This window comes from Dendrobates tinctorius, unplaced genomic scaffold (genome assembly GCF_039654945.1).
Source record: "Dendrobates tinctorius isolate UK_male_01 unplaced genomic scaffold, ASM3965494v1 ptg000013l, whole genome shotgun sequence".
NCBI lineage: Eukaryota > Metazoa > Chordata > Amphibia > Anura > Dendrobatidae > Dendrobates > Dendrobates tinctorius.
Genome location: NW_027361681.1, coordinates 14,239,829 through 14,384,007, shown reverse-complemented (window position 1 = coordinate 14,384,007; position 144,179 = coordinate 14,239,829). Strand labels below are relative to the sequence as shown.

Here is a 144,179-nt window from a genome sequence, read left to right as displayed (position 1 = left end):
AGTGTATATTTATTTGCTAGATAGATGAAAAGCCAGCAATTCATCTGCTGCGTACAGTAAGATCACAGTGTGTCAGATTAGAATAGAACATATAGATACACATAGAATAAAGACGGAAGTGTCATATAATTAGTACAGTGAGTATAGTCAGGGCCGCCATCAGGGCACTACTGCCCTGACTAGCGTATGGGGCCCGGTGGGCAGAGGGGGCCCGCATCGGGCCCCGTCTCTTCTAGTCAACATGCCCCAGCGGCACGCTTCTATTCTAGCAAAAACAATATCCCTCACCTGTTGATCTTTGATCTGCGGTGATCTCACCGAGCTGAACTCAGTGATTTTTTCTCACGATGCCAAAGTCACCGCAGTTCAGCCCGGCTGGAAATGCAGTCTCAGTAATCCACTGTAACTTTGATGAGGTCACCGCTGCTCACTGATGCTACGCTCACAGCAGTGTGTCAAGAGTGGGAGAAGAGGGTTGCACTGACAATCCAACACAATGGGCAGCACTTTGAACACATTTTATAAGTGGTCATAAACTTGTAAATAACTCATGAAAGAATAAAGTTACATTAAAACCAAGCACATGTGAAATTCTCTATAAGTTTGATGTGTTACATGACCCTCTTCCCATTGGAAAAAATAAAGTTGGATCCAAAATGTCGACTTCAAAATGGCCACCATGGTCACCACCCATCTTGAAAAGTTTCCCCCTCCCATATACTAATGTGCCACAAACAGGAAGTTGATATCACCAACCATTCCCATTTTGTTTAGGTGTATCCATAGAAATGGCTCACGCTGTATAATGTATTCCCCATAGTCTTCGATACACTATAATGCAGCCCACATATAGTATAATGCTGCCAACTCACAGAGTAAAATGCAGCCACTCCACAGAATATAATGCAGCCCCCTGAGTATAATGCAGCCCCACCATACAATATAATGTAACTCCAATAGAACATAATGCAGCCCCCCTCATATAATATAACGCAGCCCCACCATAGAATATATGGTAGCCTCCTCATAGAGTATAATGCAGCCCCACAAAGAATATAATGCAGCCACCCATAGAATATAATGTAACCCCTCTCATATAGTATAATGCAGCCCCCCATAGAATATAATGTAGCCCCCTCATAGAGTATGATGCAATCACCCCTCATAGAATATAATAAATTTAATACAGCCCCCATAGAATATAATGTAGCCACCCATAGAATATAATACAGCCCACCTCCCCATAGAATATAATGTAGCCCCCATAGTAAATAATGCAGCCCACCTCCCCATAGAATATAATGTACCCCCATAGAATATAATACAGCCCACCTCCCCATAGAATATAATGTAGCCCCATAAGAGTATGATGCAATCCTCCCTCATTGAATATAATACAGCCCCCATAGAATATAATGTAGCCCCCTATAGAATATAATACAGCCCACCTCCCCATAGAATATAACGTACCCCCCATAGTAAATAATGCAGCCCACCTCCCCATAGAATATAATGTACCCCCATAGAATATAATACAGCCCACCTCCCCATAAAATATAATGTACCCCCCAAAGAATATAATACAACCCACCTCCCCATAGAATATAATGTACCCCCATAGAATATAATACAGTCCACCTCCCATAGAATATAATGTACCCCCCCATAGAATATAACACAGCCCACCTCCCCACTGAATATAATGTACCCCCCACAGAATATAACACAGCCCACCTTCTCATACAATGTAATGTAACCCCCCATAGAATATAACACAGTCCTCCTCCCAATAGAATATAATGTAGCCCCGCATAGAATATAACACAGCCCACGTCCCCATAGAATATAATGTACCCCTAATAGAATATAACACAGCCCACCTCCCCATAGAATATAATGTACCCCTAATAGAATATAACACAGCCCACCTCCCCATAGAATATACCCCTCATAGAATATAACACAGCCCACCTCCCCATAGAATATAATATAGCCCCCAATAGAATATAACTCAGTCCACCTCCCCATAGAATATAATGTACCCCCCGTAGAATATAATACAGCCCACCTCCCCATGAAATATAATGTAGCCCCCCCCCCCCGAGGATGACCCCACAGTCCAGTACTCAATGATATATTTTTTTTAAAAAACCACACTCCTCACCTCTCCTTGTGCCCTGCGCTGCTGCCGGCACACAGTGCGTACGTGATGAAATGACATCATTGCGCACTGAAAGTGGCAGAGGCAGAGGGGAATGATGGGAGAGGGAGTGTCAGCTGACCCTCTCTCCTCCATCATTGCTTTGAACTGTACCGGCGTTATAGTCGCCGGATAGTTGAATGCGTCGGCGCTGGCGGGTGGGGGAGTTGGCGCTGGCAAGGGGGGGTCGGTGCTGGCAGCAGGCAACTGGCTGGGGGCCACTGGGGCAGCGGGTGCCCTAGGTAATTGCCTGGTCTGCCTGCCGCTAACGCCGACCCTGCACACAGCTTGGGTTTTTTTCCTGACTTTTGTCAAATAGCTTGGTTTTTACAAAATGCAGCAAGTCACTTTCAGCGTTTTTCACCCATTGAAACCTGATTAAGCTTTTTTATGCAGCATGCACAAAAGACAAATGTACCCTGACAAAAAACGCAGTAAAAGAAAAAAGGTGCAGCAAAAAATAAGCAAAACCTGCTTTTTGTAAGCAGCTTAGGCCGATTTCACATTTGTGCTTTATTGCGCTGCGACGGCCTGCGCACGGCTGCCGCTAAGCCCTGCCCCCTGCCCGCCCCATCCGGTCATCGCCTCCTACTTGCGCACATGGACGCTTGCGATCTGTGCACCCCATCTTTAGCATAGGGTGCGCAGATCGTGCGCTGGCCGTGCGCTAGCAGGATTTTGGCGTGCACTGCGCACTTTTGAAGGTGCGGCCGTGTGCGCCGAACGCAGCATGTGTGAACATAAAATGTGTGAACATAGCCTAACACAGTCACAATTTTTTCAAAATGTTTTGGATTCTCTGTTGCAGATCACACACAGCTTACTCAACATAGACTTCAAAGCCAGTCCAGTCTTGTGCAACTGGCACCTTTTTTTTTTATTACAGCATAATTGCAGTTGTAAAATAGACATGCAGTAAACTGCACAAATGCTTTTGGTTTGACATCAAGACTCCTTTTAGCTCTAGCATTAAGGCCCTTTTACATTTAGCGATGCACCAGCGATCCGACCAGTGATATGACCCGGTCAGGATCGCTGGTGCATCGCTAAATGATCGCTTGTGAGCTTCCACACAGGAAGATCTCACCAGCGATGCAGCAGCGATGCAGCGCACGATACTCAGCTTTCACACACAGCGATCCTGACGTCCTCCCGCCCGCCTCCACGCGTCACTCGTCTCCACACAGCAGGAAGCCCAGCAGGAAGCTGACGACGAGAAATGGAGCCGCCCGATCTCGCGCGATCAGCGATAACCAGCGGGGGAGCCGGTCGGAGGTAAGTATCACACATAGCGATATCGCTAGCAATATCGCTATAACGTCACAAAACCAGTGACATTACAGCGATATTGATAGCGATATCGCTATGTGTAAAACCCCCTTTAGAGTTGAATTGGAAATGGTTTATCTGTTGTTAAAGGGAACCCATCAGCAGAATTGTGCACAGTAACCTACAGATAGTGTAACGGTGCCAACCTGACACTGATTAAAATGATATCTTCGTTGATGAAATCCATCTTGTGGTTGTTTAATCTTCATTTCTAGTTTTCAGTCAATGAGATTCTCGTGTTCTGGTTGCGGGCTGTGGGGGGGGCATTATGTGGTGTTCTCCTTCCATATTCATCTGTATGGCTTATGACAGGTCACTGATCCCTCACTGACCTGCCCCCTATTTTACATACTGAATATAATATGTTTTGAGAAAAAAATTCACATTCACCATGCAGGTGCCGGCGCCCACGTTGTAGCATGATCACATCTATAATATCCATGTAATTAGTTTATTTGGTGATATACATGTATTCAGGAAATTTAAAAAAAAATCTCAAAATGGTGCCGTCCACGCCTGCGCAGTAGCATCTATTGGCGATCCGATATATACTACTGCGCTGGCGTCATTTTACTAGAGGGGAAAAAATTGTCTCCACTGTTTGGCGCCAGCGGCATCTGCACAGTAGCATCTATCAGATTACAGATAGATGCTACTGCACAGGCAACAGTGGCGCCATCTTGGTGGAGACAATTGATTTTTTTCCCCTAGCAAAATGGCACGTGCTACTGTGCAGGTGCGGCCGCGTCATTTTGAGATTTTTTTTTTTACTGAATACATGTGCATCACCAAAAACTAATTACAAGGACATTATACATGCAATCATGGACACCTGCCTGCTGAATGTGAAATTTATTTATTTTTTACAAAACATATTATACTCAGTATGTAAAATAGGGGGTAGGTCACTGAAGGATCAGTGACCTGTCAGAAGCCATACTGGTGAATACCTAAGCAGAGCACCACAGGAAGATGCCTCCACAGGCTGCCCCGGAGCACAAACATATCAATAACTCAAAACTGAAAATAAAGATTAAACAACAACCACAAGAAGGATTTCATCAACTAAGGTATCATTTTGATCAGTAGAACGGCGCTAACCTCACACTGTCTGTAGGTTACTTTCATGATCCATGCTGGATCAGGACTGATATAAAACACAGGTAACCTTTTTTTTTCCTAAGCTGTGCTTAAGGTTTGGTTTTTGCCCCCGGTGGCCATTAGGATTATTGCACTGTGGTGTCGTTTGTTCTGAGTTTGCCCCGGTGGTGGTGAGCGTCATTGCACTTGTTTCTTTAGTTTCAGTGCACATGATTATAATGCAGGTGTGATTGCTGGCTCTGCTATAAAAGAGTCACAGGTGTTGCAATCAGTGTTGGTGATAGTGTTCATTTCAACCATCCTTGGTGGAGGAAGGAGCTGGAGAGCAGCTCTGACAGAGCCTGGTGTGAAAGGAGTCATAGGGGATTTCCTTAGCTCTGACAGAGCTTGGTGGCAGCGATTCAGGAGGAGAGCTGCATGCTGGTGGTGGACTCTGTTGCCAGGAGCAAGTGCAACAGAGTAAAGCTAAGTGGTGTTTCCCTGTTTGTGTTTTTCCTTAGTGTGTATTAGTACAGCGGTGGGGCCAGTGCCTGCGCCACCCAGCTCCCTAGCAAGGGATAGGTGTAGGGTGTGCTAGGGCGACAGGTTCGTGATCGGCGCCCGGTGCGGAACCGGCATAGGGAACGCTAAGAGCGTTAGGGACACTGACTCAGGGGAGTGCAGGAGGTCTCCATGTCCCCTTTCCCTATCACAGGGCCCACCATTGTAACTGTTTCCCTACCCCTTGTCTTGTTGTTTTAGTTACCGGCTTGCGAGCCTTGTCACACTGGACAGTATCACGTGCCTTGTCCTGTTGTTTTAGTTACCGGCCTGCTTTTCGCATCACACAGGACGGGTCCTCGTGACTGTTACTCAGCACAATCCTGCTGACAGTTTCCCTTTAAAAAGCGGCATTAACAGAGATTAACAGCAGTTAGTGAATAGCAGCTCCATTTGCTTTAGTTAGAGGAAAATGATGCCTGAATAACATCCAACATCTGTTGGGAACAGGGCGGGCCCAGCTCCAGAGCCTGCTCCATTCAACAGCTACCGATCTGCACCATACGTGTATGGTTGGCGCGGCATTGCTAAATGTAAGTGTACTGAGTAAGGCTGGAAATAGTCTAGTTGGAGTGTGGCCGAGAGCAAGCATATTGCTTATTTGCAGTGACATGACCGCCTGCTCCCATCACTGGAGAGTGATCACAGCTCACAGTGTACACAATGTGAGGATTCACAAGTCTGCAGTCACAGAGAGTGACTGCAGACTTGTATCTCAAGATCGGACAAACCCTTTAAGAAAAACCAAACAATCATCATCATTGTATGAGGCCACAGGACCACTGAAGATCTATAATGGGCCTCAGAACTATGAAATAATTGTTACTTTGCTATAATAAATACATATGTAGCTTCTCGTATAGAAATTAACGTAGACATAAACCCTTAACCTCGTCCATCTGATGCATGTGTAAGGGGTATACCGGGACCATGTATGCTTAACCTTTTCTTCTCCATATGTATATATTGTGTACAACTGTTTGCTGCTACATGTATGCTTTGTAGTACTGTGTATTGTAATTTATATAATTGTAACATAGGGAAAGCATAGTAACCCGAATCAGACACTAGATGGGGGCACATTAGTGTACATAGTTACTTAGGAGGAGCTAGGCGTGTTAAGAGGAAAGTGTCTTCTTGTAGTTAGTCTAGTGCCCTTACTGTGTGAATAGCTCCATAACATTAAGCAGATGCACAGTCATTCAGAGTCCTTAAGGACAGAAGTGCAGCTGAAGCAGCAGTGTGACCACAGTTGAGAGTAGGATCTTCAGAAGTGGTACTGGACCAGTACAGGGACACAGGTCGCTCGCCATGTGGAAAATCATTGCATGGGCTGACGCCCTCCGTTCTGGGGCAAAACGGAGGAGGTAACTCCCAGGAGTGGTGGGCTTGTACAGGGAGGATGCTGTGTTATCACAAGAGGTGGTATGACCCAGTAATGTACTGAAGGATGTAGGAGAAAGCGTAGGGAGAGCGGAGAACGTGGACTGTGTGGAACTGAATGCTGATGTTTTGACTGACAAGAATGTGTTGTGTCAAGAAAAGAGTAAAGTTCTTCGTTTTGAGTTTGAAATGGACTGTCTGTTATTGTTCAACCATGGAAGCAGCGGAATTTCAGCCAACCCGATAGGACCCTGATGGTACAGAAGGTGAAGCAGAAGGTATGCTGCAGAGGGGACATTGTCTTCATGTGATGGGAGGCCAGGGTGCGCAAGAGCCACTTGTCTCAGCCACAACTACAGCCCTGGCCCTTCTTCACACGTTACACAGCAATAATCTAATTGAAGGTTATCATTTTAAGGGTGTATTTTGCATAAAAACTAAGATAATACTTGCAAAGACAGATGTGACAGTCCCTCTTAGCATCCTATCTGCAATAACAAACTCAATAATAAAAAAAAGAACATTCACAGTTTTGTGCTACAAAGAGACAGAACATTGTGCTCATCCATCAAGGAACAGCTACATGTAATCCTATTTTTAATGCACAGCGTCGGCTGTTGTTTTTTCAGCACAAAATGGTCAAACGATTGGAAAAATAAAAATGGATGAACTTTAGAAGAAAAGGCCAGGGCTCCAGAGACACCAAACTCTACAGCAACACAAAGAGGCCTCAGAGGTAATGAGAAATGTTGACACTTCTGGAGTGAAATGGATGTCTCCCCAACTCATTCAAATGCCTTCCCTCTTATTCCTGGCTAAATGTCAGTGGGAATTTATCTTCTGAAAGCTTCGGCACAGAGACCTCATATTGCATTTCCCTTACTCTGCCTGTACCTCAACTGATACAACACAAAATGTGTGTAGACGAGCAGACATAGGGATTCTCTTTTGGAAAATGGTGGCAGAGACACACTATAGTTTTTGCATGTGAACTAAGCCTTAAGGGCTCATACTCACTGGCGATGAAATCGGATGAATGCAATCCAATAAAAAATCGGATTGCACTCTGACCAATGTTATTCAATAGGTGACATCTCATTTACGATTTTTTTCTCAGCTGAAATCGGACTAAGAAAAAAATCGCAGCATGCTGCGTACTGCTGCAATTTTCAGACGAGACTCGCCAATGCAAGTCAATGGGTGCGAGAAAAAAATCGGACAGCACTCGGACCTTGTGAGTGCTGTCCAATTTATATGCATCGGTGTCCTTTGAAAAGCTGGCAATTCATGTCCGGCTACTGTAAAATCACACTGACAGCTCAGAAAAGAATAGATAGACTATATGTATACACATAGAAAACATATATATATACGTGTCAGTGACACAAACACATATATATGTATCTATATTAGATAGATAGATAGATAGATAGATAGATAGATAGATAGATAGATAGATAGATAGAAGAAAAGCCGGTATTTCATATGCGGCTATACAGTAAAATTACCCTGACAAGTTAGAATACAAAAGATATAATACATATATACACATAGAATAGATGTGTATATATATATATATATATATATATATATTGTGGTGTAGTAACCACTGAGTCCGCTAGGGGGCGCTGTGTGGATGTCCCAGGAGAAAGGATGAATGGCAGAATACGGAATGGCCGTTATGTATTCCAAAGTGGGTGGCTTTGGGATGGAGACTTATGTGTTGTTCAGCAATGATATTGCTGAGGTGTTGTTTCAATATGTAAGGGAGAAGTCTCCAGATAACTAGAGAGATGGGCGGACCTGGTTACCTACAAACTCACCCAGGGGGTGTGTTTAAAGCACTGTTGGAAAGAGTGTGTAAATGCTTGAAGGACCTGTGATGAGGTCAGAGTCATGTGACCCGGTGGGCGTGGCTATGAACCATATAATGTGGCCAGGGTAGGTCACAGGTGGTGAATGCTTGGACCTGGTTGGTCCAGTGTGGAAGGTCCCGCTGAGATGGGGCTTCCTGCCTGACAACACGTGTGGATGCTGTGAGTAATGGCTGCAAGTGCCTGAGAGTTCCCTAGAGGGAATGAATGTCTGCAGTATGGAGAAGCAGCCATGAGAGAACCCTGACAGGGTAAGATATAACTGTGAGGCTGAAAAGCCTACGTATTGGACATTGTACAACCTGTGTGAACACAGGGTTTACAGAGTGAAGCATTAGTGGACGCTCTGCTGTTTATATGCTGTTGCATGTTGCTTTGGTTTATGATGACGAATAAACCTCATGGACTATACTGCTTTATGAAAACCCATGCTGGATCTGGTTTTGTGGCGGCTAAGCGAGAATCCCCTAACTGAATGACAGCACTACCTCACTATATATATATATATATATATTTATGTATATATATGTCAGTGACACATGTGTATATACCTTTATATTTCATAGAGAACTACATAGTAGAATAGGTGATAATTAATTTCTCAGCTTTTGTAAAATCACACTGACAGCTCACAAAACACTAGATATATACACATAGAAAACATACATATATACAGTCATGGCCAAAAGTATTGACACCCCTGCAATTCTGTCAGATAATACTCAGTTTCTTCCTGAAAATGATTGCAAACACAAATTCTTTGCTATTATTATCTTCATTTAATTTGTCTTAAATGAAAAAACACAAAAAGAATTGTCCTAAAGCCAAATTGGATATTATTCCACACCAAACATAAAAAAGAGGGTGGACAAAAGTATTGGCACTGTTCGAAAAATCATGTGATGCTTCTCTAATTTGTGTAATTAACAGCACCTATAACTTACCTGTGGCACCTAACAGGTGTTGGCAATAACTAAATCACACTTGCAGCCAGTTGACATGGATTAAAGTTGACTCAACCTCTGTCCTGTGTCCTTGTGTGTACCACATTGAGCATGGAGAAAAGAAAGAAGACCAAAGAACTGTCTGAGGACTTGAGAAACCAAATTGTGAGGAAGCATGAGCAATCTCAAGGCTACAAGTCCATCTCCAAAGACCTGAATGTTCCTGTGTCTACCGTGCACAGTGTCATCAAGAAGTTTAAAGCCCATGGCACTGTGGCTAACCTCCCTAGATGTGGCCGGAAAAGAAAAATTGACAAGAGATTTCAACGCAAGATTGTGCAGATGTTGGATAAAGAACCTCCACTAACATCCAAACAAGTTCAAGCTGCCCTGCAGTCCGAGGGTACAACAGTGTCAACCCGTACTATCCGTCGGCGTCTGAATTAAAAGGGACTGTATGGTAGGAGACCCAGGAAGACTCCACTTCTTACCCCGAGACATAAAAAAGCCAGGCTGGAGTTTGCCAAAACTTACCTGAAAAAGCCTAAAACATTTTGGAAGAATGTTCTCTGGTCAGATGAGACAAAAGTAGAGCTTTTAGGGCAAAAGCATCAACATAGAGTTTACAGGAGAAAAAAGAGGCATTCAAAGAAAAGTACACGGTCCCTACAGTGAAACATGGCGGAGGTTCCCTGATGTTTTGGGGTTGCTTTGCTGCCTCTGGCACTGGACTGCTTGACCGTGTGCATGGCTAAATGAAGAAAGGAGACTACCAACAAATTTTGCAGCATAATTTAGGGCTCAGTGTGAGAAAGCTGGGTCTACCTCAGAGGTCATGGGTGTTCCAGCAGGACAATAACCCAAAACACACTTCAAAAAGCACTAGAAAATGGTTTGAGAGAAAGCACTGGAGACTTCTAAGGTGGCCAGCAATGAGTCCAGACCTGAATCCCATAGAACACCTGTGGAGAGATCTAAAAATGGCAGTTTGGAGAAGGCACCCTTCAAATATCAGGGACCTGGAGTAGTTTGCCAAAGAAGAATGGTCTAAAATTCCAGCAGAGCATTGTAAGAAACTCATTGATGGTTACCGGAAGCGGTTGGTCGCAGTTATTTTGGCTAAAGGTTGTGCAACCAAGTATTAGGCTGAGGGTGCCAATACTTTTGTCCGGCCCATTTTTGGAGTTTTGTGTGAAATGATCAATGTTTTGCTTTTTGCTTCATTCTCTTTTGTGTTTTTTCATTTAAGACAAATTAAATTAAGATAATAATACCAAAGAATTTGTGTTTGCAATCATTTTCAGGAAGAAACTGAATATTATCTGACAGAATTGCAGGGGTGTCAATACTTTTGGCCATGACTGTGTATATATATATATATATATACACATGTCAGTGACACATACACATATATATATATATATATATTGTATATGTAATACTGTATATATCTAATATATATATGAGATATACTGTATATAGGTATATATAATATACTGTATATATAGCTACATATAATATATATATATATATGTGTAGTATATGTGTATGTGTATTATATATAGAATATATATATACATATAATAAATATAGGTAATATATATCTAATATATTTTTACATAATATATATATACACATAAAATAATATATCTAATCTATCTAATATATTATATTAAAGATATAGAGAATATATATATATACATGTAATATATATCTAATATATAATAGCCCTCAAGATGAAAGTAATATATTATATATACATATAATATATAATAAATATAATTTATATATATATATATATACATGTTAGTGACAAAAACAATTATTCTAGTGTTGGTTCTAAATTATGGGCATGTATTTAATTAATAAATGATTATTTCTATGAACAAAATGGTGTGGGGTCCTCCTATAATTTATAGACAGCAACACTGTACTACGATATTTGTCACTGACATACAGTGTATATATATTTACAATATATATTTTATATGTATAGATTATATATATATATATATATTTTGTGTATATATATTATATATCTTATATATATTATATGTATGTATATTATATATAATATAATATATATATATAGATTACATATTCTGTATATATATATTTATATTGCACGGTAAGATTGAAAAAAAGCCGCTAATTCATTTGTCAGCTTTGGTAAAATAATTGCAAAAGCCGACAAGATATGAGACATGGTTTACATACAGTAAACAACGTGTCAGTAAGGTTTATATATGTCCCTGACTAATAATTAGATTAGGCTATGTGTGTAAAATAAGATGCGCCTTTTCTGGCACTTAGCCTCTCTATTCCCATTGCCCTGCAGCGGTGGCTAATGAGTTAAAAATAATGGGTAATAATGCAGAAATTGGGATCCATACACAGACTGAAACTCAGACATGTGAAACTTGATTTGTGCATGCAGTTTTCTAAGCTAGAGACAGGAATGGGTCATGAAAGAATAATAAAAAGTTTATTCATGCTGCGTTTTCTGCTGCTATTTTTCAAATTTACTGATTTTTTTTTTATTTTTTAAATGGAGACAAAAAAGCAGCAGTTTTACCACAATTGAAAAAATAATCTGCAGCGAAACTAACAAAAAAAAATGTGATTGCATCATTTTCTCAAGTGGATTTTGGAAAAGATTCTGTTCCAAAATCCACATAAAAAACCTCTTTAAATACTGGCGCACGGTGTGACTGAAATCTACGCCACTTCATTAAGGACAATAGTGAGTGTGAGCATCACGGCCTAATCTACCAAGTGAAGGGGTTACTATACTGTTATTATGATGCTATTATTGTTCTAGTGTTTCCTATTTAGTCATTAAAGAGTTGAAATGGATTTTTCATGCTTGAAAGATTAAATAATTATAATTAAAATGAGACGACTAAAAACTATAACATGTAAAATGACAGAGGGCAAAATGTCCTCATCAATTTAATTGCTGTTCTGCAGTAATAATTCTAAAATTCTTATAATAAATGACTGCTCCCTGTTATAGATTGGTAACAGGGCTGCAGGATTTACATGAGTGACCAGCACCCCCTCATGGAAAAAGAGATAACTGCAATGCAATAAATAAGGTGCAAATCAGGCAAAGTAAAACACACACACAAACTGCCTGTTAGTTCTTAGGCCCATAGTGAAAACATTTAAAAAAAAATCCCAGATAAACCCTTTAACGATCATAGCACTGGTTTTGGAAGGATGGAGCCATGATTTCGTAAGTCTGTGTTCACAGACAGTGGAAATGCTTAGGCCTCTTTCACACATCAGGTTTTCGCCGTCAGGCGCGATCCGGCGCTTTTGACAAAAACCGGATCCGGCAAAATGCAATGCCGGATCCGGTTTCCCCCCCATTGACTTGCATTAGAGCCGGATCGAGCCAGATGGCCATGCGTTTCATCCGGTTTTCGCCGGATCCGGCAATGTGTCGCGATCCGGCGTCTGGAAAAAACGACTACTGTAACGTTTTTTGTCTCCGGCGAAAAAGCCGGACACGCCGGATCCGGCGTGTCCGGCTTTTTCACACAATGAAAGCCTATGAGCGCCGCAATGCGCCGGATCCGGCGACAGCCGGATCTGCCCACAAGACTTATATAAAAGCAAGACAGTGGGACCCTCAGCCACACCCAACATGCCACCCAAGCCAAGAACCAGGAGCAGGAGAAGGCAGGAGACATCTGCAGCAGCACCATCAGCACCACCACCACGCCAAATGGAGCAGCAAATGGAACATGCTGAGGAGGGGAGTCCAGCAGCAGATGAGAGACGGTAATTATCAAATCCCCCATTCCTCCAAACTAGGGCCATGGAATATCAAGATATTCATTGCCCCTTTGTTTCTCTTTATTCAACAGCCGCCCAAGAGATGCAGCAGCAGCAGAAATGGCATCACTGGCAGCAGCAACAGCAGCAGCAATACCCACAGCCATGGAGTCTGGCCATCAACAGGACAGCACATCTTCTTCTGGGAGCCCTCCCTCGCATCGTCAGCGTTTGACGGTAAGTTTTTATTTCCAAAATCCATCATCTCTGTAATATATGTCTATTCATTGCCTTTTATTTCAAAACAGGAATCATAAGATGAAGAGGAGCTCCCAGAAGAAGAAGGAAGGGGTGGACAGACACCTGGAGTGGGCTCACAATTGGTAAGATTTTGGCATCAAACGCAGAAACACAACATCACACTACACACAACACATAGAAAACAATGTTCTGCAGACCACACACAGCAAACAAATGCCTACATCCAAAGACATAACATTTTTTGTTTTCTTCTCTAGTCTTCCCAATCTGGTGCTCGGCCAAGAGGTCCTTGCAGTGCCTCCCAGGGTCGTCGGCGACAGCAACGCGGCGGTCACCAGCGTGTAAGTATAAATATTTTTGCTTTGTTTTTTTGCACTTTTTATTTCATTTCTTTTGTGGAGGCTAATTATGTTATTTTTGTCTTTTTCTTTAACAGCCTTCACAGCGTGCTCCCGACTCTGACGGTGAGGATGGAGGAATCGATGTGGACCACCTCATCGATCTCGTCAGAGAAAGGGAGCCGCTCTGGAATATGGCTGACCGCCGCCACGCTGACCTGATTGTTACCCGGCGACTCTGGGAGGAAATCTGTTCGCTCCTTGTGGACCGCTGGGAGGACCTCGATGCTCGGGCCCAGATTAAAGAGCGTAAGTATATACAGTAGCGGTTGCTTGATTTAAACCAGTGTTTCCCGAACTCCAGTCCTCGTGGTCCCCACGGATCATGTGTTCAGGATTTCTATTTACTTTGGAAATCCTGAAAACATGACCCCTGGGGACCATGAGGACTGGAGTTTGGGAAACACTGATGTTGTATACTAACCATTTTGTCCTTTCTCATTTCAGGGGAGAGAATTGTGAAGCGGTGGCGGTCTGTGAGGGATCGTTTCAAGAAGGAGTTCAATAAAGAGATGCGGGCCCCGAGTGGATCTGGAGGACGCAGGAGCAAGTACAAGTACGCACGAGCCCTGTCGTTCCTCCGGGATACAATGGTCACCAGAAGGTAAATATTACACACCACATGTGACAAAAAAATGTTTAGATGTAACTTTTTTTTTTCAGCCAGGGCCATACCATGTCACTATTTTAATTGGTTTTTTTTCTCTTTATTCCACAGCACGGTGAGCAGCACTCGGGAGCCTGCACGATTGGACCCTTCTGAGGCGATCCCTGAGGAGACCGGCACCGAGGGACACTTCGACCGCCCCGGTACATCTGCACCTTCCCAGCCTTCCCACACATTCGACCCATCTGTCCCATCCACCAGCACAGGAGCATCGTGGCCGCCTACATTACATGAAGCTGCTGGTGAGGAGATCGCTTTCCCTTTACCCCACCCTTCTGCCCCTGCCACCTCTAGTACACCTGCGGGTACTGGGCGGCAGCGGCAGAGGGGTCAGGAAAAGACTTATGCGCCAGAGTTCTTGCATCTGAATGCATCTTTCCAGAACTGTCTAAAAGTCTTGTCAGAGCAAATCTCCGCAGGCTTTCAGCAGATCAACTCCAGCATTCTGGAGGTGAAGACACTTCTGCAAACCATGCATTCAGAAGCAAGATCTTCGCCAAACCACACCTTTTCAGGTCTGTTGTGGAGCGCATGGAAACGCTATCTCCTACCCAGCAGATGCATGTAATGCATTCATGCCACGGTGCTCTACAGCAGGTTACCTCCCAACCTCCACCTCCCACCACTGTAGTTCCTCCACCTGCACCCCCTCCAGCCACTTTCCATCCTCCCCCTCCTATTACATCTGCACCCCCTCCAGCCACTTTCCATCCTCCCCCTCCTATTACATACCATCCACCTCCCCAGTACCAGCAACCTCCCCAGTACCAGCAACCTCCCCAGTACCAGACATCTCCCCACTTCCAGCAACCTGCCCCGTACCAAACTCCTTCCCCATACAACTTGCCATCAACATCATCTGCTCCTACAGTCCCTGCCCAACCCTCCACTCCACCGCCCACCACCTCTTCTGCCTCCCACATGTCCACCCATTCTGTAGCTTTTTCCACACCATCACCTCTAACTGTTCCTTCCCCACCACGATCCCAATCCTCTCTCCACACTCACAGTGTCGAAGTGTCCCGCAGCCCCTCCAGCAGTATTTCCACCCCACACTACACAGGTTTATGATGTGTTTTGTAATAAAAATGCCCAGTTGGTTTCAAACCTTTATTAAAAAAGTTTTTTTAACTTTAAAAACAGTTTACAAAAAAAAAATATTTTAAATAAAAGTTAAATTATTGTTTACATTGGTTGTCTGTCATTTCTTTCTGCGGCGAAATATGTTTAAAAAAATGGTTAAATACAGGGTATTTAAAAGGTAAAAAGGTATTCAAAACCAGGTATATAACTGTGGGTAAATTTTAGCTTTTTGCCACAGTTGTGTTCCTGGTTGTGTTTGAAGCAAAGTATTTCACCTAAAAAGTTGTGTTTATTGTTGGTGATTTCCTAACAATGTACACAACTTTTGTTAAAAGGTGAAATACTTTGCATAAAACACAACCAGGTACACACCTGGGACCTAAAGCTAAAAATAGAGACCATGACAAGATAGCCAACTTTGGTTGGCAAAGGTATATACTGTTGGTACAGAAGGTACACAAGTTTGGTTAAGGGCACAAATCTTTCACACTCTGTCATCCTGCCAGTGTACTCTGCCTTGAGGTGACATAAAGTATAGTGCAAAATTGTCCCTCATTACTGAAACCGTCACAGAACTTCTAGTGGTAATGTCATGGTAATCTTGCAAGGTGGTTTCTTCAGAGGTGTCCTCAATGGAAATGGGTTCCTTGCAGATAACAAAATTGTGGAGTACCATGCAAGCTTTGATCACCTCGTCAACAGTTTCTGTCTTGAGGTTGATCGCAGTCAATAGGACCCGCCATTTGGCTGTCAGAATACCAAAGGTACATTCAACCATTCTTCTTGCTCTTGTGAGGCGGTAATTAAAAATGCGTTTTGGTCTTGTCAATCCTCTGCTAGAGTACGGTTTCAAAAGGTGTTCTGACAGCTGGAAGGCTTCATCCCCTACACAGACAAATGGCATAGGTGGACCAGATGTTTGCGGCAGCGGTCTAGGTGGTGGGAACTGGAAGGTGTTTCCATACAGTTTACGCCCCATGGCAGACAGTTTGAAAACTTGAGAGTCATTGGAGCGGCCATAGGCCCCAATATCAACAGCAATAAATTTGTATTCCGCGTCAGCGATGGCCATGAGGACAATTGAAAAATATTTCTTGTAATTGAAATATTCCGATCCCGATCCAGCTGGCTTTACAATGCGGATATGTTTCCCGTCCACAGCGCCCAAGCAGTTGGGAAACTGACATATCTGTTGAAACTTTTCTGAAATTTCAATCCACCTCTCTGTTGTGGGCTCTGGTAAAAACTCTTCAGCTAAGGAGTCCCACAGTGCACGGCATGTGTACTTCACTATTCCAGATATGGTGGAAATCCCGAGTCTGTACTGGAAATGCAGCGACGAAAGGGATTCTCCAGTTGCAAGAAATCTGTGGGGAATTAAAAAACAATCAATTAGTTTTAAATCACAGCATTACATACCAAAACTCAGCTATAACACTTGGAGATACAAACTACCACCAACAAGATTGCAGTGAAAGTGTGCTCTGATGCGAGCACATCCAATAAATGTGGCTTACCTTAAAGTCACCATCAGACGCTCTGCGGGTGAAACAGAGAAGCGGCAATAGGTGTCCGCTTTTCTTATGAGGTGTGCAATGCGCTCCACCAAGTAATCAAAATTCTCCATTTTCATCCTAACATATCCAAAAAATTTATCCGGGTTTCGTCGAAGGTCCATGCAGAGTGTAGAATAGACCCCACGCGTCATTCTCTTGGCTGTGATGGGGTGGATCCACAAACGTCGTCTACGATGCCTGATGCGCTGCTGTCTCGCTCTCTCCTTCTCAGAACAATCACCCTCAAACGATTCGCCTCCGCTGTAAAATCCGCCAAATTCTTCAAAATATTTCCAATCACAACATCCATCTTCGCCAGTAACTTGCTCTTCTCTCCAACCTGCACTTTCTCCTCTACAACCTGTCAAAGAAGGGCTGTAGGAACACGCTATATATAGTTTTCCAGTAGCCAATCCCGTTCGGAAGGCCACAAGGGGTGTTTTTAAAAACCGGATCCGGCGTAATCCGTCGAAAAACGGATAGAAAAACGGATGAACCGGATGAGATGGATCCGTTTTTGTCTGTCAAGAAAAAGACGGATCAGGCAGAAAACCGGATCCGTCACATCCGGTTTTACAAAACATTTGCCGGATCCTGCGCTCCGGCACGACTCCGGATCACGCCTGACGCCGAAAACCTGATGTGTGAAAGTAGCCTTACAGGTCAAAACCACAGCTTGGATTACAGTATCTGCACAAAGGATGATGTTTAACCAGTTCCAGACCAGATCATATTTCCCCATTCCTGGCACATTTTTGGGGTTTTATTCAAAAACAGTTTTAAGAGCTCCAAAATGTTTTCCATGTTCAGACTTTTTTTTTTCTTTGATTTCTTTAAAATCAAAGGAACAAGTGTTTTTCATTTTTTTTTATATATATATATATATATATATATATATATATATATATAGCTATATATTTTTACGACTACCAAAATACATTTTAAATGCTGTTCGGCCCGACATCAGGGAACTGACGGGTTATCAAGTCAGCTGAGAGCCTGGAGATGACCCCTGGAGTGGCCATTTTGGTGCTCCAGTGAAGCTCGGGCAAGGGGTGGGCTACAATGGAAATCATGATAAGGGCTCATACTCATGAGAGACTCACACGATTCCCCCAGCACTGCCACTGGCACTGGGACCAGAGCGTGCGGCTGCATGGAAATACATATAGCCGCACGCTCAGATCCGAGCGCCGGCGGCTGTGCCTGGTTACCATACGAGACACTCATGCGAGAGAGTCTCGTGCGAGTCTCTCGCAAGTGAGTATGAGCCCTAATACTGTGGTTGTAAAGTAACGATAAAAAAAATGCTATCATATATAATGCTTAAATCACCTCTTTTTCCCCCCACTAAAACAATAAAAAAATCATATCAATTTTTTAAAACTTTTGTTTCCACAGTTGTACGGTCTGTCCAGAGCCCTCAGCAGCATTTTTACTAGTCACTAAATAGTACCAAAAATCCCAGGGAAGGTGCCCAGATAGGACATGCAGGGATTTGTGGTCCCACACCACTGCTGCGCGCTCCCTGACTACTGGGACTTGTCCTATAGCCTCAGCGGCATAACCAACAAAGGACTCACTCCAGTAAGGCCCCGGGGTGCTAGGCACTAACACCAACAACTCCTCACAGGAGTTTTCAAGCTCACAGCCGAGCAACAGATTCCTGCCCTTTCGCTTGGTGACGTCACTCACCAAGCAGAGCGGGACGGAGCTCCCTCTAGTGGTGAGACAAAGACAGACCAGGGTGGCGATGCGCAGTGTGTAATTTCGTACAGATCTCTGTGTAGGTTCATCATTTTCTCACCGATGTACATCACATAGGCAGGGTCTGTTTTAGACAAATTGGGGCCCTAGGCAAAATTCAAAGTGGGGCCTCCATGTCCATATAAAAAACGTACATGTTACACCGATATCGGTGTCACCAGTGTTTTCAATCAGTGTGCCGTCCATGTGCCATCCGTGTTTATCCGGTATGGATAATGGAAACCAAATGATAAAGCTTCTCATATACTTTCCATGTTAAACACGGACGGCACATGTACAGCACACGGACGGCATGATTACACGGACCCATAGACTGTTCTTTCCTTTTCTTTCCCTCTTTCTCTCTCTGTTCTTTCTTTCCCCTCTTTCTTTCTTTCTCTCTGTTCTTTCTTTCCCCTCTCTCTCTGCTCTTTTTTTCTGTCCCCTCTTTCTTTCTTTCTCTCTGTCTGTTCTTTCTTTCTCTGTTCTTTCTTTCTCTGTTCTTTCTTTCTTTCCCCTCTTTCTTTCTCTCTCTCTGTTCTTTCCTTCTTTCTTTTTCTCTGTTCTTTCTTTCCCCGCTTCTTTCTCTCTCTCTGTTCTTTCTTTCCCCTCTTCCTTTCTCTCTCTGTTCTTTCTTTCTCCCTGTTCTTTCTTTTTCTCTGATCTTTCTTTCACACTCCCTGCTCTTTCTTCCCCTCTTTCTTTCTTTCTCTCCCCTCTTTCTCTCTCTGTTCTCTTTCCCCTCTTTCTTTCTCTCTCTTCTTTCTTTTGCTCTCTCTGTTCATTCTTTCTTTCTCTCTCTCTGTTCTTTCTTTTTTTCTCTTTCTTTCTTTCTTTCAGTTCTTTCTTTCTTATCCCTCTTTCTCTCTTTGTCCTTTCTTTCCCCTCTTTCTTTCTCTCCCTCTCTCTGTTCTTCTTTCTGTTCCATCTTTCTTTCTCTCTCTGTTCTTTCTTTCCCCTCTTTCTTTCTCTCTGTTCTTCCTATCCCTCTCTGTTCTTCCTTTCTCTCTCTCTGTTCTTTCATTCTTTTTCTCTCTGTTCTTTCTTTCCCCTCTTTCTTTCTTTCTTTCTTTTTTTCTATTTATCCTTTCTTTCTCTCTCTGTTCTTCCTTTCTCTCTCTCTGTTCTCACTTTCTCTCTCTCTGTTATTTCTTTATTTTCCTCAGTACCAGTCAGTGTGATCAGGAGTGCTAAATGAGTGCAGTTGGGGCATGGATATGGGTGTGACTAGCTGGGAAATGGGTGTGGTCAGGGTGTGGTCTAAAATTTGCCATGGCGCACTGTGCATGCTTAACCCTTTGTCCCTCTTTCCTTTCTTCGAAAGTTAGGAGGTATGGTGTTAGGTTCCTGCTTCTGCACAGGAGGAATCCCAAGTCTTGCCTTCTACAGTCTCCCATTCAGTCCCGGCCGCAGAAGAGGCTGCTCAGCAAAGACATTGTTCCCAGCTTCTTGATCAGGCCAGTGCTGTCCCACAGACACAGATCAATCGCTGAAGGGCTTCTTGAGAAGGCTTGTGTGTGGCAGCCTTCTTCCATTAACTGGGTCCCCGTTTGGTGAACATTATTTGATCGAGTTCTCGTAGGATATTCATTCCCAGTACTACAGGCACATCTTCTTTGATGGGCTCAGGGACTAGCAGGATCCCTTTCTTTCCTATTTCTTGCCCAGATTCGAATATTCATCCACACGACCCCAGTGACCGGGATCGGCTGTTGATTGGCAGCAAACAACCGGATCAATGTCTCCTTCTCTGGCTTGGCAATGCTGTTTGAAATATGATTCTGGCATTGTTGTCACTTGTGAACCGGTATCTATCAAGCAATCCACTGGAACTCCCTCAAATTCAGCACACAGGATGGGACTCCCAGCAATCAGGTGTTCATTATGATAAGGAACGGCCTTTCTTCTTGCTTCCCCCACAGAGTGTCGCGTTACTGCGGGGTTTGGTAGTTTAACGGCGGCTGTTGGTGGCTTTGAGCATAATTCCGGCAGTCCCTGGCAAGGTGCCCTTGTCCTCCACATTCCCAGCATTGGAAGCCTCCTCTTTGCCGAGGGGCACCCGGAGCCTGTCTTTATGCCTTTGATGCCTGGCGGGGGGGAGCTTGCACCTACTGACCCCTTAAAGGTCGGGCCAAAGGATGGTTATATGAGTGCTTTGAGACAGACTGTTGTTCTCCCATTCTTTGCTCTATCCGGGTTAATTTGTCTTACATACTGACAAGAGACTGTGGTAGTCGTGCACTACCTGGACCAGCGCCTCCTGATTTGCATCTCCTCTGGTATTGGCACCCTGGACATGCGTCACACCAGACGAATAACTGTCTTCCTTGCTTCGGGCCACTGCTTTTGCCAGGATTTGACGGAATGAAAGAGTCGGATCTACACGGACCCGTTCTGACAGTGCTCTCCTCAAGGATGTGTTGTGCAGTCCCAGAATGAATTGTTCCCGGAGTATCCAGTCTTTGGGGCGCATGCCACCGAGCCCATCCGTCTCTTTCCTTTGCACTTCTGCCAACATTTCTTGCAGTGCTGTCGCATACTGAGAGATCCCTTCTTCATCCTGCTGCAGTCTAGAGAAAAATTTGGCACGGAGGAGTCCCGTGATAGCAGTGTCGCCGTAGATCTCTTTTAGGAATTTCACTAGCTCCTTCAGGGTACAGACGTTTTTACGGGCCTCTCCCTCGAAGGCAGTCAACGCAATGTCCACTTCAAGGTCTGTGATTATGTTATAAATCTTCAGGGTGCTTTGCAGCCGGGACACCTAATCAGACAGAGGCATATTATTGCCATCAAATTTTGGAAGCACACTAAGTATGGTGCCCATAAGGAGTGTCCTTGCAGGGTTTCCACCAATGCCCACAGCATCCCCACTAACACTAGCATTCTCGCCGTTGCCGCCTTCTACCTGCATCTTCGTGAGAGTCACCCAGCTCCCAGCGTCACTTGAAGCGAGGGCCGGGGGACCACCACAATGCAGGGAGACTACAGTACATAAGATGAGGTGCAAACAACAAAGGGTTAATTTATTTACAGGCAAGGAATGCAGTGTTAGGAAAGTGTAAACAGGGGTATGCAATGACATAAAAACAATTTACAAAAGTGATATTCTCTAGCTGGGCCATACAAATGGCATGGTGAACTAACTATTACAGATCAGTGTATTCTTTCAAAAGGCAAAACAATACAATAAAGTACAGTATGCTGCTACTCTAACTGTAGCCTAACTGACCGCTGCTACTTCGGCCGCACGGCTACCGTGCTCTGTCTATTGCAGCCTATCCTAAGCCCTAAACATGTGCGCACATAGGGTTAACACTCACAGTAAAGTTGGTGTCCCAGTTTCTTCCTGGTGGCCCCCTGCAGTTCTCTGCAAGATGATGTGATGTCCTCCCTGGAAGCTCTGTGCAATGTGGTCTTGTCCTTGTGTAATGATTCCGAACCTGATTCTAGAAATGGGGAAGTCCCTCTTCTGAATTCCTTCCTTGTAGATCTTCGTGGCTCCCCGCAGTAACACAGGAAAACCACCTTCGTTATCCCCAGAAGGGTATACACAATCCCACAGGTTCAGTCAGTTCTAAGCTGCACGTTTTTCTCCTCACGTCAGTCTCCTGCAGACTCTCAGCTCCAAACACTCACTGGGAAAACAGCCCCTTACATGACCACTGCCAACCCTGCACGGACTTTATCCCGCCTTCCACTGCCCGAAAAGTTCTCGGGCGATGGTATTTCTTGCAGGGGTTTCGTCAGGCAGTGTGCTATTCAGCTTGAGCTGCTGGCTGCTCATTTCCCCTTCGAGTGGGCTAAGGTGGGATTTATAATTTCCACCTTGCTGGCCAGGGCTTTGGAGTGGGCCACACCGCTGTGGGAGCGTGGTGATCATGTGGTGCAGTGTGCCTCGCAGTTCTTGGCCACTCTGAAGCAGGTCTTCCTAGGACCACCAGTCACCCATGATACAGCTGCTGGCACTGTCACAGGGCTCGTCCTTGGTCAGCCATTATGCCATCCGGTTTCGGACCTTGGTCTCTGAGCTGGAGTGGCGAGATAAGGTCCTCACTTGGTGTTCTGGAGGGGTTTGACTGACCAAGTGAAGGACGCCCTGGCCACCTGGGAGATTCCCGCAACACTGTAGGAGCTCATCACAGTCTCCACCCGTATAGACCATCTCTTCACTGAGCGAGGGTTGGAGCGGTCCCAGTGTAGGCAGAGGTTTAGGTCGGCACCTAGTTTTGCTAAACCTCTGGGATCTGCTGATCGGGCGCCCGAGCCTCAGGGGGCCATGGGAGATTCTCACGTGGGATCCAGGTCCCAGTCTGCTCGAGCACCTGTGGTTTGTCATCTTTGCCGGCAGTCTGATCACCTTGCCAACCAGTGCCCACAGCGGCCAGGGAGACGCTCGCCTCTAGTGATCATAGGAGGAGGCTCACTAGAGTCAGCGTCATTCTCCTCCAAGCTAACCGTTAAGGGGATGCTTGGGTTTGGTTCATCCACTCTGCCGGTGGAGGTCTGCATGGACTCCGGAGCGGAGGGCAATTTTATGTCTTCTGCCTTTACTCAATGGCATGCAATACCTTTGGTTATGATGGCCAAGCCAGTTACTGTCAGTGGTGAACGGTGTGACTCTACCCTCACAGATTACCCACCAGACTGCCCAGTTGATACTCTCGGTGTCTCCTTCACATCAGGAGACGATATCCCTCCTCATCATGCCCGAGGGTATCGACCAGGTCCTCTTAGAGGTTCCCTGGTCACGGTTCCACTCTCCCCATATAGAGTGGTCCTCGGGGAGGATTCTCTGTTGGGGTAAAGCCTGTGAGGGTAGATGTCAGAGGGAGTGCGTTCAGGTTGCTTCCAGCTGTTAAGGGTTAATACTAAAATCAGAGTTGAAGTTTCGTTTTATCCATTCAATGTAAGGTTTCGTTTCTCCGTTTTTGTTGTTGTAAGATAAATTTTTTTAATTGGCATGGACTGTCAAGAAACCAGATTGTTCTCATCAGGTGCAAAGATAAAGGAGGTGGGAATGTTAAACTCTGAAGAATATGCCATTATACTACTTTCTACACTATCTAGGTACGGACATATATGTAGTTTCCGGTTTTCTTGCAATATTATTGGCTTATAAAGTGAAATTATGCTATTGGTACTTGAGAACCTTGCATAATTAAGCAAAAGATTATAAAAGATGTGACTAAAATAAAGGGGCTTAGTGATCTGCCTCGATCCTCTCGTACAGAGACCCCCGTCTCCGTGTGGTCATTTGAGTTGCTAGCAACACTGGAATAATTTGGATATCACTGGCTCAACCGTGAAGGGTTAATTTAGCCCTCCCAAAATAGCTACCTCGACAGTGGCGCGCAACGTGGGGCCCCTGAATAGGGACGCCTCTGCCCCCGGAGGACAACAAGACAAAGGACCCTCGGAGCGGACACAGGTGTTGGAAAATTGGGACTGATCACCCCCCACGACCACGGTAAGTTGGCAGTTATACTGTTCAGACTGACCGTTTGGTGTGGTTTTCCTGTGCTTGTTGCTGCAAAGAGGATCTGAGGTTTGTCCCCCTGGTGGGGTGATTCATGGGTGGAATCATATAGAGGTGTAGTTCCGTTGGGGGCCCAGTGCTCGAACCGTACCTCATAAGGGACGGACACCCCGGATTGACCAGTGATTGTGACTCTCTTTATAGTCAAAATATCCTGAATTCCTGATCATTATTAGTATTGGGCGTGGTCATGTGATCGAAGATGGGTAGGATACGTAACTCAGGTATATATAGATATATATATAAATATATATATATATATATAACCAGAGGTGTCCGGAGGGATATTCTGAGTCGCCCTCCTCCTTTCACTGAGTACCGTGAATTTTGGGCTTCCCAGAGGGGGTTGACCCTGTGGAACAAACGGAGACGGCTGCTCCAGTATTGTGCACAACTGAAGTAAGGATATTTAGCTCTAAATGAGAGAATTATGTTTCTGTGGAAGAAAAAGAAAAGTTTGGAATTGTGTGAAGGATCAGATACTGTTAGTCTTATGATTCAAAGACGAGGAAAGAAGTGTCAGGAATGCAGGAAAAATATTTTCGATTCTGGGATTTCCTAAGGGCGGGAGGTTACAGCCTACGCTATGGGATGAAGGAGTTAAAAGGTTGACTGATGATGGATTACTTAAAGGCGCTGAGGAATTCCGTGGCTTGGCACATGAATTGTATAATGAAGGTTATATGGACATTGAACAGCAAGTGAATTCTGATTGTTTCTGTTACTGCTATGTTGAAGAAGGAAAAATTGTCTATTATTATGGCAAACACGGGATGTTTTATGGTTCAAGAAAGTGACTGTGGTGTGAGAATGTGATTGATTAAAGAAGGAACTAAGTTTGATATTAATGTGTCAGGGAAATAGTTAAAAGTGATGATTTGAAAGAAGAGGTCTCCCTGCTAGATGACAATTGTACAAGGAGACCGAGAGTTGCAGCCCCCACCTCTGCTGACGGCACCTATTATCATTGCTAGTGGTTGAATGTCCACCCCTTCCATTTACCAGCTACAGAGAGAAAAAAAAAAAAGGAGCAAACAGCAGCCTCTAGCCCCCACCGCAGCTGCGAGCACACAGTGTGCCCTTCAGCCCACACAGCAAACTCTCGCCCCCCCTTCCTCGACTTCAGCTAGTGGGAATCCAGCTCCTCAGCCCCTCCCTGCTAATTCCCGTTACTGCTCAGTTCGTGATCTCTCCCACATGTCCAGTAAATTTACTAGGGGAAGATTCATTATCACAGTTCCGCTCCGGAATACAATTCCAAGATCATGGTCAGATGGGTTTTTTTTGTTATATAATCCCTATGTAGATGAAGACAGTGAAGATAAATCTGTATTTTGCATGCCCTTCCTACAGTTATGATGGCCCTGATAGGCCCAGATCCACCCCCAATATTGCCTGAGGATCAATGACTCACCCCATACCTCTCAGAGATACTATTTAAAATCTGGTCAAAAGGGCCAAATGATATAGGGAAAATGCCAGTAGAACCAGTAAGTGTTTCTCAAACCTGGTGCCTAATCCACATACTCTTTTGTCCCAAATACCCCAGGATGCTGCTTGGTTTACAGTTATTGATCTTACCAATGCCTTCTTTAGCATTCCGTTACACAATGACTGCCAGTTTCTATTTGCATTCACTTAGCAGGGACGACAGTTAACATGGACAGTTATGTCACAAGGGGCCCAAAACAGTCCAAACCAGGTTGCAAAAAAAACTATGAGCAGGTGTCTTTTGCCATTGTTGCCATTGTTAGGCTCCTTAAAGCATCTGGCAGCACTGAACTGTCGGGTTTTGGCCTCTGGACTTCAGTTCTGCCTTGGTCAAGTGATATTCTTGGGTCACTGTCTCCTTCAGGGTGCCAGACACCTCGCAGAAGAAAGAAAAATAGCTGTCAGCTCCCTTCCTTTCCCAAAAGATGAAACTGAACTCCAGCATTTTCTTATGCACTTATTGTTGTCAGTGGATACCGGATGCATCCCGCATAATGCAACCTCTTTACAACGCCTTGAAAGACGGTATAATGAACTATAAGGAAAGATGGCAGTGATGAGGATTACCTCCAACATGATTGTTCCCAATTTCTGACTGAAGAAACAGCTACTCCACCAAATGTCAGTGAGAATCCACTCCCAAATCCTGATCTGGTGTTATACACGGATGGTTCAAGATATGCTGATGAGTTTGGTAGATTCACACGGGATATGCTGTTACCACAGAGGACACTGTAGTGCACGCAGCTGCGCTCCCGCCCTCACAGTCTGCACAAGAAGCAGAACTCCAGGCTCTGTCTACTGCATGTACTTTGGCCAAGAACAGACGGGCTAATATATACACGGACTCACGGTATGCATTTGGTATTGCTCATGATTTTGGGGCTCTATGGGCCAATCGAGGGTTTATTACTACTGCCGGAACCCCAGTGAAAAATGCTGCAGCTGTTAAAACCCTCATGGACTCAATCAAATTACCTACTCAGGTGGCTATTATCAAAGTTAAGGCGCACGGTCCTAGGAACAGTCCACAGACTGTTGGCAACACATTTGCGGATATGCAAGCAAAAGCCGCCGCTCTCTTACCCGTTGAACCAACTATACCAACTATGGTGACCACAAGCTCTCAGCGTAAACAGTTACAAGAAGCACTGACCCTACAAGAACCTGATGATCTACAACAGACTGAAGTTTTCTGTCGGACCCTGCGAGACCGCTTAATGACGATGCAGAGAATGTCTCCAAAGGAAGAGGTGAAGCAATGGAAGACTGATGGGGCACGAATGGATAATGGTCTCTGGAAAAAGGACCAACTCGTGTGTCTCCCTAAGCAGATGTACCCTGCTATTGCCACATGGGCACATGGACCTACTGTATATATCAAAGAAAGAATCAGGCCCTCGCACTGGTGCAAAAATTCTACTGGGCCCCGGTTCTCCAGTTGGCCGGAAGCATTCCCTGTTACCAACATGACTGCAAAAACCACAGCGAAGAAACTGGTGATGGAAGTTATATGCAGATATGGGGTTCCAGAAATTGTTGAAAGTGATCAAGGTCCGGCCTTTTCTTCTCATGTGTACCAGGAAGTTCTGACAATGCTTGGATCCACTGTAGCCCTCCATACTCCGTACCACCCACAAACCAGAGAAAACAGAAAGCAAAAAACACATATCCTGAACTAAAAGTAAAAAATATACTGCAAATAATGCATAAAGGGGTGTGACCGTCCTTTTTCTGAGCTGGGAAAGCCATCCAGTCTGGCCTAAGCTGTTACAAGTGGTTCAGCCGCTCGACCCTTATTCACATTCACGCCACTTGGCAAGTGATAAGGTTTTAAATACTAGAGTAGGGACTGTCCCACAAGGGTTGCCGTGAAGTGGCGGGATGGCTTGTACATTATTTTGATCAAAATTATGTTTACTAAATACCCTTATTATTATTATTACCTTTATGCATTATTTGCAGTATATTTTTTACTTTTAGTTCAGGATATGTGTTTTTTGCTTTCTGTTTTCTCTGGTTAATGGTCATGTGTTAAGATGCACTTACATTGTGCATACACATTAACTTACTTGTCTCAGTTCAGATTTGTTTTTTATTCATTTCATTGTGCATTCAGTGCATATAGGGGTGTGACCGCCCTTTTTCTGAGCTGGGAAAGCCATCCAGTCTGGCCTAAGCTGTTACAAGTGGTTCAGCCGCTCGACCCTTATTCACATTCACGCCACTTGGCAAGTGATAAGGTTTTAAATACTAGAGTAGGGACTGTCCCACAAGGGTTGCCGTGAAGTGGCGGGATGGCTTGTACATTATTTTGATCAAAATTATGTTTACTAAATACCCTTATTATTATTATTACCTTTATGCATTATTTGCAGTATATTTTTTACTTTTAGTTCAGGATATGTGTTTTTTGCTTTCTGTTTTCTCTGGTTAATGGTCATGTGTTAAGATGCACTTACATTGTGCATACACATTAACTTACTTGTCTCAGTTCAGATTTGTTTTTTATTTTTTTCACCCACAAACCAGTGGGAAAGTTGAGAGGCTGAATGGCACACTGAAGGGACAATTGACCAAAATGATGCAGGAGACTACGACTCCATGGTCAGAGCTCCTACCCATTGTACTATACCATATTCGTACTACCCCTATTGCAAAATATGGCCTGTCCCCATACGAGATATTGTTTGGTGCTAGCCCCCAGTTGCAAACTTCCAACCCCAGCAATTATAAGAAGAAACTGACCGTGCTGTTCAATGTGTTATTCAGCTTAGTAAAAATCTTACTAACACACCTATGTTCTAGTTTTCTCTTCTTTTCCAGATTCAGCAGAAACCGACACCTGTCATAACCTGAAGCCTGGTGATTTGGTAGTCGTGAAGAGGCATATCAGGAAGCACGGACTAGAACCCTTGTATGACGGTCCCTATGAAGTCCTCCCCATCACCCAACAAGCCAATAGCAAATGAAGGGACATAATGTTTTGGTTTTTCGCATTTTCCATATTATTATTGGTAGAAGTTAAAAGTTAAAGTTAGAAGATATTCAATGACTCAGAGATCAATACGATAAAGACAGTGAGCGTACTAAGGACAGTTGGTGGTCAGACACCTTCTCCTTTCTCAATCCAGCCAATTGATTTAAGGGAATTGGGGGCTGGATAGCTGGGATCTTACAAAGCTTGTTACACACTGCTGCCTGTATCCTTGTTGTATATGTAATACTAAACCTTGTTCTTTGGTGTATTTCTGTATGTATTAGGAAATTCTGCACTAAGCCAGCTAATGATGATACCAAAGGTGTCGTTGCCCCTGCTCTTCTCTGCATCGATCTCAAAAGGCTACTTGATGAAGATGTTGAAGCCAAGCACATGGCTACCTACAAAAGTTCCCCACCACCGTCATCAAAAATTGTTATTCGTGAACTGCAGTATACAGAGGGGACGGGTGCGCCGCGACAGCCATGACTGGTAACACGGCATCAGTCATGTGAAGACCAGTACCCCTCAAGATGTTAGCTTGGGATAGCACCTCTGATGCTGTATATGTGTTAAAAAAATTTATCTAGGGGGGAATGTTAAGGGTTAATACTAAAATCAGAGTTGAAGTTTCGTTTTATCCATTCAATGTAAGGTTTCGTTTCTCTGTTTTTGTTGCTGTAAGATAAATTTTTATAATTGGCATGGGCTGTCATGAAACCAGATTGTTCTCATCAGGTGCAATGATAAAGGAGGTGGGAATGTTAAACTCTGAAGAATATGCCATTATACTACTTTCTACGCTATCTAGGTACGGACATATATGTAGTTTCCGGTTTTCTTGCAATATTATTGGCTTATAAAGTGAAATTATGCTATTGGTACTTGAGAACCTTGCATAATTAAGCAAAAGATTATAAAAGATGTGACTAAAATAAAGGGGCTTAGTGATCTGCCTCGATCCTCCCGTACAGAGACCCCCGTCTCCGTGTGGTCATTTGAGTTGCTAGCAACACTGGAATAATTTGGATATCACTGGCTCAACCGTGAAGGGTTAATTTAGCCCTCCCAAAATAGCTACCCCGACACAGCGAAGTCCCCACAGATCTTTCCTCTCTCCCCAAACACTATTAACAGTATGCAAACGTGTTCTCCAAGAGGGCAGCAGAGACTCTTCCACCCCATTGCCCCTATGACTATCCTATTGACCTCTTGCCTGGTGCTGAGCCTCCTTGGGGTAGAGTCTATCCCCTTTCGCTCGAGACAGAGGCCATGTCTCAGTATACCAGGGAGAATCTGGCAAGGGGATTCATTAGGAAGTCGGTGTCACCAGCAGGGGCAGGATTCTTCTTCGTCCAGAAGAAGGACAACAGAGAACTGCGTCCCTGCATCAATTACAGGGGTCTTAACACCATCACCGTTAAGAATAACTACCCTCTGCCCCTGATATCAGAGCTGTTTGATAGGCTACGGGGAGTGAGAGTGTTTACCAAACTCGATCTGCGGGGGGCTTACAACCTGATTCGCATCCGCGAGGGGGGACGAATGGAAGACGTCATTTAACACCAGGGATGGGTACTATGAATATCTGGTGATGCCCTTCGGGCTCTGTAATGCCCCGGTCAACTTCCAAGACTTTGTGAACGATATCTTCTGGGATATGCTTACCACCTCAGTAGTAATCTACCTGGATGATATTCTCATCTACTCTCCAGATATCAACTCCCACCGGAGAGATGCTTGCAAAGTTTTCGACCTCCAGTGGGCAAACTCCCTCTATGATAAGCTGGAGAAGTGTGTGTTTGAGCAGGAATCCTTGCGTCTCCTGGGCTATATCAACTCCGCCCAGAGATTGGCCGTGGATCCTGCCAAGCTACAAGCAGTTATGAATTGGCAGGAGCCCCATTCTCTCAAAGCGGTGCAGCGCTTTATGGGCTTCATAAATTAATATCGCCAATTCATCCCCCACTTCTCGACTTTGGTGGCCCCCTTGGTGGCCCTCACCAAGAAGGGTGCAAATCCCAAGTCATTTTCGGAACCTGTCTCCAAGGCCTTCTCCTCCATTAAATCCCAATTTGCTAGCGCTCCGATTCTACATTGCACCGATGTAGATAGACCCTTCATTCTGGAGGTCGATGCCTCTTCCATCAGTGCTGGAGTGGTCCTGTTCCAGAAGGACATGCAAGGTCGGAAGCACCCATGCTTCTTTTTCTCTAAGACCTTCACACTGGCAGAGAGGAATTATTCCATCGGGGACAGGGAGTTGCTAGCGATGAAGTTGGCCTTCTCGGAGTGGAGACACCTCCTGGAGGGGGCTCGCCACCCTTTCCAGGTGTTCACCGACCACAAGAACTTGGTATATTTGCAGGCAGCCCAGCGGCTAAATTCTCGCCAGGCCAGATTGTCCTTGATCTTCTCCCGGTTCCACTTCACCCTCCATTTTCTCTGCAGTGAGAAGAAAGTCCGGGCCGATTGTCTCTCCCGCTCCGTGGTGTCATCGGAGGAGGAGCTTCGGCTGATCGTCCCGTTCGAGAGCCTGAGGACCGTGTCTCCGGTCACCCTTGAGTCAGTACTTCCGGGCAAGATATTTGTCCCTGCCCGTCTGCGACTGGAGGTCCTCTCTTGGGATCACTCGTCCAGGGTGGGTGGACATTTCGGGACAAAATGGACCTCTGAGCTTCTGGCGAGGACATACTGGTGGCCGCATATGGCCCGTGACATCAGGGACTATATTCGGGCGTGCATCTCTTGCATCCAGAATAGGTCCCCTCGGCAGCGACCTGCTGGGCTACTTTACCCCCTGCCGGTAGAGGACAGGTCCTGGGAGATGGTCGGTATGGACATCGTGGTGGGACTGCCCAAGTCCAGTGGCAGCCTGGTCATTTGGGTTGTCACCGACCATTTCTCCAAGATGGTGCACCTGGTACCTTTCTCCCGGCTACCGTCTTCACGGGGCCTGGCAGCGTTGTTCATTAAGCACGTTTTCCACCTGCACGGCATGCTGGACAAGATTGTTAGCGACCGGGGTCTCCAGTTTGTGTCTCGGTTCTGGAGAGAGCTCTGTAGTCTGCTCACCTTTGAACTAAATCTCTCCTCGGCCTAACATTCCGAGACGAACGGGTTGGTAGAGAGAGCCAACCAGACCCTGGTCACATATCTACGACATTTTCTCTCGGCCAGGCAGGATGACTGGGCATCCCTGCTGCCATGAGCGGAGTTCGCTTTGAACAATGCTGTGGCTGACTCCACCGGTTAGACCCCATTGCTCCTTAATTACGGCCAGCATCCGCGCGTTCCTGTGCCCATGCCCGTGTCGTCCACCGACTCTAGGGTGGCTTACTAGGCGGTGGCGGCTCGTGACATTTGGGACCGCACTCAGGATGCCATCCGGGCCTCCAAGGAGAGAATGAGGTCTTCCGCTGATGCACACTGGCGTCCGCTCCCACCTTTGCTCCCAGCGACTTGGTGTGGCTCTCCGCTCGTAACATCAGGCTTCGGGTTGAGTCCACTAAGTTTGCGCCTCGCTTTATAGGTCCCTTCAAGGTCCTTGAGCAGGTTAACCCTCTGGTCTACCGTCTGGCCCTTCCTCCACACCTGGGTATCACTGACACCTTCAACGTGTCCCTCTATATGTCCCAGTTTTCAGAGTCATCTACCGGGACATCAAGCTTGTCCTCGGACGAGTATGAGGTGTACGCCATCGTGGGGTGTAAGGTGGTACAGGGCAAAAAATATTATTTAGTGGACTGGAAGGGTCATGGCCCAGAGGATAGGACCTGGGAACCTGTGGAGAATATTCATGCTCCCCTACTCATTGCAGCTTTTGAGCATAGCGAGGCACAGGAGAGAGGGGGCCCTAGGAGGGGGGGTAATGTTAGGCATTGGGTTCCTGCCTCTGCACAGGAGGAATCTCGAGCCTTGCCTTCTGCGGTCTCCCATTTAGTCCCGGCCACAGAAGAGGCTGCTCAGCAAAGACGTCATTCCCAGCGTCTTGATCAGGCCAGTGCTGTCAGTTCGGTTGCTGCTGCCATCTCAGGGTCAGCTATAGCAGCCTGCACTGGTCAGCAGCAAGCAGCTCCTCGGACTAAGTCCTTCTTTCGGGCTTCTGAGCATGCCCGCGGGTCGTGCTCTCATTGGAAGCCAGGGGTCACATTCTCAGGTCCTGCTGCAGCTCGGATTTGACCATCTGGAAGGTCCCGGAAGGCTGCGCCTATAAAAGGATCGCACGACCGCACGGCCGTGGGCTAGTATAGACTTTTGTTTGTAGTTGTGTGTATGATGATGGATGCATGACTCATTAAAAACTCCCTCCCTCTGGTTGTGCTTCTGTTAGGGAATTAGAGTTGGAGTTAGCATCAACGGGTGGCAATGCTTACGCCGCCGTACTCCTAGTATCCACACCCACTAGCGTCTGATTATGCCTACCCGTACAGGGCACTTTCGTACTGAGCCTAGTAACAGCAACCGCCTGAGCAGTGCCGTGCGCAAGTTGTGCGCTGTCTTAGCCCAACCCAGGGCAATTACTGGCATCTGCCAGAACGGTGCTGCGCACACTTGCGCGCTATATCTGTAGTGTATCTACTGCTGGCCTCGCAGTTGTGGCGCCGTGCACTTTGCAGGTCTAGAGGGACTCTGACCCCGTGTCTATGGGGCTGAGTTCTGTGACCATTTGCGGAGAGCTCCTCATTGCCAAGCACTGTGAGTTTGAACAGGCTTCGGCATTTACGTTTACCGGTAGTGCGGCTCTGTGAGGTAACAGAGCCCGCTTTTGTACACACAGGGTCAGCAGTTAACCCACCTGTGTCTTGTTAGTACGACACCATATAGTGTCATCATTACTGAGCAGCAGTTTTCCATCTCTGCACGGTGGACCCCGGACTGCGAGCGCACCTTATACCATCTTTATTATTTGGTGCGATCCGCCAGCCCCTAACATATGGTTAAAGCCTCCAGCCAATGGGAAGCTGGCAGCTGACGTCAGCACGCACGTCGCCGGCAGAGGACCTCATTGTTATTCGCCGGTGAGTGCGCGCTTAAAAAGCCTGGAAGCCGGGAGCATCGTTGCAGGAGTGCGGCCAGGTAAGGAGAGGTTTTTTTTTCATTGAAAGCGACAAACCACAATGTGTTTCACCAGCAGGATGGGGACACATGGACCATGTGTCTCCATCCTGCCCGGGGCAGATTGGATCACGGGGGCAGGATTGGTGACGCATGGGGCAGGATTGGAGACAGATGGAGCAGGATTGGAGACAGATGCGGCATGATTGAAGACAGATGGGGCATGATTGGAGACAGATGGGGCATGATTATAGACAGATGGGGCAGGATTGGAGACAGATGGAGAAGGATTGGAGACAGATGGGGCAGGATTGGAAACAGGGCAGGATTGGAAACAGATGGGGCATGATTGGAGAAGCAGGGGGGCAGGATTGGAGATGCAGGGGGCAGGATGGAGACAGATGGGGCAGGATCATGGGGAAGGATGGAGACATTGGGGCAGGATCATGGGGTAGGATGGAGACAGATGGTGCAGGATCATGGGGCAGGATGGCGACAGATAGGGCAGTATCATGGGGCAGGCTGGAGACAGATGGTGCAAGATCATGGGGCAGGATGGAGACAGATAAGACAGGATCATGGGGCAGGATGGAGACAGATAAGACAGGATCATGGGGCAGGATTGGAGACAGATGGGGCAGGATAGAGACAGATGGGGCAGGATCATGGGGTAGGATGGATACGATAGAGACAAATGGGGCAGGATCATGGGACAGGATGGATACGATGGAGACAGATGGGGCAGGATTGGACATCACATGGGGGCAGAATGAATACTCATGATGGCAGGATGGGCGAACATATGGCTGTAGCCAGGAATTTAACACACAGGGGCTAGGATGAGGGATATTATTACCATATGGGCTAATTAAGGGATTATCTGTGTAGCAAGGTAGACATTAAAACCTAACCTTTATTAGGTAAAATTGTAAAAAGCCAAATTAGTCAACGAAAATAAAGAGGTACCACAGAGAAGGAAGTGCCCTATAACCGACAAACAGAAAAGGTGGAGTTGTTAAAAAGGTACTACGGGCCTCTCAGATCCTCAATATAAATCTGACCTGATGGCAAAATGACTATAATTACCCTGAGGATGAATAGTATATACATGATCTCATTTATATGGTACAAATAAGTGGTACTTATAAGAAAAGGATATTATACCCATACATGTTATTGTGACTTACTTGGGCAAGTGGATGACATTTCCTATGGGCAGTAGGATACTATGCATGGTTTCCTATGGGGTGGACACCGGGAAAATGACTGTCGGGGGTGGCGCATGCGCAGATGGAGATCTTGGCACCAAGATCTTGGGAGAAGAGATTTTCAGCGCTGAGCTCTCATCTCCCGAGATCTTGGTGCCGAGATCTCCATCTACGCATGCACTGCCCCCAGCAGCCATTTTCCCAGGAGTCCACCTCATAGGAAACCCTGCAACTGGGGTGGCACGGTGGCTCAGTGGTTAGTACTGCAGCCTTGCAGCACTGGTGTCCTGGGTTCAAATCCCACCAAGGACAACATCTGCAAGGAGTTTCTATGTTCTCCCTGTGTTTGCGTGGGTTTCCTCCGGGTACTCCGGTTTCCTCCTGCTTTCCAAAGATAGGGAATTTAAATTGTGAGCCCCATTGGGGTCAGTGCCACTAATGTCTGTAAAGCGCTGTGGAATTAATGGCACTATCTAAATGAATAAACATAAATAAACTGCGGGGGTTATGGAATTTCACAGAATGTCGGCAGAGCGTGACGCACATCCAAACACCCCCTCATCGCGGCCTGCAGCAATGCTCCGCTCTTGCCTCCTCCAGCGGCGACCCTGGGACCCCGCTTCACCGCAGCCACCACCACCCGGTAATCAGTAAGACACATGGATTATTATTTTATTAAAAAAAGTTTTTTTCCTATTTTTCTCCTCAAAATTTGGGGTGCCTCTTATAATCCGGAGCATTTTATAATCTGCAAAATACGGTAAACTACTGATTCCTATTATGGCGACACTACAATTACAGAACTATATATCTAGCGCACATATACACAGATATACACTATACATGTACACACATCATATATATTTTATAAATATAGAAACATACACTATATACAGTATACAGATGCATAGTGTGTACAAGTACATATATAAATTATATACACACAGAAACATTCAGTTTATATACAGTATATACAGTATGCTCACATACCAAGTATATTGGTCCTTACGAGATCATTGAGGTTGTCAACCCAGTTGACTCTCGTTTGCGCTTACCTCCGTCGCTTCGTATCCTCAATATGTTCCATAAGTCCCTTCTTAAATCTTTCGTACCTTCCTGTACGTAGTCTCCACCTCCTCCGCCTCCTGTTTCTGTGGATGGGCAAACTGAGTATGAAGTTGAACGTATTGTCGATTTGCGGTTGGTTCGCAGTTCGCTTCAGTACTTGGTACATTGGAGAGGTGACGGGCCTGAAGATCGATCTTGGGTCCCGGCGTGATTAATCCATGCTGAGGGGTTGGTTCAGGCTTTTTATGAACGTTATTCTGGGACACCTGGGGGCCGGTGACCATCCCTTGAAAGGAGGGTACGTCATGAGCCAGACCGGGTTTTGGGTCTTGTCTCTCCTTTCCCGGTCTGGTCAATCAGGGGTTAACTTTCTCTGCCTCGTTCTGGTGTCGGGTCTGCTATTTCTCTGTGCTGCATCCTGCAGGCATCGCCAGTTATATTTCCTGCCTACGGCTTGTGTAGCTGGCTCTGGTGAGACCCTGATTTGTCATGCTGTGTTTAGCTGACTTTGCCTGTGTCTGTGTACCCCGCTCCTACCTGTCCCAACTCTGTGTGTCCCTGTGTGTTTGGACTCCCCAGTACTCGACTCTGCTTTGGCTTTGACCTGATTCTGTCCCTTCCCTTTTGTCAATCCAGGTGCCTTTCGCTTACGTCTACCTCCGTCGCTTCGGATCCCCAATGTGTTCCATAAGTACCTTTTTAGGTCATTTGGACCATCCTCTGCTGGGTCTCCATCCCCTCCACCTCCAGTCTCGGTGGATGGTCAGACTGAGTACGAAGTGGAACGGATTGTGAATTCTCGTATGGTCTGCAGCTCACTTCAGTATTTGGTGCATTGGAGGGGTTATGGTCTGGAGGATCGATCTTGGGTCCTGGCGCGATCTGTTCATGCTGATCGTTTGGTTCATTTCATAAGCGTTTTTCTGGGAAACCTGGGGGTCCATTGGCCCCCCTCTTGAGAAGAGGGTACTGTCATGATCCAGACTGGGTTTTGAGTCCTGTCTTTCCTTGTTCCCGCTCTGGTCATTTAAGGGGTTAACTTTTCTCAGCCTCTCTCTGGGTTCAGGTTTACTATTTATCGCTGCTGCTTCCTGCAGGCGATGTCAGTTATAGTTCTGCCTATGGCGTGAATAGATGACTCTGTTACACCCTGATTTGTCCTGCTGTTATTCCTGACTCGACCCGTGTCTGTGATATTCCCTGCTCCCTGTCTCGACTCGGTGTGCCCCCTTTTGCATCTGGACTTCTTTGTACTTGAACTCGGCTTGGACCCTGACCTGCTTTTGTCTCCTGTCTTTGGCATATCCACTCCTGACCGTTACTGATCCCCTGGCTTGTTTCTGACCCATAGTTTGCTTATTCCTTTGGTACTGCGCTACAGTCTAGGATTTGACCCGGCTTGTTTGACTTCTCTGCTACCACCTGGTGGTAGCTTCGCTGCTGCAAGGCAGTTCTGCTTCATCTGTGTGCTGTACCTCTCTCCACTCTTTCGCCACCTAGTGGAACTAGCTTCTACCTTCATTTGCAGCAGCGTGATAGTGCGCCGGTAAAAGTAGCATAAGACTCTGACAACATTGTTCACAGCTGTGACCTGGGAGTCAGAAATGCTTCCAGGACTCCTCCCTATGATGTTCCCATGTAATTTGAGCACTGTTCCAAATGATTTCCAATGTTTTTAGACCCTAAAAAGACTCCCAGGATGGTTGCGGCAAAAATGCTCAGGTTTCTCACAGACATACATTGGGCTAATTGATCGGGTCAAGCACCCGAGCATTTCAATATGCTCGACCCCAGCAACGAGCACCTGAGCACTTTAGTGCTCACCCACCACTAATAACTATACCAGTAGCTATCTATATATATAATTGTCTTATCATGTCTGTCTGTAACTGAAATCCTGCATCGCTGATTGGTCGCGGCAGTTAGGCCGTGACCAATCAGCGACAGTCGCTTAGTCGTCACGGCAACATGGCCGCATTGCTTATTGTACGGGCACATTACAGCTGTTAAAGGCATCACTGCTGCGTCGCTCATTTACACAAGTACAGTCCTGTACATATACAATACATTAGGTAAGAGCAGAACAGTGGCTGCAGATCTGGGTGTAACTGGAGTACAATACATTAGGTAACAGTAGAACAGTGACTGCTGCTCTGGGTGTAACTTGCATACAATACACTAGGTAAGAGCCGAAAAGTGACTGCAGCTCTGGGTGTAACTGGAGTACAGTACATTAGGTAAGATCTGAACAGTGACTGCAGCTCTGGGTGTAACTTGCGTACAATACATTAGGTAAGAGCATAAAAGTGACTGCAGCTCTGAGTGTAACTGGAGTACGGTACATTAGGTAAGATCTGAACAGTGACTGCAGCTCTGGCTGTAACAGGAGTATAATACATTAGGTAAGAGCAGAACGGTGACTGCAGCTCTGGGTGTAACTGGACTACAATACATTAGGTAACAGCAGAACAGTGACTGCAGCTCTGGGTGTAACTGGACTACACTATATTAGGTAACAGTAGAACAGACACTGCAGCTCTGGGTGTAACAGGAGTACATTACGTAACAGCAGAACTGTGACTGCAGATCTGGGTGTAACTGGAGTACACTACATTAGGTAACAGCAGAACAGTGACTGCAGCTCTGGGTGTAACTGGACTACAATACATTAGGTAACAGCCAAACAGTGACTGCAGCTCTGGGTATAACTTGAGTACAATACATTTGGTAAGATCTGAACAGTGACTGCAGCTCTGGCTGTATCAGGAGTATAATACATTAGGTAAGAACAGAATGGTGACTGCAGCTCTGGGTGTAATTGGACTACAATACATTAGGCAAAAGCAGAACAGTGACTGCAGCTCTGGGAGTAACTGGAGTACAAGACATTAGGTAACAGCTGAACAGTGACTGCAGCTCTGGCTGTAACTGGAGTACAATACATTAGGTAAAAGCAGAACAGTGATTGCAGCTCTGGCTGTAACTGGAGTACAATACACTAGGTAACAGCAGAATAGTGACTGCAGCTCTGGCTGTAACTGGAGTACAATACATTAGGTAACAGCAGAACAGTGACAGTAGCTCCGGGTGTAACAGAAGTATAATACACTAGATGGTGGCCCAATTCTATCGCATCGGGTATTTTAGAGTCTCTGTTAAAATAAAAAATAGTTATATACTCACCTTCCGACGGCCCTCGGACTCTGTCCCTCCTCTCACCACGCGCCCGGCATCTTCCGGTTCCAGTAATGCTTAGCGAGAAGGGTTGGAGATGGCGTCACTCTCGCAAGAGCGCGACGTCATCAGCGGTGTTTCGCGCAAAGCTTTACTGGAACCGGAAGATGCCGGGAGCGTGGAGAGGAGAGAAAGAGTCCGGGGGCCGTTGGAAGGTGAGTATATAACTATTTTTTATTTTAACAGAGACTCTAGAATACCCGATGCAATAGAATCGGGCCACCATCTAGTTCCTCTATAAATGTGTTATTACCACTCAATAAATGTATTATTACCCCTCTATAAATGTTATTACCCCGCTATAAATGTATTATTACCCCTCTATAAAAGTATTATTACGACAAAGTTTGAGTCAGAGTACAGCTAGCAGGAATTGCTTCAGAATGCAGCAAGAGGGATTTGCTTCAGAGTGTAGCAAGCAGGATCTGCTTCAGAGTGCAGCAAGTGGGATTTGCACTTAGAGTACCGCAGATAGGATTTGTACTTGGAGTACCGCAGATAGGATTTGTACTTGGAGTACCGCAGATAGGATTTGTACTTGGAGTACAGCAGATAGGATTTGTACTTGGAGTACAGCAGGCAGGATTTGCACTTTGAGTAAAACAGGCTGGATTTATACTTGGAGTACAGCAGGCAGGATTTGTATTTAGAGTACAGAAGGCAGGATTTATACTTGTATGTGACCTTACACAACCTAGACTGAAACAGGAATGTTGCTCAAGCACCTCCCCAGTGGAGAGGAAGCAATATATACATAATGCCTCAAAACCATTGGCTGGGGAGGAAATAGCAATTGCATGCGCTCGCCCTTTAAGAGGGCAGGAACGCGCGTGCATGCCCTTAGAACATGGCCAGAGGCCCAGCTGGAAGTGCTGCTGGAAGAATGATGAGCATGAGGGGGAGAGGGACCACCTGCAGCACGGGTGAGTGAACTGACACGCCGGGAAGCCAGCGTAGTGCTAACATATTACCCCTCTATAAATTTATTATTACCCCTCTAAAAATGTATTATTACCCCTCTATAATTGAATTATTACCCCTCTATAAATGTATGGTTACCCCTTTATGACTGTATTATTGCTCAGCTATAAATGTATTATTTTTTTAACCAATAATTTTTTATTAAGTTTTAAAACGATACAAGTCATACAGTCAGCACAAAGACAATAGAATCACTAATAGGTACACCACATATGACTTGTTTCCTAGAAAAAAGGAAAAACAATGAAAACTGAAGTACAAAAAATAGGGAAAGAGGGAAAGGTATACATTGTTCCATGAAACATTAAACTGATTTTGTTCATGCGGTAATTATTTCGTTTCAAAAGCATCGTAAAACCATAAATAGAGGCATTGTGTTTAAGGTTGCATATGAAACAGTCGTGATCTCTAAGCATTGGATTAGTATTTAGGTCAGATGGCTAATGATTAGATGTAGTTTATGTTATAATGTCAGTCTGATAGCTTGCCAAGGACCCAACCTTTGTCGGGTTTTATCGGCACGTTGGCAGTCTGGAGCTAGCAAACTTTCGTGAGAAATATATGAGTCTACCTTTGCCCAGATTTCCTCTATTGATGGCAGTGACGTGGATTTCCATTTTGAAGCTAAACCTGTCTGGCTGCCGTTAATATTAGTCAACAAACCCATCTTGTGCTGGTGAGGTCCGTGACTTAACAAAGCTAGGGCCGGGATCGGGGGAGTATGAATTTCAGTGCAGCATGAAATGGCATCAAAGATTCTTCCCAATATTGGTAATGGACAGGACAACCATACGTGTAACAGTGATCCCACCTCTCCGCAGCCCCTCCAACAAAGTTGAGAACATGTGGGGAACATGTGAGCAATGCGCTTGGGAGCCAAGTACCATCTGTGATGGATTTTTTTGATAATCTCTAAATGGTTTATGCAGGCTGAAAATTTAGTAGACCATGTTATTGCTAATTGCCATTGTTCATGTGAAAATGACAAACCCAAGTCTTTCTCCCATCTAGACGTATTGAAGTTTGTCCGAAACATTCTAATGTGGTATAGTGCCCGTGAGAATCATGTGGGAATAGTGGATGAGGGCACTTTGCTCTCAAACCGTACTGGTGACTCCGGACTTCCGCAGCGAGTTTGTGGTACAAACGGATGCCTCTGATACCGGTATCGGGGCCGTACTGTCACAAATGAGGGATGGAGTGGAACACCCAGTCCTCTATCTCAGCAGGAAGCTGAATAAACATGAGCAAAAGTATGCAGTAGTAGAAAAAGAGTGCCTAGCCCTTAAGTGGGCTCTAGAGGCCCTCAAATATTACCTGGTGGGCAGAAAGTTCAGGCTGATCACTGACCATGCCCCTCTCACGTGGATGCACTTGCACAAGGAACGAAATAGCCGGGTGACCCGGTGGTTCGTTGCCCTGCAGGCCTACACTTTTACGGTGGAGCACTGCCCAGGGGTACAGATGGGGAATGCAGATGCCCTGTCCCGAGTGCACTGTTTGGCGGGTGTCATTGCTCGACCAGAGTGGTCTGAGCAGAGGGGGGGGATATGTGAGAATCATGTGGGAATAGTGGGTGAGGGCAGGTATATCTCGCCCAAATACCTTTCATATGTGGCCTAGTCTGGTCAGTATCTCACCTGGTGACTAATGAATAATGGGAGGCGGATATAAAAGGATGCCAGGTGGTTGTGTGTCTCAGCCTGGGAACACAGAGAGCCTGTCTGTGTGAGAGACACACGTGAGTGAAAGCAGTGCCCACTGCAACTGTGGTTTGGCTGGACGGGAGAAGCCCGCCAGTTGGTAGTTAGGTTGTACCTTGTTTAGTTAGTGCCAGACAGGCAAGGATTTGTTTTATGTTTTATTTCCTTTATGCATTGCTTTCACCTTTAATAAACCTGACCCAGTGTCAGTTATACCCGAATCCCGGCTGTGCGCCTGAGTTTCATGCTGAATGCACGTGACCTTTGACCCCAGCAAAGGCGATCCCGGAGTGTTTTATCACATGCCATAAAAGAAAGGAAGTGAAGAAAAGTGAGGACTTTAGTGAATACCTCAATAGCTGGACATGTGTTTATAGGAAGAAATTTCTGGGATTTGTTAAATAATTTGTGTGGAAAGTTACTTGCCTGAGATGATGCACTCTCCTGTAAGAGTTCCTCCAGATTTCTTAACGATTCCTTTTCTTCCACTGTAGAGAGGGTATCATTCTTGTCATTTTTATAGTAAAAATTTTTAAGGATGAGTTTCCTGGAGAAGAGGTGCAGGTCCCTCACCACAGTAAAGGTGTCTAGGCGACACAAGGGTGAGAAGGTCAGACTCCAGTCTCACTTCAGCCGTGGATAGTTCATGTTCAGACAAATTGATTACCTTAAGCTGATCACCCTGGGTGCGAAGGTTTCTAGACCTTGTAAAGATGTCAGGTAATCTTCTATCAATCCTAAGGAGCATTCGTGTTCCTGATGTCTCTCCGACAATATTCTCTCCATCACTCAGAGAGGTATTATCAGATGTGGACATAGCAGAGGTTCAGAGGGACTTCTAGAGTGGGAGGATCTTGTTGCCCTTTTATCACTTGATTTGTTCCTATTCGGAGGGTTTCTTATTTTGCCACCGATAAATTCTACCTGTATTGTAGTCAGTTAAATCCCTCAGGAATTTTTTTATTTTCTTTTGGCATATTTCATTTTCCCATTTGTCCACGTCCTTGTTGATTTCAGGCAGGATTTTATCAAAATTTTCCACAGGTATGTCCTTCAAAAGTAATTTTTCAAATTCTTTAATTCCTAAGGGCACCATTACACACAATGATATTGTAAACGATATTGTTGCAACATCACCAGTTTGGTGACGTTGCAGTGATGTCGTTTCGACATCGTTGCGTGTGACATGTAGCAACGATCAACGATCAGTTGGCTGATCGTTAATCGTTGCCTAATGGTCTGGGCCATAATTCTATTGTTGGTCTCCCGCTGGGCAGCACACATCGCTGCGTGTGACAGCGAGAGACCAACGATCAGCGACGCTGGGAGCTGGTATCCAGGGTAAACAGCAGGTAACTAAGAGCCACGCGGCTCTTAGATACCCGCTGTTTACCCTGGATACTAGCTTGCTCACTGGTCCTGATCGCTGGTGAGTCTATGTGACAGCTCACCAGTAATCAGCTATATCCCAGCGATCCCATCCACGTCGAATCGTTGGTGGGATCGCTGGGACATTGAAGAGCGTAACGGGGCCCTAAGTCAATAGATTTTATTGACATAGTGTTCTTATCAATGGTGATCTGGATAAACTCCAGGGAGCATGTAGTTGCTGCTGAGACCCATCTTTTTATTAGAATGTCATCCTCTAACTCAAAGGAGGGGTAAAGTTGTACCCTCAATCCTTTGGGGATGATCTGTATGTCCATATAGTTTTCTAAAGCCGATCTAGTCCACCACAATCACATCTCCATACCCTTCTTTTTATTTCAATTATTTTGTATGTAACTGTCTTAGTTTATTAATCACACCGCCACTGATTTATTTACTATCTGCACCTAATCCTCCCCCCCCCCCCGATTTTGTTTTCATTTAGGATTATTTACTCCTCTACTTCTCACCCTATATGCCCTCCTTACCCCCATTTCATCCCATTCATTTCCCTGTATCTCCTTTCATTCCACTTTTCGCTTTGTCCAGGGTATCATTGTGCACACGCAGGTTCCGCATTCCCCCTCTGACTTCCGGAAGCACCGACCCACGTGACCGCAGTGCGCTACACTGCGTGTCACGGAGCGCAATTCTGGGAGTTCCCTTGGTAACGTGGGACGGCCCTGCATGCACGCGCTGACACGAGCCCTTTGGACATTTCCAGGATCTAGCACCAGACCCCCTACATAAATACTATAAAAACAGCACCAAACACCCCATTAATCCATCCACACCCCTTTGGAAGAAGCAACTGCGAAATGGCGCTCGTCGGGCGTGGGGGAGCAGCACCAGCACTCCACATCCAATGCACAGACCCGTGACATTTACAGCTTCAGAGCAGGTAATAGATTTTATTATATTATGTCCTTCCCACTCCCTCTCTGCTTCCCACTCCCACTCCCTCTCCGTTAATTAACGGCACTGTGGAAAAAGTGCATAGTGCCCCCCAGAGTCAGATTTTCTCCGGGTTCTCAGCTGCCGGGGGTAGCCGAGACCCCAGAGAACATGATTCAGGTCGGTTTTTACAGACCCTGCTTTTGCGGTCACAGTTATTAACCATATAACAGCGACAGAAAAAAAAAGTTACTTTCTCTCTCCTCTGATGTGATCGCACATCAGAGGAGAGAGAAATAGGGTCCCCGATCCCCCCCAGTACCTCCTGGTGGCCCTTGGGCCATCCTGCCTCCTCTGATGGGCGCCGCCATCTTGGTCCAGGAAGGAAATGGTGGGCGCATGCGCAGTGCGCCCACCGAATCTGCCGGCAGCTTCCATTCATTCATTCAATGTACATTTTGATCACTGTGATACACCCTATCACAGTGATCAAAATAAAAAAATAGTAAATAACCCCCCCTTTATCACCCCCTTAGTTAGGGAAATATAATGAATTAAAGAAAATATATTTTTTTTCCATTTTTTCATTAGGGTTAGGGTTAGAATTAGGGTTTAGGGTTGGAATTAGGTTAGGGTTAGAATTAGGGTTAGGGCTGGAATTAGGGTTAGAGTTGGAATTAGGGTTAAGGTTGGAATTAGGGTTAGGATTAGGGTTGGGATTAGGGTTAGAGTTAGAGTTGGGATTAGGGTTGTGGTTGGGATTAGGGTTAGGGGTGTGTTGGGGTTAGGGTTGGAGCTCGAATTGAGGGGTTTCCACTATGTAGGCACATCAGGGGGTCTCCAAACGCGACATGGTGCCACCATTGATTCCAGCCAATTTTGCATTCAAAAGTTAAATGGTGCTCCCTCCCTTCCGAGCCCAGACATGTGGCCAAACAGTGGTTTAACCCAACATATGGGGAATCAGCGTACTGGGGACAAATTACACACCAACTGGGGGTCTAATTTCTCCTGTTACCCTTGGGAAAATAAAAAAATTAGTGGCTAAAAAAATCACTTTTGTGGAAAAAAACGATTTTTTATTTTCACGGCTCTGCGTTATAAACTTCTGTGAAGCACTTGGGGGTTCAAAGTGCTCACCACAAATCTAGATAAGCTCCTTGGGGAGCATCCCTGATGAAGATGGTCCGAGTACCTTAGAAACACGTTGGAAAGTCTGACCTTTTCGAGCGTCTGTCCTCTGGTGATGTCACCTGCATAAAACCCTGCCCCCTGCACTCAATGCTATCCCATGGTGGCATCTCTCGGTCAGAGCACACCGCCGCTCATTCACTTAGCCACACGGCAGCGGAGGTTTCCCCCACCGCCCAGGGAGGACGCTCCTTCGGAGCTTCACCGCAGCTCCACCTCCAGCAGAACCGTGCAACTACTGGCTGTGGGCACCTTGTGAAGCGCACTCTGCATTCAACCAAGTGTATCCTCCAGTAACCTCTGTACACCAATCAGACTCAAGTAAGTTTTTGCCTCTTCATACCTGCATTGCTGTCTCAGTTATAGCCGCGATTTTATATGAACAACAAACAAATACATTTTCTGCAGGTGGTTTTTGGTTTATGCACCTTATCCTGGCAATCACAGTGGTTGCCTTTGCAGTTCAAATTGCACAACAACTTTTGTGGTCCAATTTCTCCTGTAACCCTTGTGAAAATAAAAAAATAGTGGGCTAAAAAATAATTTTTGAGGAAAAAAATTATTTTTTATTTTCACAGCTCTGTGTTATAAACTGTTGTGAAGCACTTGGGGGTTCAAAGTGCTCACCATACATCTAGATAAGCTCCTTAGGGGGGTCTAGTTTCCAAAATGGGTTCAATTGTGGGGGGTTCTACTGTTTAGGCACATCAGGGGCTCTGCAAACGCAACATGACGCCCGCAGAACATTCCATCAAAGTCTGCATTCCAAAATGTCGCTCTTTCCTTTCCGAGCTCTCTCATGCGCCCAATCAGTGGTTTCCCCCCACATATGGGGTATCGGTGTACTCAGGATAAATTGCACAACAACTTTTATGGTCCAATTTCTCCTGCTAGCCTTGTGAAAATAAAAAAGAGCGGGCTAAAAAATCATTTTTGAGGAAAAAAATTATTTTTTATTTTCACTGCTCTGCGTTATAAACGGCGCTTAGAAACCCGATGTATACCTTGGTTACCAGCTCCCTGCATCAGCGCGCTGGTATCTAACGTACACATCAGGTTTCTAAGCGCCGCGTGGCTCTTAGAAACCCGATGTTTACCTTGGTTACCAGCTCCAGCTCACTGATCGCTGGTCTCCCGCCTGCCACACGCAGTGATGCATGCTGGCCAGCGGGAGACCAGCGATCAAAAAAATGTCCAGGCCATTCGAGGACGATCAGCGATACCCGGCAGGGGGGCCGTTCGCTGATAAGTGTCACACACAGCGATCTCGCTGGTGAGATCGCTGTTGCGTCATTGTGACTCAGCAGCGATCTCGCTAGCGAGATCGGTGTGTGTGACGGGGGCTTTATATAAAAAAAAACTCGATTTTGGTGGAATAGATCAGCTTTGGAAAACTATATGGACATACAGATCATCCCCAGAGGATTGAGGGTACAACTTTACCCCTCCTTTGAATTAGAGGATGATATTGTAATAAAAAGATGGGTCTCAGCGGCAACTACATGCTCTCTGGAGTTTATCCAGATCATCATTGATAAGAACACTATGTCATTAAAATCTATTGACTTAGAAATTGACGAATTTGAAAAATTACTTTTCGAAGGACATACCTGTGGAAAATTTTGATAAAATCCTGACTGAAATCAACAAGGACGTGGACATATGGGAAAACTAAATATGCCAGAACAAAATAAAAAAATTCCAGAGGGATTTAACTCACTACGATACAGATAGAATTTATCGGTGGCAAAATAAGAAACAAAACCCTCCGAATAGGAACAAATACAAGTGATAAAAGGACAACAAGATCCACCCACCATAGAAGTCCCTCTGAAAGCTCTGCTATGTCCACATCTGATAACAATACTTCTCTAAGAGATGGAGAGAATATTGTCGGAGAGACATCAGGAACACAAATGCTCCCTAGGACTCATAGAAGATTACCTGACATCTTTACAAGGTCTACAAACCTTTGCACCCAGGGTGATCAGCTTAAGGTAATCAATTTGTCTGAACATGAACTATCCACGGCTGAAGTGAGACTCCTGGAGAAGGGTCTGACCTTTTTATCCTCATGTCGCCTAGACACTTTTACTGCGGTGAGGGACCTGCAACTCTTCTCCAGGAAACTCCTCCTTAAAAAACTTCACTATAAAAATGACATGAATGATACCCTCTCTACAGTGGAAGAAAGGGAATTGTTAAGAAATCTGGAGGAAATCTTATAGGAGAGTGCATCATCTCAGGTAAGTAACTTTCCTCACAAATTATTTTAAAAAATCCTGGAAATTTCCTGCTATAAACACATGTCCAGCTATTGAGGTATTCACTAAAGTCCTCACCACTGAAATTGAAGCCTTAGCACAAAAAGCATTGTGGACCAACTTGAAAAAAAGAGGAAAAACAAGTCTTAATTCACTTACAAACCCTTAAGGACGTGGTTTTCAAATCAGCCAACAAGGGGGGTAATCTGGTAATATGGCCTGTCAATATGTATGAGAAACAAGCAAAAAGATATAAATACACTGGAGCAGTGGGCAACTAACAGAATGGTTTCTAACAAGGAAAAATGCTAAGTACTACATCTGGGCAATAAAAATGAAAAAAGCATATACAGAATGGAAGGAATAGGGCTAAGCAACAGCACATTTGAAAAAGACTTGGGTATACTAATAGTTCACAGACTGAATATGAGTCAACAGTGTGATGCAGCAGCAAAAAAGGCAAATGCAATTCTAGGATGTATTAACAGAAGCATACAGTCTAGATCACGTGAAGTCATTATTGCCCTCTACTCCTCTTTGGTCAGACCTCATCTGGAATACTGAGTCCAGTTTTGGGAGCCACATTTTAAAAAAGACATCAACAAACTGGAGCAAGTTCAGAAAAGAGTGACCAGAATGGTGACCGATCTGCAAACCCTGTCTTATGAGGAAAGGTTGCATGATTTGGGAATGTTTAGCTTGCAAAAGAGAAGACTGAGAGGAGACTTAATAGCTGTCTACAAATATCTCAAGGGCTGTCACATTGTAGAAGGATCAACTTTATTCTCATTTGCACAAGGAAAGACTAGAAGCAATGGGATGAAACTGAATTGGAGTAGACACAGATTAGATATTAGAAAAAACTTTTTGACAGAGTGATCAATGAGTGGAACAGGCTGCCATGAGAAGTGGTGAGTTCTTCTTCAATGGAAGTCTTCAAACAGAGGCTGGACAGACATCTGTCTGGGATGATTTAGCGTGACAGGGAATTCTGTATGTCCTTTTAATATCAATGTATTTCTGGGGTCTTACATGCATACTCTGTATATGAAAATGCTGTCTCATGATAATGATTACCTATAACCTTATTCTTCATAAGAAATTGTACGTGATGGATAAACTGTTTACTGCACCCAGTTGGACATTGAAACTACACGTCCACATATTAGGTAGATACTGGGGCCATGAATACTTAGTAAGACAGGTTAATGAGGCTAATGGAGCTATAACTGTCATGAGGATAGATTAATGAGAATGATATTGGGGTCTTGTGTAATTTACCCAAGACCTATTAAAGCTTTCAGCACGTCTACACAAATACTAATAATTAACAGCCGAGTACAATCTGATTGGTTAACGAATATGAATATGATTGGTTGGAACCATTTATGCTTACTGTTGAATGATCAATTGTCCAATGAAATGTGATGATGTAATGTTACCGCCTACTCAAATGAGCATATAAGCTACCTAATTAAATCAGGAAAGGGGGAACATCCTGCAGATACATACCCTGTCTCTGTGTGTGTTTGTTCTCCGCTACTCGAGTAGGCCTCAGACCATAATCTGGCAACCTTCCAGCATATCGATCTCCCATTGAGAGATAAAGATCAAATCACAAACTCATCAGTTGGCGTCCCTGGGTGGGCTGGTTACAACAGAAGACCCCAGTATCCTGAAATCCGGCACCCGCAGACTGACGGCCTAGAGGACACACAGATCAAAATCACCGGTGAAGGTAAGAGCCATTGATTCTTACAAATTCTGTGTCTCCCCTCTGCTAAATGCTCTGAACCGGCTTTTGGGGTACAGTATAGTCTGTCTTCTTACATACCAGCGTTAAGAACCGTAGAATATCCTTGTGATACATAATACGTATGCTGGAGGGAGAAACCTAAAAGCTGCTACGTATGATTGTGCATGAATGATTGAACCAACCTTGAGGGTACTAGGAATTCTTTATTGTGTTTTTACCCCTTGGGAGCGTCTCTCCATGGTAACTGGCTTGCCAGGATTCATGTGAGGACACGTCTCTGGCGGCATACGCATAAAGAAGGCTGCGTACGTCCTCTTGGAGAGTGCTAGAGGTACTAAAACGCCGTTACAGACAGGATGGGTCTATCCACCTTCTATTCTGTCTGATACGCACAAACTGCCCTCTAATGGTGCTAAAGAACTTTGAGGTAGTAGGGATTACATTAGCCTGCATACTAATGATAGCTTTAGTCTTCTGGTTGATAAATAAGATCTCTGAGTATACAAGGCTCAGCAGGTTTAGTTGAGGGAAAAGATTTTTACTGGGCTAATAAGAAAATTTGGGGCACATTAGTCTGCCTATAGTTAATTGGATTTGCTCTCTGGTTGATATATAGAATTGCTGAATACGTTAGGACTAATTGTAGAGAAGTGCCATCTCATACTGAGTACGTAGAGATTTAGTGTTAGATGACCAGGAGGGTCATGGCCAGACCACTAAATAGTTAACCTTCTTATCAAGGTTCCCATGGGTTTGATGCCTATCAACTGACCAGTTTCAGTTTAGGACACGCAAGTTCAAACATTGAGCGGGAACCTCATAAAACAACGGGATGCAGTCTATGTCGGCATAGATATTGCTAAGCAGGAGTGATAAAGAAGAAGTAGACTTGTTGAGATGTGGGCACACAGTAATAGCGTATATTAAGAGAATAAGTGAATAGCAACCAGAGAAAGAGGCAGATAGAGAGATACGGTCTAGGTGCGGCCTGTACATTGAGTTAGCGAAGTGCAGTCAGTACGGGTCCGCAAGCCATAGGCATTTTACATTTTAGGACAAGCCAGGAGAATTTTTCGCCCCAATACAGTCAAGTATCAACCAGAAAACATAGATAGGATTTTTAGCAGGAGCACCAGGAGGTAATAAGCTTAAGCAGTTAACAGTTTACTGAATCTGTGTGAAGGAATGTGAATGACCTTTGAGACTCTCTGCTGATAAGTGGAAGTGCATGATCTCATGTGTGAAATTCTGTTGTATTGCTTGCCGCGTGTGTGTGTGTGTGTGTGTGCCAGATATTCCATGAGAAAATGTCGTGCCCTAATTGCACATTTGGATTAATGTTGCTTATATCTCCTGAAGGTTGGAGAATTGTCAAAATTATACCAGGAGGGTATATCCAACAGCTCACTGGGTTTGGATTTCTGTCAGACAGATTTCCAGAGTATAAAGTGTTTAGGCTCAATGTGCATGGTATTCCTGCAATTCCCTGGGTCGACGGAATTTCATTAAGTGACATAGAAAATTACAATCTTGTCAGATGTCCATTAAATAATGGGCAACCAGAGACGTACCTGGTTGAAGCGCAGCTTGCTGCTTTGCTCACTGGATTCACATTATAGCATAATACGTATTTGTAGAAGGTGTACAGCTAGTTTTTCATAATGTCAAGTTTTTTTTAGAATGCATGTTGATAAGAAAAAAAAGGAGAGTCAGATGGTTCAAGGTACAAACGTTGCCTTTGACTTGAAGCAGTGTTAGATATCCATGGAAGGCAATTGTCAGGTAGTAAAGATAAGGAATGCTTTTAGTATGTGTTAGAGAAAAGGAAAAAAAAAAAAAAAAAAAAAAGAGGAAATCCCGTTATATGTGTAATGGAAATCCACCACTCTGCCCCCTATTCGGTATTAATATGGTGATTTCCAAAGGGGGGGAGAAGAGAGGAGAGTCAGCTATTTTTAAATATTTTTAATCCATAAAGGTATCTCTCATTAATCTGGATTTTGAGTTTTTCTTTCCGGAAGGTCCAAGAACCTGGTTGTATGGCGATCACACAGCATGAGATAGTAGAAAGCAGAACCACTCCTCCCTCATAACTCTACAGGGGAGGTGGAGTTGACGGCACTCATTGAGGCGTTTAGGGGGCTTTAAGGTAAGCAAGACACCACATATACAAGTCATTGTTTTCAGGTGAACCTACAACTGCAGCCCCATATGGGGAGAAAAGGTCTTTTCTTACATCAACAGGCCCTGGAAGAGGTTGCCATAGTGGAAGTGAGGGTACATATGAGAAGGAACCCGTGGAGCACGAAGCAAACAAAGTGGCTGGGAATCAGCCAGAAGACCAAGGTACTGGGAGACCCCTGAGGCGCCTCCACTGGTCATGGTGAGCATTAAAGATAACCAGTTAGACTTAAGTATCTTACAGGCTCTGACTCGGTCACCAACCGGGGAAGAGACTGAAGTCTGGTCGGAAGCTGGAGCTCAGAACCGTGGATGGTGGGACAGTGGGTATGTTTGCCAAAATCCTTGCACCATGTGATGGCCCATGACTCAACGCACGTGAGTGAAGACAAAAACTATGTGCTCTGAAGAAAGATGCTGGGTCCACCTGTTTAGCTTTACATTAACATAGATTAGATGCGCACAACACAGATAGACTAGAAAGATGCCATAGACATACACGTGCGCCTGGGCCCTCCTATCCGTTTCAATGACTGCAGATTGACTTCATACAGGCTGCCCAAGGTAAGATGTATGAAGTATGTGCTCGTGTGTGTTGATCTCTTTTCAGGGGACTGGAAGCCTTCCTGATGTCAGAAGCTACCACAACTGAGGTACTCTTTTGTCCACATAGATGTTGTAACTATTTGACAACCCCTGCAGTAGGTCCGGAGTCCAGAAGGGACTCCCATTTGTGTACAAACAAGTTTTTGATTCTATTTTAGTTAATCCAGACATTGGTTGCTGACCAAAAGACACGAAGACCACTGGAGCCACCGGTTGATGGTCCCCGCTAAGCCACATCCGTAGGGTTAAACGGAAGACCGGTCTACACAAGCTACTATGAGGTCCTGGAGTGGAAGAATATGGGTCCTGTCCCTGATGATGTTGGCAGCTCTACTGCAAGAAGGACAACTGGACGAGACACTTCAGAATAGCACATCAGTAACCTTGTGGTTTGACACCAAGGCAGCAACAGCTACATTTAGGGTGGACTTGTGTCAGATAGTGAAGTGTCAATGGAATCTTAAATTTGGGAAGAAGAGTAGCAACCCCAATTATAAATATCTAACAGGAGTTGAAGGGGCGGTGGTATATATCTGTGTAACTAGACCTGGAAATGAGAACTGTAATTCTTGGTCAGATGCAGCTTGGAACACGGGAACGTCATGGGGGTATAAGCCAGAGGAAGCCATGACTCGTGTTAGTTCATCAGGAAAGCCTCTCCTCAAGAGGATGAATATTGCTGTACCCATTCCAAAATGGGGTTGTGATCCAGAGGTTTTGGACTGGAGATTCTCTTGCAATCCTCTCCTTATAACACTGGATGAACCCTCTCTTGGAGATGAAGGTCTCTATGTATTGGGACTGTATACCCCAGGTAGACAGGTTCAGCAGGGAACATTTTGGTTAAAAGCTGTTCCTGCACAGGACAAGGAACAAGAGGAGGACAAACCCCAAAGGTCAGGAGAAATGTTGGATGTTGATGGAATTGGAGAATTAGGCTATGAGGAGAAGTTAGCCGTAGAAACAGGCTACACAGAGAGGAATGAATGGTTGCTATGGATGAAGTATACTACAGAGCAAAATAACAAAACTGATTGTATTGCATGTGCAACTGCTAGGCCCCATTTAGGGACTATTCCCCTCAGATATTCAGAACAGGATCAAGTAGACTTACAGTGTATTCTAGCTTTGTATAATGCCACATATGACCCTAGTGATAATGTTCTGTGTCAATCTCTATCAGTCCGGTATCCAATAGCAAAAATTGATCAGGTACCACCTAGAGTTTATGCATATCCAGGTGACTACACTTGCTTCCTGAGAACAGGACCAGGAAGATGGGTAGGAAATCTAACTTCAGAGTTTTGTCACAACACCATCCCAATAAATACAGATACAGGAGGTTTTAAAGCCAGTTGGTTTCAAAACCAAACTATAGCAAGGAGTGACATATGGTGGTTATGTGGAGATATGAAATTAAGGCCTAGGTTGCCACCAGGTTGGGTTGGCAGCTGTGCTCTAGTTCAAGTGCTCATGCCATTTAAAATAATTTCATCAGAAGAGATTAAAGGAGGTGGAATGAATGTTGAAACCCTACACAGAAATAGGAGGTCAGTACCTGCTGGGTCCTTTGATCCTAGAGTTTATATAGACAATATAGGGGTACCCAGAGGGGTACCGGATGAGTACAAGGCCAGGAACCAGATAGCAGCAGGTTTTGAATCAATTTTCTTTTGGTGGGTGACAATTAATAAAAATGTGGATTGGATAAATTATATTTATTATAATCAGCAAAGGTTTATAAATTACACAAGGGATGCAGTAAAAGGGATAGCTGAACAATTAGGCCCAACTTCTTTAATGACACATCAGAATAGGATGGCTTTGGATATGTTGCTAGCGGAAAAAGGGGGCGTGTGCAAGATGTTTGGAACGTTTTGCTGTACCTTCATCCCCAATAATACAAGTCCAGATGGGAGTATCACCAAGGCGTTGGAGGGTCTTACATCCCTGTCCGAAGAATTGGCAGAAAATTCGGGTATCAACAATCCCTTCATGGACTGGTTGGAATCCTGGTTCGGTAGATGGAGTCATCTTGTGTCCAGCCTCCTCATCTCTCTGGCAGTAGTAGCAGCAGTACTTGTGACCTGTGGATGCTGCTGCATACCATGTATCAGAGGACTACTTCAAAGACTGATTGATGCGTCTATTACTAAAACTATGTATATTACAATGAAACCTTACAATAATGATTATGAGCAAATGGTTTGAGGTTGAGAATTAGATATGATCTCCCTTTCCCTATGGGGAATTCGGCAGAAGAAGGGTTAGGAAGTCCGACACTGGCATTAGGCCTTTGAATGTACCTATATGTGAATGGTAGAGTCATATCTGTTCTCAAAAGGGGGGACTGACAGGGAATTCTGTATGTCCTTTTAATATCAATGTATTTCTGGGGTCTTACATGCATACTCTGTATATGAAAATGCTGTCTCATGATAATGATTACCTATAACCTTATTCTTCATAAGAAATTGTACGTGATGGATAAACTGTTTACTGCACCCAGTTGGACATTGAAACTACACGTCCACATATTAGGTAGATACTGGGGCCATGAATACTTAGTAAGACAGGTTAATGAGGCTAATGGAGCTATAACTGTCATGAGGATAGATTAATGAGAATGATATTGGGGTCTTGTGAAATTTACCCAAGACCTATTAAAGCTTTCAGCACGTCTACACAAATACTAATAATTAACAGCCGAGTACAATCTGATTGGTTAACGAATATGAATATGATTGGTTGGAACCATTTATGCTTACTGTTGAATGATCAATTGTCCAATGAAATGTGATGATGTAATGTTACCGCCTACTCAAATGAGCATATAAGCTACCTAATTAAATCAGGAAAGGGGGAACATCCTGCAGATACATACCCTGTCTCTGTGTGTGTTTGTTCTCCGCTACTCGAGTAGGCCTCAGACCATAATCTGGCAACCTTCCAGCATATCGATCTCCCATTGAGAGATAAAGATCAAATCACAAACTCATCAGCGAATCCTGCTTTGAGCAGGTGGTTGGACAAGTTGGCCCAGGAGGTCCATTCCAACTCTACGATTCTATGAAATTACTCAATGTTCCGCACTGCTATTAGAAATTATCGTACAACCCCCTTCCTAAATTTCAAGCCGAACTTCTACAAATAATAGAAAAAGCATTTGAACAAGTCATTATCACTAAAAATATGGTGGAGACCATTCAAAACCTTCACCCAAAATTGCCAGCTTTATATTTGATTCCCAAACTTCACAAAGACCCTATTGACACCCCTGGCAGACCAATCATTTCCGGTAATGGTAGTTTATATGAAGTCATTTCAGACTTCATTGACTTCTACTTGAAACCACTTGTATTTACCCTACATCCAGGATACTACATCTTCCCTTCAAAAATTAAACCACCTCTACATAGAGGAACACATGCTGATGGTCACAGTGGATATAGAGGCCTTATACACCTCCATCAGACATGAAGTTGGCCTCAAAGCAATTGCTTGGTACCTCCAAACTAGTAATCTGGATTCGGCAATGACCAACCTAATCCTTACTCTTTTGGAATTCGTTCTTACACATAATATTTTTACCTTTAATAAACATACTTACCTGCTCAAACATGCTCAAAACCTACAACTCTGCCCTTCATCAGGACAAACAATCCTACTTGACTGGGCCGGACTGGGACTAAAATTCAGCCCTGGCATTTGAAGTTACACAGGCCCACTAGTCACATGGTGACTATATAATATCTTTGTACAGTTGTAGTTTACAAGAAGTGAGAGGAGATTAACACGACTATATAACATGTAGTCACAGCTGTGCCCAGTATTTCAGCTCAGTCCTATTTATTGCTTTTAGGTACAGTACTCCTCCCAAATCTCTGTCCCCTTTTGTATGCATGATTACAGAATTCCTGGCAGAACTGCTCTCTATTGGGCAACCAGACCCCCTGGTCATAGCCGCCCCTATCATACCTCCCAACTTTTGAAGAAGGGAAGGATGGACAAAGACTGCGGTGCGCGGAGCGCACCGCTGCAAATTTTGGCCACGCCCAACCACACCCATTTCACAACTAGTCACACCCATGTCCACACCTAATCGCACCCATTTAGCATTGCTGATCACACTGACTTTTACTGAGGGCACAGTGGCTGGCATTATGGGCACACTGACTGGCACTAAGGAAGAGAGAAAACAGAGAGAGAAAAAAGAAAACAGAGAGAGCTAGAAAGAAAGGGGAAAGAAAGAAAGAACAGTGAGAGACAAAGAAAGAACAGTGAGAGACAGAGAAAGAACAGAGAGAGAAAGAAAGAGGGGAAAGAAAGAAAGAACAGAGAGAGACAGAGAAAGAACAGAGAGAGAAAGAAAGAAGTAAAGAAAAGAAAGAAAGAACAGAGAGAAAGAGAGGAATGAAAAAGAAAGAAAGAGGGGAAGAAAGAACAGAGAGAGAAAAAAGATTAGAGAGAGAAAGAAAGAACAGAGAGAGAATGAAAGAACAGAGAAAGAAAGAAAAAGAGAGAAAGAAATAAAGAAAGATTCTACAAAGATACTATAGCAGCCCGGCTCCCATTGTAGTGCCCACCTGAGCCTCCCGGTGCAGGACCTATCATGATCCGCTCACATGGCCGGCATCCCCGATTCCAAGGCGATCCTGCTGTCTGCGCTGTCGGAGTAGGACACGGTGATGGATCTGAAGCATTCCTGGTTCCGTCACAATCTCCTCAAGAAATTATCTCATTTCCGGTCGGCTTCCAGCACATCACTTCAGGTGGAACGTCGTGTGTGTTTTAAAATGCTCCTCGGGGCTCCGCCGTGTACTCCTGTGTCCGTGGGAAAAGCCCGCTTTGTATGCTTTGTACACACTTGGCTTCGCTCCGTACATCCCGTACACATATGGCTCCACTCCGTACACACACGGCTCCACTCCGTCCACCTCGTACACGCGTGGCTCCTCTCCGCACACCTCGTACACACGTGGCTCCTCTCCGTACACCTCGTACACGCGTGGCTCCTCTCCGCACACCTCGTACACGCGTGGCTCCTCTCCGCACACCTCGTACACGCGCGGCTCCTCTCCGTACACCTCGTACACACTGCTCCGCTCCGTACACCTCGTACACACGGCTCCGCTCCGTACACCTCGTACACACGGCTCCGCTCCGTACACGCATGGCTCCGCTCCGTACACCTCATACACACGGCTCCGCTCCGTACACCTCGTACACACACGGCTCCTCTCCGTACACCTCGTACACACGGCTCCGCTCCGTACACCTCGTACACACGGCTCCGCTCCGTACACCTCGTACACACACGGCTCCTCTCCGTACACCTCGTACACACGGCTCCGCTCCGTACACCTCATACACACGGCTCCGCTCCGTACACCTCATACACACGGCTCCGCTCCATACACCTCGTACACACGGCTCCGCTCCGTACACCTCGTACACACGGCTCCGCTCCGTACACCTCGTACACACGCGGCTCCGCTCCGTACATCTCGTACACACGGCTCCTCTCCGTACACCTCGTACACACGCGGCTCCGCTCCGTACACCTCGAACACACGGCTCCGCTCCGTACACCTCGTACACACGGCTCCGCTCCGTACACCTCGTACACCCACGGCTCCGCTCCGTCCACCTCGTACACCCACGGCTCCGCTCCGTCCACCTCGTACACACACGGCTCCGCTCCGTACACCTCGTACACACACGGCTCCGCTCCGTACACCTCATACTCACACAGCTCTGCTACATCCACACTGTAAATCCTGACCCCACACATACTTACCTCAACCAGCACCATGACAACAGCAAAGCAGAGTCTTGCAGACGGTAGAGGCAAGGCTGAGCGCACAGGACCTGTGATGAGGTCACAGGAGGGGCGGAATCAGGGGTGACATGATCGGGGGTCTGGACAAAGGCTCCTGATCATGTGACCCCCTGACTCCTCCCCTCCTGTGACCTCATCACAGGTCCTGCGATCAGAGCGAGCAGGCAAGCGAGTGCGACGCTGTGAGTGGCTGCGGGGGGGAGGGGGTCTCATGCTAAGGCGAGGATGGGGTGCGTGGGGGGGTGTGGTGGCTTATCTCCCTGCAGTGCGGGAGGAACTTGAATCTATCACCGCCGTGGGCCGGCGGCAGGAGCAACAGTGGCCGCAGCAGCTGGCAAGCGGCCAGATGATCGGGCGCTGCCGCCCGCGGCCCACGTGACAGCGGCCCAGCGGGAAAATGCCCGGTTGGTTATATTGCCAATCCGGGCCTGCTACTTGACCACCCTCATCACCTCACTATCCAACAACCCAAAACGACTTTTTGAAACCTTAAACTCCCTCCTGAAACCAAAAGTACAGACCCCCATCACCAACCTCAGCGGTGAGGATCTGGCCACTTATTTCCTAGAAAAAATCAACCACATCCATCAGGATATCTCAGCCCAATCTTCTCAGTGCCTGGATCCCCTGCCCTGCCGCACCTCAAGCTCACTAGACATCTTTGAGCCGGTTTCAGAAGAAGTTTCCAAGCTCCTTGCTACTGCTCGGCCTACAACCAGCAACAGTGACCCCATTCCTTCACATCTCCTGCAGTCTCTCTCACCAGTGGTCACCACTCTCCTAAAATATTTAACCTCTCTCTTTCTTCAGGTATATTTCCCTCCTCATTTAAACATGCCATCATAACCCCTTTACTTAAAAAGCCATCCCTGGACCAGAACTGCACTGCTAACTACAGACCTGTCTCTCACCTTTCCTTCATCTCTAAACTCCTGGAACACTTGGTCCACTCCCGTCTAATCCGCTATCTCTCAGATAACTCTCTTCTCAACCCCTTACAATTTGGTTTCTGCTAGTTACACTCCACTGAAACTGCCCTCACTAAAGTCTCTAATGATCTAATAACAGCTAAATCGAAAGGTCATTGCTCCCTGCTGATTCTCCTGGATCTCTCTGCCGCATTTGACACTGTGGATCACCAGCTCCTCCTCACTATGCTCCGCTCTATAGGCCTCAAGGACACAGCCCTCTCCTGGTTCTCCTCCTACCTCTCTGACTGCTCCTTCACTGTATATTTTGCCGGCTCCTCTTTCTCTCCTCGTCCCCTTACTATCGGGGTCCCGCAGGGCTCAGTCCTAGGTCCCCTCCTCTTCTCTCTATACACTGCCCCTATTGGACAAACAATCAGAAGATTTGGCTTCCAGTATCATCTCTATGCTGATGACACCCAATTACAGTTAGGTCCATATATATATGGACAGAGACAACATTTTTCTAATTTTGGTTCTAGACATTCTAGACTGAAACTCCTAAACCCTTCATCCAGTTTTAATGTGGATACCCTCAAATGAAAGCTGAAAGTCTGAACTTCAACTGCATCTGAATTGTTTTGTTTAAAATTCATTGTGGTAATGTCTAGAACCAAAATTAGAAAAATGTAGTCTCTGTCCAAATATATATGGACCTAACTGTATAAACTTCTTCCCCTGACATCACCCCTACCCTAATTCAAAATACCAAGGATTGTCTGTCTGCTTTCTCTAACATCATGTCCTCCCTCTATCTGAAACTAAATCTCTCCAAAACTGAACTTCTTGTGTTTCTCCCCTCTACTAACCTCACTCTACCTAACATCGAAATAACCCTGGAGGGTTCAACCATAACTCCCAAGCAGCATACCCGCTGTCTTGGGGTCATATTTGACACCGAACTTTCCTTTACTCCCTATATCGGATCACTCACTCGCTCTTGTCACCTGCATCTTAAAAACATCTTAAAAACATCTTACCAAACTTTCTCCTCTCCAATCCTTCTTGAATGCGGCAGCCAGGGTCATATTTCTGTCCAGCCGCTTCACCAATGCCTCCACCTTGTGCCAGTCATTACACTAGCTACCTATTCACTACAGGGTCCAGTATAAACTCATCTCTCTCACTCACAAAGCTCTCCACAGTTCTGCTCCGCCTTATATCTCCTCTCTCATCTCTGTCTATTGCCCTAAACGTGCCCTCTGTTCTACAAATGACCTAACACTAACATCCCCCGTAATCCGAACCTCGCACCTCCGTCTCCAAGACTTCTCTCGTGCTGTGCCAGCTCTCTGGAATGCACTTCCACAGACGATCAGACTGATACCTAGCCCCGACCTATTCAAGCGCGTTTTGAAAACCCCTCTCTTCAAACAAGCCAACCACATCAACTACTCAGTAAACTATCTTTGCCCTGTTCCCTCCTTCCAAATATTATTCTGAATCTGCACCCTACTATTAATCTGTCTCCAAACCCTCCATGCACACGATAACTGCACTTGATACTTGACTATTGCACTTAAACACACGGGCTGATGACAGGATCATGCAGCTTTATATGAAAATCTCTATTTATTATAATTGCCAGACCTGAAATAACAAGCACTTTTCACCTACTGTGTCCCCCTCCCCCCATTTCCTTGTAGATTGTAAGCTTGCGAGCAGGGACCTCACTCCTAAAGTCACTGTTTAAATTGTCTTAACTTGTATTGAATTTATTGTCTGTATATGTCCCTGCTTAATTGTAAAGTGCTGCGGAATATGTTGGCGCTATATAAATAAAAATTATTATTATTATTATTACCTTCAGACTCAAGGCACGGCCATGGGGACCTCCTGTGCCCCCTCTAACGCTTATCTTTTTTGGGGAGCATGGGAGAGGGAAATTTTTCAGGGAGACACCATCTATGAAATACATTGGGTACAAGGATGGATACGATACATCAATGATGTATGGTTCGTATGAGAGGGAACAGTGGACAGTCTCCACTGTTATGAACAGGTCACCGAGGAGGATAACAGGACTAGGCCAAGCCACAGAAAACCAGAGAGGTTGGAAACGAAGCGGATTGCAGACCCCTGATCCTATCCACACAACTAGCAGTAGCCGTGGAGCGTACCTACGATGCCCTAGACACCTCGGCACGGCCGGAGAACTAACTCAGCCTAAAGCAAGAAAGGTGAAATCTAAACTGCCCCGGAGCAGACGCCCTAAGGAATAGACAGCCCCCAAACATATATTGTCGGTGAGTCAAGATGAAAACACATACGCAGGCAGAAAAATAGACTGAACAAATGATGGGGCCCAAACTGAATAGACAGGACAGGAAAGGAAAGACACTGTCGCACAAAAAACCCTGCAAAAGTCCACCACGTCTGATGCACAAAAACACTGAAGTCGCACGACTTCGCCCCCACTATCTCAGCACTCTGGTATATACTGAAAGCAAGGCAAAAAGAGACTAATATAACAGGGGACAAAACAAACTGACACAAGCAGCAACATATGGGCAGTGATCCAGCACAGCCCCAGCAGGAGCAAGCTGACCTGCACAAAGCAGAGATAGACAAAACCAGATCAAATGCAAAAAGATTAGCAAATGAGCTACTTAGCTGAACCATACAGGAACAGAGCAGGAGAAGGCACAGGAAAAAAATCACCAGCAGGGATTGAAGGAAGTCAGCTGTCTTAAATACACCAGTCAGAAACCCCAGATCTTCAGTCGTCATCATCATTATCAGGTGGCAAGCCTCTGTCAATCTGACCAGCTCCACTACCTCCAGTAACCACCAGAGGGATCCCAGAAAGAGAACTCGCAACACCTCTGTCATTCTGACCAGCTCCACTACCTTCAGTAACCACCAGAGGGATTCCAGAAAGAGAATTCACAGCACTCCACGCTCTGATGACTAAACTAAACAACAATAATCTTAACATCTTTTTAACATACGAATTTGGGCGAGAACTTGAATTTCTGGATCTTAAAAGTAACGTATCTACTAATGGCACAGTCAACACCAATTTAGACAGAAAACCTACAGCCACCAATTCATTACTACATGCCACTTCCTCTCATCCTCCAGCAACTATTAAAGGTATACTGATGGGCCAATTTCTAAGAGCTAGGCGAATCTGTTCAGACAACCTAGATTTTGAAGACCAAGCAGCTGACCTGACAAAAAGATTACTTAACCGTGGGTACAGTAAACGGAGTATTAAAAATGGCTATAGGAGGGCAAAAAAAACATCTAGAGAGCATCTTCTTTACTCAGTTCCCATAAAGCGTAAAGAAACCAATGACCAGGTGAGATACATTTCCACTTACAATAACCATTGGGATGACATAAAACTTATTTTCAAAAAACATTGGAACATTGTTATGACTGACCCCATACTACAGAAAATCCTCCCCCTTATGGTAGCAAGAAGGGATCAAAATCTACGAGATTTACTGGTACATAGCCACTATGATCCAACTTCAAAATCCAGACATAAACCTTTACAACGCGTTTTTTTCCCATGCGGGATCTGCAAAGTGTGCATAAACATGAGAAAACACATTCCTTTACTAATTCAGATGGATCAAGGAATTTTGACATCCGAAAACACCTTACCTGCTCCTCACAGGGGGTTATATATCACGCTACATGCCCATGCAACCTAATATATATTGGATTAACCACCCGGGAATTCAAAATCCGAGTACGCGAACATATTCGTGATATTGAAAAAGCCAAAGCAATTAATGATCTTTCACTTTTAAAAACCATACCACGCCACTGTAAAGTCCACCATGATTGTAACCCTAATGCTGTGTGCCCACGTTGCGTTTTTTAAGCGTTTCCGCTGCGCTTTTGCCGCTGCAGAAACTCTTAAAAAACACTAACAAAGTGCATTCCCATGCAATCCTATGGGGTTCCGCAGTTGCTGAGTCAATGCTGCGGATTTTTCTGCTGTGGAATCACATAGCGGTAAAATCTGCAGCATGTCCTTTAATTCTGCGGAATCGTGGCGATTCTGCCGCCATGGGATTGCATTGAAACTCTCACTTTACGCATGTGGCTATGCCCACCATGCGTAAAGTAAGCGCTTCATGTGCGGATGGTACCCAGGGTCTGGAGGAGAGGAGGCTGTCCTCCATGCCCGGAGTACCATATTCCTGTAAAAATGGAATTAAAATAAAAAATAGGGATATACTCACCCTCTGTCGGCCCCCGGAGTCCTTCCGGCCCTCATCGGTTCTGTGAGCAACTTCCGTTCCCCTGGATGCATATCTGCAGTTTTCAACTGGCGATGTTCTGATGAGAACAATTTTTATTCTGGCATAACCAATCCAATCACTTGATGAATATGCAGCATTTTGCCCTCCCCATAGTCCTCAACCTTCTATACAGGGTCGGCCATTTCTATGGATACACCTAAATAAAATGGGAATGGTTGGTGATATCAACTTCCTGTTTGTGGCACATTAGTATATGGGAGGGGGGGGGGGATTTTCAAGATGAGTGGTGACCATGACGCCCATTTTGAAGTTGGCCATTTTGGATCTAAGTTTATTTTTTCCAATGGGACGAGGGTCATGTGACACATCAAACTTATTGAGAACTTCACAAGAAAAACAGTGGTGTGCTTGGTTTTAATGTAACTTTATTCTTTCATGAGTTATTTACAATTTTATGACCACTTATAAAATGTGTCGAGTGGGAGAAGAGGGTTGCATTGACAATCCAACACAATGGGCAGCACTTTGAACACATTTTATAAGTGGTCATAAACCTGTAAATAACTCATGAAAGAATAAAGTTATGTTAAAACCAAGCACACCATTGTTTTTCTTGTGAAATTCTTGTGAAATAAAGTTTGATCCAAAATGGCCACCGCGGTCACCACCCATCTTGAAAAGTTTCCCCCTCCCATATACTAATGTGCTACAAACAGGAAGTTGATATCACCAACCATTCCCATTTTAATTAGGTGTATCCATAGAAATGGCCCACCCTGTATAGAAGATTGAGGACTATGGGGAGGACAAAATGCTGCAAATTCATCAAGTGATTGGATTGGTTATGCCGGAACAAAAATCATTGTTCTCATCAGCACATCTCCGGTGTAAACCGCTGATAACATGATATGGTATAGAGATCTGTTAGTGATCCATTAGTGATCGTTCTGTCCCCATCATTGTTCCTCAGCCGATGTAAAGTGGCCGGAAAACAAGCGGCGAATGACTTCAATATTGTCGATCACACTCGTTTAGTGTCCTGAAACCAACACATGTAAATACAACCGAAATGCGTGTGTGATGTGCAATATGTTAGCATTTGGGACCTCATTTTAAATTTTTGCCCAGGGCCCCACTTTGCCTAAAACCGGCCCATCACACAGATACTCATGGTGGAGATGGGAACACCCCTTTAATTCTTGGCAATTAATTTAAAGGGACTGTCCAGTCATACTGATGTGACGGGACACCAATGCAATCTGGAGAGCAGGGACATATCAGAACATTACAGCGTCACATTTACACAGAAACAATGAAAATCGCCGGTGATCGCAACGTCGGTGTAAACATGTGGCCAGGTTAAGCAGCCAATCAGGTGAGAACTTTTATTTTCCAGGCTGTTACCTGATTGGTTGCATTTATTATAGGTGGGCAGTGTGACACTACAACTCCCAGCATGCGCTTACGGCAAAGATAAGCGCAAAATGAGAGTCGTAGTGCAGAGCCCCGGATTGTTTGATTTGTTATCGCCCCCACACACTGGAGCCTCTGAGTCTCTCAGGTACACGCGGCCTACTAGCAGTAGCGAGGCCTGTGCACGTCGCCATGGCGACAGAGGGAGGACGCACTGAGCTGTGGACATGATGACATCGCGCTGAGCGTGCGGGTTCCCGCCGTGCGGCTTCTGCTGCGGAGAGGTCGCGGCTCTGGTGCCGGTGTGCTGTCCACAGCTTGTTCGGCGGCTCTTTTCCCCGGGATGGGCTGGGATCGTGTCCTCCGCGCTGGTCTGAGGCTGGAGTGGCCCGGGAGGTGAGTGCAAGCGGGAAAGAGGTGGAGGAGCGACAGTGGAGAGCAGGGAGGAGGCGGCGGCTGCAACCGCAGCAGAGGTCCAGGGAGAACAGAGGAGACGGGGCGGGGAGCGCGGCGGTGCAGGGACGTAGAGGCCGCAACCACCGCCCGAGCTCTGTACAACCACCATCCACTACAGGGGACACTGCACACCCCAACATCCACTCCCTACCGTCCACTGTAGGGGACCCCCTACCATCCACTTCCCCCTTAAATCACTCACTGCAGGGGAGCCTACCATAATTCACTGTAGGGGACCCCCCTCCTATCATCCACTGTAGGGGACCCCCCCTCCCCTATCATCCACTGCAGGGGACCTTTCCCCCCTACTATCATCCACTTCAGAGGACCCCCCCATCATCCACTGCAGCGTACCTCTGCCCCTCAATCATCCACTGCAGGGGACCTTCCCCCCCCCCTCCTGTCATCCACTGCAGCGTACCTCTGCCCCTCAATCATCCACTGCAGGGGACCTCCCCCCCCCCCATCATCCACTGCAGGGGACCTCCCCCCCCCCCCCCATCATCCACTGCAGGGGACCTCCCCCCCCCCCTGTCATCCACTGGAGGGGACATTCCCCCCCCCTGTCATCCACTGGAGGGGACCTTCCCCCCCCCCCCTCCTGTCATCCACTGGAGGGGACTTCCCCCCCCCCCCCCCCCCTCCTGTCATCCACTGGAGGGGACGTTTCCCCCCCCCCTCCTGTCATCCACTGGAGGGGACGTTTCCCCCCCCCCCCTCCTGTCATCCACTGGAGGGGACGTTTCCCCCCCCCCCCCTCCTGTCATCCACTGGAGGGGACGTTTCCCCCCCCCCCCCTCCTGTCATCCACTGGAGGGGACGTTCCCCCCCCCCCCCCTCCTGTCATCCACTGGAGGGGACGTTCCCCCCCCCCCCCCCCTCCTGTCATCCACTGGAGGGGACGTTTCCCCCCCCCCTCCTGTCATCCACTGGAGGGGACGTTCCCCCTCCCCCCTCCTGTCATCCACTGGAGGGGACGTTCCCCCTCCTGTCATCCACTGGAGGGGACGCCCGCCCCTCCTGTCATCCACTGGAGGGGACCCCCCCTGCCTCCTATCCTCCACTGGAGGGGACCTTCCCCCCTCCTGTCATCCACTGGAGGGGACCTTCCCCCCCCTCCCCCTATCATCCACTTACGGGGACCTTCCCCTCCCCCATCATCCACCCCCCCATCCCCCTGCAGTGCGCACACTGATGATTCACTGCACACCCCATCATCCTGTGCATTGGCCACTGCACACCCCATCATACTCTGCGCACCCCATCATTTTTTGCAGGGATAACTACATAACCCTCAACATGCTTCCTGCCCTAGTGCTGGTTCTCTTTGATATTCCTTCACTTGTTTGCTTTTTATGAATCCTTTTGTAGATTCTCATTTATTTATTTTTTCCTTTCTTTTTAGGACGTGAGCTCTTCCGGAGTGTTTACTTTACAGCCATCGCAGCTGTAGCTATAATGTTCCTTCTGAATGCCCCTCCTCCGGCAGCTTTTCAGACACAATGGACCCCGTTTGGGTGTAACGTCCCATGCAGAGTGCCCACGTCCCTTCCACAGCCTGCACAGGTTGCCTCCGAGGTTGAGGGCACCATAGACAGTCCACAGAGCGATGAGTCTTCTGGCACTGTGACCCTCGAATATGAGCGGATTATGCAGAAGAACAGAAAGGGGGAGCTTATTGTCAATGGAGGGCTGAGATCCAGTCCTGCCGTCTTCAGGGAAAACGCCAGAGAAAAGGCCACATTCATCGTCCCAGCACATTTCAGAGACACTATAGAGGAGGACTCTGATTTCATGGGTCTGGCTCTGGAGTCGGACAGCGACGATTCTGTAGACCGAGGCATAGAAGAAGCTATCCAGGAATACCTAAAGAACAAGGGTACCACTCCTCCTTTGTCCTGCTCGCCTGCAGCGAAAATACTAGAAATCCCTGAGAGTGATGGAGAAAAAGTAAAATCCGCTCAAAATGATATCCTGGCCAGGAAGTCTCCTGTCAAAATGGTGACGTCACCCAAAGTGTGTGATTTCTTTCCCGGGCCCAGCCTGTCCAGATGCTCGTCACCAGACAGTGTGGGGAGTGACGACTCCTTTGAGGAAAGCATCAAAAAGGAAATTGAGCAATTTTTGATTGAGAAGAAGCTGCAGAATAACGTGAACGAGACCAGCCCTGATAAGAAAGCAACAACCAGTCACTCTGCAGCCAAACTAAAACCAAAACCCACCAAGGTAGAGAAACCGCGCCCCAAGCTGAGAATTAAGGGGACGGCTGTGAAAACAGTCTTCGAAAGCTTTGATCTACTTTCTAAGAATCTTAAATCCAAAGCAGAAAGTTGTAAAAGTATTGTTCGCCCCAAGACTGTGCTTGACCCACTTAAGCCCAATGTCCTGAGGTCACTTCCTCCTGCTTCTTCTCAGAGTCCCGATCTCTCCGACTCAAGCAGTGATGATGGGATCGAGGAGGCCATTCAGCTGTACCAGCTGGAAAAAAGCAGATTAGAAGGAACCCTCAGCTCCACTCCTAGGACCTCTCCAGAGAAAGATGGGAAAAACACAGCGTCCGATGATGGTCACTGCCAGATGAAGATCTCTCTTCTCGACCCCCAGAAGAAATCCACAGACTATAGGAAGAGGAAACTGCCCAACGTTAAACCCACTGCAACTCAGAACCTCCCAAATAAGAGGGCCCTGCATTCTGGAGATGAAGCAGCAGCAACGCTCAGGGTGGAGACTGCAACGGAACTAATGTGTGCAGAGGCCATACTGGACATCTCTAAAACAATATTGCCTTCACAGCCGGATAGATCTTTTGTCGCTTCGCAGAACAAACCGTCAGCTCAGCCTGCATCTCCATGTTCTAGTGACAGCTCAGTTGACAGTGATGACAGCATTGAACAAGAGATAAGAACATTTTTGGCCAATAAAGCTCAGGTTGAGAGTCTCTGTGTTACCTCAGCCAAACAGCCCCCAAAGGAACAAATGTCCGAACCCCAAAAACAGCCGTTCCTTCCCAATACTAAGGCTGCTGGGACTAGTAAAAGCAAAGGAAGTGACAACAAAGGTGTACTTAAGGACTCTCCTAGGAAAGGTGGGGAGCCTGTGAATGTTGATAGCAGCCCAGGACATTCATCCATGAGTAAACAGGTACAGGGAAAGACTATAGAGACTGGACCTGGGGGCTGTCCTAAACTTCCCTGCCAAGCAGAGGACGCCAGGCATCACATTATCCAGGCTATGGAACGTCTGGAGTCTTCTCCAGGAGCAAGTGGAGAAAAACGGAAACTGTACATAAAAATGAGGAGCAACAGCAGCGGAGATAAGAGTAGCTCTCTGGACAGCGATGAAGACTTGGACTCTGCTATAAAAGACTTACTGAGGTCCAAAAGAAAATGCAAAAAGAGACCAAAGGATGGCCGACCGCAGTGTAAGAAGAAGGTCCGATTCGCGGAGACCGCCACCAGACTGTTGGAAACAGTGGGTGTTATGGATCAGAAGGATTGCAGCCCCACACCCCTGGTTGTCAAAAGTTGCCTTGTTTCCAGTGATGCAAAAGATAATTCCTTCAAAAAGTCGAAGACTATCTTGAAACTGAAAGACGAGAAAAAGTTCCCCGTGGGAAATGCAGAGTTGTCTACTGTTAGCAAAACTGTTGAGTCCCCACTTCCTTGTGCCTCTGACAAGTCTGTGAAAATAAGTAGTGCCTTGCCTGATACCCAAGACAGTAGCTCAGTGGATAGTGATGATAGCATAGAGCAAGAAATACGAAAATTTCTGGCTGATCGAGCTCGAGAATCTGCGGAACTTACTGCCACCCAAGAGAACACTGCACCTTCGATCGCTCCATCTGTTAACAGGACCGAGGCTAATTCAACAACCATAAAGAAGGAGCAAGGGGTGTTATCTAGCTCCGTGACGGAGACCATTCTCCAGAAAGTCCGTGAGAAAGATCGCTCTAGCACCCCAGCGACTCACCGTCTATTCGGATATAAAGACGACGCATCCCCAGGTGTAGGGCTGCAGCAACCCAAAGGCATAGAAAAGACCATCTCTCCTGTCCACAATGTCATCGTCAACAGGGAGTGCTTTGTAGATCCAAACAGGATTGCAAGGCCAGCGGAGAAAGTGCTGCCTGTTCCTCCGGACAGGGTGCTGATAAGGACTGGTGTGAACAGTTGTCAGGGGAACATCCCCATCTCCGGGAACTTTGTTGCTGGTCTTAAATACATTTCAGGAACTGAGCAGCAGCTTCTATTGAACGTGGGGAAGTCGGGGGCTACCAGGTTGGCCACTGACTTCTACAATCCTGGAGGAGCCATCGCTCAGCTGGGAAACTGCCAGAACAAAACACTTATTTTAGAGCAGCCAAAAGTTGTTCAAGCCCCTGCATTCTCTCTAGGCTCCCCCATGGTCCACCCCGCACTGTACGTCGTGACTACCAAAGTGGTGCAAGAAACTGCCGGCTCATTGTGTCTCCCCATCAATGCTGCCACCTATGACCCTGGTCTGAACTTAATGAGTATTCAGTATTGTCCGGGTCAGGTAGCGTCCCACACTGCCCCATTCTCCTTTCAGCAAACCCTAAATAGTGATACCATGGTCATTGCCCCCGGAAAAGCAGGAGAAATCCCCACCCTCATTACCAAAGCCAGAGCAAGTGAGACGACGGCAGGGCTACTAGATGGCGAAAGCAGGTGCCGTAATGAGCAAGCAGAAGGTAGAAAGGTGCAGAAAGATGAGGTGTAAGTACTAGAGATGTATTCTAGATGTATATAGAGAAGTGACCTGAGGCATGCCTTGGCATTTGCCCCTTTTTGGGGGTCAGGGGACAGGTATATCCTAAACCCTATAGATGCATATAGACAAAGCAATGTGTAACTTTTCTACTTTTACATTATTAATAGGGATTTGGCGTAAACAGTCGATTTTATAAGAGGACTGCTTTATCTGATGCTGGAGCAGGGAACTTGTGGCCCATAGGCGAGTATATACTGTATACAGCCCTGGGCAGAGACGAGGAGAATGCAGATTTTGTGTGCCACCTTGGTACCTCCATGTTAGAGCAAAGATGGTCATAATCTTGTGACAGTAATCACTCCAGACAGCCACAGGTGCATGTGGATTAGCGCTACACCCGGTGTTCTGCTTTACATGGAATGGTCCTATATAACTTTTTTTTTTCTTTTTTTTGCTGTCAGGGAACTAAATCAGGTGATCTCTTGATTGCTGGCGAACGCCTTCCAATATTATAAATGTTATCAGTGTGGCAGGTGTAGAAAGATGGTGGACCTGGGGATTTTACTCAGTTTGAGGCCCACTTTTCTGAAATTAGACAATCCCTACAAATAAAATTACATTTATAAGGAAAATTTGTAGAGTGAAAAAATCAGACCTTAAAAGAATAAAAATTATTCTGGTGACACATTCCTTTTAAGGAGGCCCATGGTATCTGAAATCTGCAGTGGCCCCCAATAATAATGGTAATCCGCTGGTGTGGGGGGCCTCACCTGCTCCACTTCCCTCTCACAGATTCCTGGAAATCCCAAGAACATTCCAAAAACAATTTGTGAAATTTTGATAAAGTGTAAATATTTTACTTTTCACCTTGATTTTAGTGTTTTTTTTCTTATGTGTAGCTTTTAAGCCATTTGGGCACTTGAAGGATTAATTTGCACTCTTTTTTTTTTTTTTTTTTTTTCAATACAGTTTTTTTTTTTACATTCTTAAAATGTTTTGACATTTTTTTTTTTTTTGCCAATTTTCTTGAACGTTTGTTCCTGTTGATGTGGCGTCCGGGAGGTGTCTTCAGCTGTGCGCTATTTTCTGTTTGCTGCCTGCTGCCTCGTCACGTTCTAATCTGTAGATTTTGTAAATTGTGTAAAAACTTTAATCTTTTTATTTTTTCTTTTTTTTGGATGAGAAAAAAAAAAACCACATCGGGGGGGCATCGACGTTGAGATTCCCAGAGTTTGTGTTGCTTTTATTCAAGATGAATCGAGTTCTGTGTTTTACATAAAGCTGAATGTCCTTTCCTTATAAAAGGGTGTAGTGTATTGGTGTCACTGCGGTTCATGATTTTATCGGCTGGATGTGACGCTGCCTGTAAGGACTCGTTCACTCGTGTTCACAGCAGCGGTTCTCTGTATTCCAGGGTAAGGCCGGGATCGCACATGCTAAGAATACGGCCGAGTCTCGCATATTAACACCCCTGCTGCCGGCACTCGGATCGCAACGTACAGCCGCATAGCAATACATGGAGCCGCACGTTCCGATCCGAGTGCCGGCAGCAGGGTATTAACATGTGAGACTCGGCCGTATTCCTTGCATGTGTGATCCCGGCCTTACTTGAGAATACAGACGGTAAATTATGGCTACTAGAGTTGAGCAAAAAGACTTGTGCTGCCCCATTCTGTTCATCCGTGACATCCTGGTCACCTCTTGCATTTTCTAGGCCACATGACTTCACATGAAGCCTAGTGATGGTACGGGGCTCGGTAAAAGAATCTCAGGATGCTGTTTGCAAAAGTCAAGACTACCCTGGCCTGGGTATGATCGCCGACCGCATTGGACACTGGACAGGGGCAGTTCAAAGCTTTTGGTTTAACTCTAATTGCTATCAGTGGCCGACCTAAATGAGGCCTCATAGGTGAAGCCTCCTGCCGATTGCACTAGATCTTGCTTTGGCAGTACAGCAGGTACCTTTACATGCCTATGATCGTGTCCAGGCTAAAGGGGTGCCTGCCACCTTTACTTATGCTTCTCCAGTTAATCAGAAGGTCAGATGGCTGGTTATTTGCCTGGCTGCTGTGGTTGCCCCCAGTATAGTGTCTCTTGTAGCTTGCAGCACATTTAACCCCTTTACCCCCAAGGGTGGTTTGCACGTTAATGACCGGGCCAATTTTTACGATTCTGACCACTGTCCCTTTATGAGGTAATATCTCTGGATCGCTTCAACGGATCTTGGCGATTCTGACATTTTCTCATGACATATTGTACTTCACTTTAGAAGTAAAATTTATTCGATATAACTTGCGTTTATGAAAAAAATGGAAATATGGCAAAAATTTTGAAAATTTTGCAATTTTCAAACTTTGAATTTTTATGCCCTTAAAACAGCTATGTCACACAAAATAGTTAATAAATAACATTTCCCACATATCTACTTTACATCCGCACAATTTTGGAAACAAAATTTTTTCTTGTTAGGAAGTTATAAGGGTTAAAAGTTGGCCAGCGACTTCTCATTTTTACAACAAAATTTAAAAAACCATTTTTTTTAGGGACCACCTCACATTTGAAGTCACTTTGAGGGGTCTAAAAAGTGACACCATTCTAAAAACTGCACCCCTCAAGCTACTCAAAACTGCATTTAAGAAGATTACTAACCCTTCAGGTGCTTCACAGGAGCAGAAGCAACGTGGAAGGTAAAAATGAACATTTAACTTTTTAGTCACAAAACTGATCTTTTAGCAACAATTTTATTTTCCCAAGGGTAGCAGGAGATATTGGACCCCAAAAGTTGTTAAATTTGTCCTTAGTACGCTGATACCCAAAATGTGGGGGGGGAACACTGTTGGGCACATGGCAGGGCTCAGAAGGGAAGGAGCGCCGATTGACTTTTTCAACCTAAAATTGGCTGGAATTGAGATCGGACGCAATGTCGTGTTTGACGAGCCCCTGATGTGCCTAAACAGTGGTAACCCCCCACAAGTGACCCCATTTTGGAAACTAGACTCCCTAAGGAACTTATCTAGATGTGTGGTGAGCACTTTGACCCCCCAAGGGCTTCACAGAAGTTTATAACGCCCGGGTGTGAAAATAAAAAAATATTTTTTCCACAAACGTGATCTTTTAGTCCCAAATATTTTGTTTTCTGAAGGGTAACAGGAGAAATTGGACCCCAAAAGTTGTCCAATTTGTCCTGAGTACACTGATACACAATGTGGGGGGGGAACCACTGTTTGGGCACATGGCAGGGCTCAGAAGGGAAGGAGCGCCATTTGACTTTTTCAACCTAAAATTGGCTGGAATTGAGATCGGATGCCATGTCACGTTTGACGAGCCCCTGATGTGCCTAAACAGTGGAATCCCCCCCCCCCCCCCCACAAGTGACCCCATTTTGGAAATTAGACCCCCCCTCCTAAGGAACTTATCTAGATATGTGGTGAGCACTTTGAACCCCCAAGAGTTTCGCTAAAGTTTATAATGCCTGGGTGTGAAAATATAAAATCCAATTTTTTTTTTTTTCCACAAAAATTATTTTTGTCCCCAATTTTTAATTTTCTCAAGGGTAACAGGAGAAATTGGACCCCAAAAGTTGTTGTCCAATTTGTCCTGAGTACGCTGATACCCCAAATGTGGGAGAAAACTACTGTTTGGGCACACGTCGGAGCTTGAAAGGAAAGTAATGACGTTTTGGAATGCAGACTTTGATGGAATGGTCTGCGGGCGTCATGTTCCATTTACAGAGCCCCTGATGTGCCTAAACAGTAGAAACCCCCCACAAGTGACCCCATTTTGGAAACTAGACCCTCCCTAAGGAAGTTATCTAGATGTGTGGTGAGCACTTTGAACCCCCAAAATGTGAAAATATAAAATCCTATTTTTTTCCCACAAAAATGATCTTTTAGTCCCCAATTTTTAATTTTCCCAAGGGTAAAGTCGTCCAATTTGTCCTGAGTACGTTGGTACCCCACATGTGGGAAAAAACTGTTTAGGCACATGTCGGGGCTCGAAAGGGAAGTACTGACGTTTTGGAATGCAGACTTTGATGGTCTGCGGGCGTTATGTTCCGTTTGCAGAACCCCTAATGTGCCTAAACAGGAAAAAAAAAATGTGACATCATTTTGGATACTAGACCCCCAAAGAAAAAATCTAGATGTGCCCCCAACTAATCTAATGTTTCCGGTAAAGTAAATTAGTAGTGCATGGAGGTGTGGTACAGTTTGAAGCAATCCTTCATACACAGGCCAGGGCCTTAACCACTACCTCCTGGAACTAAAGGTACGACATATCGGTGTGGCGTGCACATCGTGACAGCAGGAATGCTTTGAGCATTGCCATTTGGACGATGTGCACGGACGGCTTTTTATACCACACCTTGGCCTTCCTCAAAGATCAACACCCCCCATGTTTTTATTGTACCTCAGTACACAGTCAGGTTTGCTGACCTGTGTAGAGGTACCCCGTACAGTGCAGAGGGTGCTGCCATCACCGTGTATGTTGGTCAAGTGAAGTACATCCCTCTTGTACTTTACCACCAGGAGGTGGTCGCTACATTGGGCTCTGCTCTCACCTTTTCGGAGCATCTGCCCATGTAGCGACTTCGGGAGGCCTCTCTGATTTTTGCGGACAGTACCGCAGGATGCGGTACCTTGCGCAGAGAGGGATTTGTAGAGTGGGACGCTGGTATAAAAGTTATCAGTGTAGAGGTGATAACCTTTATCCAGCAGTGGGTGCACCAAATCCCACAATTTTCCCACTCGTTCCCAGAAAAGGAGGACACTCGGGGTTCAATCCTGGTGTCCTTCCCTTCGTACACTCTAAACCTCTGGGTGTACCCTGAGGTACTCTCACACAGCTTATAGAGTTTGATTCCGTACCTGGCCCTCTTACTGAGCAGGTATTGACAGAATTGCAGCCTTCCCTTGAAATGAACCAAGGACTCATCCACGCAGATGTCCTCAGCAAGAGTGAGGACCCCTGCAGAGAAGTCAGGTCACCTGCAGGTCAGAGACAGGTCACAGAGCAGTTACACCGTTGCTGTGACCTGTCATTGGTGGGATCGAATGATTACATCGATCCCACCAATCCATGCTTGCCCTGATGACCATGGCAACGGCCTAGGATCGGAGCTCACATCTCAGATTCCTAGGCAGGTCACGGCCAGGGCGCAGAGTGGTCACAGCGTGACCGCAGCTGTGCCCTGTGGTTGGTGCGATCAACGATAACATCGATTGCGCCAACCAGCTCGTGCTGGGCCTGTACCAGGCTCCGGCCTTGGATCGGTGCTAATACAGCACCAATCCGGGCCGGTACTGGCAGGTCACAGTGGCTGTATACCGCCGCTGTGCCCAGCGATTGGCGCGAATGATTAGATCAGTGATCGCGCCAATCCGGGGGCTAAAAGCTGGTGCCTGGCGTTGCCAGGCATCGGGGTTAGGATCGAGTACATCGGTGCTCCGATCCTAGCCTAGGACCTCATTGTTTCAGCCAATGAGAAACGCTGCGATTTGCTGTTAAGAATTGAACAGTCAATCACAGCGCTCTGGAGGCCGGGGGGGCGGGATCGCAGCCCGGGAGGCCGACACCATCTTCCCTAAGGTGAGTTGGCGTTGGAATTTTAGTCGCGGTATCGCATTAAAGGCCTCGACGTACTATCCCGTCCACGGTCATACGAGCCCAGGTACCGTGGACAGGATAGTACATCGGATGTCAGAAAGGGGTTAAAGCCCTTGTTCGCATATGGCTATAGCAATGATGCGTGAAGAATCATCTCATTCAGAAGGCATCATGGAGGCATGAAGGATAGGTAAACTGTCCCAAAAATGCATCAGCCAGTGAGACTTGAGAAATACAGCGAGGAGGGGACAAATCACAACTGTGTGATGGTGACATTGTAACAGTATAACATGACATTACACTGCGCGGTGTGCACAAGGTCTTCCAGAACTGGAGCCAATGACACAACTGGTTAACCTGCCTTTCTCTGTTGTAAAATCAATTTACCTAAGAATTACGAATGCAGCTCTGGGTGTAACTAGAGCATAATCCATAACCATATCCGGCTCCAGCATGAGGCGTGACCCAGCCTTGGTGACCGCAGCTGTTCTGTGAGGGGAGAGCATTTCATACTGCTCCCCCCTGACCTGAGTCCTCAGAGACTTTGTTTTGGCAACAGGAAAATGCTAGGATTAGAGCTTAGTTATATTAACGGCTGCCACCGTGCCAACTGCGGGGTTGTCAGGACGTATACAGGTGGCCCAATATAAGTGGAGCTTCGCAGGAAATGCTTCACGAGCAATCACTGTGTATATATAGACGTAGATCCATACGATACTTTGCCGTATAACTACTGTATAGAATAAATCTCCATAATTAGCATAGTTGCTGGGTACATATATTTCTTACCAGCAGAATAGTGAGTGCAGCTCTGGAGTATAATACAGGAGGTAACTCAGGATCAGTAATGTAATGTATGTACACGGTGACCACACCAGCAGAATAGTGAGTGCAGCTCTGGGGTATAATACAGGATGTAACTCAGGATCAGTAATGTATGTACACAGTGACTGCACCAGCAGAATAGTGAGTGCAGCTCTGGAGTATAATACAGGATGTAATTCAGGATCAGTACAGGATCAGTAATGTATGTACACAGTGACTGCACCAGCAGAATAGTGAGTGGAGCTCTGGAGTATAATACAGGATGTAATTCAGGATCAGTACAGGATCAGTAATGTATGTACACAGTGACTGCACCAGCAGAATAGTGAGTGCAGCTCTGGAGTATAATACACGATGTAACTCAGGATCAGTACAGGATATGTAATGTATGCACACAGTGACTATACCAGCAGAATAGTGAGTGCAGCTCTGGAGTATAATACACGATGTAACTCAGGATCAGTACAGGATATGTAATGTATGTACACAGTGACTGCACCAGCAGAATAGTGAGTGCAGCTCTGGTGTATAATACAGGATGTAACTCAGGATGAGTACAGGATCAGTAATGTATATACACAGTGACTGCACCAGCAGAATAGTGAGTGCAGCTCTGGGGTATAATACAGGATGTAACTCAGGATGAGTACAGGATCAGTAATGTATGTACACAGTGACTGCACCAGCAGAATAGTGAGTGCAGCTCTGGAGTATAATACAGGAGTTAACTCGGGATCAGTACAGGATCAGTAATATAATGTATGTACACAGTGACTGCATCAGCAGATTAGTGAGTGCAGCTCTGGGTATAATACAGGATGTAACTCAGGTTCCCTTCTTCTCAACTCCCTACCTGCCTTCCTCTCCTATTGTACATATGCACTGACTGCAGGAATATCTGGTCACCCTCTCCCCTAAAGTGCCCCACCCCCAAAAAAATTCCCAAATTTCCACTTTAGTATAGAATAAATCTCCATAATTAGCATAGTTGCTGGGTACATATATTTCTTAGCAGCAGAATAGTGAGTGCAGCTCTGGAGTATAATACAGGAGGTAACTCAGGATCAGTAATGTATGTACACGGTGACTGCACCAGCAGAATAGTGAGTGCAGCTCTGGAGTATAATACAGGATGTAACTCAGGATCAGTACAGGATTAGTAATATAATGTATGTACATCGTGACTGCACCAGCAGAATAGTGAGTGCAGCTCTGGAGTATAATACAGGTTGTAACTCAGGATCAGTAATGTATGGACACAGTGACTGCACCAGCAGAATAGTGAGTTCAGCTCTGGAGTATAATACAGGTTGTAACTCAGGATCAGTAATGTAATGTATGTACACAGTGACTGCACCAGCAGAATAGTGAGTGCAGCTCTGGGGTATAATACAGGAGTTAACTCAGGATCAGTAGAGGATAAGTAATGTATGTACACAGTGACTGCACCAGCAGAATAGTGAGTGCAGCTCTGGAGTATAATACAGGAGTTAACTCAGGATCAGTAAGGCTGTGTTCACACACAGTGTTTTTTTATCGGTTTTTACCGCGGTTTTCACTATAAAACCGCTAAAAATAAGCTGCACAGTCATTTCTATGCATTTTGCACTTTTTGTGCACATTGATGCGTTTTTTACCGCGAAAAAAACGCATCGCGGTAAAAAACGCAGCATGCTCATTAATTTTGCGGATTTTTCCGCGGTTTTGGCTTCTCCCATGCGTTTAGAAACCGCTGCGGTAAAAAACGCATCAAAACCGCGCAAAAAACGCCGCGGAAAAATAGGTGCGGTTTCTGGGAAGGGATTCAGGTTTTTGTGCAGAAATTTTCTGCAACGTGTGCACTTAGCCTAATGTATGTACACAGTGACTGCACCAGCAGAATAGTGAGTGCAGCTCGAGTATAATACAGGAGTTAGCTCAGGATCAGTAATGTATGTGCACAGTGACTGCATCAGCAGATTAGTGAGTGCAGCTCTGGGTATAATACAGGATGTAACTCAGGTTCCCTTCTCAACTCCCTACCTGCCTTCCTCTCCTATTGTACATATGCACTGACTGCAGGAATATCTGGTCACCCTCTCCCCTAAAGTGCCCCACCCCCAAAAAAATTCCCAAATTTCCACTTTAGTATAGAATAAATCTCCATAATTAGCATAGTTGCTGGGTACATATATTTCTTAGCAGCAGAATAGTGAGTGCAGCTCTGGAGTATAATACAGGAGGTAACTCAGGATCAGTAATGTATGTACACGGTGACTGCACCAGCAGAATAGTGAGTGCAGCTCTGGAGTATAATACAGGATGTAACTCAGGATCAGTACAGGATTAGTAATATAATGTATGTACATCGTGACTGCACCAGCAGAATAGTGAGTGCAGCTCTGGAGTATAATACAGGTTGTAACTCAGGATCAGTAATGTATGGACACAGTGACTGCACCAGCAGAATAGTGAGTGCAGCTCTGGAGTATAATACAGGCTATCAGCAACCTGTTGACTCTACACACAGAACAATTGCATCTATGTATCATATGGTTCTCATGTTTATCCAGATTATTAGTAATAAAGGTTTGGTCTTATGCTCACATTTAAGTTATGTTCTAATGTATGAGACTTTGCTCTTCATACATTGAACAGAGTGTAACTAAACCCAATGGAAAATCTGTTCTTCATCTTCCTCATGCTGCACGAGAGAGCTTTCCAGTCCTGTCCCCTCCATCATTACATACCTGTATACGTGTATGATAACTGTACAATCTACATTGGATCCTGGAGTAAGAAGACGTTCCACATAGGACACTGGATTAGCTGTGAGACAACCTCTGTGGTGAACCCCTCAATTTTACTCAAGGACTAACTTCAGATTTTATTTTAAAAAATGTATTTTTTTGGTGTTTGTACATTTTTGGTTCTGTTTGCTTAGGTGAAATCAGAGTCCCTTATCCAGATCTGGTACATGTGAAATCCCTGATGCTTGGGTGAGCAGCTAACATTTCTTGAATGCACATCCCTTACTTATTAGTTTGGAGGCTGGATGTAAATGATTACCCAGGTTCCCTTCTTCTCAGCTCCCTACCTGCCTTCCTCTCCTCTTGTACATATGCACTGACTGCAGGAATATCTGGTCACCCTCTCCCCTAAAGTGCCCCACCCCACAAAAAATTCCCAAATTTCCACTTTAGTCTTTGCTGTGCATTTCAGAAACCATCTGCTTTCCCATCTGTGCAGGAGATGGCTGACTGCTTGGTGCATTGGTGCCTACCGGCTCTGAGCACCCAATCACAATAACTGATGTGCATATTCCCTCTAATGTGGATGGCGGGTGGCGCTGTTATCTGGACACTGTCTGCCCTGTGTGTTCAATGCCATAGCTACAATCGCACAGAGCAGGTGACCACTAATTCCTGTGGAACCATCGGAGTGGGTCTAGTGGAACCCAGCAACAGTAAGTGAGAAACCATGTGCAGGGACTTGAAAAACAAAACATTAGGAAGAGCCATTGTCCAGTTCTGGTCAGAAGTGTCATCTTGTTGTACGTAATAGAAATGGCTGAACAGAAGTAGCCATATTTTTCACTTCCTCTTAGATCAGTGTTCCCCCAACTCCGGTCATCAAGAGCCCCCAACAGGTCATGTTTTCAGGATTTCCTTAGTATTTCACAGGTGATGGAATTCCTGCCTGTGTAGGTAATGCAATTATCACCTGGGCAATACTAAGAAAATCCTGAAAACATGACCTGTTGGTGGTTCTTGATGACTGGAGTTGGGGAACACTGCTCTAGCTGGATTGTGTGCTTCCCGCTATTCTATACTGCCAACATAAGTGTCCTTCACCATCTGCTAAAGGTTTTTTAGGGTTAGGACCATGCCCACTCATCGGGAGGAGGATTGTTTCTGGACAGTTCCCAAGTCCAGGGTGAGTCCTACCACAGGAGCTGCCCATGAAGTGTTGACATGACATAGGTGGAACATTTAACCTTCTGATCTAGTTTTGCACGCTCCCGTATGTGTCTGCACCTGTAGCACACTTATGGGGTGCTCTCCGTGTGACCAGTTTGGAGAACTATTTTGAAGGTGCACTGTGGTCCATTTATTCAACCATGTACCATAGCAGATGGGCAGCCTCTCATTGCACTAAAGTCAGTAATCATGGAGCAGATTTCAGCCTGACTGGAGCTGTACGAATTTAGGCTATATTATACAGGGTTTCCATGACGGTTTTGTATAACTGTCGCACCTTTGGTTCGTCCATATCATTGTATGTGGTGCATAAAAGAATGCTTCCGATGCCCACCGTGAGGGCCCAGTCCTGGAGGTAGAGGAAGAAATGATACAGATGATAAGTTATAAGAGGCTGAAAAGATGGAATATCTGTGTCTGTAGGGTGGAGAATATCCCAGAGATCTAGGCGCAGTTGGATGAGCTGCCCATTAACTCTGCGAGCCATCCCAAAAGACAAGAAGGACGTGTCCACTTCTGTGGGAGGTTCGAAGTTCTTGCTAGGGATAATTAGGAGACTCCCTGGAAATTCCTCCCAAGGCTTGGAGAAAGTGAATCACAAGCTCCTTATTTTTAAAGGCATTATTTTCCTTTCTAAACACAACATAATAAAAAATAGCACCCAATAAATAGGATGTAATAAGTATCATCTGTGACAATGTTCACAGAAGTCACTTCAATGAGATGAAAGATCATGTAAACGCTGCACAACCTGAGTACATTTAATTTCAATAATATACTTTTTACTCTAATCACAAACTCCTTCTGACCTCTGTTGGCAAAATCCGGATTCGCAATAAATCACATCTGCTGGGAAGGGGAGTTTAAGTAAAACAAAATTACACATCCATTGATGTAAAGTAAGTGCTCTGGGCGGAGCTAGCTGGTAGCATTTAGGGAGAAGCTGCTGTTTGGGGAGAGTACCGTGCACATCTGTATACCAATTACAGAGTGGAGGGGAATTCTTGTGCCTGGATCAGTATCCGGGAATGTGAAGGAGAAAGCAAAGTCACACACCACCAGATACAGTGGCTACGGAAAGTATTCAGACCCCTTTAAATTTTTTGTTACTCTTTGTTTCATTGCATCCCTTTGGTAAATTCAAAAAAGTTCATTTTTTCGCATTAACCCCTTCACCCCCAAGGGTGGTTTGCATGTTAATGCCCGGGCCAATTTTTACAATTCTGACCACTGTCCCTTTATGCGGTAATAACTCTGAAACGCTTCCATGGATCCCGGTGATTCTGACAATGTTTTCTCGTGACATATTGTACTTCATGTTAGTGGTAAAATTTCATTCATATAACTTGCGTTTATTTGTAAAAAAAAAACAACAGAAATTTGGCGAGAATTTTGAAAATTTCGCAATTTTCCAACTTTGAATTTTTATGCCCTTAAATCACAGAGATATGGCACACAAAAAACTTAATAAATAACATTTCCCACATGTTTACTTTACATCAGCACAATTTAGGAACCAAAATTTTTTTTTTTTTGTTAGGAAGTTATAAGGGTTAAAAGTTGACCAGCGATTTCTTATTTTTACAACACCATTTTATTTTTAGGGACCACATCACATTTGAAGTCTCTTTGAGGGCTCTATATGATAGAAAATACCCAAAAGTGACACCATTCTAAAAACTGCACCCCTCAAGGTGCTCAAAACCACATTCAAGAAGTTTATTAACCCTTTAGGTGCTTCACAGGAATTTTTGAATGTTTAAAAAAAAAATGAACATTTAACTTTATTTTACAAAAAAAATTACTTCAGGTTCAATTTTTTTTATTTTACCAAATGTAACAGGAGAAATTAGACTGGAAAAGTTATTGTGCAATTTGTCCTGAGTACGCTGATACCTGATATGTGGGGGGGGGGGGGACCACTGTTTGGGCGCATGGCAAAGCTCGGAAGGGAAGGAGCGCCGTTTGACTTTTCACTGCAAAATTGGCTGGAATTCAGATCGGACGCCATGCCACGTTTGGAGAGCCCCTGATGTGCCTAAACCAAGGTGGATAATAATCAATGTTTTTTTAAAAAAAATCGGATTTTTTTTTTATTTAAATCGGATTTTTTTCAATAAACTGCTTTTTGAGGAAAATATTTTACCATCCAAAGGTTCTTCCATCATGAGATAAAGCTGAGTTGTTTAACTCAGTAGAATAAAGGCTGTATATGTGTAACATTCACAATGCCATGCTCTTCCAGAGGTGTCTGTAGGATTAGTGGGCAGTTTCTTTCCTATATTATCACAGACGCTCGCTTTACTTACGCAGTTCTCAAAACTGAATTTGACTCTGCAGAGGTCCCAGCCTCTTCTTCATGGCAAAAATGTTACAACATGAACAGAGTTGAGAAAAAGACCTTAATCCTATTGTTCTACAAACCTATGAATACAGAATCACCCCCTTCAGTGCCAAGTCCAAGAAGTTAGACAATATGTTTCTGATTGTTTGGAGTGGAATAGATCTGCACAACACAAGAAGAATGTGAATCTAAGTGTGAGGAGGAGGAAGGGCAAGCAGACAAGAAAATGAAAGTGAAACTTTGAGCACAATACTGCAGCATAGCCACAGACAGACAAGTCTGGATCTGTTTGTGTGTACGATCTGAGGTTTATTACATTCTTTCCTTATAATGGCAGCAGGCCGTAAAAGAGACCCAGCTTGGGAATATTTTAATGAAGCTCCTTCGCCTATCGGTAAGGCAGGCATGCGTGCAAAATGCAAACGATGCAACAAAGAGATGCAAGGCCTGGTGGCGCGAATGAGGCAACATCATGAGAAGTGCGGTGATGAAGATGACCAAAGAAACACTTCTGAACAGGCAGGATCTTCAGGTTGGTAAACATTTTTATTGAATCCTATTTCTAAAGACTGAACTGTCATGTGTGAGAAAAATTATATTTATTATTACTGCATGTTACTGTCATTTGGTACAGTTATGAAGAAAAACAAATATTCCTTTTGGGGCAGGGGCAGTGATGTGTTGTGTACAATAAGCAGAAATTGTATAAACAATAAAATAACAGCATTGACTTTTTTTGTTTAGGGGAATTCATGGATTCTGGAAACTATCCACCTCCAAGATCACCATCATCCTGTTCTACAGTTTCAGAGTTATCCATCCAGGATAGTGCTTCATTAGCAGCAGCAGCAGCATCATCAGACACCCACAGCCAAATATTACCATCACCCAAAAGGAAGAAAAAACCTTTACCTCCTGGAACCACCATAGAAAGGTTTGTGATAAGAACTAGCAGATTAGAAAAAGAGTTGATTGATGAAAAAATTGCCCAGTTTATTTATGCAACGAACTCTTCTTTCCGTCTGACTGAGAACCCACATTTCATTAATATGGTTCAGTCACTGAGACCAGGATACAGTCCACCCAGCAGAGCTGATGTTGCAGGGAAACTGCTGGATCAAGTGTATGACAGAGAAATGGAGCAATGTGCAACAGCTCTGGAGGGTAAAATTGTTAACCTAAGTATTGATGGGTGGAGTAATGTCCACAATGATCCTATTGTATGTGCTTGTATAACAACAGAAGAAGGTAAAGTCTTCCTTGCACAAACAACTGATACGTCAGGAAATGCACACACAGCAGAATACTTACAAGAAGTGGCAGTAAAAGCTATAACGACATGTGAACAAAAATTCAAATGTCTAGTACGCAGTTTGGTCACTGACAATGCTGCAAACGTATCCAAGATGAGAAGAGATTTAGAAGAGCAGGGAGGGAATACAAAGCTGCTAATAACATATGGTTGCAGTGCTCATTTGCTGCACCTCTTAGCCAAAGACTTAAGTGTTCCAGAAATAAAGGCTAATGTTGTTGAAATTGCTAAATACTTCCGTAATAATCATTTTGCTGCAGCAGCTCTGAAAAGGATGTGTGGAACCAAGCTAACGCTCCCACAAGATGTTAGATGGAACTCTGTGGTGGACTGTTTTGAGCAGTATATCAAAAACTGGCCTGTTCTGATGACACTTTGTGAAGAAAATCGAGATAAAATAGATGGCACTGTCACGGCCAAAATCCTCAACATTGGGCTTAAGAGAAATGTTGAACATATGCTGAGCTTCCTGAAACCCATCTCTCAAGCTTTAAACAAAATACAGAAAAATAGCTGTTTTATTGCGGATGCTGTTGAAATTTGGAAGGAACTGAGTGAACACTTAAAAACAGAACTACACATGGACAGAATTAAATTACAAGCAGTAAACAAACGAATGGGACAAGCACTGACTCCAGCTCATTTTTTGGCAAATATTGTCAATATCCAATATCAGGGTCAAAACCTAAGTGCTGAGGAAGAGGAGTTAGCTATGACATGGGTATCCAGCAATCATCCATCTTTAATGCCAACTATAATAAACTTCAGCGCTAAGGGGGAACCATTCAAGAAATATATGTTTGCTGAAGATATTTTAAGGAAGGTCACACCAGTAAACTGGTGGAAGTCACTTAAGCGCTTGGATTTAGAGACTGTTCAAGTAATGATTTCACTTTTAACAGCAGTAGCTTCTTCTGCAGGCGTTGAAAGAATATTCTCTTCCTTTGGACTCATTCATTCTAAATTGAGAAATCGGTTGGGACCCAATAAAGCAGGAAAGCTTGTTTTTCTTTTCCAGATTATGAATAGGAACAAAGAAGAAGATGATGATGAAGATGACGACAAGTGAGCTACAGAGGACAGCAGGGACAGTAGTATTTAAGTTTTTCATGTGTCGGCTGGGCTGACAGTCTAAGATTCTTAAAATATATATATATTTTGTTTAGCCAAATTAGTTAACAAACATGGATGTTTGTTTAAGCAAATAACTTATGCTGTAATGTGGTTATTGTTTCAGTTGAATAAATCTATTTAAATTGTTATTAAGGTCAGGATTATTTTTCTCCTTCCTAAGTACAACAGAACAGTGGTGTCCAAATATGAATGATTAACCCATTAAACTGGGGAGAAAAAGTAATATAAAAAGTGATTCTAAAAATCTTCATCTACTTGCATGTTAAAGTAGCAAGAACTAGTTTAGGTAGAAACTTTGATTTAAATCACTGATTTAAATCAAGCCTTACTGACTAGTGATTTAAATCGTGATTTAAATCAGTTAGATTTAAATCAAATCCACCCTGGCCTAAACAGTGGAAACCCCCCACAAGTGACCCAATTTTGGAAACTAGACCCCCCCCCCCAAGGAACTTATCTAGATATGTGGTGAGCACTTTGAACCCCCAAGGGCTTTACAGAAGTATAACGTACAGCCGTACAATTAAAAAATCTTATTTTTTCCACAAACATGATCTTGTCATTTTTATTTTCCCAAGGGTAACAGGACCCCAAAAGTTATTGTGCAATTTGTCCTGAGTACGCTGATACCCCATATGTGGGGGTAAACCACTATTTGGGCGCATGGCAGAGCTCGGAAGGGAAGCAGCGCCATTTGACTTTTTGGGCTGGAATTGAGATTGGATGACATGTAGCATTTGGAAAGCCCCTGATGTGCCAAAACAGTGGAAACCCCCTAATTCTAACCCCAACACACCCCTAACCCTAATCTCAGCCTTAACCCTAACGGGAAAATGGAAATAAATACATTTTTTTTTTTTATTTTATTATTTTTCCTTAACCTAAGGGCTGATAACGGGGGTTTGATTTACTATTTATAGTGGGTTTTTTATTTTTGGCAGCTGTCGCACGCTAAAAGACGCTCTTTATTGTAAAAATAGTTTATACATGACCACATTTTGAGAGCTATAATTTTTCCATATTTTGACCCACTGAGTCATGTGAGGTCTTATTTTTTGCGGGACAAGTTGACATTTTTATTGGTACCATTTTTGGGCACGTGACTTTTTTGATCGCATTTTATTCCGATTTTTGGGACGCAGAATGAACAAAAATCAGCGTTTCATGAATTTCTTTTGGGGGGTGCATTTACATCATTCCGCGTGCGGTAACATTGATAAGGCGGTTTTATTCTTCGAGTCGGTACGGTTACAGCGATACCTCATTTATGTAGTTTTTTTATGTTTTGGCGCTTTTATGCTATGAAAACAATTTTATATTTTTTCGCTGATTACGCTGTATGGCGGCTCATTTTTTGCGGGACAAGATGACGTTTTCAGCGGTACCATGGATATTTATGTCGGTCTTTTTGATCGCGCGTTATTGCACATTTTGTTCGGCGGTATGATGATAAAGCATTATTTTTTCCTTCGTTTTTTATTTTTTAAGGGGTTCAATAAAGGGGTTAACTAGTGGGACAGTTTTATAGGGTGGGTCTTTACGGACGCGGCGATACCAAATATGTGTACCTTAATTGTTTTTTTTTATTTTCAAAAAATGCATTTATTAGGGAATATATATATATATATTTTTTTTAAATTAGCTATTTTTTATAAATTATTTTTACATTTTCTTTTTTATTTTAACTTTATTACACTGTCCCAGGGGGGACATCACTGTCATGTGACTGATCAGCGATCTGACACAGGCGCTGCATAGGCTTCCTCATGCCTGCGCTCTGCAGGCAGTGAGGAAGCCGGCTCCCTGCAGGCCCCCGCCGCCATATTGGATCGTGCTGCTCAGGGGGTCTCAGGGAAGCACGGAGGGAAACCCCTCCCTGTGCGCTTCTCTCCTATGCCCCTGGTACACTGCGATCACGTTTGATCGCGGTGTGCCAGGGGTTAACGTGCCGGGTGTCAGCTGTGATAAGCTGACACCCGGCCGCGATCAGCGGCGCTCCCCACAGGGGGCGCCCCTGATCGCTATGACGAACTATTCCGTCCTTGGGACTTAGGTCACATGGAGGGAATAGTACGTCTAATGTAGGAAAGGGGTTAATGTACACTCTGCACCCCGCCTTGTCTGAAAAACAGAATTGTAGACCTTTTTGCAAATTTATTAAAAAAAGAAAAACTGAAATATCACGTGGTCATAAGTATTTGGACCCTTTGGTGAGACACTCATATTTAAGTCACATCCTGTCCATTTCATTGTGATCCTCCTTGAGATGGTTCTACTCCTTCATTGGAGTCCAGCTGTGTTTAATTAAACTGATAGGACTTGATTTGTAAAGGCACACCCCTGTCTATATAAGAGTTCACAGCTCACAGTGCATGTCAGATAAAATGAGAATCATGAGGTCATGTCAGATCAAATGAGAATCATGAGGTCAAAGGAACTTACTAAGGAGCTCAGAGACAGAATTGTGGCAAGGCACAGATCTGTCTATATAAGACCTCACTGCTCACAGTGCATGTCAGACCAAGTGAGAATCATGAGGATATACAGTATATATATATGGACATATATTTTGCATAGTAGTTGCATTGGCAGAAGAAGGTGGCAGAATGGCTCAGGATTTGTGAACAGGAGGTTAGATCAGGTGTCATAAAATAAATGCGTCAGGGGAGATTGAAGGTGCTAAGAAACCTGGGAAAGTCTTCAAGGAAGCTGAAGATGTGACCTCAAGATGATGTTAGTGGCCCATGCAGAGTTGACTTTTCGCTGTCGCAGTACTGGGTGAAAGTAAGATCACTCTCCACATATGCAGTGTCAGTTAGACGAGTTAATATTTTTATTGTTTTTATTTTTCTTTTGCCCCTTTTCTCCCCCATTTCTTATATCTCTACGCTGATAATTGTGAGAGGCACCATACCTGCTGTTGGTGTCAATAGATAATTTGGAGATTCAGTTTTAGTTTCCCTTTGTATATGGGTATAGTGTTGGCTGCTCAGTTTCTCTTTATAGGGACAGATGACTGACCTCTCACTCTTCTCCCTAGCTCTTCCATTGACCCAGGATGGACAGTGGAATCTTATATATGTCTGAGCCCATGGAAGAAATCACCACGCTCGGACACCCGCAGAAGAGCTATTAGGTTTATGTCTCAGGTACATTCCCTCCTGTAACTGTATAGCTGTACAGCGGGTGAAATAATTATTGAACACGTCAACAATTTTCAAAGTAAATATATTTCTAAAGGTGCTATTCACATAAAATTCTCACAAAGTGTCGATAACAACCCATCCAATACAGGCAAAGAAATCAAACCATAGCTGTCCATAAATGAAGTTATATGTAATAATGAGAAATGACATTGGGGCGGTCCGGTCCGATGGGTGTCGCAGGTCTGGCGCCTCCCATCTTCTTGCTATGCCGCCCTCCTGTTGTTTCATCGTTCCCCGGCATCGCGCTCCTGCGCAGGCGTACTTATTTGCCCTGTTGAGGGCATAGCAAAGTACTGCAGTGCGCAGGCGCTGGGCCTCTCTCACCTCTCCCGGCACCTGCGCACTGCAGTACTTTACTCTTCCCTCAACAGGGCAGATAAGTACACCTGCGCAGGTTCACGATGCCGGGAGCGATGAAGAAAGTTGGAAGGTGGCGTCGCAAGAAGATGGGAGGCGCCGGACCAAGACCATCGACACCCATCGGACCGGACTGACCTCGGGTGAGTATAATAAAACTTATTTTTCTTATCTTTCAGGTCAGACCAGGGGCTTATCTACAGCATTATAGAATGCTGTAGATAAACCCTGAAAGACAGTGGCCGCATCTTATATCGACCAAAACTGCTGACAGGTCCACAACATTTAGACAAGCCTGTGAAATACTGGGAGAATATAGTCTGGTCATATGAGACCAAAATTGCACTCTTTGCATGTCATAATACACACAATGTTTGGAGGCCAGAAAACACTACATATCACTACACCATACTAACAGTGAAGTTTGGAAATGGGAACATCATGGTGTGGAGCTGTTATTCAGCATATGGCACTGGCAAAATTGATAAAAATCTGCCATCTACCAGGATGATGAAGATGAAACAAGGGTGGGCATTTCAGCAAGACAATGATCCCAAACATACAGCCAAGGAAACTCAATTGGTTTCAGAGAAAAAAAATAAAGCTGATACAATGGTCGAGCCAATCACAGGACCTGAATCCAATAGAAAATTTATAGAATCAACTAAAGCTCAAAGTCCGTAGAAGGAGCGCACGAGACCTTTAGGATTTGAAGAGTGTGTGGAAGAATGGGCCAAAATCACACCTAAGCAATGCATGCGACTAGTTTCTCCATACACATGGCTTTTGTTTGAAGTATTAAATAAATTTCAGTAAGTGTGTTCGATACTTTTTTCCTGTCTCATGAGTGAGCACTAAAATGCTTGGGTGCTCGTTGCTTGAACCGAACAATTCCTAATACTCACATGCTCGTTTCAAGTAACAAGTATAATGGGAGTCAATGAGAAAGCTAAGCTTTTTTTCTGGCTGACCCTACAAAGAGGTCTGGGTGCATTTAAAATGTTCAAGTGGATGGGAAGGGTGCTGATTGGAACGAGAACAGCATGGGGAAGACACCCGGAAGCATCTCTGACTCCCAGATCGCTGCTGAGAATAATGGTGTCACACTTTTACTTCACTTTAAGGAGTGGCAATAAAACATTCCAAACTGACGAGAAATTGCATTTTACAGGAAAAAAAATGTTAAGAAACAGTTTTTCCTGTATAATGACTTGTATATAAGGGAAAACTTAAAAAGGATGTAAAAAATATAATTTAAGTAAACTAAAATAGATTTTTTTATTAAAAAAAAATAGGAAATTTCATCTTCATTTATGAAGGAATCAGAAACTGCCAAAAATAAGGGACTCAGATACACTCTATATTAGACAAAAAGGAGGGCCTCATACACATTCTGTTCAAATTGTCATGTATTGGTTCTCCTAGACTCATAAAGGCTGTGCACTTTTGAGGGTTATATACCAAGGAAATGTACTCCAGATCACAAAATAGTCTGTGGGTGAGTAACATAACACCAATAAGTTTATGTGCACATGTTGATTAAAATTTCTGCATCTCTTGGCTGGAAATACGCATCTGCAGAAAGGCATGTTTTTGATTGATTTGAGTGAAGTGAATGTTGATAAACGAAGGGCAAAAACGCAATGAGAATTGACATGCTGCAGATTATTTTGTGCACCATTCATTCACCTTGCTGGCTTCTTCTTTTATCACAAATCCACGCAGAAAAAATTACACAAAAAAGCACCATATCTGCAATGTGTGCACACAGCCTAAATTTTGATCAAGTTTTTGAGGGCTATGTACCAACGAATTGTACCCAAAAAGATGTAATACCCTATGGATGAGGAATATATTACCAATAAATTTTGAACAAGTTTTTTGAGGGTTATATAGCAACGAAATGTACTCCAGACCACGGAATAGTCTATAGGTGAGCATTATAATAGCGAATAATTTTTTAATACATTTTTTGAGGGTTATATACCAGCAAAATGTACCCAAGAACACGTAATACAGTATCGCTGAGAAATGTAACCCAGCAAAATTTTTACACTTTATTTTTAGTGTTATATATTGCAAAAATGTACCCAGAACATGGAATAGTGTATGGGTAAGAAATGTGAAGAAACACACTAACTTTTCAAAGTCTTTTTCTGCTGTTATACGAGCTCGTATACCACCAAAATGTGACAGAAAGCACGTAATACTGTATGGATAAGTAATCTAATCCTGAAATTTTTCTACGCTTTTTTGTAAGTTTTACATACCATCATAATGCAACAATAACCGTGTTAAACTGTATGGATGAGTCATTGAATCCATAAAAAATTTTGACCGAATATATTTTGAAAGTGTAGTTGTACTTATACAGTAATAAAGGCTTTGCAGAAAGTGCAAAGCCAGGCAGAGATTATGAGGAGGGTCATTCATAGACCCCTGAAAGGCAACAACTGCCAGGCCTCATCAAAATATTGAATATTATAAACGCTTTATGTGCTGCTGTAATCTGGTGGTGTGATAAAGTGTGGGCTAATCCAGGCTTAGTTCATTTCTATGAGAGTGAGCCTGTCTGCATTCTCTGTTGACAGGCGGAAGTGCCTGTCTGTTATGATCCCCTCGGCAGCACTAAAAATACACTCAGACTAGACTAGTGGCAGGGCAGCACAACTCCTCCAAGGCATAGCGGGACAGCTCATGCCAGGTGTTCAGCTTTGCGATCCATTAGTTAGAAATTCGAAGAAGAATTAGGGAGTACGCTGGTTTGGTCGGCCAGGTATTGTTTGACTAAAAATGTTTCCTTCTTTGTCAAAAATACCCAGTCATCAGGCCCTGGGCTGGTGTCAAGAAAGTGGCCCACACCTTTTACAGTGCACCCATCACTCTGCTTTTTGTCTCCCTAGGCTCTCCTCCTTGGTTGGGCAAGGAAGCTTGCCCACTGCCGCTAGCGTTTGTCTGATGGGAAATTTTTCAAGATATTTGCCACATTGGCCTTTTGGTATAGCACCATTTTAGAAGACATCTCTACCTCAGGAAGAAGAGATGCATAGATCTCATTGTAATGTGGGTCTAGCAGAGTGAACAACTAGTATTTTTTTGGCCAAGAATCAACGTAATGCGAGGATCACTGGAAAGGCAGCTGTACATAAAGTCGGCCATATGTGCTATGCTCCATACAGCCAACACTTCCTTGCCTCCACCATGATGACGACTCTCCATCTCTTCTGTCTCTTCCTTCTTATTCCCATCCACGTACGAGAGACAGGACAAAGGTTATATGGCTACTAGACTCTGTTGCGCTAGCCACCAGCTCCTGTTTCTCCTCAGTATCCACCTCCTCATCCTTACCTAATCCTCACTGAGCAGATGAGATGAGGCTGGGTTGGCTACAATCTCTTTTTGTTATATCTTCCTCCATCCCTACTTGGTACGCATGCAAAGCTTCATGTTTAATCGTGACCAGCGACTTTAAGTAGACAGAAGCAGGATAGTTGTGCTGACTATGGCTTCATCGCCACTCACCATCCTTGTGGAGTCCTCAAAATCTTGGAGAACCAAACAAATATCAGACATCCATTCCCACTCTTCAGTTGTCGTGTTGGAGCTACTACTCAACCACTGGCGTCTTCTGGTCACAAAGCCTTGCCAACATGTGCAGTGTGAAGTTTCAGCAAGTGGTGACATCGCACACTAGTTGGTGAGCTGGCACTTGCATGCGCTGCTGCAGCACTGCCAGATCGGCGGCAGCTGTACCCGACTTGTGGAAATGGGAGCTGACGCTGCGTACCTTGACAAGAAACTGGCAAATTGGGTATGTTTTCACAAACCGCTGAACTACCAAGTTGAGTGTATGTGCCAAGCATGGTATCTATAAAGAGAAGGCTGGTAGTGCAATAAGAGACTGCGCTGCTGTGGTAGAATTCAAGATATCTTTATTGCCAACGCGTTTCCTGAGCCAGTCCCAGCTCACTTCATCAGGGCATGTTACAGAATTGCAGGGGTATATGTACAAAAAAAAAAAAAAGGGGAGGCACCAAGAATAGTGGGGTGACACATCAGCATGGATACATATACATGAATCATACAAAACAATAAAACTTTATTACAACCATATTAAAAACGATGTTTAAAATGCCATAAAAAGAGTGTTAGTATAAAAAACGTGATTAAAAAAAGACACGGAGGGATCAAGAGGTAAAAGATTAAAAAATGGCTCTCGAGTCCTGGGGTGGATTAGAACGTGCCTCAGAGGATATAACTCATGGTATTAGTCCACTATGCTACATGTGAAACTGAAAAGTAAGAAGAAAATGGTTAAAATCATGTATAAATAGCGAAAACTAGTCTCAAATATCTTTTTTCTAGGTGGAGAAAAGAGAAGAACAACAAGAAGAAACTCTGGAATAGGTAATATAAAAATTAAGTGTTGAGACTTAATAATAAAAAAAAAAAAATTTTTGATTATTTTTTGTGGAGGCGTTGAATAGGAAAACAAGTGAAGAATGAAGAATAACATTACTGCTAATTGACCACACGGTGGCGCCACTGATAAAAAAGCATAAAATCGCTAAAAATGTGAAGAAAACAAGAGTAGATGTGACCTGTATGGAACCACTGTGGTAGTGGACAGTGAAGGTCCGGAAAGAAAGTTAAATAGTAGAACTCTGAATTAAATACAGTCATAGGTAAAAAATTTTAAAAAAAATTTTCTTTAAAAACTAAGATGATGATATAAAGGAAATGAAAAGATAAGTTATTAAAACACAGGGTCAAAATAAAATCAATAAAAAAGACCATTGGGCTCAATAGATTTGAGTTTGTAGATCCAAAAAACTTCCTTTCTGCATAGTGATTGAAACCTATTAGGGATGTGGTCTGGTATGTGATCAATGGGATAAATGGTGGCTTTACTGAAATCTCCGCTATGGGATCACGAATAGCACCAACGTATGCAAATCTTTTCATGGGGGTCTTTGAACAAAAGAAGGCATCATTTTATACAGAAGATACATTGATGACCTGTTCTTAATCTGGGACAATGACGTTTTAGATGTGGGTGTACTTATTTGTTCCATCCAGAATAATCCATGGGGCTTGACTTTTACCCCACATGTTAATAATCAGTCCATGGATTTTTTAGACATCACATTTTTTATCAGGGATTCCAAGATTTGCAGTAAAACGTTTTTTAAAGAGGTGGATTCTAAGGCTGGAGTCACACTAACCTGCGCAAAATACGCTCCGTAGTTTACATGCGTAATACGGATGAATGACCCCTAAATAGTGCTCCGTAGGTCATCCGTAAGCCAGGTGAGGTCGCGTATTTTGCGCATGTGTGCATCCGTATGTAATCCGTATGGCATCCGTATGGCATCCGTATGGCGAGATTTTCTCGCAGCCTTGCAAAATGGACATTTAACGGTTTTGAGGCCTGCAAACAATTTAAATCATTAGCCTGCACCCTATTTAGACACTCAGAAACAGGTGGCTGCCTCCATTCTGTCCATTTGTGACCTTGCTTTCACGAGGTGTGTTGGTGTTCTTTGTGAAACATGGCAGAGGGTCTGAGATTCAACACAACTGAGCAGGTTCTCTTTACCTGGCTTTTGTCACGGCGCTTTGGGCAACCATATCCTGTGATAGTGGATCCGCGGAGGAGGAGACGCATGTGGGTCCATCCACTTTTGAGGCAACGACTCACAAGAGGTCATTTTCACCGCCTCTATTCTTCTCTGAGGCAGCATCCGGGGAAATTCTACCAATACTGTCGCATGAGCATTTCCACATTTGATCGACTCTTGGAGACAGTGCGCCCTGGGATAACATTTCCGGACACAAGGATGCGCAAAGCGATATCTGCAGAGGAGCGACTTCTACTCACAATACGGTATGTACTACACAACCACATTCTCTATATTCCTAATGTGTGTGCTAAATTATGTTTTTGGCCTTCTTGGACAAAGTTTAATGCCCTCATCTTACTCCAAATATGTTTCAACTTACACACCAGAATGTTAGCTCTAATATGTCCAGCATATCACTTAGTCATTGTGCCACCAAATATGTGTGTGTTATTCTCTCTCAATTCCTACCAAGTTTGGTCGGCATGTAACTGATGTTTTTGGACTTTATGCATTCTAAACTTACCAATTTATGTTGTTCTACAGCTTCCTGTCCACTGGCCTGTCTTATGCCGCCCTCCACCATGAGTTTCTCATTGGAAGATCAACCATTTCAGGCATAGTGAGGTCTACATGCACAGAAATCTGGACAAGACTCCATCAAGTGGTCATGCCCGAGCCCAGGATGGAAGACTGGTTGAGGATATCAAGGGACTTTGAGGAGGACTGCCAGTTTCCAAATTGTATTGGGGCCCTGGATGGCAAACATATCCGGGTGCGTAAGCCGCCGAACTCTGGCTCCCAATTCTTCAATTATAAGCAATACTTTTCTGTTGTATTGTTGGCTCTGGTAGACCCTCAATACAAGTTTATAATTGTTGACATTGGGGCCTATGGAAGGACGGGAGACTCTAGAGTCTTCAATACTTCCATAATGGGTCGGCGGCTACGCACCAACCAGTTGGATCTACCACCACCACGCCAACTACCAGGCTCCCCCGAACAATCTGTCCCTTATGTCCTTGTGGCAGATGAGGCCTTTCAGTTATTGCGCAATGTCATGAGGCCATATCCCCGGCGCAACCTTGACCACAGGCGCAGAATTTTTAACTTGCGCCTATCACGTGCTAGGCGACTGGTGGAGTGTTCCTTTGGGATTCTTTGTGCCAAATGGCGGGTACTCCAGTCTGCCATTCAGTTGAGTGAACAAAATGTGAATGAAGTTGTGAAAGCATGTGTTGTTCTGCATAACTTCACCAGGATACATGATTGCTCCTCCTCTGATGGTGTTGTGCGTAGGCCGGACAATGTGCGCAGGGTGAGACCACCTATCATCCCTCAACGTAGATCGCTCTCTGGCCTCAAAGTGCGTGATATTTTCACTAATTACTTTATCTCACCTGAGGGGGCAACTTCTTGGCAAGAGCATGCTGTGTCTATGTTATAATTTGTTTCTTTAAGTGTGTCTAAATATATATTACTCAACCCCTTATGAGTCTATGACTGTTTCATTGCATTGGTTAGTGTATGTTAGTATGTTGACAGGGTTTTTGAAAAATCACACAGAGACGTTAACTATAGTAGACAAATTTTTAGTTTTGCCTTTTTTTTGGTTTCTTAAAGGCAAACACAATATTACCATATGAACATTTTGGCAATGGGCAAAATGGCCCTTTGTGCCTTCTTAAACTTTTTTGAAAAGTAACATTACATAACATAACCCAAAAAAACATTAGGCAATAACAACATTGCTGCATGAGAATATTAAACTAGAAAGGAAAAAAATAGGTGAGCTCCATCACCAAAAATAATGCTAAAAGATAACACTCACATTTCATCAGAATGTTTTCCAATCATAGAAATATTCCACCATGACAGGCAAGGCTACCTCACGGCTTTCAGACAGATATTACCTGTCTGTAGAACAGACAATATTTAAGCATGCTATACTGGAAAGGATGAAAAAACAAAACTCACTTGTTAAGACATAGAGAGAGCGTGATATTCTGAAGGCTGGTCGCCTTGATTTGTTACTATAGATTGCTAGCAAAAAAGGTGACTACTTCACTAAGGCGAGCACGCCTTTCCTAGGCATTAGCAAGTGAGTAGTGTATTTTCATCCTGTGACTTTACAGTATAGCGCGTTTAAATATTCTCTTTTGTACACACATGTAATATCTGTCTGAAAGGCGTGAGGTAGCCTTGCCTGTCTTGATGGATTCTTTAATATGATTGGAAGACATTGTGAAAAAATTAGAATGTAAAATTAGGTAACAACGTTTGGTGATGGAGAACACCTGTTTTTTTATTTGTATTTGGAGCACCAGTTAAACCGCACTGGACATCTACGGCCATCAGACTTATAAATCCTCATAGGTTGGGGAAGGGGAGCGTGAAAGAGCAGCCTGTGGGTGCTGCTGGACACTGTGGCCAACATCGCCCTGTGTGGGGCCATACTGTTGCCCATGATGTTGGAATTGTCCTGCCTCCTGGGACTGTTGGGGATACTGGCCATAGTATTGATGATGGTGAGGGGCATCTTGTTGGCTGTGGTAGGCACTTGGCTCATACCCACCAAGATAGCCAGATCGTCCCCAACCAGGTTGGGACCAGCCTCCAACACTGGGTGGGTACAAGTGGCCATATTGGTGGGGTTGGCTAGAGGCTGACATTTGTGGCTGCTGAATAGAAGGTTGGGTAGTGGGAGGAAGGGGTTGAGGTGTAGGCCCACGTATTAGAGGATGTTCGAACCCTGCTTGAGCAAGCATCTGTGTGGATGGTCTCATGCGCATTAGATTTCTGGGGGAGAGCTGCCACCTCTCCAGATATTTGAAAAGCTCATATGGGGTATTGGGGGGGTGCTTGCTTCAAGCAGGATCTGAAAACATCCCCTAATACGGAGCCTGACCTCACGGAAAGGGCACGGAGATAAAGGGTCAGGCTACGTGAGTAGGCCTCCTCCCCATCATCTGTAGTTACTCTAGATAAATAATTGAGCACCCCTGTGTCCACATTGGTCCTGCTCTCTTGAATAGTGACCTGGCGCCTTCTTCTTGTTCGCCGTGATGCTAGAGCAGCCTGTGGGGATCCCCTGATATGGCCAGTTGGGCTGCTGCTCAAGTTGCCCGGCTCTTCCAGGATGGGTGATGGGGCAGCAGCAGACCGTCCTGGTGGTGTTGTGTGTTGGGCAGCCAATGGGTTGTCCTGTGATGCCTCATCTTCTGCCATCCTTCTTGTAGAGGGAGAAGATGGGCCAGCCACCTCATCCCCTACAGGATCTATTATGGGCTCTGTCTCTGAGGCCATTCCTCGATCCGTAAGGTTGGATTGAGTTCTGTTATGAAATAGAACAGAGGCAATCAGAGGTATCCCAAAAAACTCATTAGTTCTACATGTGATAATGTTTTTAAAAATTTTAACCAGAATATTCTCCTCAGCAAATCTCTGACTAAACAAAAGAAAGATGATGCTGAACTCTTTAGAACAAATTTGATTACAACATTCAGTTCACAACAGAACAGGATAAGAGATGTTCTAAATAATTTATGGCCCATCATTAAGAAGGACCCCATATTTAATGGGGTCCTTCCAGACAAACCTGCTCTCACCTTCCGAAAGGCCAGGTCATTAAAGAATATTCTGGCTCCAAGTAGACTTCTACCCCAGAAGCCTACTACCCATACCATTTCATCACCAGGGATTTATAAGTGTCACCGTCCTAATTGTGCTTGCTGTCATACCATTTCACACTGCACGTCTGTGTTTGTCCACCCCATTACACTTGAAAAATTTCCCCTCAAATTCCACCTCACTTGTCATTCCTCTCATGTTATATATGTCATTTCCTGTCCTTGTCCCAGATTGTATGTAGGTCGCACTACACAAGCACTACATTGTCGCATGAATTCACACCGTCACAATATCAAAATAGGCTTCCAAAAACATGGACTTTCACGACACTTTGACACCACACATTCCAGAGATTTCAGTAAAGCCACCATTTATCCCATTGATCACATACCAGACCAGATCCCCAATAGGTTTCAATCACTATGCAGAAAGGAAGTTTTTTGGATCTACAAACTCAAATCTATTGAGCCCAATGGTCTAAATATCATCAATGATGTTTTTTATTGATTTTATTTTGACCCTGTGTTTAATATCTTATCTTTTCATTTCCTTTATATCATCATCTTAGTTTTTAAAGAAAAATTTTTTTTTTTAATTTTTTTTATATTTTTACCTATGACCGTATTTAATTCAGATTTCTACTATTTAACTTTCTTTCCGGACCTTCACTGTCCACTACCACAGTGGTTCCATACAGGTCACATCTTCTACTCTTGTTTTCTTCACATTTTTAGCGATTTTATGCTTTTTTATCAGTGGCGCCACCGTGTGGTCAATTGGCGGTAATGTTATTCTTCATTCTTCACTTGTTTTTCCTATTCAACGCCTCCACAAAAAATAATCAAAAATATATATATATATTTTTTTTTTTTTAATTAAGTCTCAACACTCAATTTTTATATTACCTATTCCAGAGAGTTTCTTCTTGTTCTTCGCCACCTAGAAAAAAGATATTTGAAACTAGTTTTAGTTATTTATACATGATTTTAACCATTTTCTTCTTACTTTTCAGTTTCACATGTAGCATAGTGGACTAATACCATGAGTTATATCCTCTGAGGCAAGTTCTAATCCACCCCAGAGCCATTTTTTAATCTTTTACCTCGTGATCCCCCCGTGTCTTTTTTTAATCACGTTTTTTATACTAACACTCTTTTTATGGCATTTTAAACATCATTTTTAATATGGTTGTAATAAAGTTTTATTGTTTTGCATGATTCATGTATATGTATCCATGCTGACGTGTCACCCCACTATTCTTGGCGCCTCCCCTTTTTTTTTTTTGTATATATACCCCTGCAATGAACTTCTGTAACATGCCCTGATGAAGTGAGCTGGGACTGGCTCAGGAAACGCGTTGGCATTAAAGATATCTTGAATTCTACCACAGCAGCACAGTCTCTTATTGCACTACCAGCCTTCTCTTTGTACCAAGTCCTTGGACCTCGTGAAGACTGCTGCAGCTGTTTTATGCGATTATAGGTGTTGTGACTCTCACAACCCTATCAGGTGAGCCTATCACTTGCTGTGCACTCATCTACTTTCCATACAGACCTACGCATTGGAAGCGCCCTGTCTCCCCCTTTTTCTTTCCAAAGCATGGTATCTATGTGAGCTTGCTTCACAGCTGTCACCAGGTTATGCCCATTTTTACAAATGACCATGCCTGGCTGGGAGTTCAGAGGCAAAAACCACATATCTGTCTGGTTTGTTATTCCTTTAAGTAACGCTGCTGCGGTGTGCGGTTTGTCTCTTAGACAAATTAGCTTCAGCAGAGCCTGTTGCAGAGCTTCATTGAGGCAGTGCTACAGAGCTTCTGAATGATGTGGACGACGTTTTCTGAGATACCAAATCGGATGGAGGAGGTGCAAGAACTGCTGTAGGAGGTGGAGGAAACCCTGATAGAAGTAGGACCTGCAATCCTCGGCATCAGGAGCACATGCTCCGTGCCAGGGTGTGGCGCGGCCCCAGCCTCCACAATGTTCACCTAGTGTGCTGTCAGGGAAATGTAACGTCCTTGGTCACTAGCGCTTGTCCATGTGTCGGTTGTTAAGTGGACCATGCCAGTAAGTGCATTGGTAGGGGCACAGGTGATGTTCCTCGACGTGTTGGTAAAGGTGGGGACGCCACACCGGGAGAAAAAGCTGCTGGGTACCAAGAGACGGTTGCCACCATGAGTCAGCGAAAATCCTCTGTGTTTACCAGCCTAAATGGCAACATTTCCACGGCAAGCTGCCAGGAAATATGCCCATTTAGCATTGGGTTGGTGGCTGGGAATATCCTGTTTTGTTCCAAGACCTGGGGTAGGTCTAGCTGAAGGCTGGGCTGGGACAAGGATTTAGAAGTGCCTGATAGTAAGTCAGAAAGTGCAAGTATAGATGCAGGGCAGGAGGCATCTGCGCCATTGTTTTGGAGAGAGGATTGGGAAGCACCTAGCACAGGGAAGAGGCAGTAATGTCACTTGAAAGCACCAGTTGTGGACCCACGCATTCAGCCTACCGAGCCGGGTGGTTAGATGACATGTGCCTGATCATGCTGGTGGTGGTTAGATTCTTAGTGATCAGGCCCCTGCTGATCTTTGCATGGCACAGGTTGCAAATGGCCATTTTATTTTAAAAAAGTCCCAGACTGGGCAACACCAAACTCTTTGACTGAGAAAATCAGGATTGTCGGTGCTCTGCGGATCAGTTGCCCACCTTCTCCCTCTGGCCACTTCACTGCCTCTTCCTGTCTGTCTCGGTGCTGCCGATCTCTCCCCCTCAGCACTGCTGCCCTTTCTCTGCATGCCAGCTTCCCAGCTTGGGTTGGTGACTTTGTTATCCACTACCTCATCTTCCACCACTGCACCTTGGTCCTCCTGCCTTCTTGATGTGATGGACACCATACCAGACTTACCACCAGAGACTGTACGTGTCCAGGAATGTGCTGGGGAACCTCGGGGGGTCCTACAGAGACGTGTGACCGCAGTAGGGAGTGTGCTGTAGGTGAGCAGGACCTGCAGCACGTGACCACCGGGGGAGTGGCTGGAGGTGGAGCAAGGCCCCAGTCTCCCGGGGATGATGGCGGGACAGGCAAGCCTGTAGGAGTTTCAAAACTAGCCGAGGTCAGAAGCCAAAGAACAGCACGGTAACCAAAGGGACAGACGAGTAAAGTGGGCAAAGACAAGCCGGGGTCGGAATTTAGAGGACGGAGCAGTACCAGACGGGCAAGTAAGAGGGGAGTCAGGGGACGTAGCCGAGGTCAAAACCAAGAGTGTAGCAGACAGTACAGAGTCAACAGGCAGATATCAAACGAGGAACAGACCGGGTCATTCACAGGCAAACATACAAAGACAGGCAATGCGCACAGAAATACATGGGTGAGCTGCCCAGCCGAGAACAGATGTATAACTGACAACCCGCACAGCACGGGCGGGTAGATGTAGCCCTGCCCCAATCAAAGAGAGGCCCCATAGTATTAACCCTAGAAGTACTGCCCAAGAACTCCTGGGCAAACCATGACACTTGACTAAACAACAAGACTTTGTGGCAACTGTGTCTCATCAGCATCTTCCTCCTTATCCCAAATTTGCCATTCCTTACCGTCATGTTCTTGTAGCCATGGCTGCTCTAAGGTTGTGCATCACTAAACAGCATGTCCTCTTTTCCCTCTTGGAACATGCAGGTTGAGAGGTCACAATCAAGAAATAATGTTGTAAAGAGCTCCTCAGAGTGTCCTAATGTGGGTTCACTAGTCTCCTGGGACTCAACATGGTGGGGATAAGGAGGTTAGGGTGAGGATTAAGTGATAAAGACTTTAGGCTGGGGAGACTGGATTGTGTAGAAGACAGTGGCTCTGACGAGCCTGCTGGAAGCATTATCCAACCGTCCACCTGTTTGCACTGCTGTGGCTTCAGAAAGTGGGACAGGAACCTATGTGCATATTTCTTGTGCTCCAGGAACAGGCATAGTCACACCTGCCCCTCGGTATCTGCGTGCACCATCATCAGCACTGCCACTTCCCCATCCCTTAACGCACGCCTTACACATTTTGTAATTGCTATGTTTCTTGAAACCAAGTTTATCTCTATATATAAAAATGAATGTGTGTGTGTGTGTATCACCAACCAATCACGAAGCATCTTTCATTTCAACAGAGCTGTTCAAAAGAAGCTGAGCTGTGATTGGTTAATATGAGCAACAGTTTTCCTTGCAAACAATCACTAAGCATCTCTCATTTCACCAGAGCTGGTTAAAAGAAGCTGAGCTGTGATTGGTTGCTATGACCAACAGTTTTCCCACTTGACAAAACCTCAGCAGACACTGATATGGTGGGAGAAATATAGCATCCCTGGGAACATAAGCTCCCAGCCACTGTCTGCCCCCTGAAAGGAGCAGAGAGCACATGACAGAAACAAATCACCCCTCCCGTGCCCATATACCCATCACACATCCTCCATCCCGTAGGCACATCTTCCCTCTTAAAGGGATCATTGGTATGGAAGTCAGAGCAAATCCATTCAGGGCTTTGGTACTGACTCCAGGCCTCTCAAAGGGATCCCCGGTATGGAAGTTAGGACAGTTCCACTCAGCTCTGTGGTTCTGACCCCAGGGTCACTTAAAGGGATCATTGGTATGGAATTTAGGGCAAATCCACTCTGCGCTTTGGTACTGACCCCAGGCCCTTCTTAAAGGGATCTCTGTGTATGGAAGTTAGGGCAAATCCATCCAGCGCTTTAATTCTGACCCCAGGCCTCTCTTAACCCCTTCATGACCCAGCCTATTTTGACCCTAATGACCTGGCCATTTTTTGCAATTCTGACCAGTGTCCCTTTATGAGGTAATAACTCTGGAAGGCTTCAATGCATCCTAGCGATTCTGAGATTATTTTTTCGTGACATATTGGGCTTCATGTTAGTGGTAAATTTAGGTCAATAATTTTTGCGTTTATTTGTGAAAAAAATGGAAATTTGGCGAAAATTTTGAAAATTTTGCAATTTTCACAATTTGAATTTTTATTCTGTTAAACCAGAGAGTTATGTGACACAAGATACTTAATAAATAACATTTCCCATATGTCTAATTTACATCAGCACAATATTGGAAACAAATTTTTTTTTTGTTAGGAAGTTATAAGGGTTAAAAGATGACCAGCGATTTCTCATTTTTACAACAAAATTTACAAAACCATTTTTTTTAAGGACCACCTCACATTTGAAGTCACTTTGAGGGGTCTATATGGTAGAAAATACGCAAAAGTGACACCATTCTAAAAACTGCAACCCTCAAGCTACTTAAAACTACATTCAAGAAGATTATTAACCCTTCAGGTGCGTCACAGGAACTAAAGCAACGTGGAAGGAAAAAAATGGACATTTTAATTTTTCCAACAAAAATTTTCTTTTAGCATCAATTTTTTCATTTTCACATGGGTAACAGGATAAAATGGATCCCAAAATTTGTTGGGCAATTTCTCCTGAGTACACCGATACCTCATATGTGGTCATAAACCACTGTTTGGGCGCACGGCAGGGCTCAGAAGGGAAGGAGCGCCATTTGACTTTTTGAATGGAAAATGTGCTGGAATATTTAGCGGTTGCCATGTCGCATTTGGAGAGCCCCTGTGTGCCTAAACATTGGAGCTCCCCCACAAGTGACCCCATTTTGGAAACTAGACCCTCCAAGGAACTTATCTAGATGCATAGTGAGCACTTTGAACCCCCAGGTGCTTCACAAATTGATCTGTAAAAAAAAGGACTTTTTTTAAAATTTTCTTTTAGCCTCAGTTTTTTTATTTTCACATGGGGAACAGGATAAAGTGGATCCTAAAATTTGTTGGGCAATTTCTCCTGAGTACACCGATACCTCATATGTGGTCATAAACTACTGTTTGGGCGCACGGCAGGGCCCGGAAGGGAAGGAGCACCATTTGACTTTTTGAATGGAAAATTAGCTCCAATCGTTAGCGGACACCATGTTGCGTTTGGAGAGTCCCTGTGTAGCTAAACATTGGAGCTCCCCCACAAGTGACCCCATTTTGGAAACTAGACCCCCCAAGGAACTTATCTAGATGTGTGGTGGGCACTTTGAACCCCCAAGTGCTTCACAGAAGTTTATAACGCAGAGCAGTGAAAAAGTGAAAATAAAAAAATCATTTTTTTTCCTCAAAAATGATTTTTTTAGCCCGCTATTTTTTTACTTTCACAAGGCTAACAGGAGAAATTGGACCACAAAAATTGTTCTTCAATTTGTCCTGAGTACACCGATGCCCCATATGTGGGGGGGAACCATTGTTTGGGCGCATGGGAGAGCTCAGAAGGGAAGGAGCACGATTTTGGAATGCAGACTTTGATGGAATGTTCTGCAGGCATCATGTTGCGTTTTCAGAGCCCCTGATATGCCTAAACAGTAGAAACCCCCCACAAGTGACCCCATTTTGGAAACTAGACCCCCCCCTAGGAGCTTATCTAGATATGTAGTGAGTACTTTGAACCTCCAAGTGCTTCACAGAAGTTTATAAACGCAGAGCCATGGAAATAAAAAATATTTTTTTTTCCTCAAAAATGATGTGTTAGCCCGCTATTTTTTATTTTCAAAAGGGTAACAGGATAAATTGGACCCCTAAAGTTTTTGTTCAGTTTGTCCTGAGTACGCTGGTACCCCATATGTGGGGGGGAACCACTGTTTGGGTGCACGGCAGGGCTCAGAAGGGAAGGAGGGCCATTTGACTTTTTGAATGGAAAATTAGCTCCAATCGTTAGCAGACACCATGTCGTGTTTGGAGAGCCCCTGTGTGCCTAAACTTTGGAGCTCCCCACAAATGACCCCATTTTGGAAACTAGACCCCCTAAGGAACTTTTTTATATCTCAATTTCTGCCACAAATTTGTGCAGACATAACAAAGGCAAATAGGCAAAAATAGATGAATCAATAAAACCAATCATTTATTAATAAATTTCATAAAAAAATTTTTTACAAGGAAATTTCTATAAAAAACCAAGGTACAAATGTAATGATAAATGCTCACAGAGTTCAGCTTTATACAACATAATCACATATCATACAAACATTTTTTTCAATCTTTTTTTTCTTTTTTTTCCCCATACAAATAATGTTCATTACTTAGGCATAAATTCATATAGCTATATATATTAAACTTCCATCTGAATGTTTAAGGAAAAAGCCCAATAGTTCTAAAAGCAGAAGGATCACATCCTTAAATAGTGTAAAATACACACTGCTGAAAGTAAGTAACAATTTCGCTGAGCTCCCTACATTATATGTCTGCCGTAGTGATCAAAGGCAGAGCTATCTAATCCTTATTGGAATAATCACAGTGCATTAATGCTCAAATAGTAGCGACTTTTGCTCTCAGCGTTTCTTTTATCAATTGCAAATACTTACAAACACAGATACAAACATTTGTACCTTGGTTTTTTTAGAAATTTCCTTGTAAAAAAAAAAAAAAAATTTTTTTATGAAATGTATTAATAAATGATTGGTTTTATTGATTCATCTATTTTTGCCTATTTGCCTTTGTTATGTCTGCACAAATTTGTGGCAGAAATTGAGATATAATATAATGTATTGAGGTGGCTATTATTTTTGGACTAATTTGTTATGTATAAAAAAAACCCTAAGGAACTTATCTAGATGCATAGTGGGCACTTTGAACCCCCAGGTGCTTCACAGAAGTGTATAACGCAGAGCCAAGAAAATAAAAATATTTTTTTTCCCTCAAAAAATGATTTTTTAGCCCGCTATTTTTTATTTTCACAATTTTAACAGGAGAAATTGGTCCGCAAAAGTTGTTGTACAGTTTTTCCTGAGTACGCTGGTGCCCCATATGTGGGGGGGAACCACTATTTGGGCACACGTCGGGGCTCGTAAGCGAAGTAGTGACGTTTTGAAATGCCGACTTGATGGAATGGTCTGCGGGCGTCTTGTTACATTTGCAGAGCCTCTGATGTGCCTAAACAGTGGAAACCCCCCACAAGTGACCCTATTTTGGAAACTAGACCACCCAAGGAACTTATCTAGATGCATAGTGAGCACTATGAACCCCCAAGTGCTTCACAGAAGTTTCTAACGCAGAGCCATGAAAATTAAAAAAAAAAATTTCTTCCTCAAAAAATGATTTTTTAGCCTGCAATTTTTTATTTTCACAAGGGTAACAGGAGAAATTGGACCCCAAAAGTTGTTGTACAGTTTGTCCTGAGTACGCTGGTAACCCATATGTGGGGGGGAACCACTGTTCGGGCACACGTCGGGGCTCGGAAGGGAAGTAGTGACGTTTTGAAATGCCGACTTGATGGAATGGTCTGCGAGCGTCATGTTACATTTGCAGAGCCTCTGATGTGCCTGAACAGTGGAAACCCCCCACAAGTGACCCCATTTTGGAAACTAGACCACCCAAGGAACTTATCTAGATGTGTGGTGAGCACTTTAAACCCCCAAGTGCTTCACAGAAGTTTATAACGCAGAGCCGTGAAAATAAAATAAAAAAATTTCCACAAAAATCATTTTTTTAGCCCCCAATTTTTTATTTTCCCAAGGGTAACAGGAGAAATTAGACCCCCAATGTTGTAGTGCAATTTTTCCTGAGTACGCTGATACCCCATATGTGGGGGTAAACCACTGTTTGGGCACACGTCGGGGCTCGGAATGGAAGGAGCGCTGTTTGACTTTTTGAACGTAAAATTGGCTGGAATAAATCGTGGCGCCATGTCGCGTTCGGAGACCCTGTGATGTGCCTAAACAGTCGAAACCCCTCAATTCTAACTAACTCTAACCCCAACACACCCCTAACCCAACCCTAATCATAACCCTAACCACAACCCTAACTCCAACACACCCCTAACCCTAATCCCAACTCTAACCCTAACCACAAGCCCAACCCTAATCCCAACCCACCCCTAACCCTAATCTTAACCCTAATTCCAACCCTAACCCTAATTGCACCCCTAACCCCACCCCTAACCCTAATTCCACCCCTAAACCTAATTCCAACTCTAACCCTAATTCTAACCCTATTTCTAACCCTAATTCCAGCCCTAACCCTATTTCTAACCCTAATTCCAACCCTAACCCTATTTCTAACCCTAATTCCAACCCTAACCCTAATTCCAACCCTAACCCTAATGGAAAAATAAAAATATTATTTTATCATGTGTGCCTACCTATGGGGGTGATAAACGGGGGGGTGTATTTACTTTTTTTTTCATTTTGATCACTGTGAGAGTTTATCACAGTGATCAAAACGAATTGGCAGCCGGCAAATTCATGGGCGCCGCCATTTACCAAGATGGCGGCGCCCATGATCCGGGACCCCTGGAGCCACAGGAGGACATCGGAGGTACCGGGGGTGAGGAGGGGGATCGGAAGGTGAGGGGAGGGGGATCAGATGACGATCGCCCCCGCCAGTCGGTGGGGGGGGTCGGGTCTTGGCGTCCAGCCATGTCCGATGCTATTGCAGCATCGACCATGGCTGGATTGTAATATTTCACCAAATTTCATTAGTGAAATATTACAAATCCCTCTGATTGGCTGTTTCACTTTTAACAGCCAATCAGAGCGATCGTAGGTACATGGGGCTAAGCCACGCCCCCTGGGGTTAACTCTAAGGTGTCCTCTGTGTGCGGGTCGGGTGACCTTTCAGTGACCCCGGTCGGGAAGGGGTTAAAGGGATCCCCGGTATGGAAGTCAGGGCAATTGCCTTCAAATGCTCTGGTACTGACCCCAGGCTCTCTTAAAGGGATCTCCTGTATGGTAGTTAGGGCAAATCCCTTGGCGCTCTGATTCTGATCCCAGGCTCTCTTAAAGGGTTCCCCGGTATGGAAGTTACGGCAAATCCACTCAGCGCTCAGGTTCTGACCCAAGTCACCTTTTAAAGGGATCCTCGGTACGGAAGTGAGGGAAAATCCACTCTACGCTTTGGTACTGACCCCGGGCATCTCTTAAAGGGATCTCCGGTATGGAAGTTAGGGTAAATCCCTCAGCGCTCTGATTCTCACCCCAGGCTTCTATTAAAGGTATCATTAGTATGGAAGTCAGGGCAAATCCACTCAGCGCTCTGGTTCTGACACCAGGCCTCTCTTAAAGGGATCCCCAGTATGGAAGTTAGGACCGTTCCACTTAGCGCTCTGGTTCTGACTCCAGGCTGACGGCATGATGTGGGAAATTAGTGATAGTTGTCCGGTGGCTCTGGCTGATGGGATGATGTGGGATATTAGGGGTAGTAGTCCGGTAGCTCTGACTGACGGGATGATCTGGGATATTAGTGGTGGTAGTGCGGTGGCTCTGGCTGATGGGACGATGTGGGATATTATGGGTAGTAGTCCGGTAGCTCTGACGGGATGATGTGGGATATTATGGTTAGTAGTCCGGTAGCTCTGGCTGACGGGATGATGTGGGATATTATAGTGAATGTGGCTATGCAGAGTGGGCAGGGCTATACACTCAGCTTTATATATATAGATAGATATAATCATTATAATTTGTTATAACTAACCGTAGTTAGTTACTATGCCCGGGCAGCGCCAGGTTCTTCAGCTAGTTTTTAATAAAAGAAAAACTATGGGTTACCTTCAGCAATCAATGCGGTTTTTGTGAGTTTATTCCACCGCAATGTAACAGAAAGAACGCAAAAGTGAATGGATGACATTCAAATTCAATCCAGAAAAATGTTTCAATGCCTTTTCTCAGTTTTAAAGATCACAGAAATGTTCACAGACCACTTAACATTGTATGTCTGAGAAATGAGAGCCTACAACATTTTTAAAAGCTTTTTAGCAGTTTTAGAGATCACAGAAATGTTCACAGACAACGTAACACTGTATGTCTGAGAAATGGGAGCTTACAACATTTTTAAAAGCTTTTTAGCAGTTTTAGAGATCACAGAAATGTTCACAGACCACGTAACACTGTACATCTGAGAAATGGAAGTCTTCATTTTTAAAAGCTTTTTCTCAGTTTTAGAGATCACAGAAATGTACTCCACACTAAGGAATAGTGTATGGCTGAGAAATGTAGCCCAGGAAAATGTTTCAACAAATTTTGGGTGTGTTATATAACACAAAAAAGGAACTCAAAGCACGTAATACTTGATGGATTAAAATATGTTCAATTTTTTTCAGCCAACTCAAAAAAAAAAAGCTATGTACTTGCCAACGAACTACACAGGCCTAATATCACGACTCTGTTGTTGGGGTAACGAAAAATACCAAACATACAAATATTCTAACACATATAACAGAGAAATGCATCGGGGAATGGAGGATGGGGTTAAACCAAAGTAGGAGAAAAAAGGGAATTATCACACACTTAAAACCTAGGAACAGTCACAGATAAATCCATTACCACTATTCCAATAGCCATCAAAAACCTCCAGCCATGCAGCATAAACTAGCTCTTACAATGAGTGCTAGGCAGGACTCAGTTTATATAGGAGATGGGAGTGGCTAACAGTGCACAGCTGAGAGCCTAAACTCACCAGGAGCTCTCAACAGAACAGATTATCACCTGCACTGCCCAAAAAAATTTACACCATTTAATAAAAAAGTGAAGTGCTTCTAATCAGTGCAGGAGTAGGAGAAATCAGGCGCTGTGTTCTTCAGGCTTTTCTGTCGCGGTAAACCCGTGACACCTAATCCCTGTCTACATACTAGATCCTGTCACTCTCCCTGCTCTTGTGACTGTCTACCTGCCTAGGCTACATGCAGATTGCATGTGATACAAACGATTATCCCATATAAGGGTTGTTAGTATGATGGCTCAGCTTCAGCACCAGTATCAACACTACAGGCCTCTGATATTATACTGTGCACACACAGGCCTAGATAGGCACTTTCTCCCTCCAATACAAAGTGTTACAGAGCTGTGCAATGGCGTCAGTGTGCCAAGCTGGGCGGCGTCTGTTCTATTATAATGCTTGATTATGTCAGACGGCCAGCCAATCACAGTAATGCCACAACCAAAATGGCTAAGGCATTACATTAACTCACAGGCAATCCCTGCATGCTTATTGGCTGCGTAACAGGTGCCAAAGATGTGGGAGAGGATTTGAGTTTTACATCAAACACCGCCCATTACTCACCGAGTAATGAGCACATCCGAGCACCGTGTGTCATGTCGGACGCTGTTCACACCACAGCGTCCGGCAGGCAGCGGTAGTTCCATCTCCGTCCACTATAGCCTCAGTGGCGCCGGCTTGATTTTACTCAGGTTATCTGGGGTTAATCTAGCTGGAAATCAGGTGGGATGTTTGGTCACGCCCACGGTCTTTAAATAGTCGTGCTGGCCTGTGAGCGTCGCCGATTATAGCTTGTGTTTTGTGCCAAGTGGTTTCCGGTCTGGAGAGGAGGTGTTGGAGAGAGAAATTCATATCTGGTGTCGTATGATCCGTTGTTACCTTTTCGCCTTCCTATATTTGTGCTTTGTTTTGCCCTGTTCACATTATAGTATTGTCCTGTGTGTATGCGGCGCGGTGTGGTTTGAGTTCTCCCTGTCTGTCATTACTGTGTGGGTTTTGGTGGTTGGACAACTCACTGGGTGGAGGGTTCAGCTTAGGGCTGAGCAGGAGATAAGGAGAGGCTGGAGGCTCAGGCATTTGCACCTTTAGCAAAAACCCTGGGTTGAGGGTCAGACAGGGTTTTCCCTAGTTTGAGGGACTCCGCAGGGGCCCGGGTTTGTCAGCCTCCTTTGACCTAAGCCCCGCATAACACCGTGATACCGAGTATCACCAAGCACGTTTGCTCATCCCTAATTATTACATACTGTATAACTTAATTTATGGACATCTATGAATTTATTTATTTTCCTGTGTGGATTGGATGGGTTGTTATCTTTCATGTCAGTAGTACCTTTACAAATATATTTATTTATAAAATTGTTGACGTGTTGAATACTTATTTCACTTGCTGTATATTTGCGGTCTGTACCATTCACATCTAATCACTCCTCGTCTCCTCTAAGAGAAAGTAGAGTGGTATATATTGTCTGTTCTCTGTATCATACAAGTGTATACCCTAATCACACCGAACTTCCTCCAGGAGACAGTAGAGCAATTATATACACAATGGACACATTTGTAGATGCTCCTAAATTTAAGACTGTAAATCTGGACCTGGGGGCAGAAGATGCCTGAAGTGTATCACACATTGCACGCAAGAATGAGCTGAACATCTAATTAGCAAATCTATCAGAAAGTTACAAAGAGGTTAATTGTAGTTACACAGGACCCACATTTACATCTTCTTCCCTGACCATCTCCCTGTGTGACCGCTCCTCTGATGTCAAAGCTCTGGTTCTGGTTATATTTTAGGTTGATATGGGAGATATCACAGAGAGATGGACTAGAATCTCCCACAAATGACATTACAAAGGTGAGTGCCTGCCCTCCAATGCTTCTATTACTCTCTATTACAATTTATTACTCCATGTTATCAGTCATTACTGGGGAGAGGAGACTGTAGGTGTCACGACACAGCTGTCAGGGGACCAGGGGGTCCTTCCCTGTTCTTAAAACTAGGGGGCGCCCTAGCTCGTCCTACTCCCCGGGATACTTCTGAAGGTGAAGAATCCGGGGCCTCCACCCTTTCCTTATCTCCTGAGTTAGCCCTCCGTCTGTTCTCTTCCGTCACCCAGGGAAGAGGGGCGCTACTGTGCACCGAAGTACACCAACCCGTCAAACAAGGCAATACGAAAACTCCAGGCATACAAAATAATCACTCACATATAACAGAGGAATGCAATGCGGCATTGAAGTAGGGGAATAAACCAAAATAGAGAAAGATAGGGAATTACCACACATACAAACCAAGCAACAGTCACAGATAACTCCTCTCCATCAGTTAGCCATGCTGCAAATGCTAGCACTGACAAGGATTTGTAATAGAGCCCAGATTATAAAGGGGAAAGGAGTGACTAAGTCAGCTCAGCTGCGAGCACAGAGATATCCAACATGGCTGATTAAAATGAAGAATTGCTTCTTCTCAGCGCCAGAGTAGGAGCAATCAGAAGCTGCGGTCTTTCTAATTCCACGCTGTCACGGTAACCCCATGATAGTAGGACAGTTGAGTACAATCTATTACTCCCTGTTATCAGCCATTACTGGGGAGAGGAGACTGTAGGACAGGTGAGTACAATCTATTAATCCCTGTTATCAGCCATTACTGGGGAGAGGAGACTGTAGGACAGGTGACTACAATCTATTACTCAATGTTATCAGCCATTACTGAGGAGAGGAGACTGTAGGACAGGTGAGTACAATCTATTACTCCCTGTTATCAGCTATTACTGGGGAGAGGAGACTGTAGGACAGGTGACTACAATCTATTACTCCCTGTTATCAGCCATTACTGGGGAGAGGAGACTGTAGGACAGGTGTCTACAATCTATTACTCCCTGTTATCAGCCATAACTGGGGAGAGGAGACTGTAGGACAGGTGAGTACAATCTATTACTCCCGGTTATCAGCCATTACTGGGGAGAGGAGACTGTAGGACAGGTGAGTACAATCTATTAATCCCTGTTATCAGCCATTACTGGGGAGAGGAGACTGTAGGACAGGTGACTACAATCTATTACTCCCTGTTATCAGCCATTACTGAGGAGAGGAGACTGTAGGACAGGTGAGTACAATCTATTACTCCCTGTTATCAGCTATTACTGGGGAGAAGAGACTGTAGGACAGGTGAGTACAATCTATTACTCCCTGTTATCAATCATTACTGGGGGGAGGAGACTGTAGGACAGGTGACTGCAATCTATTACTCCCTGTTATCAGCTATTACTGGGGAGAGGAGACTGTAGGACAGGTGACTACAATCTATTACTCCCTGTTATCAGCCATTACTGGGGAGAGGAGACTGTAGGACAGGTGACTACAATCTATTACTCCCTGTTATCAGCTATTACTGGGGAGAGGAGACTGTAGGACAGGTGAGTACAATCTATTGCTCCCTGTTATCAGCCATTACTGGGGAGAGGAGACTGTAGGACAGGTAACTACAATCTATTACTCCCTGTTATCAGCCATTACTGGGGAGAGGAGACTGTAGGACAGGTAAGTACAATCTATTACTCTGTTATCAGCCATTACTGGGGAGAGGAGACTGTAGGACAGGTGAGTACAATCTATTACTCCCTGTTATCAGCCATTACTGGGGGGAGGAGACTGTAGGACAGGTGAGTACAATCTATTACTCCCTGTTATCAGACATTACTGGGGAGAGGAGACTGTAGGACAGGTGAGTACAATCTATTATATTGGGGAGAGATGACTGTAGGACATGTGACTACCTGAAAGTTAAGAAAAAAGAGTTAGATTATACACCCGGTCCGATGGGTGTACCGGTCCGGCGCCTCCTATCTTTATACGATGCAGTCCTCTTTTGTCCTTCCTGTCGTGGCTCCTGTGCAGGCGCACTGCTCTGCCCTGTTGAGGGCAGAGCAGAGTCCTGCAGTGTGCAGACGCGGAGAGAGGTCCGGCGCCTGAGCACTGCAGTATTCTGCTCTGCCCAAAAAATGTGGTAGTCAGTAATAGTTACTTTTTTTACACCAAGCATAGGGGAAAAATTGTGGAATCAATCAATTCTGAGGGAAAAAATTATGGAATCACCCTGTAAATTTTCATTCTCAAAACTAACACCTGCATCAAATTAGATCTGCTCATTAGTCTGCATCTAAAAAGGAGTGATCACACCTTGGAGAGTTGTTGCACTAAGTGGACTGACATGAATCATGGCTTCAACACGAGAGATGTCAATTGAAACAAAGGAGAGGAATATCAAACTCTTAAAAGAGGGTAAATCATCACGAAATGTTGCAAAAGATGTTGGTTGTTAACAGTCAACTGTGTCTAAAATCTGGACCAAATACAAACAACATGGGAAGGTTGTTAAAGGCAAACATACTGGTAGGCCAAGGAAGACATCAAAGTGTCAAGACCAGAAACTTAAAGCAATATGTCTCCAAAACAGGAATATGCACAACAAAACAAGTGAGGAACGAATGGGAGGAAACTGGAGTTAACGTCTGTGACTGAACTGTAAGAAACTGCCTAAAGGAAATGGGGTTTACATACAGAAAAGCTAAACAAAAGCCAGCATTAACACCTAAACAGAAAAAACAAGGTTATAATGGGCTAAGGAAAAGGAATCGTGGACTGTGGATGACTGGATGAAAGTCATATTCAGTGATGAATCGCGAATCTGCATTGGGCAAGGTGATGATGCTGGAACTTTTGTTTGGTGCCGTTTCAATGAGGTTTATAAAGATGACTGCCTGAAGAGAACATGCAAATTTCCACAGTCATTGATGATATGGGGCTGCATGTCGGGTAAAGGCACTGGGGAGATGGCTGTCATTACATCTTCAATAAATACACAAGTTTATGTTGATATTATGGACACTTTTTTCTTATCCCATCAATTAAAAGGATGTTTGGGGATGATGAAATCATTTTTCCAGATGGTAATGCATCCTGCCATAGAGCAAAAACTGTGCAAACATTCCTTGAAAAAAGACACATAAGGTCAATGTCATGGCCTGCAAATAGTCCGGATCTCAATCCAATTGAAAATCTTTGGTGGAAGTTGAAGAAAATGGTCCATGACAAGGCTCCAACCTGCAAAGCTGATCTGGAACAGCAGTCAGAGAAAGTTGGAGCCAGATTGATGAAGAGAACTGTGTGACACTCATTAAGTCCATGCCTCAGAGACTGCAAGCTGTTATAAAAGCCAGAGGTGGTGCAACAAAATACTAGTGATGTGTTGGAGTGTTTTTTTTTTTGTTTGTTTTTCATGATTCCATATTTTTTTCCTCAGAATTGAGTGACTCCATATTTTTTCTTTTTAAACAGCAGACAAAAAGGCAGCAACGATTACCTGCCCAACTGTGACTGCCCAGTATACAATTGCACAATTTTGTGTGAACAGCGCCCTATGTGGGCCTTTATTGTGCAATTGTATACTAGGCAGTCACCCTCTCCAGGAATGGGTATGTGGAGAAAGGCTGTTGTTCCGGTATTTTGCACCTGTGTTGCTAACATCTTGCTTTATGGACTGGCTGCACCCTGCAGTGCATTTGTTCCAAGATCTGGGCAGGTAAGTGTTGCTGCCTTTTTGTCTGCTGTTTAAAAATGAATTTTTGGAGACTTTTAGTCTTCTTTAGTGGCTTTGCTATTTCCTCCATAATTTTTCCCCTATGCTTGGTTTAAAAAAGTAACCATTACTGACCACCACAATTTTTGTTTTTGATTTCTTTTAGGCTATGTACCCACGTTGCAGAAATGCTGCGGAAATTTCCGCAACATTTCCACATTCCTGCCGTGGGTAAAACGCATGCGAATTCGCATACATTTTTCCCGCGGAAAAGAAGCGTATTGCAAACGTTTTTCGCTTGCGCATTCCAAGCGATTAGCATCGCTTGGAAATTGGATGTTAAAATAATAAAAAGAATATTGTTATTCTCACCTTCCGACGGCCCCCGATCTGCTCTACGGCGCTCCCGGCATCTTCCGGTCCCAGCAATGCTTTGCACGAAGGACCTGAGATGACGTCACGCTCGCGAGAGCGCGACGTCATCAGCGGTCATTCGCGCAAAGCATTACTGGGACCGGAAGATGTCAGGAGCGTGGTGAGAGGAGGGAAAGAGTCCGGAGGGTGAGTATATCACTATTTTTTGTTTTTATTCTATTTTTTACAGGATTATGGTACCCAGGGCCTGGAGGAGAGCCTCCTGTCCTCCAGGCCCTGGGTACCATCCACACATGATCCGCTGACTTTGCGCATGGTGGGCATAGCCACATGCGGAAAGTCAGCGGATCAATGCACTCCTATGTGGACGGAATCGCCGCAATTCCGCAAAAAGAATGAGCATGCTGCAGATTTTTCCACTATGCGATTCCGCAGCGGAAAAATCCGCAGCATTAGCACGGAATTGCGTAATCCCATAGGATTGCATGGGATTCGTTTTCTTCGCGTTTTCGTGGCAATTCTGCAGCGGAAAAACGCCGCAAAAGCGCAAAAAAACCGCAATGTGTGCACACAGCCTAAGTGTTTCTTAACCAGAAAGTTGCCATTTGAAATGACTTTAGTTTTGTGCTGTCTGTGATCAGCTTTTTTTCTACAAAATTAAACAACTGAATGAACATCCTCCAAGGCCAGTGATTCCATAATTTTTCCAGGGGTTGTACTCACCTGTCCTACAGTACCCTCACCACTTCCTGAAATGGCTGATAACAGAGAGCCGTAGAGAAAGAAGATGCAAGTGTACTGATACTCGGATTGTTCTCATGTTTTGCTGTTTTGACTTTCCCTCATTTTCGCTTTCTTTTTGTATAGGGAATTTCTGCTGATTAGCGGGGATTGTGCGGCATCTCAGCGTTCTCCGCCTTTCCCAGGAGTCGGTCAATCACAGTCGCCACTGATCCTCCATGTAATTGTTTAGTCCCTCCCACAGTAATAGGGAGCAGTTCCAATATTCTGAAATAAAACCACTGTTACACTTCTATAAAACAATTGCCTACAGTTATCGGGGTATTCACATCTACAAGATCTTATCCCAATATGTAGTAGGTGTAGTAATAATAATAATAATATTAGAAAATACCTCCAGTTAGAAATGTATAGTTCTTCTGATTTGCAATTCTGCTTACCTCATGAGCAGGCACTGCAGTAGCTTAGTTATCCATAATTACAACCACTAACAACTAATTACCTATCCCTATATGTGTGATTGTAATCATAGATACCTAAGCTACTGCAATGCCCTGCATTTGAGGTAGGCAACATAGTGTAGTGAATCAGAAGAACTATACTACATTTCTAATTGAAGGTACTTGGTAATATTATTACACCTACTACATATGGGGATAGGATCTTGGAGCTAGGAATACCCCTTTAAGTTTAATGATGAGGATAATTGATGTGCAGACCTCTAGGAGCAACTGTGCGGAGTGCAGACCCCACAACCATATAATGGGGTGAGCTGTGACACATTGTTTGTTAGATTACTGTTACATTGTACCATTGTAAGATGTCAGAAACCAGAAGGAAGGATGTCACACAAGATTGGTTGCTGTATCAGTGTTGTTTATGTTCCTTATTAATTGTTATTGTGTCAGGTCACACCAGTATCATAGCTGCAGAGACTGACACCATTGTGAATGGGAGGGAACTCTAGTTTGTTTATGTTGCTTTTATATTTTTTTGTATTGCCCAGTTAAGGCCGGTGTCACATGTCCATGCACGCAATGTCCGGTCACAGCTTTCCTGTCCCGAACGAAACATCCTCTTATACAACTCTGAGATCCTATCCCAATATGTAGTAGGTGTAATAATAATATTAGCAAGTACCGTCAAATAAAAATGTAGTATAGTTTTTCTGATTAGCTATGTCGCTTACCTCATATGCAGGCATTGCAGGACCTTAGGTATCCATGGTTACAACCACTGATATAGTGACAGTAAGCTAGTTCTTAGTGGTCGTAACCATGGATATCTAAGGTCCTGCAATGCCTGCCCATGAGGTAAGTGACATAGCTAATCAGAAAAACTATATTACATTTCTAATTGGAGGTATTTGATAATACTATTATTACACCTACTACATATTGAGATAGGATCTTGGAGATGGGAATACACCTTAGGGCTCATACTCACTTGCGAGAGACTGCCGCTGGCACTCGGACTAGAGCGTGCAGCTGCATAGAAATACATGTATCCGCATGCTCCGGTCCCAGTGCCGGCGGCAGTGCCAGGTTTTCATGTGAGAGACTCGGGGAGAATCGTGCGAGTCTCTCGCAAGGGAGTATGAGCCCTTATAGTCCATTTTCACACCTTCTTTTGTTCCATCTATCCCTGCCTTTCTGAAGCCAGAGCTGTCAATCAAAGAAGAGGGAGGGGGTGGAGATAGATGGAAAAGAGGCAGGTGGGAGGGTGTCCTTAATCGTTTGGCCGCACCATGATGCACCGAGCGCCTGTACTTGGTTTGAACTGTCATTCTATGCTGAGTCCATTTAATAGTTGGACTAATTGTCATTCCTTAAAGGGGTTGTCCTCTTTGAGAACTATTTTTTTCTTGCATAAATGCATGACATTGGGTCTAAAAATAATTTTGACCTCTGAGTTTCTTTAAACATTTTGCCCCGTTTGCCTCCTGCAGCCGTGGTATCACACTGGCTGGTGCTGGCTGCAATAATGGGGTCAGCCACATTACCTTTATCACGTGTGTTGGAGACATGATTAGTGGCACAGGTCTGACAGGTTCTCCTCCGGCTGCTGGTGGAGAATCATGTGACCAGCCTCATGAGAATGCTGCGTTTCTGTTGGAGGAGACTGATGGGCGTGTCTGGTCACATGCTCCTCCGCACAGGAGAACCTGTCATACCTGTGCAATAGTCAGTGCCGCTAATCATGTCTCCAACACATCTAATAAAGAGAATGGAGCCGATCCCGTTACCTGCTACTGCAGTCAGCAACAAACAGCGTAATACAGCAGCTATGGAAGGCAAACGGGGCAACTAAACTACAACAATTATTTTTAGCCACAATTACATGCACTTAAGTAAGGAAACAAAATTGGCCCCAATGGTGGACAATCCCTTTAACCAATCTTCGGATGTTATTGCTGAGGGTATTGGGACCATGGATGCTCCACTATACGAGTGCTGCACCCAGAGAACCATACGTACAATGTTACGACGACGTCTTCAAGGACATCTCCATTGTGTTAGATTTCCTGTTCAGAATAAAATGTTTGTAAAGGTTTCATTCAGTTTAGAAACTTCTTAGCAGTTATTACAATTCTTTACAAAGAGCCAACATATTCTATGGCAATGTACACAGCAAATGTAGCTCCCAGTACACCCTGTCAGCATAATGACAAAATGTGCAACACCATCAAAAAAGAACAGTGGTGTATCCCCTTCTCCACCCGGCTCCCCTCTGTATCCTGCTCCCTGCTAGCGCTGATGGCTCTGTCCTCCCCATTATCATTCTCTCTTGCTCCTCATTATTGCTACTAGCACTCTTTTTTCACATTGATCACTGATTACTCTCTCTTGATCCCCACTGTTGCTGATCGCTCTCTCTTGCTCTTCACTTTCCTCAATAGCTCTCTTGCTCTTCATTATTGTTGATCGCAGTCTCTTGCTCTTTACTGTCCTGGATCACTTACTCTCACTTCGCTTTATTGCCAATTGCTCTCTTTTGCTCCCTATTATCAGATTGCTCCCCACTATAGCTGATCGCTCTTTTACTCCCCACTATCACTGATTACTCTCTCTTGCTCCCCACTATCGCTGATTACTCTCTTGCTCCCATTATTGCTGAGGAATCCCTTTACCCCACAATGACTGATCGCTCTCTCTTGCTCCCCACTATAGCTGATTACTCTCTTTTGCTACCCACCACTGCTGATTGCTCGCTTTTGCGCCACACAATTTCTGATTACTTGCTCTTGCTCCCCAGTATTGCTGATCGCTCTTTTACTCCTTATTATCCCTTTTTGCGCTCCTCACTATGCCTGATTGCTCTCCTCTATTGCTCTTTTGCTCCCCTCCATTTCTGATTGCTCTTTTGCTCCCCACTATTGCTGATCGCTGTTTTGCTCCACACTATTACTGATCACTTTCTTTTGCTTCCTACTATTGCTGATCTCTCTCTCTTGTTTCACAATATCCCTGATCGCTTTTTCTTGCTTCCCACTATTGATGATCGTTCTCTTTTGCTCCATATAAATGCTGATTGGTCTCTTTTGCTTCCTATTATCCCTGATCATTCTCTTTTGTTCAACACTATGCCCAATCGTTTTTTCTTGCTCCCCACTATTGTTGATTGTTCTCTTTTGCTCCCCACTATTTCTGATCACTCTTTTTCTTCCCACTATTGCTGATTACTCTCCTTTGCACCCCACTATGCTCACTCGCTTTTGCTTCTCTCTATTGCTGATTGCTCTCACTTACTCCCCTGTATCGCTCTCTAGATCCCCGCTATTCCTATTTGCGCTCCCCACCATGCCTGATGATTCTCTCTTGCTCCCCACGATATTTGATCGCACTCTTGTTCTCCACTATTGATGACTGTTGTCTTTTGCTTCCCACAATCCCTGATGGCTCTCTTTTCACCCCACTATTACTGATCGCTTTCTTTTTCTCCTCCCTATTGCAAATCACTTTTTGCTCTCCACTAGTACTGATCACTCTATTGTTCTACACTACTGCTAATCGCTCATTCTTGCTCCCCATTATTACTGATCGTTCTCTTTTGCTTCCCACTATCCCTAATTGCTCTTTTTTCTGCCCCACTATCCCTGATCACTATTTTGCTGCCCACTATCACTGTTTGCTCTCTCTTGCTACCCTATATTGCAGATCCTTGTCTTTTGCTCCTCACAATTGCTGATCATTCTTTCACTTGCCCCCCACTATTGCTGATCATTCTATTTTGTTCCCCACGATTGCTGATTGCTCTTCACTATTACTGATCACTCTCTTTAGCTCCCCACTATTGCTGATCCCTCTCTCACTCCCTATTATCCCTGATAGCTCTCTTGCTCACCACGATTGCTGATTGCTCGCTCTTGCTCCCCAGTATCCCTGATTGTTCTCTATTGTACACCGCTATTGCTTATTGCTCTTTAGTTCCCAGCTATTGCTGATCACTGTCACTTACTCCCCAATATAACAGATCGCTTTCTTTTGCTCACCACTATTATTGGTCACACTTATTTGCTCTACACTATTACTGTCTCTTGATCCCCACTATTGCTGACCCACTATTGTTGATTGTTCTCTTTTGCTCCCCACTATTGCAGATACCTCTCTTTTGGTCCTCACTTTCACGGATTGCTCTCTTTTGTTCCCAACTATTGCTAATCGCTCTCTCTTGCACCCCAATATTGATGATCACTCTCTCTTGCTCCCCATTATTGCTGATCGCTCTCAATTGCTCCCCACTGTATTCTACTTTCAACTATCCCTTTTCATGACTATATTTTTTCTCCTTGCTGGCTGCTATTCTCTGCTCCCCACTATGTATAATTGGGTCAAACTCCCTATGCATGATGCACACTATGAAAGTGGAAAAAGTAAATAATAACTGTGATGCCCCCCCCCAATCAGGACCACCGAATATCTGCCAGTGTGGGCTCAGGCTGTAGCGGATCTCTGGTGCCATCTATATACCACTTTACATTCCTTGATAACTGAAGCTGACAATAGTGAACGGATGGCACCAGGACAGCACCAAAGTACTCCAGGACTATAGAATCTGTTTCATTTTTGGATTTATACTTTTTATTAAGTTTTTTGTTATTTCCTGACATGAATGCAGGTGTAGATGTTGGGAGTAGTCATCCAGCTCGCAGTTTATACAGCCTCAGTCTTATCTGTAGCCGTTGATCAGGCGCTGTCGGATGGGCCACTCATATTATAGCTCCTATGGAAATTTAGCCGGTCATTGTCAGTGATGAGATTGTCTGGTCCGGTCACAAAGCTCTTCTCAATGTACGTGTTAAATCCATGGTTCCGGAACATCCCATACTTGGTTGCAGCTTCTGAAAACTTATCTGATACTCCATTAAATGTGGTCTGGAAATAGACAAAATGCTATTAGGAACGTGGGATCACGAGCGGAGGATGGACGTCCCCCAGAAAAGAGCCCAAAACCATACAACAAGGTCCCTCAACCTACAACTTTCTAGCTGTTGCAAGACTACAGCTCCCATTATGCCCTATCACCCACAGGAGGGGCTCATGCTTTATTTGGGCACAATAGGTGGAAAAATGTCATTCCACCTGGTTAATGCCCATATATGTGCCCTATTGGACAATATGGCTGTCACAGAGTGAGAGTCTCAGCTGAAGACCCCTTGTCATTAGCCTCTCCCTCCAGCTATGTAAAAGACTACGTAGGATCCAACGGCAGAGGATTGCAGTGTCTCACCGGCATCTCGTGGACGGTCGGCGGTTTATTCCCATACGTCTGGTTTGTTGTCCTGTACAGCGGGTTCCCCGGTTTTGATCTGGAAAAAAAAAAATAAGTAAAACTTAAGTGATCTTCACCCAACCAAAAATGTGGAGTACATGTCTGCTAGAAAAGTCTCCTATCATGGGCCTGCCGGATCAGTGCAGACTAAGGTCAAGCCGTTCAGTTAGCGTGTGCACAAGGGAATGCTCTGCAGGGCTTCATGCAATAAAAAAGGTTCTTCTTGGCCTCTAGATGCGGTCTGATCATCCTACGTAGAGGCCCACCACAAACAGACATGACAGCAGGGTATTACAATGGCGGGATGCTGGGGGCTGGCATGGAGTAGCGCATTCATTCATTACATATCTGCAGCAGTAAGAAGAGGGTTATGACACCAATCGTACCCTCCTGTCCGGCACAGCTGATCATTAAATTGGCTGCAATTCCAGGGGATGAATTGCTGATTGCTGGGAGCAGCAATCCTGAGAACAGGGCTGCGGGACGGAATGGCGGAGCGCTGCACTGGCTGCATCCGGTTGTCGGAGTTCCAGAGCTCCGTTCTTTGGACCTTAGCGGTCGGACCCTCAGCAATCAGCCAGTTATCCCCTGTCACAGCTTCAGCACTTGTATTTGTCCCATCCATTTACCTGTACCCTCCTCTCCACGCGTCCGGATGATTAAACCTGGCAGGCAGGTCAGGCTGCACCCGGTAGTAGTCGCTGGTTTGGGGGGTTGGGGGCGCCTGTGGTTCTGCAGAGTCAGACATTGTGCCCTCTGGCAGCAGCTGCACAGAGATCAGTCGATCCTGATGTTTCAGCTCCAGCGTCATGGAGATTGTCGCTAGGAAACCACCAAAGGGCAACATAGTATCTCCCAGGGATACAATGGCGGGAGGGGCCAGTGTGGATCATGTGATCAGGACGGCTGCACGAGACCCAGTGCCCGCAGACCCCCTCATTTGTATGGAGCTTTGTGCTCAGTAGTCCGGGGGTTGCGATGAGACATGTCCAGATTGTTTTTTGGGGCGGACTCCTTCAGATCAGACGCTAAATTCCATTTGACCCCTATAAAATTGTTCCAATTGAAATTGCTGCGATAAAAGTTTATTATCTCCGGGGGTCTCTACAGACGCCAAACCAAAAAAGGTTCAGGTAGAGCGGAGTATAACCCCTCCTGGCCCTATCACCCATCCAGCGCAAGGCTGGCCACTAGTTTACTGGATACAAAGTACATCACTAAAAACATGGATTTCTGCCCAATCTGATATTTTTTCCTAGCTTTCGTCACATGTTGGATTCGCTCATCTCCATGACACCTGCTGATCGTGTTTGTGGCCCCAGAGACCCCCTTTACCTTACACGTCCGCTGCTTCATGGCTGTGTCTGATTCTGGAAAAGCTGGGTGACCACCAATTTATATGAATGTCAGAGCGGAGGATGAAGCACTGGGGGGACGGAGCCTTACACGCCCAGCTCCAGGGGAAAATAATGCAAATGAACTTTCCTGCAAGGAGAAGTAATTCTGCCATTCAGAAGTTGGGGAAAGCTGAGTGCAACAAGATCCGTGGTGAGGAGCTCGCTGCTGTCTCCAGAGCCGAGCACAACACGTCCCAGCTCCTCCACCAGGTGGCGCTACCGAGCAGCGACTGCTGGAAGAGGAGGCGCCCTGAGAGGAAGTGTCGGCGCACCGTGACCTTACCCTGGCGCAGACAGCATGGCTTCCCCTGCTCTGGCGGCATTCCTCCGGACCGGTGAGGTCACTGCTGCTGGACATGACTGGGACGTTGTCACCTTGAAGTTGTGTGCTCACGGGGACCGGCAGGGACGGGGCTGTGCCCGATAAGAGGGACCGGCAGGGACGGGGCTGTGCCCGATAAGAGGGACCGGCAGGGACGGGGCTGTGCCCGATAAGAGGGACCGGCAGGGACGGGGCTGTGCGTGCACGGGGACCGGCGAGACGGGGCTGTGCCCGATAAGAGGGACCGGCAGGGACGGGGCTGTGCGTGCACGGGGACCGGCAGGGACGGGGCTGTGCCCGATAAGAGGGACCGGCAGGGACGGGGCTGTGCCCGATAAGAGGGACCGGCAGGGACGGGGCTGTGCCCGATAAGAGGGGACGGGGCTGTGCCCGATAAGAGGGACCGGCAGGGACGGGGCTGTGCCCGATAAGAGGGACGGGGCTGTGCCCGATAAGAGGGACCGGCAGGGACGGGGCTGTGCCCGATAAGAGGGACGGGGCTGTGCCCGATAAGAGGGACCGGCAGGGACGGGGCTGTGCCCGATAAGAGGGACGGGGCTGTGCCCGATAAGAGGGACGGGGCTGTGCCCGATAAGAGGGACCGGCGGGACGGGGCTGTGCCCGATAAGAGGGACCGGCAGGGACGGGGCTGTGCCCGATAAGAGGGACGGGGCTGTGCCCGATAAGAGGGACGGGGCTGTGCCCGATAAGAGGGACGGGGCTGTGCCCGATAAGAGGGACCGGCAGGGATGGGGCTGTGCCCGATAAGAGGGACCGGCAGGGACGGGGCTGTGCCCGATAAGAGGGACCGGCAGGGACGGGGCTGTGCCCGATAAGAGGGACCGGCAGGGACGGGGCTGTGCCCGATAAGAGGGACCGGCAGGGACGGGGCTGTGCCCGATAAGAGGGACCGGCAGGGACGGGGCTGTGCCCGATAAGAGGGACCGGCAGGGACGGGGCTGTGCCCAATAAGAGGGACGGGGCTGTGCCCGATAAGAGGGACGGGGCTGTGCCCGATAAGAGGGACCGGCAGGGACGGGGCTGTGCCCGATAAGAGGGACGGGGCTGTGCCCGATAAGAGGGACGGGGCTGTGCCCGATAAGAGGGACGGGGCTGTGCCCGATAAGAGGGACCGGCAGGGATGGGGCTGTGCCCGATAAGAGGGACCGGCAGGGATGGGGCTGTGCCCGATAAGAGGGACCGGCAGGGACGGGGCTGTGCCCGATAAGAGGGACGGGGCTGTGCCCGATAAGAGGGACCGGCAGGGACGGGGCTGTGCCCGATAAGAGGGACCGGCGGGACGGGGCTGTGCCCGATAAGAGGGACCGGCAGGGACGGGGCTGTGCCCGATAAGAGGGACGGGGCTGTGCCCGATAAGAGGGACGGGGCTGTGCCCGATAAGAGGGACGGGGCTGTGCCCGATAAGAGGGACGGGGCTGTGCCCGATAAGAGGGACGGGGCTGTGCCCGATAAGAGGGACCGGCAGGGACGGGGCTGTGCCCGATAAGAGGGACCGGCGGGACGGGGCTGTGCCCAATAAGAGGGACCGGCAGGGACGGGGCTGTGCCCGATAAGAGGGACCGGCAGGGACGGGGCTGTGCCCGATAAGAGGGACCGGCAGGGACGGGGCTGTGCCCGATAAGAGGGACCGGCAGGGACGGGGCTGTGCCCGATAAGAGGGACGGGGCTGTGCCCGATAAGAGGGACCGGCAGGGACGGGGCTGTGCCCGATAAGAGGGACCGGCGGGACGGGGCTGTGCCCGATAAGAGGGACGGGGCTGTGCCCGATAAGAGGGACCGGCGGGACGGGGCTGTGCCCGATAAGAGGGACCGGCAGGGACGGGGCTGTGCCCGATAAGAGGGACCGGCAGGGACGCGGCCTTGCCCGATAAGAGGGACCGGCAGGGACGGGGCTGTGCCCGATAAGAGGTACCGGCAGGGACGCGGCTGTGCCCGATAAGTGGGACCGGCAGGGACGGGGCTGTGCCCGATAAGAGGTACCGGCAGGGACGCGGCTGTGCCCGATAAGAGGTACCGGCAGGGACGCGGCTGTGCCCGATAAGAGGGGCCGGCAGGGACGGGGCTGTGCCCGATAAGAGGGGCCGGCAGGGACGGGGCTGTGCCCGATAAGAGGGGCCGGCAGGGACGGGGCTGTGCCCGATAAGAGGGGCCGGCAGGGACGGGGCAGTGCCCGATAAGAGGGACCGGCAGGGACGGGGCTGTGCCCGATAAGAGGGACCGGCAGGACGGGGCTGTGCGTGCACGGGGACCGGTGGGACGGGGCTGTGCCCGATAAGAGGGACCGGCAGGACGGGGCTGTGCGTGCACGGGGACCGGCGGAACGGTGGTGTGCCCGATTGAGGGACTGACACATATTCACACACAGTACCTGGTTAGTTTCCTGATTTTGGCACTTGGCAGTGAGATGACTTATGATGGCCTCTGGGACCCCAAATAGTTCCAAACTTGAAGGGTCTTTACCCACATGATACCAAGGAGTGGACTGTGTTCTCCTGATGACTAGGATATGGTATCAGGTCCAGATGCCCTTGTACCTGAGAGCTGGTTTCTCGTGCAGCCACTGATGCTATTTTGTGTTCCAGCCGCCCCGAGATTTTCCGGCCTGGTCCTCCCAGCAGCATCTTCGTCGCGGCTCCTCTTGTCCCTCAGTCTAGACAGCAGAAGATTGGGAAGTACCGCAGCCGAGACCAATGTGAAGGGTGAGTGACAAGAAACTCCACCATGACATAGTAAGTTGTACTGATTCCTTGTTAACCCTTTCATTCCCTTTTCTAGATTTCACGGACTGGCTGGTCTCCGAGCCTCTGAAGCACCCAGATTTTTTTAACGTGAAGGAACTGCTGTCGATACGGACGCTGTTTGATGTTCGCGTTCACCTGGGACACAAGAAAGGATGTCGGCACAGGTGCGTCACTGTCCAATGAAGGATGATACATGAAGTCCTGTGCAGGTTTTGGTTTCTTCCAAGGCCGGGTGCTCACGATCCAGAAGTGGCAGCGCTTTGGACGTGGTGTATGTCCGCTGTGTCCAAAGCGCTGCCGTCTATTGAACACAGGTGAATCCGCATGTGGTCACTGAACCGTGCGGCATCACCGCGTCCAATACATTCTATGGGTGACATTTCTCTTGCGGAGACTGTCTTAAAAGACGTGGTGCATATCGATCTCCGTGGGAGTCTGTGCACGCATCATGGACATGAGATTTCTAGAATTCTCATCCACTATGCTGTAACTTCTCGCCGCTGCGGGTTTGACGCTGCATAAATACACAGCGTCAAATCCGCAGCAATTACTGATCGTGGGCACATGCACCACTACTATACACAACCTACAGCAGGTGTGGCGCTGTTGAGTCACTATGTTTTCCTTATATTTAACCCTTTCAATTTTGGTCACAAATACATAACATCATGGAAATAAAATCTCTGGAGTGTAACACTGGGGCTAGATGGCGACTTTGGCAGTGAAACGAGCTGGCGCTGCCACAGTGCACTCTGTGCTGTTGCTTAATGCAAGTGGATGCGATCACAATGCATCCAGTGGACAAGTTGCTGAAAGTTGGAAACAGTTGAATTTTTTGGGGAATTGCTCCTTGTGCTACCATAGAGTGCACCCACATTACACTGCGATATTGCAGCGGCAGGGTGCAGGTTTTGGGGCACTTCTAATTTCTGCCGCTGTTTCCCATTGCTCTAGGCTGATGGAGTCGTATATTTTTGGCTGTCGCTTGGATCAAGACATCATCGATCTGAACCAGACACTGGAGCACCTGCAGTTGGCACTGAATTTCACCGCCCACGTCGCTTACCGCAACGGAATCATCTTGTTTATTTGTCGCAATCGTCAGTTTGGTCACAGAGTAGAGACGCTGGCAGAGGAGTGCGGGGAGTATGCCCATACCCGGTTCTGGAGGGGCGGCCTGCTCACCAACTCCCACATCCAGTATAGCCTCGGCGTCCGCCTTCCAGACCTCATTGTCTTCCTGGGGACTCTCACTACAGTGTTTGAGCAGCATGTTGCCATCCGGGATGCTGCCAAAATGAACATCCCAACAGTGGGAATTGTGGACACCAACTGCAACCCCAGCTTAATCAGCTACCCTGTCCCTGGAAACGATGATAGCCCCTCCGCCATGGAGCTGTACTGCCAGCTCTTTAAAATGACCATCACCCGAGCCAAAGCCAAGAGGAAGCAGATGGAGATTCTATACGGACTGAGACATAAGATCGAGGACTCATAACCAAACCTGAGGGGCCCGAGCCCCAGAAATGTTCATCTTTGTAGACTGTTCACTATAAATCATATAAGGTTCTCCTGTTATTTGGTCTCTTCCTGTAGTCACATGATCACCAAACTTTATTATAGGGGGCAGTGTTATATTTTGTATATTCTTGTACATAGGGGGCAGCATTGTAGTAGTTATATTCTTTGTACATAGGGGGCAGCATTGTAGTAGTTATATTCTTTGTACATAGGGGGCATTATAGTAGTTATATTCTTGTACACAGGGGCAGTATTATAGTAGTTATATTCTTGTACATAGGGGGCATTATAGTAGTTATATTCTTGTACACAGGGGCAGTATTATAGTAGTTATATTCTTGTACACAGGGACAGTATTATAGTAGTTATCTTCTTGTACATAGGAGGCAGTATTATAGTAGTTATCTTCTTGTACATAGGAGGCAGTATTATAGTAGTTATCATCTTGTACATAGGAGGCAGTATTATAGTAGTTATCTTCTTGTACATGAGGGCAGTATTATAGTGGTTATATTTTTGGAAATAGGGGGCAGTATTAGACCGTGTGCCCACGATGCGATTTTTAAGCGTTTTTGGTGCGAAAACGCTGCGAAAATGTTTAAAAAAACTCGTACAGAACGCACACCATACATTCCTATGGCATTCCGCACATGCTGTGCTAATGCTGCGCTTTTTTCCGCGGCGGAATCGCATCGCAGAAAAAAACGCAGCATGCTCATTCTTTTTTGCGGAATCGCAAAGAATTGCCGCGATTCCGCACCCATAGGAATGCATGAGAATCGCTTACTTCCCGCATGTGGCTATGCCCACCATGCGCGAAGTTAAGCGTCTCATGTGCGGTTGGTACCCACGGTGTGGAGGAGAGGAGACTGTCCTCCAGGCCCTGGGTACCATACCCCTGTAAAAAAAAATAAAAAATCGGGGAATATTTACCTTCCGGTGTCACGCGCAGCCTTCCCAGGCCTCAGCGTTCCCAGTAATGCCTTGCGGCAAGGTCCTGTGATGACGTAGTCTCGCGTTACTCTAGCGTTCTTGTGAGATCGCTATAGCAACGCGAGACCAACGTCCTCACAGGTCTCGCAAGGCATCGCTGGTTACGGGAGCGTCGCTGAGACTGCGCGGGACGTCGGAAGGTAAATATACCCCAATTTTTTCTTTTTTTTTTTAAATCACTTTTAACATTCTATCTTTTACTATTGATGCAGCATAGGCGGCCTCAATAGTAAAAACCTGGTCACACTTGTCAAACACTATGTTTGACAAGTGTGTCCAACCTGTCAATCACTTTCCAAGCGATGCTTCAAATCGCTTGGAAAGTGCTTGAAAATCGCAAACAAAATCGTGCAGAAAAAAAACGCGCGATTTCTGGGAAGGAGTCTGGTTTTGAGTGTCCGGATTAAAACGCAACGTGGGCACACAGCCTTATAGTGGTTATATTTTGTACGTAGGGGGCAGTATTACAGTAGTTATACTTTTGTACAAAGAGGAAAATTTTTGTTTGTAATAAAATAAACAAAAATAAAATATTATAATACATTCTGGCCAGAAATGCTAAAAAAAAAAAAAACAATACAAGACCAGAAATGTTATTGTAATATTTAAGTCCATTGTTCCAGGAAAAGGGGAGAAAAATACATTAGAAACACAAATTGCTTTATAAAGGTCAATCAACAATCCATATGTACATTCCTCTATAATATTTTGCTTTTTCCATTTTTTCTGATCTATAGACATTTTATTCATTTCAGCTCTGGCATGATCATGTTCAACGCTCTTGTATAATGGGAGGGTTCACTATTCAGGGAAACACTTCCACTGGCATATGAGAGAGAATTTTATGACAGTAATAATCACACACATGGTCCCCTGGTTGATGTCCCCTTCAGTAGCCACGCCATACATGATATCTGGGTATTTTAGGGACTGCAATCTTGGGATATTTAATTTGCCTGAAATTTCTTCCCATGTGTTCCTCCCACCCCAGAACTGTTAAAAAAATGTGCCATTGTCTTCTCTTGCCCACAACACATTTCATCTGACACGCAAACACTTTAGGTTCCCTTGAACATACAGCTCCCCATCCATGGCTGCCACCAGGAATTTCAAGGCCCCTTGAGACTCCACCCCTCAAACATCCTACCACCCACTCTTGGAAAAAACTCCACTTCTGCACCTCGTACTCGCCAATCACACAATAACAGTTCTCATTGAACACCTTATCACATAATAGCCATCAGCTTTTGATTTGGTCACTAAAAAAATATAAGCCGCCTTCGCAAAAAGGTAGACTCTTTGGGCTGGGCCCTACTCTTCTCTAACCTATTAAACATTACTTAAAATATCCAATACTCTTTTTAGAAATATATTTATTTTTCTCTAAGGAAATGTGTCATACATTTTTTTTTTTTTTTAAATGATCAACCAAACCACACACAAAGGACAAATACTGCCACCACATAGTGATGGAATACTGATCATTAATATAAAGTCACAATGCTATTACCATCAGTGCCATTATACACAGGAGCTCTGTACCTAGTATACAGTGTAAGTGTACAGTTAATACAGTGATCACCAGCCAGTGGCATTACACACAGGAGCTCTATATAGTGTTAGTGTACAGATAATACAGTGGTCAACATTGACATTATACACGAGCTCTGTATATAGTGTACAGGTAATACAGGGATCACTGGTGACAAGCACAAGATCTCTGTATATACTAAATAGTGTCAGTGTACAGGTAATACACTGACTCACCAGTGACATCTCTAGTTGAAGTCCTCCATTTTTCTCTTTTCTTCATCCAGTGCAGACTGCCATCACTTCTTCCAGCCAGGATGCGTTATAACAACAGTTATGTAGAGCAGGGTTCCCCAACTCCAGTCCTCAAGGCCCACCAACAGGTCATGTTTTCATGATTTCCTTAGTATTGCCCAGGTGAAAATTCCATCACCTGTGCAATACAAAGGAAACCCTGAAAACATGACCTGTTGGTGGGCCTTGAGGACTGGAGTTGGGGAGCACTGATCTAGAGCTCCGCTTGCAGATCACATGCTCAACTTTTTCCCCAACTTCTATACTACTTCAGATGAAGGAAAAGCGACATAGTGCTGTCCTGCATAATAACAGGACCCAACCTCAATTCATCATCATTATCTCTCCTACCCTCAAGTCATCATGATTTGCTGTTCCCTGCCTCCAGTCTCAATTCATAATCATTTGCTGTCCCCACCCCCCCAGTCATAATTCATCACCATTTGCAGTATCCCATCCCACAGTCATTTCATCACCATTGGCCCGTGCCCTATCCCCCAGTCTCCATTCATCATTATTTATTCTCCACCCCCATTCTCAGTTTATCACCATTTGCTGTTCCCATGCCCCAGTCTAAATTCATCACCATTTGCTCTACCCCATCCCCCTCTCAATTCATCACTATTCTCCCCTACCCCATTCTCAATTCATCACCATGTGCTGTCCCCATCCACCAGTCTCAATTAGTCATTATTTGCTCTCTGCACCCTCCATCACCATTTGCTGTGCCCCATCCCATAGTCTCAATTCATCATTGTGTACTTTCCCCCAACCCCTAGTCTCAATCATTATTTGCTGTCCTCACCCCCCAGTCTCAATCCATCACCTTTGGAAGTACCCCACTCCCCAGTCTTAATTCATCATCATTCAATGTACCCCATCCCCCAGTCTCAATTCATCATCATTCACCGTACTCCATCCCCCAGTCTCAATTCATCATCATTCACTGTGCCCTATCCCCCAGTCTCAATTCATGCTTATGTGCTCCCCCTTCCCACACATTTAATTCATGAAAAAAAATTCATACTTGCCTCTCAGACAATCCCCCTACAGGCGCAGCCCCACTTCTACTGTCCTCTCGGTGAGTGGCGCATGTACGTGCCATCACTAGCGCGTCACAGAAGAGGCGGAGGGAGACCTGGGGCAGAATGGCTGTTCTGAAATGATAGCTGTGAAGCACCAGGCAGGAAAACTCCCTGCACCAAAATGTGCACCACTATAGGCGGCACACCAGCACATAGTACATTATACCATGGGGCCTAGTGAGCAGAAGCACAAGAGGAGGGGCTTGGACTGGACTTTGGCCACTCCTGCTCACAATGCCCCATCTTTTGATAGCCAAGCAATGAAAAAAAAAACTGACCAGCAAGGTGGTAGTTGTACCATCTCAGTGCAGGCTGGACACAAAAGAAAGTCCAGTATATCCTGACATACAGATACTTCCTGGTCTTACTCTCAATATAATGCTTCTCTGCTCTCCAATTCTTTAGACACCTGAGACCGTATACTTTTCCATCCACTTGACACTGCTGCCTCACACTCAAGATTCTGCAAAAGATAATATCCAATTCCTGATACTATTTAACCACAGGGAACTCCAGTCCAGGTTACCAAAATTAACTTTCAGAAACCTCACCACTCCCTCTTTTTACTGGGTTCAGACTATTCACCCACAAGTGCTAGAAGAACATGTTGAGGAGCCTCACTGGGAAAGATTCTGTCAAAGTAAAAACGACAGAGACATACAAGAAAATGGGGACCAATTAAATTCGCAACATAGCAACATTTTCTCTGTAGGTGAGCTTCTAGTTCTTCCATCACTGAATCTTTGAATTTCCGGTTTCCAACTTTCCTTCCCAATTTAGTTTGGCATCATCTTCCCTCCTAAACTTAATCCCTAGGATCTTAAAATAAGTGGAGGCCTTGGCAAACTGCAGCAGATCAAAGCCTGGATCAGAATCCAATGTCCACAGAGCTTTACTTTTTTAAAAGTTGACTGGAGGCCTCAATGTACCTTCTGATGGCCACTAACAACATTGGCACCTTATGAGGTTTAGATATCATCAGTATCACATCAGCCATTTAAAAAACAACATTAGGGCAGTGGGGGACTGGCACCCCCTGAAAATCACACTCCTGCCATGATCTCAAAAATGGTTCAAATATATACATACAGGCTTTACCATGTTAATAGCCAGAGGTAAATTCACATAAGGACCCATCTGATTATGAGATTACCTTGAAGTTGGTAGATGGGCTCACAATTTTTTGCCAAATCTTGTGCTAAGCATCTCATGTGTTTTTTCATTTCCTAAAGGCATTATGCTATTCACACTTCATTCATCACACACTGATTTGTTTTAGTACAATGTAGTGAAACCTTGGCTTCATTTATTATGTTACTGATTTTTGGTATGCACTAGTTCAGACTAGCTTTTTGTTCGGTCAATTTCTCATTATTATCAATTCCAAAAGTGTCACCTTGCCAACCATTAATCAGAGGAAACTTCACCGCTAGCGATGGGCGAGAGCGAACAGAAATGTTTGGCGTTTTTACTGGAAAGGCCCTGTTCAGGTCTTAACGCCGAACCACGGACTTTCTGCTGAAGTCCTGTGCAGTGCTTGGGAATAGAGAGATATTCAGGTATCCATTATTTTCAATGGGGTTCGGGTTTTGGTGGAAATTTGGGTACTGTTCTGGTACTCAAACCAAACTTTTTAAAAAGTTTGGGTCAGGTACCAGAACCCAAACTTCATCTGCCCATCCCTACTCACCGTCTCTCTGTACAAAGTCTTCAGCTAATCCACAAATTGTCCCTGACTACCATACTTTGACAAAGTGGCCCACAGATAATTTTGATCAACTCCGTCAAAAGGCTTTACCTGGTCCAGACTGACAACATATCTCCCACACCGCAGAGCTTTACATCTCTCAAACATCTCTCTTATCGAGATTACTGCTCCACAGATGTTTCGCCCTTTTAATATTGCAAACTGAGAGCCTGCCAACAGTACCAGGAACAGGCGCACTAACCTAGAAAACGGGATATTTGCCAGAATCTTCCTGTCGATATTCAAGAGTGCAATTGGCCTCCATTTCTTGATGTTTCCCGACTCTTTACCTTTAGACACTAGAGGTAACGAGAATACTCTCGTGGATGGATGCATCAGACAATTCTAGATACTTTCTAAACAGATCCACAAGAATTGGAGTCAAGATGTCTCTGAATTTCTCATAAAATTCTGTTCTTATACCATCTGCATTCGTGCCATCTAGAGTGCAAAGATTCCACATCCATGATGGCCAGGATGGTTCCTCTGCTGGAGGACCTATTGCTGCTAGTTTATTCAATAGGTCAGTTATGTCCTGGATGTAGCTGGGTGTATCCTTTACCAATGGTTTAAGAATACCCTCTACCCATCCAGAAACCTGCTCAGTAAGGGTGCCCACACATGAAATAATTGGTCTTCCTGGATTTCCAGATTTGTGGATTTTTGGAAGCATATAGAATGTCCCTATTCTTTGACTCTTTGGTATCAGGTCATCATCTCTTATGTTTTTGTCAGGCACACAAGGTACCACCTTGTTTAATTCCGTGTAATAGTCCTGTGTAGGATCCGACTCCAATTTTTTGTAGTAGCGTGTGTCCATAAGTTGTCTGTTTTCTTCCTTCATATAGTCTGATGTGTTCAATATGACTTTTGAACCACCCTTGTCAGCAGATTTAATGCTAATTTCTTTGTTAGTTTTCAAAGACCGTATGGCCTCTCTCTCCTGGGCACTGATGTTGGATGTTTGTCTCCTGTTAGTGTCTATGATGGATGGATGTGGAATCTTTGTACTCTAATATCCCACACCAGAATGGATTAAATGCCTACAAAGTCCTCATGGAAAACACAGGGAATGATGCGGATTCTGTGGTGAAACTTACAAAATTCATCCTCACCCTCAACTACCGTATATACTCGTGTATAAGCCGACCCCCCTAATTTTGCCACAAAAAACTTGGAAAACTTATTGACTCGCGTATAAGCCTAGAGTGGAGAATGCAGCAGCTACTGGTAAATTTCAAAAATAAAAATAGATGCCAATAAAAGTAAAATTAATTGAGACATCAGTAGGTTAAATGTTTTTGATTATCCATAGTGAATCAGGAGCCCCATATAATGCTCCATACAGTTCATGATGGGCCCCATAAGATGCTCCATACAAAATATGTCCCATATAATGCTCCATAAAGGTTAAAAGATGGCCCCATAAGATGCTCCATAAAAAATATACCCCATATAATGCTCCATACAGTTCATGATGGGCCCCATAAGATGCTCCATACAAAATACACCCCATATAATGCTACACAAAGGTTAATAATGGCCCCATAAGATTCTCCATAGAATAATATGCCCCATATAATGCTGCACAAAGGTTATGCCCCCATAAGATGCTCCATAGATTATGCCCCATAAGATGCTCCATAGAATATGCTCCATAGATTATGGCCCATAAGATGCTCCATAAAATATGCCCCATAAAATGCTCCATACATTATGCCCCCATAAGATGCTCCATAGATTATGCCCCCATAAGATGCTCCATAGATTATGCCCCCATAAAATGCTCCATAGATTATACCCCATAAGATGCTCCATAGATTATGCCCCATAAGGTGCTCCATAGATTACGCCCCATAAGATGCTCTATAAAATATGCCCCATAAAATGCTCCATAGATTATTCCCCATCAGATGCTCCATAGAATATGCCCCATAAGATGCTCCATAGATTATGCCCCATAAGATGCGCCATAGAATATGCCCCATATATTGCTGCCCAAAGTTTATGCCCCCATAAGATGCTCCATAGATTATGCTCCATAAAATATGCCCCATAAGATGCTCCATAGATTATGCCCCATAAGATGCTCAATAGAATATGCCGCATAAGATGCTCCATAGATAATGCCCCATAAGATGCTCCATAGAATATGCCCCATAAGATGCTCCATAGATTATGTCCCATAAGAGGCTCCATAGAATATGCCCCATAAGAGGCTCCATAGAATATGCCCCATAAAATGCACCATAAATTATGCCCCAGAAGATGCTCCATAAAATATGCCCCATAAAATGCTCCAAAGAGTATGCCCCCCATAAAATGCTCCATAGATTATGCCCCATAAGATGTTCCATAGATTATGCCCCCATAAAATGCTCCATAGATTATGCCCCCATAAAATGCTCCATAGATTATGCCCCCATAAGATGCTCCACAGATTATGCCCCATAAAATGCTCAATAAATTATTCCCCCATAAAATGCTCCATAGATTATGCCTACATAAGATGCTCTATAGATTATGGCCCCATAAGATGCTCCATAGAATAGGCCCCATATGCTTCCGCTGCAAATAAAAAAAATGACATACTCACCTCTCATCGCTGGGAGCCAGGTGCCAGTGTGCTGAGCAGGCGGAGACACCAGTGCGTTATGGGGGCCAGGTGCCGGTGTCACCGCTGGCTCTGGACCCGGCACTTGCGATATTCACTTGTCCTGGGTCCATCGCTGCTCGCTGCTGTCTGCCGGGTCCTCTGCAGTGACGTTCAGCAGGGAGCGTGCACTGACTACATCATCGCTCCCTCTGCTGTCTGAATGTCACTGACAGAGGACCCGGCCGACAGCGGCAAGCAGCGATGGACCCAGGTCAGGTGAATATTGCATATACTTACCCCCTCCTGGCGCGGTCTCTGCAGCCCCGCTTCTCACGGCCTTCCTTCAGCGGTCATGTGGTACCACTCATTAAAGCCATGAATATGCGCATATTCATGACTTTTATGAGTGGTATCACATGACCGCTGAAGGAAGGAGCCTGAGACCGTGGGACAAGAAGGGGGGCTGCAGAGACGCGTCAGGGGGGGGTCAGTGTGATCTGACACCCCTGCTCCCCCTCCCTCGCCGACCCCCTGGCGTTTATGACTCGCGTATAAGCTGAGAGGGGGACTTTCGGCCCAAAAAAGTGGGCTGAAAATCTTGGCATATACGCGAGTATATACGGTGCTTTGAATTTGACAGCAAACTCTATCTACAGGAGACTGGTACAGCAATGGGAAGTAAAATGGTTCCACGGCATTCAAATCTTTTCATGGCCAAGCTTGAAAGCAAATTATTGTCCTCATGTTCCAACAGGCCTCTGGCCTACTACCGCTACACTGACAATATTTTAATCATCTGGACAGAGTCTGAGCAAAGGCTAAAGACGTTCCATGAACAGCTTAATCAATTTCATCCCACCATCAACTTAACACTCAACTACTCCTGTACTGAAATTAAGTTTTTGGACACCATCATTAAGCTAGAGAACAATAAAATAGAGACATCCCTGTATCAGAAGCCAATCCAACATACTTTAAATGGGACATTTTCCATCCAAAACACATAAAAAGTCTATCGCCTACAGCCAAGCCATCAGATACAATCGTATATGTTCCAACCCCATGGATAGAGACAAACACCTTGGTCACCTCAGAAAGACCTTTTTGAATCAGGTCTACCATCCAAGAACAATTCAAAACCAAATTACAAGAGCCACCAGAATATCAAGGAATCACCTGCTACATTACAAAGCTAAAGAAGAAAATAACCGGGTGCCTCTAGTGGTCACCTACAATCCAAATCTGGAGGTGCTAAGGGGAGCTGCATGGAAATTACAACCTTTACTGCAAAAAGATGCCCGATTACAATCCATATTTCCAGACCCCCCACTGCTGTGTTTTAGGCAGCCCCCAAATCTAAGAAGCATTATTGTCAGAAGCTCCCTGTTCTCTCCAACAGCTGCCGGAATCTTTCCTTGCAACCAGAAAAAATGTAAAACCTGTCCATTTATAATGACCACGGACAAGATAAAGATCCCCAACTCACATCAGGACCACAAGATCCCAGGTACTTTCAGCTACATCATATCCAATGTGGTGTACTTAAAGGGAATCTGTCACCCCTTTTTTGAGATATCATTTAATGATATCATTCAATTGTGTAGTACCACACAACTGCCACGGTCCAGTCCGATGGGCGGGGCTTATTCACCTGCTCCCCCCTCCCTGTCTTGCTCTACGCAAGAAGAAATGCATAGAGCAAGACGGGGGGGGGGGAGCAGGTGAATAAGCCCCACCCATCGGACCGGACCGTGGCAGTTTACATACATCTGAACTGATATAAACAAGGTATTTATACATGAAAGGTGCGGGGTCAGGGGGAAGCAAAAGTACTAAGAGAATCCTTATGTGACACACAATTGAATGATATCATTATATGATATCGCAATAAAGGGGTGACAGATTCCCTTTAATTATTTGTACCAAATGTCCAACTGGGGGTCTGTATGTGGGGGAGACAGGGCGAAAGCTTAGAACAAGGATGAATTCTCATCGTCACACAATAAGAGAAAAAAGAATGGATCTACCTGTGGCAAAACATTTTTGTATCTGTTAGGGACGGCGGAACACACTAAATATAAAATAATAGAAAGTGCGTTCACCGCCCGCGGTCCACCGTGCAGAGGTGTTAAACTGCTGCTATATAATGGCAGACGCACAATATGGCGGTATATCGCACATGGGTTGAACGTCACCCGGTGTGCACTGGGCGTACTCTGTTAACTTCACAGAGACGCCTTAGACATAAACATAAGTACTGAGCCTGTTGGACTCACAAGTCTCAGAGAAATGCATGCACGGTATATGGTCACAGGAGCTTGGCCCTAGGCAGAGGGTCAGATTCCGTCTAGACCTACCATGTGTGCGATGTCGCTACTGCGGACGCCCACAGGTGCTGCAAACTGCAGCGCGGCGACTGACACAGCCGCTATGCGACAGTGCCCAGGAGGGGCGCACTGTCAGACGCTAGTTAGGTGATGATATGCACTGTGGCCTGTAGCGTGCCACTGACTGGCGTTGACTCTATGACTAAGTCCCTATCCACACACATAATATCAGAGGGAGGGGAGTCTTAATGAGTCATTCGCAGGTTCATGCATCCATCATCATTCACGCAAGTAGAGTCTATACTAGCGATTGCCGAGCGGCCATGCGAACCTTTTATAGTCGTGCACTTCTGGGACCTTCCAGATCTCTGAGATGGACAAATGAGATCAGGAGAAGGACCTGAGCATGTGATTCCCGATCTCCAATGGGAGATCGTCTCGTGAGCATGCCCAGCAGTGCGATGAGGGGACAGCCTCGAGCGATTTGCTGCAAAGCAGCCTGCATTGCTATTGCTGACCCAAAGGTGGCAGCAACAGCCAGACCCACAGAACAGGTCTGGGCAGAGCGTTTGGGACGCTGAGACTGCTGAGCAATCTCCTCTGCGGTCAATAGACAATGAGAGACCACAGAATGTGAGGCTCTGGATTCCTGCTGAGCTGCTGCAGGAACCCGACACCTAACATTACCCCCCTCCTAGGGCCCCCTCCCCCCTGAGCCTTCCAATCCACCCAAAACATTTTTTTGCCACGTACCACCTTGTATCTCACAGGCATAGGCCTGAGACTCGTCCGAAGACAAGTCTGATGTCCCGGCAGATGACTTGGAAAACAGGGACATGTGAACAGGTTTGAGAAGGGATATGTGGAAGGCGTCAGAGATGGCTAAGTTGCCAGGGGCAAAAGTAGGAGCGGGGCGCCGATGTGTGTCGGCGGGCGTCTTCATTCTCTCTTTAGAGGCATGAGTGGCATGCGAGGTGCGACCCAAACTGTCGCGAACCTCCATTGCCCGGTCTGCCACCGGCAAGGGATACAGTAACCCAGCCAGCCTCTGTTTAGAGGAGCTGCTCCGAGCACAAGAGGCACATGCCTCAATGTATTTTTTAGTGTCTCGGGCCCTGTGCGGCCACCAGTAAGACCTTGCCAGGAGTTTTTTGGTCCGCTTGTAACCAAAGTGACCACCCATCCTGGACGCGTGTGCCCACGTGAGAACCTTGGACCGCAGGTGAGGTGGGACAAAGGTCTTGGCCGACGGCACTGATTCAAAGGCAGCCATAACTGTGGACCTCAGATTCCCAGTGGGGGGCGTGGAAAGACCCGCGGGCACCTCTGCAATGGCTACTTGAAGACTGCCCCCCATGCACCTTCCCACACAGTCCTTGCTCCAGCCCAGTATACACCCCGAGGACCACTCTATATGAGAGGAATGGCAACGGAGCCAGGGAAGTCCGAGAAGCACCTGGTCGATGCCCTTTGGCATAATGAGCAGGGACAACGTCTCGTGATGAGACGGGGAGATTGAGAACCCCAGGGGTGCTGTCTGGTGGGTAGTCTGAGATGGTAAGGTAGATTCATTGACCACCCTGACGGTCACAGGATGAGGAAGTGGCACCAGTGGAATAGCGTGCTTTTGGGCGAAGACCGAGGACATAAAATTCCCTTCTGCCCCAGAATCGACCGTGGCCTCTACCTCCAAGGTGGAAGCTCCACTGTCTAACATCCCTCGGAATACCGGTTTGGAGGAGAAAGTTTTCATATTAGGTAGATCCCCACCAACTACTACTGGAGGCGAACGTTTATTTGATCGCTGCGGACACCTGTTAGCCAGGTGGCCAGACTGTCGACACAGGTAACAGCATGTGGAGCCCTGCGCCGGACGCGGTTTGGGACCGGTACGAGACATATCAATGGGCTCAGGAGGTATAACCTCCAGATCAGGGGGTTCAAGCAATTCTGAGAAGTCGGGAGCCAACTGAAGCTTCTGTCTGGATTGAGTACGCTCCAGCCCGCGCTCCATAAAACGGAGGTCAATACAGGTGGAAATCGCAATCAACTCCTCTAGGCTTACGGGAACCTCCCTGGTAGATAGAGCATCTTTGACATGCTCAGCCAACCCTCTCCAGAACACAGGGATGAGTGTTTTATCAGGCCACTCCAGCTCAGAAGCCAGTGTCCGGAAACGGACGGCATACTGACTGACCGACAAGGATCCCTGTGTTAATGCAAGTAACTGGAGAGAGGTGTCGCGAGTGACCCGGGGCCCTAAAAAGACCAGCTTTAGTAATTTCAGAAACTGAGCAGCGCTCAGTACCACAGGGTCATCACGCTCCCATAGTGGCGTAGCCCATTCCAACGCCCTGCCTGACAGGAGGAAGACGATAAACCACACCTTAGCCCGCTCTGTAGGGAACCGCGTGGCCAGTAACTCGAGCTGGATAGAGCACTGGCTCATGAAACCCCTACAGGTGGCGCTGTCACCAGAAAAGTTATCAGGCAACGGGAGGCGGGAAATTGTCGGCGTGGGCGTGGACATGGATGCACGGGAGACAGCCTCTGCAATTGTCTGAGCAGCGACCGAAGCAGCATCCGCAGCCGAGGTGGAACTCTCTAGGGCTGCCAACCTGCCCTCCAGCTGCCAAATGTACCGCTGTAGCTGCTGCTGGTCCGCCATTATTAGCCAGACCCTGGCGCTAGTATAATGTTAGGGACGGCGGAACGCACTAAATATAAAATAATAGAAAGTGCGTTCGCCGCCCCGGGGTCCACCGTGCAGAGGTGTTCAAGTGCTGCTATATAATGGCAGATGCACAATATGGCGGTTTATCGCACACGGGTTGAACGTCACCCGGTGTGCACTTGGCGTACTCTTAACTTCACAGAGACGCCTTAGACATAAGCATAAGTACTGAGCCTGTTGGACTCACAGGTCTCAGAGAAATGCACGCACGGTATATGGTCACAGGAGCTGGGCCCAAGGCAGAGGGACAGAGTCCGTCTAGACCTACTGCGGATGCCCACAGGTGCTGCAGACTGCAGCGCGGCAACTGACACAGCCGCTATGCGACAGTGCCCAGGAGGGGCGCACTGTCAGACGCTAGTTAGGTGATGATATGCACTGTGGCCTTTAGCGTGCCACTGACTGGCGCTGACGCTATGACTAAGTCCCTATCCATACACGTAATATCAGAGGGAGGGGAGTCTTAATGAGTCATTTGCAGGTTCATGCATCCTTCATCATTCACACATGTAGCAAGTAGAGTCTATACTAGCGCATGGCCGAGCGGCCATGCGGACCTTTTATAGCCATGCGCTTCTGGGACCTTCCAGATCTCTGAGATGGACAAATGAGATCAGGAGAAGGACCTGAGCATGTGATTCCCGATCTCCAAAGGGAGATCGTCTCGTGAGCATGCCCAGTAGCGCGATGAGGGGACTTAGCCTCTGGAGTGGCCTGCATTGCTATTGCTGACCCAAAGGTGGCAGCAACAGCCAGACCCACAGAACAGGTCTGGGCAGAGAATCTGGGACGCTGAGACTGCTGAGCAATCTCCTCTGCGGTCGATAGACAATGAGAGACCGCAGAATGTGAGGCTCGGGATTCCTGCTGAGCTGCTGCAGGAACCCGACGCCTAACAGTATCCCTGATCACAGCACCATAGACATGAAATTACTTGTATTAAAAGGTAACTTCAAATCTCAGAGAGACAGAAAGGTCTGGGAGTATAAACTCATGACAACCTTTGACACAGTGCAGGAATGAATGTGTCACATAGAATTATATATTTTTACATCAATTAAGGAATTTACTCCTCAGACCTTCTGGGGGCATCACAACACAGAACCAGACCCCAATCAGAGGACAATAAAACTTTCACACTCCTTATCTATGAATTGTTCCAATATTTATGGACACAACTGTTTATCCCTCTCCCATAATGATAGTTTTGCTTCACGTCACTTGTCTTATCTATTGCGTTATTTCAGTGCTGTGTTGTGCATACATATGTGACTCTTACAATTTTGTATTAGTCTAAGCCTGATGAAGAGACCTGCGTAGTCTCAAAAGCTTGCAATTTGTTACCATCTTTTCGGTTAGCCATTAAAACAGGGGTCCCCAACCTGTAGCTCAGGAGCCACATGTGGCTCACGGTCCCATGAATTGTGTCTCATGGCTGTCTGCCAGCTTGGTGCATTAGCTCCATGTCTAGCAAACAGATATGAGGAACACATCTCAAAATAGTGATTTACGTGAGTAGCCCTACACAGAAGAGCAGATCTGGATGCACATATACTGGTCTTAGGGGTTTAGCCATAATTTAAGTATGGCACGCTGGAGACAGGATGATACTACCGGTCAGAGGAGGTGCCTGAAGCTGGATGTGACAGTGTGTTGGGAGTCCTCGATGGGAGAATACTGAATGGGGGTATTGTGGGAACCCCTGGATCTCAGTATACTTCTTTGGAGTGATTTCTGTGGAAAAGCTTTGGTTATCATTAAACCGGTAATGGTGGCTTTGGTTGCAACTACTGGGAGGGGGGGCAGAAGCTGGATGTGGCAAGCAACCCTCACTCAGAGATGAATGTGGCTCTCAAGGTCAGAAAAGTTGGGGACCACGACATTAAAAGATATCAACCACTGAGGACTCTCAATCTAATATGTAAAAAGCTCAATGTGTGTGTGTGTGTGTGTGTGTGTGTGTGTGTATGTCCGGGATTGGCATCCGCACCGTCGCAGCTACAGCCACAGAATTTTGCACACTCACACGTCTGGACCCCGAGAGCGTCAGAGGCTATGTTGTGAGGCGAAATTTTAACCCCGCATGTTCCAATTCACCAAACAATTTTGCCTATTATTCTTATCATTTCTATGGTGTTATCGTCCTTCTGTAAAGCTGGAAATAACACAATTTTTAACCGTGCCAACACAGACTACCCTCTGACACAGACTGCAGGGGGAGGCCAGTATCACACAGGATAGAATTAGATACACGGCTCAGCAGTCAGTATCGCACAAGATAGGATTAGATACACAGCTCAGCAGTCAGTATCACACAGGATAGGATTAGATACACAGCTCAGCACACAGTATCACACAGAATAGTATTAGATACACGGCTCAGCAGACAATATCACACAGGATAGGATTAGATACACGGCTCAGCAGACAGTGTCACAGAATAGGATTAGATACACAGCTCAGCAGTCAGTATCACACAGGATAGGAATAGATACACGGCTCAGCAGACAGTATCACACAGGATAGGATTAGATACACAGCTCAGCACACAGTATCACACAGAATAGTATTAGATACACGGCTCAGCAGACAGTATCACACAGGATAGGATTAGATACACGGCTCAGCAGACAGTGTCACAGAATAGGATTAGATACACAGCTCAGCAGTCAGTATCACACAGGATAGGATTAGATACACGGCTCAGCAGTCAGTATCACACAGGATAGGATTAGATACACGGCTCAGCAGTCAGTATCACACAGGAGAGGATTAGATACACAGCTCAGCACACAGTATCACACAGAATAGTATTAGATACACGGCTCAGCAGA

The 144,179-nt window shown here is 45.3% G+C and overlaps 4 protein-coding genes across 7 annotated transcripts; 3 read left to right on the top strand and 1 right to left on the bottom strand.

Moving 5' to 3' along the window:
* Nucleotides 1-64,943: 64,943 nt before the first annotated feature.
* PPP1R26 (protein phosphatase 1 regulatory subunit 26) lies at nt 64,944-116,594 on the top strand. Of its 3 annotated transcripts, none has more exons than XM_073559460.1 (5): nt 64,944-65,038; nt 66,752-70,082; nt 88,296-88,404; nt 111,369-111,429; nt 116,392-116,594. In XM_073559460.1, exons 2-4 carry the CDS (start codon nt 66,805-66,807, stop codon nt 111,417-111,419), a joined length of 3,438 nt encoding a protein of 1,145 aa, XP_073415561.1. In that variant the 5' UTR covers nt 64,944-65,038; nt 66,752-66,804; the 3' UTR covers nt 111,420-111,429; nt 116,392-116,594. The 3 variants fall into 3 exon arrangements, with proteins under 3 accessions (XP_073415561.1, XP_073415560.1, XP_073415562.1); XM_073559459.1 differs by lacking the exon at nt 64,944-65,038 and adding an exon at nt 65,051-65,286 and having other exon boundaries at nt 116,392-116,593; XM_073559461.1 differs by lacking the exons at nt 64,944-65,038; nt 111,369-111,429; nt 116,392-116,594 and adding exons at nt 65,051-65,286; nt 91,722-92,735.
* On the top strand, nt 82,477-87,987 carry LOC141067568 (uncharacterized). Its single transcript, XM_073558062.1, has 3 exons — nt 82,477-83,341; nt 83,554-84,810; nt 87,920-87,987. The coding sequence occupies exons 1-3, from the start codon at nt 83,140-83,142 to the stop codon at nt 87,985-87,987; spliced, it is 1,527 nt and encodes a 508-aa protein (XP_073414163.1). The 5' UTR covers nt 82,477-83,139.
* A 4,725-nt stretch (nt 116,595-121,319) lies between the features above and the next one.
* PIERCE1 (piercer of microtubule wall 1) lies at nt 121,320-122,929 on the bottom strand. Of its 2 annotated transcripts, none has more exons than XM_073559458.1 (3): nt 122,673-122,929; nt 121,996-122,074; nt 121,320-121,640 (listed from the first exon to the last, which is right to left on the bottom strand). In XM_073559458.1, exons 1-3 carry the CDS (start codon nt 122,882-122,884, stop codon nt 121,452-121,454), a joined length of 480 nt encoding a protein of 159 aa, XP_073415559.1. In that variant the 5' UTR covers nt 122,885-122,929; the 3' UTR covers nt 121,320-121,451. The 2 variants fall into 2 exon arrangements, with proteins under 2 accessions (XP_073415559.1, XP_073415558.1); XM_073559457.1 differs by having other exon boundaries at nt 122,667-122,926.
* A 529-nt stretch (nt 122,930-123,458) lies between these two features.
* On the top strand, nt 123,459-128,096 carry MRPS2 (mitochondrial ribosomal protein S2). The gene is made up of 4 exons (XM_073559456.1): nt 123,459-123,769; nt 126,360-126,476; nt 126,553-126,682; nt 127,473-128,096. Exons 1-4 carry the CDS (start codon nt 123,733-123,735, stop codon nt 128,014-128,016), a joined length of 828 nt encoding a protein of 275 aa, XP_073415557.1. The 5' UTR covers nt 123,459-123,732; the 3' UTR covers nt 128,017-128,096.
* The last annotated feature ends 16,083 nt before the right edge of the window (nt 128,097-144,179 follow it).

Bases quoted from the DNA above. Each gene is read 5' to 3' on its own strand.
- PPP1R26 (XM_073559460.1), top strand. From the start codon at position 66,805: ATGTTCCTTCTGAATGCCCCTCCTCCGGCAGCTTTTCAGACACAATGG. The intron at 70,083-88,295 runs GTAAGTACTAGA...TCTTCTCCCTAG, and splicing joins AAGGTGCAGAAAGATGAGGT to CTCTTCCATTGACCCAGGAT. The intron at 88,405-111,368 runs GTACATTCCCTC...GTTATATTTTAG, and splicing joins CTATTAGGTTTATGTCTCAG to GTTGATATGGGAGATATCAC.
- LOC141067568 (XM_073558062.1), top strand. From the start codon at position 83,140: ATGGCAGCAGGCCGTAAAAGAGACCCAGCTTGGGAATATTTTAATGAA. The intron at 83,342-83,553 runs GTTGGTAAACAT...TTTTTTGTTTAG, and splicing joins TGAACAGGCAGGATCTTCAG to GGGAATTCATGGATTCTGGA. The intron at 84,811-87,919 runs GTGCTGAGGAAG...TAAATGCGTCAG, and splicing joins ATATCAGGGTCAAAACCTAA to GGGAGATTGAAGGTGCTAAG.
- PIERCE1 (XM_073559457.1), bottom strand. From the start codon at position 122,884: ATGTTGCCCTTTGGTGGTTTCCTAGCGACAATCTCCATGACGCTGGAG. The intron at 122,075-122,666 runs GTAAATGGATGG...TTTTTTTTCCAG, and splicing joins GCGTGGAGAGGAGGGTACAG to ATCAAAACCGGGGAACCCGC. The intron at 121,641-121,995 runs GTGAGACACTGC...GTCTATTTCCAG, and splicing joins CGACCGTCCACGAGATGCCG to ACCACATTTAATGGAGTATC.
- MRPS2 (XM_073559456.1), top strand. From the start codon at position 123,733: ATGGCTTCCCCTGCTCTGGCGGCATTCCTCCGGACCG. The intron at 123,770-126,359 runs GTGAGGTCACTG...TTTGTGTTCCAG, and splicing joins GGCGGCATTCCTCCGGACCG to CCGCCCCGAGATTTTCCGGC. The intron at 126,683-127,472 runs GTGCGTCACTGT...CCATTGCTCTAG, and splicing joins AAGAAAGGATGTCGGCACAG to GCTGATGGAGTCGTATATTT.